The sequence below is a fragment of the Mesoplodon mirus genome, assembly GCF_964341445.2.
Source record: "Mesoplodon mirus genome assembly, chromosome: 5".
In the NCBI taxonomy this organism is placed as follows: Eukaryota; Metazoa; Chordata; class Mammalia; order Artiodactyla; family Ziphiidae; genus Mesoplodon; species Mesoplodon mirus.
The window spans coordinates 58,229,389-58,367,284 of record NC_138980.1 but is presented as its reverse complement, the minus strand read 5'-3'; the positions used below and the strand labels follow the sequence as shown (position 1 = coordinate 58,367,284).

The 137,896-nt window shown below is 44.5% G+C and overlaps 1 protein-coding gene and 1 long non-coding RNA gene across 7 annotated transcripts; one reads left to right on the top strand and one right to left on the bottom strand.

The window, feature by feature from the left end:
* Window positions 1–4,893: 4,893 nt before the first annotated feature.
* On the top strand, window positions 4,894–23,329 carry LOC309804202. The gene is made up of 4 exons (XR_014294096.1): window positions 4,894–5,055; window positions 16,933–17,055; window positions 19,462–19,600; window positions 21,438–23,329. It is a non-coding gene; the product is annotated as an uncharacterized lncRNA (long non-coding RNA).
* Window positions 23,330–70,498: 47,169 nt separating this feature from the next.
* CSNK1A1 (casein kinase 1 alpha 1) lies at window positions 70,499–119,974 on the bottom strand. Of its 6 annotated transcripts, none has more exons than XR_014294003.1 (12): window positions 119,357–119,974; window positions 118,636–118,742; window positions 98,015–98,141; window positions 94,889–94,987; window positions 92,390–92,473; window positions 88,105–88,244; window positions 86,162–86,240; window positions 85,106–85,180; window positions 81,746–81,852; window positions 80,315–80,463; window positions 76,162–76,556; window positions 73,061–75,417 (listed from the first exon to the last, which is right to left on the bottom strand). XR_014294003.1 is itself a non-coding variant. In XM_082620590.1 (11 exons), the coding sequence occupies exons 1-11, from the start codon at window positions 119,477–119,479 to the stop codon at window positions 73,015–73,017; spliced, it is 1,098 nt and encodes a 365-aa protein (XP_082476716.1). In that variant the 5' UTR covers window positions 119,480–119,966; the 3' UTR covers window positions 70,499–73,014. The 6 variants fall into 6 exon arrangements, 3 of the variants coding, with proteins under 3 accessions (XP_082476716.1, XP_082476717.1, XP_082476715.1); XR_014294004.1 differs by having other exon boundaries at window positions 80,351–80,463; XM_082620590.1 differs by lacking the exons at window positions 73,061–75,417; window positions 76,162–76,556 and adding an exon at window positions 70,499–73,022 and having other exon boundaries at window positions 119,357–119,966.
* Window positions 119,975–137,896: the final 17,922 nt, after the last annotated feature.

Sequence of the window (137,896 nt, the reverse complement as noted above, 5' to 3'; positions counted from 1 at the left end):
CCCTAGTCCTTACAGGTGTCTTGGGGGTGGGGTCTGTGTTGAGTCCCATCTGGTGCTCTATCTATGTGCTGACCATGATAGAAGGATATGAATGTCCAAGCAGAAGCTGGTCTTGGTGAGTCATATCCCAAACCGTGGGTCATGTTCACAACTCCCAAAGGGGCCACAGAGGTGAAAGCTAATATTCTCCCTAGACCAGGGAAGGGCTCCAAGCTAACCGCCCAGGGCCCTTCAACAAGGGCGAACCTGTCCCACTTCCTATCAGCATTTGTATACCGGGGAGTCACAGAATTTTTGAGGGCTGTGCCACACCATTGTCCCTCCCCTACAACCACTTTTCCCTGGCGATCAGCACAAAAGGTTTGTTACATCCCTCTCCCTGCCTTTCGCAGAAATACTCCCTTCAGGCAGTTCATAGTGACCTTCTGTCCTGATCTGTCCGTGCACTGGACTAAGGGACAGACAAAACACAAACTTTACCTCCAGCAGGGCACCTTGCTACCTCAACACTTACCCCTACACACAGGCACATCATTTATTTTGTTATGGTAAAAATATGCATAACATAAAACTGAACATTTTAACTATTTTTTAAATTAATTAATTAATTTGTTTGTTTTTATTTTTGGCTGTGTTAGGTCTTCATTGCTGTGCGTGGGCTTTCTCTAGCTGTGGTGAGCGGGGGCTACTCTTCGCTGCGGTGCGCAGGCTTCTCATTGTGGTGGCTTCTCTTGTTGTGGAGCACGGGCTCTAGGCACGCAGGCTTCAGTAGCTGTGGCACACAGGCTTAGTTGCTCCGCGGCATGTGGGATCTTCCCAGGCCAGGGCTCAAACCCGTGTCCCTTGCATTGGCAGGCAGATTCTTAACCACTGCACCACCAGGGAAGCCCCCACTTTAACTATTTTTAAGTGTACAATTAAGCTTTGAAAAATTGGTTTGATGACAATTATAAGTACTTCCTCACTAATTGTCTCTTACTTATCTCTCAGAATCAAACTCTGTCAATGAAACAAAAGTCTTATGCTCATCAAAGAAAACATATGAAGCTTGATTTTTTTTAATTCTTTTTTTTAAAATAAATTACTTTATTTATTTTTATTTTTGGCTGCGTTGGGTCTTCGTTGCTGTGCACGGGCTTTCTCTGGTTGCGGCAAACAGGGGGCTACTCCTCGTTGTGGTGTCCGCGCTTCTCATTGCAGTGGCTTCTCTTGTTGCGGAGCACGGGCTCTAGGCACGCAGGCTTCAATAGTTGTGGCACGCGGGCTCAGTAGTCATGGCTCGCGGGCTCTAGAGTGCAGGCTCAGTAGTTGTGGTGCACGGGCTTAGTTGCTCCGTGGCATGTGGGATCTTCCCAGACCAGGGCTCGAACCCGTGTCCCCTGCATTGGCAGGTGGATTCTTAACCACTGCGCCACCAGGGAAGCCCTGGAGCTTGATTTTTTAACAGCACTTCTCAAAACATGTCTCCTGAATGATCACCTCTGAGCTGTGCCTTTTAGGTTGAATTAGCACGAAGTCAGGGCTGGGGGTTAGGGACAGGTCGGAGGTGAAAACATGAAGTGTGAGATAAAGCTCATAGGACCTCAGGGCTGGAAGGGACTTGCCAAGTTGTCATCAGCCTGTTTTCATTCCTCTAGCATCACAGAACTCATCCCTTTACCAAGACAGCCCATCAGCCCATCTCATCCTTGAGTTAATCCACTGACTCAAAAAAGTCCTTCCTGCATAGCTCTAAACACCACCTTCCTGAAGGTTCTAACTGTATCAGCTCAACCTCTTCATCAATCACCTGTAGAGGTGGAGCAGCTCCACCTGGCCCCCTGAGTCTCCTGGTCTTCAGGACCCTCACCCTCCCGCTAGGGATTCCCTTGTCCCTGACTGAACACACCCTCTGAGGACACAAACTCACCAAACACACTCTCATACCCAGCCCTTAACAAGAAGCTCCCCTCACCTCCTAAGATGCCTTATTCACACTTACAAAGCCAGAGTCTCACTGACCTGTTTCCTCTGGGAGCAGAGGGATTTCACGGCTGCCTTGCCACAGTGTGGAAAGAAAAGCCACTTCACACAACGGTTAATAGACGTAAAGCACTCGTAACTCCCAGGAGAGGGCATAGGAGGAAATAGAAATGGCTTCACAAATGTTTGAGACAGATCTATGGACACTGAGTCACATATGGCTGCCATTTAGTTAGTCTTCTGAGGTATTCTGTTGCCAGGACACCTCCTCTCCTAGGATCTGCCTGCAGGTCGCTTCTATCCCTTGTTCTCGCCTCTGGTAACAGACTTTATGATAACGGAGAGTGTTGGCTCACAGGGGTGGCCAGCTCATGCTCGGCCAGGCACAGAGTTCTTGGGTATTGAGATGGTGGGTCTCTCCATAACTTACACTGGTCACTTTTCTGTCTTCTTTTCTGTCTTGATGTCATATCTCTGATGCTACGGTAGCACAAGTAATAGAAGCATAACAAGTTTCACAGCCTCCACAGTGGACTTTCCATAATGTTGATGGTTCCGTTGGGCTGGCTTTATCTTTACCCTGGGATCTGCTGGTGGTGCTCTGGAGTGTCAAACCAGAACACTGAACAGGAGCAGGGAGCGGGGGTTACAAGCCTTCCCTGCCATGATCTCACAACCCAGGGGTGCGCTGGTGAATGGTATCCATCTTCTAGGTTCAGGAGCGAAGGGGATGACATGAATGGCAAGCCTGCTGTGTGTCAGGTGTGGTGTCATAACCCTTAAAATAAATATCTGGCATTTACTGAGCACTTACTCTGGAGCTGCCCGGGGCTAACCCCTTCGTAAGCATGGTCTCGCTTCGTCTTCACAGCAATCCTGGGAGGTGGGGGCTGTTTCTGGCCCCATTTTACAGAGGAGGAAAGTGAGGTTCACAGATGTTAAATACAGTTCCCATCCCCACTCTCCATGGGGAGCAGCAGAGGCAATACTGAGCACAGTCTGGCTCCATATTTGACCCATCCCCTAGGACTGCAGGGGCCAACCCACCTGACTCTTGTGGCAACACCAAAAGGCAGGCCCTATGTTTCCCATTTCACAGAGGAGTAAAGTGAGGCTCAGAGCAGCAGTTGAAGAACTGTGCCCAGACCTCACAGCTAAGAAACAGCAAAGGCAGGAACAAACACACAGGCCTCCCGACAAGAGAATTCTTTCCTCAGAAGGAACAAAGTCGAGGTGAAGATCCTCCTACTAGAGTGGGAGCCTCTTAAGGTCAGCGACGGTGTAGGGTGCAGCACCCCACACCCCTGGAGCTGCGCCGTGCAGGATGGTCCCAGGCCGTGTGCTGGAGGGAATCCTGCCCTGAGGGAGGGGAGGGAGGGAGCAGCAGTCCCATGTGGACCAGGGGTCCAGGGCACTGTGAATGAGAATGTGAATGAAGGTAGCTGGGGTCCAGCCAGCCTGGCCACAGAAGGGAAGCTCTGAGCAACAAGGCCACTGGGAGGAGCCCTCCTCCAGCCTCAGCGGCCACTCCTATGCCCACAGCCGCCGTCCACAGACATCTTCCCGGCTATCCCTCACAGGCACTGCAGGAGGCCTGGGGACTCAGGCCTCCCCAGGGGGAGTTGTGCTCTCCACGATGAGCTAGACAACAAGCAAGTACATCAGTAGATACGTAAAAAATAGGCACAGTCCTGGAGGGCAACAAGCAGGGACAGCAATAGAGAATAATGTGGTGGCCAAGTAAGCCTCTCCCAGAGGTGGCTTTTCTTTTTTTTTTTTGCGGTACGCGGGTCTCTCACTGTTGCGGCCTCTCCCGTTGCGGAGCACAGGCTCTGGACGCGCAAGCTCAGCGGCCATGGCTCACGGGCCCAGCCGCTCCGCGGCATGTGGGATCTTCCCGGACCGGGGCACGAACCCGTGTCCCCTGCATCAGCAGGCGGACTCTCAACCACTGCGCCACCAGGGAAGCCCCCAGAGGTGACTTCTGAGCTGAGACCAGAAGCAGGGGGAGCAGCCAGCTATGGGAAGCTCTGGGTAGAGGGCACATCTGGTGGAGAAGACTGCAACTGCAAAGGCCCAGAGGCATGGAAAAACACTAAGGACTCCATAGGAGGCCAACGTGGCCAGAGCATAATGAGAAAGGGCAAGAGACAGGCGTTTCTCAGGACTAGGACTTCAGCAGAAAGGGAGCCCCAGTGGCGAGTCCCCGGATTCCCTCTCCTGCCCCGTCGCAGCCCCCTGTGTGACAGGGGCAAGCCCTCTGGGGCCCCAGCCTTCTTTGCACAATGATGGGGTTGGCATCCAAGGGTCCCAGCTTTCTGGAGAGAGGATTTTCTTCCTCATGGTCCCCCATCCCCTGCCATTCCCACCACCTTCTAGACCCCAGGAGCCAGGACTGGCGTCTGCCCCACTAGGGGTTCCCAGAAAAAAATCTCAGAACTCCCACTCCCGTCCTGGGACACAGGGGCCAGGGAAGAGGGAGGAAATTCTCACACACAGCTTGCTCCCAGGGAGTTTGCTCATGTTCCCAGGCTGACAACTGGCAACCCTCAGAACTCCGGCCCCTACCCCCTTCCTCCTCCTCCTCTCCCTGCCTCCCGCTCTCCCCCGGCCCCCCTTCTTCAGCTTAATGACTTCCACATGGGCCTCTGGCAGCTGGAGCCAAGCCTCCCAGCATTGTCTGAAATCTCCAAATTTAGAAGAAATATGAAAATTGTCAACCACTCCTTCCTTAGGGGGTAAAAGCAACAGTCGGCACCAGGGGCAGGTCAAGGCGAGGTGGTCACGTGGCAGGCGCCTGGGCCAATGGGGGCCCTCAGAGGACTCAGCACCCGCCTCGCCCCAACACCAGGCTCGCCTCTTCAGCTCATATAAGGTAAAAGGCAGAGGGGCCTTGGCAGCCAGGGAGCGGCGGGCAAGGGGCTAAGGGGAGGGGGGCCCAGTGCCAACTGTTTAAAAGTGCCCTGTGGCAGTGGCAGTGGCAGTGAGGGGTGCCAGAGGCCCAGTCAAGTTAGTTGAGAAACCATCCCCGAAACGGGCTGGCCCACGTCTCCAGGCCACAAGGAGTCACACTTGGACCAGACCCCAGGAGAGGTAAGAACCAATGGCAAACAGAGGTCCGCGAGTCAATGGTGGGGTCGGAGGTCGGACGGGGGGGCCTTTGTGGTATCCTCCCTGAGGGGATGCTGTGTACAGGGGCTGGTCCTTGCTCTCCTGCTAACCCACTCTGGGCCTCAGTTTCCTCATCTGTGCAGGGGCTGAACCGGACGATCTCTAAGTGCCCATCCTGCCCTGACCGATGTGCAGGATCTGTGGTCCTGTTGGCTTTGAGGACTCCTTGTGGCTGTGGTTAAATGGGGGGTGGGAGCAGCGGGAAGGGACAGCATCACTGTCCCACCGCCTGAGCGTCACCCGAGTCTGGGACCCTCTTGCTGGCTTCGCTGTAGACAGTGCTTATTCCTTATCTGTGAAGTTTGATTTCTCAGCTCTAAGAGCCTGGGGCTCCTGGCAAGGAAAACTGTTTTCAAATAATGGTTTCAAGAAGCAAAGATGTTGGAGAAGCGATGTCAGCTCAGGTTCCAGCAGACAGGCAGAGAGGCAGGGAGGCCGGGTCTGGGACGCAGCCGTGGAAAGGACACGCTGGCTGGGGGCTGGCGGCGCAGGCTCCAGCCTCAGCTCTGCCTCTCACTACCTGGCCCTGTGGCCTTGGGCAGATGCCCTACCCTCTCTGGGCTGCAGTTACCCATCTGTACTGTGAGGCCATCGGACAACATGGTCTCCATGCAGGATGTGGCTTCTGAGCCCCGTCTGAGCCTAGAGGGCAGCTGATGTTGGGAAGTTTCCCCAGGAGGCCCTGAGCTGAGTCTGCTGTTTGACAACAGGCTTAGGGGCCAAGCAGACCCAGAGCCGGGGGAGCTTTTGGAGGCTGAGCCTCGGGTGATAGAAGGGAGCTATAGTGTCTGACTGCAGGCTTGGCCAAGGGAAGGGTCAGCTCACAGCCCTGAGACCTCAGGATGAGCCTGGCCCCGAGGCAGCCTCTGCTGGGGCTGGGGCTGGTCTCTAAATTTAGTGTACTAGGGGCTCAAGACCTTGGACAGACGGGGACAGAAAAGACAGCAGAGAGTGTCAGGGGGATGAAGTGGTGGGGCCAGGGGACTCAGAGGAAGGCAGGGGACTTGCAGTGGGGAACATGGGAGGCAGGGCTGGGTAGAGCAGAGGCCTGGGTCACAGTCGGAAGACGTGCAGGCAACGTGGCTCTTCTGCATATGCTCTGGCCACATCTGGGGCCCAGAATGGACACAGTCCTCCAGCACCAGCCTGCCCAGCACCCTTACCTCCCCACTTTTGGTTATGCAAGACCTGAGGCCATAAGAGTCCAAAAGCAGACTCTGGAACCCAATCCAATTGCCTGGGTCCCATTCTGGCTTTTTTACTTACAAAACCAGTGACCTTGGGCAAGTCACTTGCCATCTCTGAGCCTCAGCTTCCTCCTCTATAGAATAGGTATGGTCTTGTTTCTGACCTCACTTGGCTGTCATGAGGAGTGAGGGACATAGGTACCGAAGAGCAGGATAAACGGGGCTGATATTCATTACAATTAGGCCCGGCTCCTCTTGTGAGGCAAGATGACCTTAGCTGTATTTAGAGGGAAGTGGGAATGAGACCCGGCCAGGGAGCACCCTGAGTTGCCTAAGAGGGAACAGGGTCTGGAAAGAGGCAGGACAGGTGAGTTCAGAGGTCAGAGGTTAAGGGGCACAGAAGAGGGGTCAGCTTGAGATGCTTAATGGGCTAGATGAAGTCTCCTTTCCTGCATTTATAGGGCATTTTGTGGGCAACGTGTCTCAAAGTGCGGTGTCTGAAGCACTGCACACTCATCAACTGAAAGGGAATCCTGAGTGGGGCCCAGGAAGCTACATTACAAGCTCTCCAGGGAATCCTGAGCACATGGAGTTTTGAGAATGCTGGGCTGTCAAGCAGCCTGGTACCCTCACAAACACAGCTGAGGTAACTGAACCCACAAAAAGAGAACACTGCTCTAGGTCACCTGGAGAGCTGATGGCAGAGCTGGAACAGAACAAGTCTCTGCACAGCCCAGGCCTCTGTAAGGTGGTGCGGATAGGAGAATTACACTGTGATTATGACAGTACAGGCCTAAGACCTTTACACAAATTAATTTACTTAATCTTCAGAACAACCCTGTGAGGTAGGTACAACTATTATCCCCATTTTACGGATGAGGAAACTGAGGCACAGAGAGGTTAAGCAGCTTGCATAAGGTCACACAGCTCGTGAACTGTTAAACCTGGACACCGTATGTGTGCCAGCCGCCCCAGCTCCTCTGTCCCCAGGGGCCTCCTACCTCCTGCCTTGCTCCTTGGACACCACACCCCATAACTCCTAGGGACCTTCCGAAGTACCTCATGAATTTGTATGGGGGATTTCCCCCCTGCCAGGTACTGGGCTGAATCTCTTGCATTATCATTTAATCCTCCCAGGATTACCCTGAGGAAGGAATCAGCATCATTACATCATCCTAATTAATAGGGAAAGAAACCACTGGAGCTTACCCAAGGTCACACGGCTAGGAAGTGGCAGAGGGGATTTGAACCCAGTCTACAAAATGCATGCTTGTAGCCTGCCCACCAGGGCACCTCTGAGCACAATGATGAGGGATCCCACTTCGTAGAGGAGACCAAGGCTAAACGGGTGACCACACCAGAGCTTGAACCCGAGTCTTCTAGTTCCAAGGCTATTGCTCTTCCTTGAGCCCCACCACTGCCCCAGGACAGAAAGGAGTTTGCTTGTCACTGGCCCCTAGGATCCACATAGCAGCTCTTGGGGCAAAGTCAGCCCTTTCCCAGGCTGGCTTGTTCCAGGGAAGAGCTGACACACATAGCCCCGAGGAATACCAGTTCCAGGCCTGGTGCCGCCACTGACCCTCGGGGCTGTGTCTGATTCCCTGTGTGAGCCTTGAGAGTTAGGGGAGGTGGCCTCTGAGGTCCTCAGCTCCAGGCTATGCCTAGGCCCTGCCTCAATAGTGATTTCCCAACTAAACAGTCCCTGGGGCTCAGGGCCATGCGGTTGTGCAAAGAATTGTGATAAAGATTTTATCCAATTATGGTTATTATGACCCTTTTTGTCCAGATCTCCTGGGGCACATGAGCCAGAGTTTCTCCGGGGTTCGTATCTAGAGAGGGACTGCTAGGTTCTGGCGTGCACACCTGTCAACTTCACAGGAAAGCAGATTATTTTCCAAAGTGGCCAAACCATGTCACAACTTCCACCAGCAGTACGTAAGCATTCTCCTCCTTGACAACACTTGAAATTAACTGAATTCTTAAAGTATATATGTTACACATTTTATTCTGTTCTTATTGAATTTGTATAATTAAGAACATAAGGAAGAAACAGAAATGCTGCAACACTACTGTCCACATGGATATCTAGAAATTTGCCCTACATGCACCAAGTTGCAGGGTAGCCTGCAGGCCCTGGGGTGGGGATGGGCACAGCCTACGTGACCCTCCCCCAGCCCAGCAGTATGCAGTGGCCACGGGCCAATCAGAGGTTGCCTGTGATGGGTCTGCAGGAATTCGGAGGAAAGAGCCCACAGTGTCTGCCACCTCCTAAAGGCCTGTCTAGACAGCCCTGGCCCCATGGGGCTTCACCACACATGGCGAGAGCCCGCAGAGGCCGGCCCCCTCCCCTCTTGCAAAAGAGGCTTGTTGGTGACGGTGCTTTACCACCAGAAACCTTTTCTCCAATTCAAAACAGAAATGCACAGCATGAGTCACCCACTCTCGTGGCCCATGGATCACCCACTCATCAGGCCCCTTTTCGTTTGGATGAGAAAACAGAGGCTGACTCTGGAGCCAGGGGCCTTTCCAGTAAGGGCTGCATGAATCCTAGTGCCCAGGTGATGAGGGGACCAGGTGGGTCAGAGCACTGCTAGAGTGGGGCTAAGATGCAGCAGGCTGGCTGTTAAAGGTGCCAGAGTGGGGAGTCAGGCTGCCTGGGTTTGAATCCCAGATCTGCCTAATAACAGCTGTGTGACCCTGGGCATGATAAGAGTACCTGCCTCATTAGGTTATTGAATTGTCTGGATTAAATGAGTTAAAACTCATGAAGTCCTTAGAACAGTGACTGACACATAGTAAGTACTGAATAAAAAATAACTGCCAAAATGTGACGACAAAAGGCAGTTTCTTTGTGGGGAGGAGGTGCCATACTGGACCCCAACTCTACCTTCCACCTAGGAGGATAAGCTGCCCTTGTTCCTTCAGAAATAATAATCGCCATATATCAAGTCTTCCCAAGTGGCCAACCCTCCACCCAGCACTGTCTGAGGTAAATAACATTATCACTCTGGGAACTCAGAGGCTCAGAGAGCTTTAGTCATTTGCCCAAAGTCACACAGCTTGTAAGAGGCTCAGCTGTGGCTCAAACCCAGGTCTGGAGCTTCCCTGGTGGTGCAGTGGTTGAGAGTCCGCCTGCCGATGCAGGGGACACAGGTTCGTGCCCCGGTCCGGGAAGATCCCACATGCCGCGGAGCGGCTGGGCCCGTGAGCCATGGCCGCTGGGCCTGCGCATCCAGAGCCTGTGCTCCGCAACGGGAGAGGCCACAACAGTGAGATGCCCACGTACCGCCAAAAAAAAAAAAAAAAAAAAATCAAACCCAGGTCTGGCTGACTCCAGAACCAATGCACATATACTCTAGCACTGCCCCCCTGAATCTGTGAGCAAAAGCTACTTCTGGTTCTGCTCGTCTAATAGGAAAACTCTTGGCATTTAGGAAGGGGGCCATTTGAAGCATGATGCCTCCTTCTAGATTAGGCGTTGTTACGGTAAGATATAAACAGAGCCCCCCCAACTCCCATCCCCACGCCTGCTCAGGGGCAAAAATGCAGACAGTTCTCACCAGTGAGCACACCTTACTGTGGGCTGAGTACCCCTGGGGGCCTGTTCAGTCCTGGGCTGCCCTTGACTGTCACAGCTCATCAGTTATTTGAGGAAGGGGTAGTCAGCTAGTCCATTTCTGGAAGAAGCAGCCTCACTCTTGCACATTCCCGAGAGCCCATACCAGCTACAAGCATAGGCCACCTCTTCTAAGGTCCTCCTCTGACCCAAGCCATGCACCAAGGGAGATGGAAAACACACTGGACCCTGCAAACTTAACAGGGACACTGCTCAGCTGCCACTCGCTTCTGCCCCATACCCTCCTCCTCCTTCAGAGAAATAGGGATGATGTGAAGTATTCAAAGGGAGGCTGCCGCTTAGGGAGGCCATCCATAGTGGCCACGACACCACCCTGGCTGGGCTGCTGGGCTCAGAGGCCACTGGTCAGTCTGCCTGGAGCCTGCTGGACCTCAGACATGTGACCCAACAACCCCACTGAGTCTGAAGGCATCTGACGAGATAAGCTGAACAAGATGGGGAGAAAGGGAAAGAAACAGGCTAAGACTCTAACCCTGGCTCTATATAGCCAACAGAGAAGTAAGTTCATCAGTCCCTTTGGGCCCTTCAGGCCGAGATGCTCCATGATTTGGGATGGAAGGAGGACAGCTCTGGTTATCCCACGTATGACAGTGGATGCACAGACTCTCAGGAAGGAAAACCTGGGGTAGGGGTGGTCAGAGTAGCAGGGGCACACTTTGGATAGACCAAGAAGAGAGGAAAAGGCATTCCAGGTGGAGAGTTCTGTGTACAAAGGTAGGGAGGAGGAAAGACATTTTCAGGAGAAGAGCAAACAAGCCCACTTGGCTGTTTGAACTGAGAGCGGGTCGAGAAGCCCTGTAAGGTTTGAGGCTGGCAAAGTGGCGACAGCCTGGTCGCGGAATGGCTTTGATCGCCAGAAACCAAAGCCCAGAAGATGGAAGAAGTGCTCCTTGACATCTGCCTCTGGGAGGGAGATCTGTACCCTCCCCCAAAACACCATCAGGCCAAGAGCCTCAGTGCAGGAGAATTGGGAATCTGGGCATTGTTGACTCTGAGATGTCAAATAATGGGACAGGAGACATTGGGGTGAGATTAGGAGGGGTAGGAAGACTGAGGGCTGCAGCCATCATCTTTAAGATTTGAAGAGCTTTCTAGGGATCAGGAACTTGTTCTTTATAGCCCAAAAGGACAGGGCATGCAGCCCCAGAGAGGTAAGGGTCAGCGGGATATTCGGAAGGAGACTTCGATAGCCTGTCCAAAGAGAGACTAGGTGATTGGGAAGCAGTGAGCTCCCCATCACCAGAGGTATGCAAGTTTAGCAGGGACATTCTAGAGAGACGTTCAGCATTAGAGAAGGATGGGCCTCATGGCCTTTCCCACCACCAGCCTGGGACTTCACATCACAGCTTAGCTGCCCTGGGACAATCTTACAGGGCTGAGCCCCCCAGCTGCCTGGATGTCCGATTCCCAGCTAGGCATGACATCAGTTCTGCCCTGATTTCACACAGGGGCCTCTAGGGACCTCCCTCCTTCCCACTTCCTTCCACCCCACTGCTGCATTCTGCCCTTCCCAGGGAGCACCAGGCCTGACCAGAGACACCTGGAGCCTGGTTGTGAGACCAGGTCCCTGGGGGAATATTCCACCCAGCAGGAACGAGGCAGAGGGGGCCAGCGTCCCGGGGAACCCTGTTCACATGCCCCACAGAGTCTGCATGGAAATTCCAGGAGGGTCACAGGGAAGATTCCAGTTTAGAACAACATGCTTTATTTCCGTCCCCCTTTCTTTCCTGTTCCTCCTTTCCCCCAGTGGTGGGAGAGGCGGTCACAGGAAGCTGGAAGACCAAAGCAAGTGTCCTCATTGGGCAGAATCACAGGAAGACCAGTGTGGAGAGATGGGGGTGCTGGGCAGATAGGGAAGGGACCCAGATGGGCCTGGGCAGGTGGACACCACATGGGAGAGGGTGGAGGGGAGGGCAAAGTCAAGGGGATAACGAAACCTGGGCAGGGTGGTGGGCGGTGGGCATGATCACCGATCAGACCAGCAGGCATTCCTGGACACCCAAGACTAGAGTTACATTAGCTCTGGGTTCAAGCTGGGGTTAGAGAGTCAGCCAAGTTTCCTAGAATAGACAGTGGATATCAGGATTGGAGCTTCCAAGAACCTTGGGCACTAGGTCCTGGCCTTAATGGACTGTAAAGCTACACAGTACTACTAAATCCATCTCGTTCACCCTGGTGATCCTGGTAGATGTTTAATAAACACTCCTGGTGTTGAAACTCATAACAACCAAGTCCTGCTAGAGCTGAAAGGGACCTTTAAGCTCATCAAAGCCACCTCCTCGTGTTATAGATGCAGGATCTGAGGCCAATGATGGGGAGAGACTTGCCCAAGATCAGACTGCCAGAGGGGCCACCCAGTCCTGTGCATCCTTCGTTGCCTCTTCCCTGCCTTCTAGCCAGAGATGGAGACTGTGGTATGGTCCTTACAGCCAAAGGAGGGAGACAGAGAAGAGGCAGGTACCCTGCCAGGACATAACTGTCTCTAAGAGGTAGTCAGAGGATGATGGAGTATCTTCAGTTCTGGCAGCTCTGCCCAGGAAGGTGCTTTTCCTGGCCAGACATGGTCCCCAAAGTTGTCAGCTGCTGCAGATGGGAGGCCTCCTACAGAGGAAGGAGCTCAAGGCTGGGAGGGGAAGCCCTTGGTTCTTTTCCTGGCTCTGCCCCAACTCACCACATGACCTTAACATGACCTGAGATGAGGTCCTCTCTGGCCTCAGTGTGCCCAGTCAGAGGCTGGACCCAACCAGATTGGACAGTCAGAGATTTCATCCATAATCTGCCTCAGTCTCCTCCTCTCTCTTTCTCAGTCCATCTTAGCTTTTGCTTCAGAACAGGAAGTAGCTCAGGCACAGGAAGAAACAGCAGCCTGCAGATTCCCCTCTGCCTGGGAGCAGCATCCTCTATGCCCCAACTTTGCTTTCCAGCCTTGAAATTCCCAGAGAAGCAAAAAGCTGGGAATGCTCTTATGATCACTCCAGTGATCGATCTGAGACCAGAGAAGTTCCACAGATTGCTCAAGGTCACACAGCAAGTCACATGTACACTCCGAGTGGGCCTTAGGTCTCCTGACACTCAGATCACACTGTCCTCCAGAATAATGGGCATGTAAGCCACCCTCATGTGAACCTAGAGACTGACTTACCTTGACATTTCAAACCCCTACATGGGGAGCCCACAGTCTCTGCCCCTCTCTGGGACTCAGTTTCTTCTATCAAAGAGGGAGATGGGTGGACCAGATGTCTCTAGGAGCCCTTGCACCCCAGGACCCCAGGGTTTTCCAGTGTGGCAACCTCAGCCCTTTCTGCACAGAGGATGGGTCTACCTAAGCCAGGAAACCCCACCAAGTCACAGCCTCCATCCAGCCCTGTCCCACCCCAGACCCCAGGGCCGGGCTTCATCCAGAACTACAGGCTCCAGCCCAGCTCCCCTGGAGGATCTGGATTTTTCTTACCATAAAAGGGCAAGCATGCCTCTCTCGGTCCCTGCTGCCAGCCCCACTGGGGGAAAGGCTGAGCTATTTTTAGAAAACTCAAGGGTTTGCTCCTGAACTCAAGATGGAGCCCGTCTGAGCCCACACCCGGGGAGCCCCCTCCCCATCTCCCTCACCCACCTTCCCTCTGTCTTCCTCCCTCTTCGCCCATTGCTGTCTCTTCCCTCCCTCCTCATCTCTCTTGTCTTTGTCCTGCTCTCACTCTCACTCCATCAATCCCCCTTCCTTTTTTCTCTCCCTCTCCTCCCCTCTTTCTCCCCCCTCACTTCTCCCTTCGCCCCAAATCTCCTCAGTCAGCTCCCCTCCCCCACTTCCCTCCCTCAGATCTTGTTTTTGGTGGTTGGAAAAGTAACATATCTGCACCCCCACACACACTCTTTTCTTAAACACTATTTACAACATAAATTCCAAACATCCGCCATCTGGTTCTAGGAAGGGCCAAAAGATATTTAGAAAAGGAAGTCATGATTATTCCATCTTCAAGCCAAAGGAACTCAAAGGCCCTTCTCTCTCCCGCCTTCCTCCCAGGGACCTTTGTTAAGATCTGACCGATTAGGATCCTTCCGTGAGTGGAAGGGGTCAGTCCCAGCTGGGCCTCTGACTGGCTGCATCACTTTGAGCTTGCTGCCTATCCTCTCCATGTCTCAGTTTCCTCATCTGAACAATGGGAATGCAACTAGGGTGCCTTCGGCACTAATGCTCTGAGACTTCATGTCCTGCTGCACAAAATCCCAAGGTCCGGTTCCCTAGGGGCTGCCTTGGGCTGGGCAGCGAGGGTGAGATGGGAACAAGGGGAGTGAGAGGAAGCAGGGGAGCTCCAGCCTTAACCCTTGATGCCCGGTGCCTTTCACTCCATGGAGAGCTATGCATTACTTCATGCAGGGGGATGGGATGGAGTCAAACCATCCCCCTTTATCTGACCCCAGGAGGACCCTGGACACCATGGAGTCCAGTCTTCTCTCCACCACATCATGGTGAGGCCCAGAGAGGGGAAGGCACTTGTCTACAATCACACAGCATGCCTACAGGAGACCTGGTACCTAACCTGCTGCTCTTCCATCCAACACCTTCCAGAAGAAACCAACATTTGCATTACCCAGAAAGCATCACCCAACCCAGCAAACTGGAACCCTGGGGGTCTCAGTTCTTTGCAAAGTGGACAGGACGGAAGGGAAAACTAACTCCTTTATCATGATGTTTTCTTCAAACAGACAGCATACAAGGGAGAAATGCTATGGGAAAGAGAAATGCTGTGAGAAGTCCCTTGCTTCTGAGGACGCCCATTGCCAGGGCGCACACAGCCTCCATTTACACTGAAAATGCTCTCACTATTCACAGCTCCCTTTCCATAAGGACGCATTCCATAATACACACTTGACAGAATGTCATGAGATGCTGACTCCGGCTGTCGCTCTGTGAAAAGGGTGCCATAAATAGTCTGGTCCTACAGGGGAGCCTGAAAAATGCTTGCTGGGCTGCCCGGAGCCAATCCTGATCCCGACATGTACGAACTAAGTGACCTTGAGGGACTGCTGTAACTCCTGAGAGCCTCGGTTTCCTCATCTACAAAACAGGGATAAGAGTGGTTCCTAACTCACAAGCGATTGTGAGGATAAAATAAGAAAACCTGTGTAAAAATAGCACTTAGCAAGTGTGGAGCACATCGGAGGCACCCAGCGTGTTAGCTCTACCATGTATTGGCCATTGTTACGATTACAGCATGTCCCAGTGTAAGCTGGGTAGCTGGTAGCTGTTACCACTGTCACTGTTATCCCTGTCTGTTCACATTGGAAGGTCAGGGTGATGGGGAGTCTTGGGGATCCTGGTCTCTACCCCCCACCCTCCCAGATACCGAGCTACTCGAGGCTGGGCTTGGAATTGTAGGAACTGTAGGTCGCTGCCGGGGTCTAGGCCCCTTTTCTTTCCCTCTCTTCCCTTCCTCCCGCATCATCTTGTGTCAGCCTCAGACTGTGTTCCCAGGGCTTGTTCAAAAGTCCCCAGCAGCGACCTTCCCTCGGGAGGAAGTGGGGAGCGTGTGAGGCTGGTGAACTCAGCTGGGCTGTCAAGGGGGTGGGAGGGCGCTCTGGGAATGGAGACCCAGAGGAGCCGCACAACGGAGGGGGCATGGAAAGGGGCCCCACACGGCAGCTCCCACCCCAGCTTCCACATCTTCTCTAGATGCCTCTTCGGACCTTTGCCCTCATCCTTCCTGCTTCTCGTGCTCCCATGCCTGTGCCTCGCTGTGGGCCCAGCCCCATGCTCATAATGGAAGCTGCAGCCACTTATTGTGGACTTACAATGTGCAGCAACTGTGCTTGCACTTGACATCTACCTCATTTGACCTTCACAAACAAGCCAAGGTTCAGAGAGGTGAAGCCACCAGCTCAAGATCACACAGCTAGAAAGTGCAAGGGGGGAGATTCAAACACATGCCTGCTGGACTCCAGGGCGAGTGTCTTCTCAGTTCTTCCCAAACATATGCTGGAAACCCTAGGGCCCTGGAGCCCAAGGAGAACACAAGCTCTAGGACTTGCACAAGGGTGAGAGAGCTGAGGAAGGGGAGCTGTGGGCAAAGAAGCCCCTCCAGAAAAAACCGACGTAGGTGTGGGTGGGTGTGCTTGCATGGGGCCCCGACCTCAGCCATCTCCCACGGTAGTGCCATCTGGTTCCCAGATGTGGCCTATTCCCAGCCCCTCGTATTTCTTGGAAATGAGCAAGGCCAGCAGAGGGAACGGGTTTTTGTGATGTCTGTGACGACGTGAGCTCTGTTTTGTGGTCATCCAGCCGACTGCTGCCCAAGCTCAGGAGACAGCTGGGTTGAGCGTGAGCAGCCCAGGGTTCAAGCTGGCCTCTGACACTCAGCAGGGGTTGACCTGGGTGCGTTGCAGAGCCTCTTTGAACCTCAGTAAGCAAGGAAGCCATTCCTATCTCTGGCAGTGGTTTTGAGTGTTTCATAAGTTATGGAAGGGAGCATTTTGCAGGCTGAAAGCCTTGTGCAGCTGGAAGTGGTCACAGGTGGCCCCAGGGCTGTCCCTTCAGTCTTGGCCACTGTGTGGACCCTGGATTTCTACCTACCCCTAAATGGCTCCTTTTCCACGTGTGAGGCTAGAGGTGGGGGCCAACGGTCAGCTGGGCCTCTTGGAAATTTCCTTCCAGACCCATTCTTTTACTGATGGGATCTTGATGCACTGGAAAGGGAAGGTGACCCCTCTTGCTCTTGGAGTTTAGAGCTCCTCAGAAGACCCTCTCTGAAAGCCAGGTAAGCATAGCAGAGATAACGGCAGCCTAGGGGCTGAAGGACAGACTCTCTGAGGCCTGGAAAATCTCAACAGCCTCAGCCTGAGGCTTCTAAGGACGCAGCAACAGCCCAGGCTCATCCTGAAGCCCTCGGAGCCCGGCAGCCCAGTCAGGACCAACAAAGGCCAGGGCTCTGGCCAAAGGGCACCCCAGCGTCCTCTGATAAGGGGTATCCTTGTTCCTTTCAGGCAAGGGCACTGGCTGGTGGGGGGCCACCCCTGCAACCCTGACGCTGAAGGAGCAAACACCCCAGAGAGGGGCCTCCTGAAGACCCGAGGAGGGCAGGCGGCAGGGGCCCTGGACACAGACCTGTGAGTGCCACCCCACCTCCACTCATGGGCACCGACACCCCACCCTCCCCACCCCGCCAGCGATAAACTCCCCATCCCAGCCCTCAGGATGACCAAGAAACCAGGCCTCAGAACGGGAAGGGTTAAAGGAAGACCCTGCTGATTGACAGGGTGCCGGCAAGTCCGGGCTGTTGCGTCCGGGTCACAGGTGAAAAGAAATGGAACCAAAGAAGGGAAAACCCACCAGGAGCCAAGAATCCACCTCACGCCCTGCTCCCTACAAACCACAACACAAAGCCTGCGTGCTACCGAGAACAAAGGACCTGGGGGAGCTGTGGAGGATGATGGTCATCTTCCCTGGAAAGGAGTAAATGGGGTCGGATTCTACAAGCAGGGAGACCTGGGGTTGTGTCAGCCTCTGATAACAGAACCAACCCTCGGGGCTTTGCGAGCATCAGGCGTGTGCTCGGACGCACAGTGCTTGGAATACGGTGAAGCTCTAGAAACCGTGAGCAGTTGTTTTTACCGTCCATCATATTCTTCCCACACTTACCAGCTGTTCGTGGAGCGGGCAGGGTGAGGGACCAGCTCCATAAGACAGGTGGAGAAACTGAGGCCCAGGGAAGTGAAGGAGCTCCACTCAGAGTCATACAGACAGTCAAGGGCAGAGGGGGATTCTGGCACCAGATCTCCGGAGGATGGAAAAAGAGGAGGAAGATTTAGAAGTGAGCAGAGGAGGCAGGACTCGGACAAGGAGCTGACGCGCCAAAGACAGCAGGCGCAGCCCAGGCTGGCTTATAGAACACAGCACACCTGTTAACCTCTGCACACCCCACACGTGTGTGCAAACGTGCGCCCCGGCACAGCGCACACACCTGGCCCTCATTCACTAGCAAATGAGACTTGGAGACTGGGTCCAAACAAATTGCATTAGGAGGGCGGCAGGCGCCACCTCCCCCCCTCCGCGCTGTCGGGCTCCAACACTGAGCAGGCCTGCAGAGCTGCCAGCTGCGGTCTCTCGGCCACGCTGACAGGCCCTCCTCAGCCCTCTCCCCCTGCCCCTGGGCCCCAGGAAGGGGGCTGGGGTCTGAGAGAATGCCATGATGATGGATGGGCTGAGGGAGGTTCCAGGGCTAGCTCAAGAGCACACAGGATGTTCGTGCTTATGCAAGGCTCACTTCTGAGCTGTTCCCAGCAAACCAGCCCCACCTTCCCTCCCTCCCTCCCCTCTGGCAGCCTCTCCCACGGTCACTGCTGCCAGAGCCCAGAGCCCAGAGCCCAGGCCCCGAGCAGATCTACCCCCCAACACTCGGTCCCACAGCTGGGCTGAGCGGGAACTGGTCAGCTCAGGAGGCAACGGCCTGGGGCTGAGACACAGGTGGGCACTTTAGAGGGAAAAAGGAATTTGTGAACAGAAAGACAACACCATCATCGTAAAGGTGGCATCTCTGTGCTTTCTCATCCACTGTTTTGCTTAATCATCCGAATGTGCCTGGAGTTAGGAGATTGTGCCCATAGTATAGATGTGACTACTGAGGTTCATTCATTCAGTGATCCCACAGCTCCCCTTTCCTGAGCCCTGAGTCTGCACCAGGCCCTATGTGGGGTGCTGGGGACACCGAACTGAATGACTTACAGCATCTGCCCACATTGCTTAACAGAACAGTCACCTTTGGGCTGGGTCTTTGGGCACTGGGGCCCCCTGGTCTTCCAGGGGAGCATTTCCAGCAGAATCCCTTTTCCATATGGTGTATGTGAGTTATTGAATATTATTACTAAGAGGAGCCTTAGCAATCAGCCCATTCAGAACACAGACCCTGAAGTCAGATAGCCCCAAGTTCAAATCCTGCCTTGCTCCCTTTTTAGCTGGATAGCTGTGGTCCAATGAGCCTCTTGAAGCCTGTTTTCCCATCTGTAAAATGGGAATACAAAAGCTCCCACCTCATGGGGCTGACTGTGAGGATTAATTTGTGTTTTCCCTACCCTTAATTGACACAGGGAGAAACAGGGGCCTGGAGAGGGAAACGGCTTGGCCAGGGTCACTTGTGAGTTGGGGGTTAAGTCAAGACCCGATGGATCCCTTTCTCCTACCCCCCTCCCCACTTATCCCAATAGAAATCCTCCCCACCTGCTTCACCCCAAGCAGCCCAGAGGCCATGACAGTTGGCCAGTTTGTGCAGGCAACCACAGGGACATGTCCTGGGTCCCGCCCTCCACCTTCAGCCCTGCCCAAGCCTCTGCAGCACCAGAGTCCCAGGTGACCAGCGGTGGCCCCCAGCCCTCAGTGACAGTGGATGGTGGGGACACGCAGTGGCAGACTCCCAGCCCAGAGCGGCCTGGCCATATAAGGGAAGGAGCCAGGAAGGTCTCCTGGCTCAGGCCTGGCGAGAAAATCCAGACAGCCACTGTTTATTTTCTCCTTCCCAGCCTCCCGAGAGCTTCCAGACAGAAGACAGAGGTTCCCCCTCAGGCCAAGCGACATTTTCTGAAGACAGTGGGGAACAGGGAGGAAAAGCCAGTCCATCATCCGGGAGCAGCACCCCTGGCTGTGGACAGGCAGCACCAGGTAAGATTCTGCCAGGTAAGATTGTGAGGCCACCTGTTCAACTGCCTCCTTTGACAGAAGGGGAAACAGGGTGACAGAGAGAAGCGCTTATGAGAAGGGATCACACCATTTGGGTCTCCCAAGTGGGACCCATCTCCTGACTGGGGACCCAGAGCAAGAAGGAGCCTCTTGTGGGGTAAGGGGAACAAGAGAGCTATGGACCCCCTTCTCAGTGAGACATCATCTGAAGAAAAGGGGTCAGGGCCAGCTCTGTCTGCCTCCCAGCAAGTATGCAAGACTCAAGGGAAGAGTTCCTGGGGCCAGAGAGCCAGCAGAAGGACACCTTTCCTGCACCTCTGCCCTCCTCCCAGCCCAGCTGCGTAACCTCCTCCTCCAGGAAGCCCTCCCAGTTCCCCCCAGGGAGGAGGAACCTAAGCCCTCAGCAGTCCTTTCTGGGCTCTCTCTTATGCCACTTGGGTCTGTCCCCTATTCAACTTGCCAAGGGCAATTTCCTTCCACTGACTAAGCTCCTCCAGGGTAAGGACCACATCAGATTCAGGCCTGTCTCCCCTCGGCACATAGAAGATGCATTTGGTTTGCTGAACGGACAGGTGAAATGGTTAGCTCCTGTCCCCAACCCTGATGGATTGGTAAATTGGTCAGGGGATGAGACATGGAGCATGGAGGTTAAAAATTACGGTCCTGGGCCTCCCTGGTGGCGCAGTGGTTGGGAGTCCGCCTGCCGATGCAGGGGATACGGGTTCGTGCCCCGGTCTGGGAGGATCCCATATGCCGCGGAGCGGCTGGGCCCGTGAGCCATGGCCGCTGGGCCTGCGCGTCCGGAGCCTGTGCTCCGCAACGGGAGGGGCCACAACAGTGAGAGGCCCGCATACCGCAAAAAGAAAAAAAAAAAAAAAAAAAAAAAATTACGGTCCTGAGGCAGCTGTTCTGATAGGAATCCCAGCTGGGCTCCTAGCTCCATGCCCTTGGAAAACCCCCTTCCCATGGAGCCTTGGGGATGCACGGGGATTAGCACAATTAAAACACTCAAGAAATGACCGTTCTTATTATCATCAGCATCACTATGATTTTTCTAGAGACAAAGGAACAGAACTAGACAGCCTATAGCCATAGAGGATATAGAGGCAAATACCTTCCCCTGGTCAAAGGTCTCAACCTCTGTCCCTGTGTCAGAGTTTCCCACAGGAGCGTGGGACTGCCTCCCATCCACTTCCTGTTTCTACACCCAGGAGAGCTGCTATCTTTGTGGCAATATTCTGAGCCCAATGGGGTGTGCTGGAAATAGCCGCCAATTCCCCTGGTTCAAGCCCGTCTGTGACCCGGGAACCGTCTCCTCCCCTTCCTGGCCCTCCATGTGGCGGTGATAAGGGTCTCCTGACCAACGCGTGGCTGTTCTGCAGATTAAATGTGATGGGGCAGTTTTTCAAACGGCAGGCACTCAGATGCCCCCTTTTTAATTTTGGCCATATCTGCCAACAATCAAAATATTTTAAAATTTAAGATGAGTCATTTTTAATACCTAAATATAAATGGGAAACTAAAATACTGTCCATAATTAGGAGATAATAAAGGTAAGAGTAGAGACAGTAAAAAATGCAACAGCGTTCTTACTCTTTCCTCTGGTACACAGCTTGTAAGGCCCTGGGCCTGAGGGAGATAAACAGGAGCCAGAAAAGTGTCAGAGACAGGATAGCACCAAACTGAGGCTCTCTCCCCCTGGGAAACAGAAGGACTGGAAGCAAATACAGGGAATAGCCTGAGTCACTGTGTCTTCCAGAGTTAGTGCTCGGGGGCTTCCCTGGTAGCGCAGTGGTTAAGAATCCGCCTGCCAACACAGGGGACATGGGTTCGAGACCTGGTCCAGGAAGATGCCACATGCCACGGGGCAGCTAAGGCTGTGCTCCACAACTACTGAGCCCTCGTGCCACAGCTACTGAAGCCTGCACACCTAGAGCCCGTGCTCCGCAACAAGAGAAGCCACCTCAATGAGAAGCCCGCACACTGCAACGAAGAGTAGCCCCCGCTCGCCGCAACTAGAGAAAGCCCGCGCACAGCAATGAAGACCCAGCACAGCCAAAAATAAATAACAATAAAATAAATAAATGTATTAAAGAAAACAAGAAACAAAGTTAGCGCTCAGGCCATGTACTCCACAAAATCGCCCGCTCTCTGTGCTGCGTTCAGAAGCCAAAGGTGGTCAGGTGAAAGAGCTTTGGAAACAGTCCGGCACAAAGGAATGCAGGGGGCTGGCCTTATCAGCTTGCTTCCAAGCAGCAAATGATCACCCTGGCTTCTTACTGAAATCTCCACGTTGGCCAGGGCGAGCGTTTCCTCTCCAAGAGCTAGTGCGAGCCGTCTGAGAGTGGAGTAGACAGGCTGTGGGCTGTTCAGGACCCCCAAGCTGGATCCTGATGTTGGAATCACTCCCCAGCCAAACGCAGTTTGGAAAGAGTTCCTCCATGAGAATTCCATATTAGAGGGAGGCAGTTCTTTGGGTGGGAATACCTGAGGAAGGGGCTGTCCCACTCAGCAGGCCATCAGGCCTGACTTGCCCCAAGTGGCAGACCAGAGGAAAACACTCTGCAGATCGGGGCCTGCTTTCAGACTTCTGCCAGAGGCATATGAGACTGCATTATTCGAAGGAGGTGTGTGTGTTTTCCTGCTCTCTCCCACCCCCGAGAAAAGGCTGCTGGTTCCCTTCACCCTTCAGACATCCCTGAAAGTATATGTCATCCGGCACCAAGGCCACCACAGTGGGCATCAGCAATGCAGGAGGGTCCTCTGGGGGTGCCCTGAGATCTTGGCGGGGCAGAAGAAATAGAGGCGAGGCTCAGCCTGCTCACTCAGAGGTTCCCACCCAAGCCAAGTCTTGAGAGGAAAATGAATTATCTACATGGTCATTCAATCATCCACTAAGTGGCATTCCCTGGGACCCCTCATCATGTACAAAGGCCTCCACAAGGCCCAGGGATCCTCACCATTAACAAATGTGGGTGCTGTCTCAGAGGACTGGAGATCTAACCCAGTCAGACCCAGATGCAAAGAGCTCTGACACTGGAGAGAATGAGGTTGAAGAATACGATTCAGCCACTCATACAACGCATATTAGGCATCTACCATCACAAGTATGGTAAAGGATTAGAAAGAGAAAGAGGGCAGAGGATGTGTGAGGACGTGGACCAGGGTGTCCTGATGTCTGAGAAAGCCAGAGAGGGCTTCCCAGAAGTAGCCATTTGGTCTCCTCTTCCACCAGGAGGAGACGGGCAGGGGCGCAAAAGGGAGCAGCATGGTAGCTGGGGGCCCCGAGGTGGTAGGCACAGGGCTCCTCGGAGGAATGGAAAAAGGGAGGCAGAGGCCCAAGAGGAAGTGGCCATCTGGGCCAGATGGGTCGGGCCTTGTAGCCTTTTGTGAGGGTTTCAGAATTTAGCCAGAGGGCAGTGGGAGAGCTTTCAGCATTTTAAGCCTAGGAGAGATATGGGCGTATTTGCATTTTGAGAAATCACTCTAGGAGGATGGCTGGGATGGATGGTTGGGAAGTCGGTGGGAGTAGAAGCAAGGAGGCCAGGTAGGAAGCTAAGACAAATGTTTGATGGTATAAAATATAAAGGACCATGAATGTGCCGTTTGGCTGGGATGCACCAAGCATAAATGTGGGGTATGGGGTCAAAAGGTAGAACATTATATTGGATGGCTCCATTTATTGAAATGCCTAGATCAGCAGCTCGGTAGAGACAGAACTGCCGGGGGGCTAGGGGTGATGGGGGGTGGGTAGGAGGGGCTAAGTGGTAAGAGGGTTCTTTTGGAATGATGAAACGTTCTGAAACTGACTGTGGCAATGGTTGCACCACTTTGTGAACGTATTAAAAACCACTTCATTGTGCAACTTAAATAGGTGAATCATATTTCAATAAAACCGTTTAAAAAGAAAAGAAAAGGAAGGTTGAGGCTTGGTCCCAGAGGGCTCAGGCTGAGGGCAGGAAACACATCTGTGGTAGTTACAGCAGCCTCTGGGGCAATAGCTGGATGGTGGAGCTGAGGCCCCTCTAATGCCCCTTCTCCTGTCTAGGGTGGACTCCCTGCCATCAGCCCCTGGTGCAGAGCAGCGTGGCACCCTGTCTCCCAGCCTGAGGTGCAGTGCTGCATCTCTGGTCAGTTGGGAGTCTGAGATGAAGCACTGTAGCTCGGGAAGGGAGAAGTTGTTCTGCGGCCGTTGCCTGGAAGCGGTAAGTGGTAGTGGTGCTTGCGGGCACCAGGAAGGACGGGAATGTTTCCACTCTCCATACGGTCAGCTGAGGAAGTTGCTGGACTCAAGTCCTACCTGTGCCACTATCTGCTTCATGATTCTGGGCAAGGCCTGAACCTTCTGTGCACCCCAGTTTGTCCATCTGTAAAGTGAGGTGTTGGAGCATTCAGTGGTGGCCATTACCCAGCACCCTGACTCTGCTTTCACTTTCTGAGCCCATGACAGACACTGCTGATCAGTCGAGGCATCTTTTCTTTTTTTCTTTTCTTTTGTAATTTTTTAAAACTTTTTATCTTATATTGGAGTATAGTTGATTTACAATGTTGTGATAGTTTCAGGTGTACAGCAAAGTGATTCAGTTATACACATACATGTATCTATTCTTTTTCAAATTCTTTTCCCATTTAGGTTGTTACATAATATTGAGCAGAGTTCCCTGTGTTATACAGTACGTCTTTGTTGGTTATCAATTTTAAATACAGAAGTGTGTACGTGTCAATCCCAAACTCCCTAACTATCCCTTCCCCCAACCCTAAGGCATCCTTTCTTGAAGCATTCAGGTACAGCTTCAGAACCCTTCTCAGGACTAAGTTCTGGAGAGCTACTGTTAATGATTCGAAGCTGAAACCCTTCATCATTTGTGAATTGGACAATTCCTAAAAACCCTTTCAGCCTTAAAGACAAAAGTCCTGGGCTTTGAGTCAGGCTCTTCACTCTTTGAGGTGTTGCCTAAGTTAGTCCAGGCATCTCCCAAATATCTGACCCCTCTCAAGGGCTTCAGACAAGCAAGAAACAGCAGAGGAAAATCACTGGGCTAAGCACAATTTTATTTAACCTCCCAACAAGCTTGGGAGGTAAATGTTATTGACCCATTTTCCAGATAAGAAAACCGAGGCTCAGTTAAGCAACTGGCCCAAGGTCACACACTGATTATGTTGAGCTGGGCTTGTAACCTAATCTGTCTGCCTTCAGATCCATGTTCTTACCCACTGCATGTGGTCTTGTCCTTACATCTTGGGTCACTTTTAGCAAAGACAGACCAAGACATTTTCCATTAATCCTGTAGATTTCCCCTGTAGATTTCCTTCCTCTTCTCCTCCCCGCCCCCCTCCCCCGGCCACCACAGTTGTATTTATCTCACCTTATCCAGTAGGTCCTATACCATCGCTTTTTTTTTTTTTTTTTTTTTTGCGGTACACAGGCCTCTCAGTGTTGTGGCCTCTCCCGTTGCGGAGCACAGGCTCCGGATGCACAGGCTCAGCGGCCATGGCTCACGGGCCCAGCCGCTCTGTGGCATGTGGAATCTTCCCGGACCGGGGCACGAACCTGCGTCCCCTGCATCGGCAGGTGGACTCTCAACCACTGCGCCACCAGGGAAGCCCCTATACCATCGCATTTTACAGTTGGGGAAGGCTGAGGTTAAGTGATTTGCTGAGGGTCACCAACAAAGAAGTTGCCAAACAGAGACTGGGAACCGGATCTGCCCAGTTGGTTTAGAGTAAAACCCTCCCTCTGGCTGGAGACTAAGGAATACACATGACCCATGGTAGTCGAAGCGGGGAGTGGGGTGTTACCAGATGGTTTCTGGTTGACAACATGGCCTTTGACTACAGGGAAGGTACTTTCCGGGGCAACTGAAGTTCCAGTCACTACTCTCCCCCCGGAGCAATCATCCACATCCCGCGAGACACAGCAGCCGCCTTGGCTTCTGCAGATGGGGCTGGATGCAGAAGAAAACTCCAGCTGGTCCTTAGGGACATGCCAGAGCCTTGGTGCTGAAGGCCACTCTCTCACCTTGTCCTCACGGTCCAGTTTTCCCAGGAATCCCTTAGATGCTAAGATGGGGATTCCTGGAAATACTGTTCTTGAGGTCATGGTTTAACAGCTGAATGCGCCTCCTTCCCACCCAGAGTTGCCCCTGCAGGGCTTGGGCTCAAGCACGTCATGAGGTCAAGTGGAAGGCCATGCACTAGAGGTAAGAGGGCTTGAGAACTGTGTTCTTAACCTTTAAGTTGCTTTTCTTTCCATTTTGTCCATTTCGTAACATCCTGTGAGGCTGGAATGGGAACTTCACCACTGTCCTACTCTTGGGAACTTTGTCCAGGCACTCAGCTGAGCAGTGGTTGAACCAGGACACCGTAAAGCATGTGTTTCTTTTTGCCTCCACCGCACCCCCACCCCACTTCCCTGCATGCCAAGCAATAGGGGTCACACTATCGAATCAGCATTATTGATAAATAAATAAATGTACGTGAATTTATTTTAAAAGTTTGCTAAATCAGTTAGCTAAACTAAAAACAAAAAAACCATTAAGTTTTAGTTCGATTTGTAATGCAGCCACAGAAAAATTGTCAAATTTTTCATTAAGGTAGAGAAGACAAAAAAGCTCAGAGTGCCCTCTTGTGGTGATACCTCTCTCAACCCGCTTCAGGAACACTGAGGCTCACCTCTACACACGAGCGCGCGCGCGTGCGCGCGCACACACACACACACACAGAGATTCCTTTTGCCCCAGTCACTTTTGAGCCACTGACCACGTAAGCCCCATCCATCCTCTCATTACCAATGACCATCACTTACAGTTTACTTTAACTCGCATCACCTTCGTCTCAAAGCTCCTGAAGCTCAGTGGGATGGTGAGGTTCAGAGAGGTCAAGTGACCAGCCCACGGTCACTCACATAGCATCACGCAGAGCCAGGATTGATTCCAAGTTCAGTGGCTTGTGGCAATTCCTCAGCCAAAAGTAAAAACTGCAAAAATAAAAAAGGAAGACAATCTGAATAGACAGAGAAAATGCTAGCTGACTGAATCCCAGAGACCTGAAGTGGTCCAGGTGCAACACTAGAACTTTTCACAAACTCTTCCTAATGCTCTTCATGGAGTTGGTAGAGACAGGAGGTGTCGTGGCCCCAGGAGCCTCGCTTTGGGGTCTGCTTGACGTGCTCCCAGGGACCAGGTGGCTCCCACACGTCTCAGGCTGTCTCTCTAACAGGCCACATTGAAGACATTTATAAAGTATGAGATCTCCCTCCCCCTTATCCTCAGAGACTGGAGCTGGACTGACCATGAAGAAATCTGATTTGCTCCTAATGATAATAATAGCTTCCACTCACGAGTATTTACAACTTACCGGGCCCTGTGCTAAACGCTTTCACAGGCACTGTCTCATTCAATCCTCACAACAACCCAGTGAGGTAGGTTGTATCACATACTCCGTTTCACAGATGAGGCAGCCAAGGCACAGAGAGGTTAAGACACTTGCCTAAGATCACACAGCTAACAAGCTGTGAGGCTGTGTCAAATCAAGTCTGTGTTTATGCTTATCACCTGCCCTTGCCCCTCTCTCCCTTTTGGCCTGGCCTGGCAGGTGGGGCTATCTCCCATAGCTTCCCCTGGGGGAGAAGGTAAAACAAGACTTCAGTGAGACCCAAGCAGTCCCTCCTGTGCTCTGTGACTATAATAAAGTGCTGGACCCTTGGCTTGTGTCCTGTGTCTTCCTGGGGACATGAGGGGAGGGGGGAGGTGACAGCAGGGAGAGAACATAAGCCTGTATTAGTTTACTAGGGCAGCTGTGACAAAGTACCACAGACTGAGTGGCTTAAACAATAGAATGTTATTTTATCATAGTTCTAGAGGCTGGAGGTCTAAGATCAAGGTGTCAGTAGGGTTGGTTTCTTCTGAGGCCATTCTCTTTGTCTTGTAGATGGCTGTGTTCTCGCTGTGTCTTCACTCTGTACATGTCAGTGTCTTAATCTCTTCTTATAAGGACACAAGTCCTGTTGGATTAAAGCCCACGCGTATAACCTCATTTAACATTAATTATCTCTTTAAAGACCTAACCTCCAAATACAGTCACAGTCTGAGGTACTGGGGGTTAAGACTTCATCATGAATTTGGGGGGAACACAATTCAGCCCATAATACAGCCTCAGTTGAGGCAACCCTCAACTGAGGGCAGGTGACTTCACACTGCCAGACACTTCCAGAAGCCGGCTAGGTAGCAACCAGGACCCACATCAGGACAGTCAGAAGCCCACGGAAGATGCCAGGCCGTGTCTGGGAACACCTTCTGTAGAGGGTGGGGAGGGAGAGAGTCCCACGAGGTGAGGTCCACTAGGGCGGGACCAAGGCACATGCTGAGGAGCGCTCAGAGCCTGGCCATGCGGCAGCCTCTCCCCTTCAGTCCTAAAGGTGTGACTAACCAGGTCGAGGAGGCAAGACAGAGTCTGAAATCACACTTCACACAGGCGTCAGGGTTCAGAGTGAACTCGACATTAGCTGTACCATAGGCATCATGCCCAACACATGGGGACATTTAATTTCTTTTTTTTTTTCTGGTACACGGGCCTCTCACCGCTGTGGCCTCTCCCGCTGCGGACCACAGGCTCCGGACGCGCAGGCCCAGCGGCCATGGCTCACGGGCCCAGCCGCTCCGCAGCATATGGGATCTTACCAGACCGGGGCACAAACCCGTGTCCCCTGCATCGGCAGGCGGGCTCTCAACCACTGCGCCACCAGGAAAGCCCCACCTGGGGACATTTTAAACACAATTAGTCTACCTTCGGCACAATCCTCCAAACTCTGCTACATTCTGAGGGGAAAAAAAATCAACATCCTGACAAACAACCTTTTACGATTCGCAGAGCCCAAGGCCTCCCCACACCTCTCCTTTGCACCCCCAAACAAGGCCTGCGCACCTGCCCTGCACTGCGGAGGAGCCCAAGGTCCCACAAGGGCCCGAGACCGCTTAGGAGCCACAAGGACGAGTGGAAGAGGCAGGATGGAGGGCGAGCTCCTCTGGCCAGCGCCCTGCCGTCCACTGCACACCACGCCCCAATGACACACCCCGTTCTTGTTCAGCTTTGGAACAGTTCCCGGCCAGACACTGGGGCCTCCTCGAAACTCACGGGCCTTGTGCTACTGAGGTCCTTCTAGAACTCTCCCTCACACCCCTGGGGAATTATTGTGGACTCCCACAGGTGGGTTCTACACTGTGGTTTGAGATTCCCAGGAGTGGAGGGGTGCACAGGAATAACAGCAAATGTCCAGCAAAGGGGGTGTCCTCTTTATTTACCTCTGCCAGCCTTTACTGGGTGCCCGTGTGCACCTGGTGCTGGGGACACGGCGGTGAACGAGACAACCAGAGAACTCTGCCTTGTGAGGATGATTCGCTCACACACGTAGGGGTGAGATCCTGCACTCTTCCAGAATTTCAGTGTTGCGACGATTTCTGAACACAGCTGTGACGCAGTAACACTTTCAAATACATCCCTACATGCCAGGCATGCCGTGGGCCTCTGTCCTGTGGGCAGAAGGAACGGGCACCCCCTGACGACTCTGGTGACAGAACCCCAGGTCGAAGCCCAGGCTCTTCCAGCAGTGACCGTCTGCACCTCCTTTTACTGACAGGGCGTGCTGCACCAGGTGCCTCCCGTGGGAGGGTCCAAGGAGGCGGCGTGACGCACGCAGGAAGGAGGCGGCGTGACGCAGGCAGAGAGGAGGCGGTGCCCCCTTGTGGCCTAGCCTGGAAGGACAGGCTATCTTGAAGGACTTGTGGGGGTAAGGGGAGGATGTTATCAGTGACTATTATCTAACACATTTGCATAGGATTTTGCATCTCAAAATGCACTATTCATCCCATGACTTCATTTGATCCTTGGGGTTTTTTAAATTAATTAATTAATTAATCTATGTATTTATTTTTAGTTGCGTTGGGTCTTCGTTGCTGCGCGCGGGCTCACTCCAGTTGCGGCGAGCGGGGGCCACTCCTCTGTGGTGTGCGGGCCTTTCTTGCTGCAGAGCACGGTCTCCAGGTGCGCGGGCTTCAGCAGTTGTGGCGCACGGGCCTAGCTGCTCCACGGGATGTGAGATCCTCCCGGACCAGGGCTTGAACCTGTGTCCCCTGTATCGGCAGGCAGGCTCTTTACCACTGAGCCACCAGGGAAGTCCTTGATCCTTGTTTTGAGATACATCTTGTCATCGTATTTTTACAGAAACCCAATGAGGTTTAAACAATATTAATTCAAATTCTAATAATAATAGTAACACCTATGATTTATTGATCCCTTACTCTGTGGCTGGCACTGTGAATTTATTTTGTACATATTATCTCATTCGTGAGATTCAGATAGAGAACAAAGTATTAGACACGTGTCCAGGGCCCCAAGACTGCTAAGCAGCTACATCAGGAAGCAAGCACCAGCCCCGCACCCAGGCCAACAATCTCTCATAGGAGCTTGAAAAGAGAAGTGTCCAATCTGGTCCTCCAGCTCCTGGAAGATTCCCAGTTGCCTTGGGCTGGGGAGAAGCCCTGGGAGACTTCATCCAGCATGATTGACCCTGCTACAGATCCCAACATGCTGGAGATATCATCTCCTGCTTCCAGGTGTGCTCTGAGGGAACTGGCACCCTTGGCTCAGTAGAGAGATTCTATTTCCTGCTTCAAGGGGAATATTTCCCCAGGCTCCCTGAGAGCTGCCTCTCTCAAAGCGGACAGCAGCAAGGGCACCCCGATATTGCTACAGGATGTGGTCCAATGATCCAGATAAAGGAGGTGGAAGGGGTTGCTGTGATCCTGAAAGAAAGAGCTCCCTCCCTGAGGGAGCTAGAGGGAGTCCAGGAGGAAGACAGTCTGGTCCATGGGGGATTGCACATCTCCAGCAGTCCGGCGGGCCTGGCCAGCAGCCTGTGCAAGCCAATCTCACTGCTGTAAAAGGGCAGTGGCCAGAAGAGGGGACTCAGGCCTGTCCCTGCATTTCAGACCTAGGCAGCCCCTCTCCAGGTCATGGAAGCAGGCAAAGTGGAAACCAACCAAGCAGGGAGGGAATAGGTCCAGATTTGCTCCTTTTTCTTGAAATATGGGGATGGAACCCAAGTGGCCTCAGTCTGGGGACAGTCAGGGGCATGTCAATTGCACTCCAATCTGTGGGAAGCTGGAAGGAACCACAGCTCCATTAATTTAGAGACTGTCCCCTCTGACCCAGGCCATCTACTCTGACATCCCAAAACAGTGTGTTTCCTTGGCCTGCTCATCCCAGAACAATTTCTGACAGAGGGGCATACACAGCAGCTTGCAGAACTCCAGTGATGGGGACCTCACCACTTCACCAGCCAGCCTATGTCCTAGATCACCTTGGATTGTTAGGAGGCCCTTCTCTTGTTGGACTGAAAGCTCTGTCATTTTCCCTAGTTCCTTTGCTGCCCACAGAGCTTTATGAACGGTGGCCCTGGCTTCCTTCCCCTCCTCCAGGCTAAACATGCCTGGGGCTCCCAGTGGGCCTCTGAGACTGAATTTAAGCTTGTTTCCCTGCTTGCACAATCAAGACCCCTTCTTTGGGGCCAGGACCTCCTCTGAGAGCCTTATAAAATCAGTCAACCATCTCTATGAAAATGGCGCACGTCCACACAAAATGTTACATATTATTTTAGAGGGTTCATAGGCCCTTTCTTTAGTGCACGTCACAGTTTCTAGAAAGTGGCTGGACTTTAGTACTAATTTATGTATTCGACAAATGTTTACAGAGGGCCTACCATGTGCCAAGTGATGTTTCTGGTGCCCAGAATGGAAGGGTAAATAAAACAAATCCTAGCTCCAAGAATTTACAGTCTGGAGCAGGAGAGAGACACCAACTAATCAGCCACCACATTATTAACTTTATATTGTGACAAATTCAAGGAAGATAATGAAAGAGAGTACAATGAGAAGTGGCAGGATTCGGAGAGCTATTTTAAATTGGGAGGTCAGGGAGGGCCTCTGGAGGGGGCTGACACTTGAGTAGAGATCTGATGACAGGAAGACAGTGTGGACTGAAGGGTCGGTGTGGGGGTGGGTCAGGCAGGAGCAAGGATGGCTGTCAAGACTCTGAGGTAGAAGGAGACCAGGGAAGCTAATGCCTGGAGTGGAGGAGGGGATATGAGACAGGGTTGAAGGGCATAGGGCCAGGCCGAGTGGGGAGTCTAGGTCTCATCTAAGTGCAGTGAGTGACATAGTCAGGTATATGTTTCAAAAAATCACTCAAAGTGGGGAGTGGAAGCAAAATGTATTCCCCTTTCATGTTTCCTTATATCTGCATAAAGAAACCCTGGAAAAATACAGAAGAACTTAATAAGTGCGGTTACCTAGAAAAGCAAGACTTCTTAATATTTACATATTATATTGTTTTGACATTTGAATGACCTGTATATTTACCTGTATTAGTTTCTTGTGGCTGCCATAACAAATTATGACAAACTGGGTGAACTAAAACAATAGAAATTTATTCTCTCATAGTTCTAGAAGCCAGAAATCCGCAAACAAGGTTTTGGCAGGGCCAGGTTCGATCTAAAGATCCTAGGGGAAGGGCTTCCCTGGTGGCACAGTGGTTGAGAGTCCGCCTGCCGATGCAGGGGACACGGGTTCGTGCCCTGGTCGGGGAAGATCCCACATGCCGTGGAGCGGCTGGGCCCGTGAGCCATGGCCGCTGAGCCTGGGCATCCGGAGCCTGTGCTCTGCAACGGGAGAGGCCACAGCGGTGAGAGGCCACAGCGGTGAGAGGCCCGTGTACCGCAAAAGAAAAGATCCTAAGGGAGTTTGTTCCTTGCCTCTTCCATTTTCTGGTGGCTCTGAGCATTCTTTGGCTTGTAGCTACATCATTCTCTGCTCTGCATTGTCTCCTTCTCTTCTGTCTGACAAATCTCCTCTGTGTGTCTCTTATAAGGGCATTTACCATTGAATCAAGGCCCACCTGAATGATCCAGGATAATCTCTTCATCTCACGATCCTTAACTTGATCACATCTGCAAAGATCCTTTTTCCAAATGAGGTCACATTTACAGATTCCAGGAATTAGTGTGTGAACATGTCTTTTGATGTGCCACCATTCAACCCATCACAATAGCTGTCCAATAAGATCAAAGTAAACTTTAAAGCTTGGTTCTAGCTCTGGGGTGACAGAGGGACTGCAGGGTGACAGATGGAAGAGAGGAGGGAGGTGAAGGGAGGTGGGTATGTGTGGGAGCAAAGGTCCACTGGACTCCAGAGGGATCGGATGCAGGATGGAGGGAACATCATAAGGCATCCCCCACCACTCCTGGGTCTGGCTTGAGCAAATGGGCAGGCTTTGGTGCCTTCACTGAGGCTGGGAAGATCAGAGGACAAGGGGGCTCCAGGGAGGTGGGAAGTGAGACTGGGAGGGAGAAGTAGTAGACATTTCAAGGTAGAAGTTACCATGAAGGAAACTGGATATATATGTGGTGAGGCCTGCAAAAGCCTTTAAGGGAACGGAAGCCTCAGGCTCAGGCTACAGAAAACCCATCACCTCCCTCGTTTTGAAAGCTCAGCATCTACTGATGCAAGGCCAGGCTGCAGCCACATCACAGAAGTGGCTGTGACTCAGCTTGGGAAATCTAGGTTTTTACCATGCTACACTTACGCAACCAAGTCTTTGAATCTAAATGCAAGACTTCTCGTCTCCAGTGTAAATTTCCGTGTCACTATGACTAATCTTTCCACATAATTCTGCCTCCAAACCAAATAGGACAGTATGCATGGTATGATCCCAGTTTCATAGGGGAGAGAATGACTCTCTTCAGGTATGTCTATAACAGTAGCTAATCTTCACTGAGGTATTATGCTGACCACTGCATGCTTTTTTCATTTAATTATCTTCATCACAGTTTGAAGTAGATGTTATCATTATTCCCATCTTACAGAGAAAGATAATGAGGCTCAGAGAGACTAAGTAAATCTTGCTCACAGCCACCCAACTAGTAACTGTTAGGACTGGGACTTGTACCCTAGCAGTCTTGGCTTTTGTGTCTATAATCATTACTGCCCCTCCTCATTTGTGCCCTCTTATGGATATACATGCACATTAAAAAGTTCAAGGAGATACCTACAAAGCTGTTAATAGTGACGGGTTCTAAGAGGGGTGTGGGAAGGAGTACACATTCTCTACTGCTGCCTTGCTTTGAATTATCTTCAAGGAACAATGCTTTTTTAATTTAAAAATATGTATTTATCAAAAGAAAAGTCTGGAAGAACATACTACAAAATGTCAACAGCACAGGACTTCCCTGGTGGCACAATGGTTGAGAATCTGCCTGTTCAGTGCAGGGAAAACAGTTTCGATCCCTGGTCCGGGAAGATCCCACACGCCGCAGAGCAACTAAGCCCGTGTAACTAACTACTGCCCCCGCATGCCACAACTACTGAAGCCTGAGTGCCTAGAGCCCGTGCTCCGCAACAAGAGAAGCCACTGCAATGAGAAGCCTGCACACCTCAACGAAGAGTAGCCCTCACTCGCCACAACTAGAGAAAGCCCGCGCACAGCAACGAAGACCCAATGCAGCCAAAAATAAATAAATAAAAATGTCAACAGCAGTTACATCTGGGGAGCATGAGCAGGAAAACTATCTTCTACACTATATAGTTTGGTGTTGTTTGAACTTTATACAATGGGCATATACTGCTTTTGTAAGCAGAAAAAAGTAATTAAGACTTTAAAAAAAGAAGGATAGAGAGAAGGAGAGTGACTCAGCAGCTCTTCTGGGATTCCCAGCAGCTCCTGACAGAGGTCCCGCCCACCTTCACGAGCCCCTTTTCTATTTCTCCCCCTCCATCCCCTTTGCACATCCTAACCAGAAAAACCTGTGCCTCAGCAGCATCTGTCCTGCCTCTCCCTCCTCCCAGCCTCTAAACTAGGCCACTGCTGATCCCAATCCCACGGGCAACAATATCCCCTCATCCTCCATTAGCAGCTTTGTAGTTTATGAAATGCCTTCCCATGCCAGCTCACGTTTAATCCTCCCAAAGGCACTGTGAAGTGGATATTCTCATGCCCATTGTACAGATGTGGAAGCTGAGGCTCAGCGAAGCTAAGCTCATTGCTCAGGGTCATATAGAGTCTGGGATGGTGCCTGGACCCAGATTCCCAGGCCAGGCCTCTCCAGTGCTGCATGAGTCCAAGCTCATGTCAGGAACTTGAGTTTCAGGACCTAAAATCAACCTGTTCAATCTTGTTTAGACCTATGACAGAGCAGCAGTTCTCCTGTTCTCTACAAAACCACCCCTGCAGCCTCCCTGGTATACTCAACCACAGCCAGGAACCTGAGACTCACCGGAGTCTTGCCCTGCACTGCGCAGGCCCGGGGCTGAGCCTGAAGAGAGGGCAGAATGGAAGAGCCTTTGGGCCCAGACAGAGGAGCGTGGGAAAAAGGGGCAGACAGCCAGCATGCTTACAAGGCAGGAGTAGACAAACCCAACCGTCTAGGACAGCAGGTCATGGGCTTGGGTGGAATCCTGGATATAACTTTGATCAAATCACTTAGTATCTCTGGGCCTCAGTTCTCTCATCTGGAATATGGCATTATAATAGCATCACCTTAGAAAGCAGTTCTGAGAAAAACATGAGGAATCTTTGCCATGCGCTCAGCACAATGCCTGGACATAATACATGCTGACTGAATGCTTCTTATTGTTACTAAGTGAGTTGGTTTGCCCCAACCAGTTTAGTTTCTTTTGGTGAACATTTACTGAGAGCCCACGCTGTGCCAGGCCCTGGGCTAAGCACTAGGGACATAGAAATAAAGTAGATGCAGCTCCTGCTCACTTAGTTCACAGGGGAAGCCAGCCCAAAGGGAAGCTGACCCTTCCTGGGGGCTTGCAGTGTGAAGGAACAATGGCTGGGATGGCGATAGGTAGGATGGTATGGGGCCTTGAATGCCAGACTAATCTGTCTGAGAACTTCTCTTGTCCACCTGGGAGCCACTGCAGGTCTCAGAGCAGGAGAGCGGCCGACCCAGTCATCTCACTTAGAAATGGAACCTTAGTCCCTATGGCTCCACATGGCTTCTGAGCCATCACTGAGTCAGGCACAACGGGGGGTGGGGTGGGAGGGATGACACAGGAGGGAGGGGCACAGAGGCCTATCCTTAGGGTGGGGACCATCTGGGTTCGAGTGACGTTGGCAGGTGCACTGGGTGAGGCCACCCAGAGAGGTCAGGGAGGGGTTCAGTCCTGGAGAAAGTAGTAGGGGAGGAGTCCATTTTGACTCCAGCAAAGGCAGAGTTAATGGGTCTATTTGGGGGCTGATCCCTGGGTTGCTATCTCAGGTGGTTTGGTACCTCTCCTTCTGCTTTTCCGTGCTTTCCCTTTTCCTACACTGAGTCATTAGAAGAGACGGGGGTGAGCTATCACTGTTTGGGAGCCCTGGGATGGGAACCAGGTGACTCATTCTCCCCAGAGGGGCACACCCCCCGGGGCAGCTGGAGAGAGCAAACAGTCCTCCTGGGGGAGCTCCAGGGTCTGGTGGGAGAGGCTTGGACACGTGGAGTGGCCTTCCGCAATTCAGGCCCCTCAGAATCTTCCTCTGTCTGGAGGGGTAATGATGCCATGGCAGAGGCAGTGGGAGCGGTGGAGGCACCTGGGGATCCCCCACATATCCTCAGGCTCCCGGGCGTGCCTCTGTGTCAGCGTCATCACCTGCCGGGTCGTGGGCCACCTCAGCACAATCGTGCAGGACCAGCCTGGGTGCCCAGAAGAGGCAGGCCGGGTTCCGGCTCCTCGCAGCCCACCTCCCCAGTCTGGTCCAGTTGCCCCAGTCTGGGGACAGAATACTTCTAGTGGGGCAGCCCAGTCAGCTGAGAAAGTCAGGCTTATGCTGAGCAGGAAAAGGCCAGGACTCGCCCGCCTCCCCCTGCCCCCAATCCATGAAGCTGTGGCAGAGCAAGCCCTGGGCACTTGGCAGACTCAGTATGCGTCCTGCGTGCGCAACCAGCCCACTGGGTTCCCCTCTATGGGCCTCAGTTTCCCCTTCCACTACTGAGCCAATGCGTACATTCATTTTCTCTTCCTGGGGCATCTGCCGAGTGTCAGACCTGCAATATGCATCGAAGAGACAATGAACCCAGAACCTAGGCCTTGGGGAGCATCCAGCCCGGCCCCCCTGCGCCCCGTGTGGCAGCAAAGCTGGGGGGAAGCTGCTCTGCTTGGGGTGCAGGTGCAGGGCTGGCTTCCCTCTGCGCTCGCCGGTGACAGATGCCCAGCAGAGGGCGGCAGAGAGCGGGATCCCAGCTCGAGGGAGCCGTGACCTTGGCAGTCAGCGAAGGTGGAGGCCTGGAGATTTTCAGCCTCACTGCTGTCAGGAAGAAGTTTCACAAGGGCCTCCGCCACCTCGACATTCTCTCGGTCCCGGGTCCCGGGGCGGCCGACACCTCATCACTCTCCTGTCCCCGGAGGAGCCGCCCCAGGGCAGCCTTGGGGCTGGGGCGGGGCGGTGCAGGGGCGAGGTGGGAATACCAGCGGGGTAAGGAGGAGGGCACGAGGGCAGAGAAAGGTGGGGCAGGGACCCCGTGCAGGGATCGTCGGTTGGGGTGGGGTCACAGGTCAGAGGGCGGGGGCTGGTCCTAGGAGCAGTGTGCACCCAGCACCTTCTTTGACTAGGTTTTCTAAAGATCGTGCTGGTGCTGTGAGAGGGTCGACTTAACCCGCACACACTCAGACACACTCCTATTCTCCTTCTTCCATCGGCATGCTCTCAACACACTCACACTAACACACATTTCCACCCAGATCACACCCGACGCATGCACACAAACACATTCATATCACACCAACACACATTTCATGATCACACTTACACACTTTCACACAAACACACCTACACACATGAATGCACATCCACTGTCACCCAACTCGCACACTCACACTCTCACTCACACTTGTGTACACACATAACTCACATACATATATACTCTCAAGCACACGCAAGCACACACCCATTTTTTTCACACAACTCTCACAAGTATTTACATACACAACTCGTACATATATTCAGTCACACACACTCACACTTCTATCTATTCATACACTCACACACACTCACACATTCACACACCTGAGGGCCTCTCCCTAGAAAAGCTGGTAGAGCCAGGGGGCGGTCTGTCAGCTCTGGTCCCTCACACTGGTTTCCAGAGATAATCCCAGCTCTCAGGCATCTGTGACCACTGCCTTCCGCCCACTTTCAAAAAGGATTTGAGGGACTTCCCTGGTGGCACAGTGGTTAAGAATCCGCCTGCCAATGCAGGGGACACGGGTTTGATCCCTGGTCCGGGAAGATCCCACATGCCACAGAGCAACTAAGCCCGTGCACCACAACTACTGAGCCTGTGTGCCACAACTACTGAAGCCCACGCACATAGAGCCCGTGCTCTGCAACAAGAGAAGCCACCGCAATGAGAAGCCCATGCACCGCAATGAAGAGTAGCCTCTGCATGCCACAACTAGAGAAAGCCTGCCTGCAGCAACAAAGACCCAACGCAGCCAAAAAAAAAAAAAAAAAAAAAGATTTGAGATGATTTAGAAGGTTAAATCCGAAATAAAACAGGATAATGAAAAAGAAAAATAGGACGGTAGAAGCATTGAAAGCCTAACCCTTGTTTCTCCAGGCCTGGGGACTTCTAACTTTGTAAAGACCCAGTGGTCTGTGATTTCAGATCCCCAGGCCCAGCCCTGCCTCTTTGGGATCATCCCTCTGCTCTTGCCCTTGCGGGCCTCTCTCTGCCCCCTGCTTGTCCCTCAGGGTCTGTGGAAGGGCTTACTCCCTGCCAGCATGTCCGACTCTGTCTGGAGTAGCTGAGTGAGCCCCCCTGCCACTCCCCAAAGGTGGCTGGGCTGAAGGACCTTTGAATGACTACCTGCCAAACAGTGTTTCCCATCAACCATCAGTCGGCCTCTTGAGCTAAAACCTTGGCTTTGATCTCTCTCTCCCGCAAGGTGAGTTCCCAGCCACTAAGGACCTCCCCAGTGCTGAAGCAGAGTTCCTCTCCTCATTGTTCTAGAGTCTCAATCCTCAGGCTGCACTCATCTGACCCTTAATCCCAACCTTTCCCACCACGATTTCTCAATAAAGCCCTCATTCAAACGAAACGCCCAGTGACACATCTTGATATTCCAAAGTTGCTCAAGTGGACATTTCAGTCAGCTATCACTGTGTAACAAACCAACTCAAAATTTAGTGACTTAGGGACTTCCCTGGTGGTCCAGCAGTTAAGACTCCACCCTCCCAATGCAGGGGGCCAGGGTTCAATCCCTGGTCAAGGAGCTAGGTCCCCCATGCCGCAACTAAGAGTTCACATGCTGCAACGAAAAGATCCCACGTGCCACAACTAAGACCTGGTGCGGCCAAATAAATAAATAAATATTTTTAAAAAACAAAACTTGGTGGCTTAAAATGGCAATTTGAGGGAATTCCCTGGCAGTCTAGTGGTTAGGACTCTGCACTTCCACTGCAGGGGGCATGGGTTCGATCCATGGTCAGGGAATTAAGATCCTGCATGCTGCATGGCCAAAACACAAACAAACAAACAAAACAACAATTTGTTATTTCTCATGATCCTGTGGTTTGACTGGGCTCATCTGGGTGGTTCTTCTGCTCTATATTTTGTTGGCTGGGACTACTCAGGCTGCTGCATTGAGCTGCATCCAACTGGACTGCCTTCAGGCATGGCTGGATCCAGAGGCTCAAGTAACATCATCAAGAATTTACCATATTTTCCATTCTCTGCTCTGCTTGGCTGGGTCTAAATGTCCAAGGTGTCTTCTCTCACATTTTCAGTGCCTCCACTGTATTAACTAGAACATCTGGGGGCTGCCTAGGCCTCCTCTCTCACATGGTCTCTCCAGCAGGGGAGCGAGACTTCTTTACATGACAGCTCAGGGACTAAGAGCAAAAGCAAACCTGCCAGGCTTCTTAAGAGCTAAGCCTGGAACTAGCACAACATCACTGAAACCACACTCTACTGGTCAAAGCAAGTCATAAAACAACCCAAAATTCATGGTTTAAGGGGAGAAAAAATGGATGTCACTACCCAATGGGAAAAGTGGCACATGTGCACAGGGATGAGAGGAATCATTGGCAACCAATTTTGCAGGCACTTTGCCACAGTGGGCATGCTCATTTATCTCCCAACACGCTTCCTGTGAAAGAAGCTGTGCGGCGGGTAAATCAAGCATCTTTGATAACTTAACATTCTTAATCACAAAATTCTTATCTCCACTTCCAGTAAGAATTGCACTTTGGTTAGTGTGTGACTGGGGACTATTTCATTTGTAAGTGATGGGAACAGAGCTCAAACTGGCTTAAGCAAAAAAAAAAAAAAAAGAACAGGGACTTCCCTGGTGGTCCAGTGGGTAAGACTCCAAGCTCCCGATGCAGGGGGCCTGGGTTTGATCCCTGGTCAGGGAACTAGATCCTGCATGCATGCTGCAACTAAGAGTCCACACGCCACAACTAAGACCTGGCGCAACCAAAATAGATAAATAAATACATTTTTTTTTAAAGAAGAGAGAACATATTGACTCATATACTGGGAAATTTAGGGAAATACTGGGAAATTCAGGGATGGACTGGCTTCAGAGGCTCAATTAACGTCATCAAGAATGTTTTACACTTTCCATTCCCTGCTCTGCGGTCCTCTGTGTTGGCCTCATTCCATCATTCTCAAGCAAGCTCTTTCTACAAGGTGCAAAGATGGCCACCAGCAACTTCAGGTTTGCATCTTATCAGCTTAACACCCCCCAATGGAAAACACGTGCTTCTCCCACTCCTCAATAATTTTGGTAAAAATCTCAGGGGAGTCATATAACTGGCCCAGAGTAAATCATAATCCAATCCGGGAAACAATCACCGTGACTTCAATTAGCCAGGACTTCATATTATGCCCACCCGCTGGAGGGAAAGAAAAGGTAGAATAAGCCCCACCAGAACCACATGGACTAAAAGCTGGGGTGGGGAATTGGGGTGGGGTGTTCCCCAAAGAAAAGCAAGTGATGTTACCAAAAGTAAGAGGGGGCTTCCCTGGTGGCGCAGTGGTTGAGAGTCCGCCTGCTGATGCAGGGGACACAGGTTTGTGCCCCAGTCCAGGAAGATCCTACATGCCGTGGAGCGGCTGGGCCCGTGAGCCATGGCCGCTGAGCCTGCGCGTCCGGAGCCTGTGCTCCGCACCGGGAGAGACCACAGCAGTGAGAGGCCCACGTACCGCAAAAAAAGTAGGAGGAGTCGTCATAATGCCAAGATGGCAAACACAGCTGAGAGCCACTGTGTTATCTGTTGTGTTACAGAGAAAGAAAATCATGTGAGCTCAGCTGGAGATAAGCGTTTTCCTGATTCTGAATTCCAGAATGGATCCCTTCACACAAGGAGTTAAATCTAGCGCATTTCCTGACATAGCGGACAACAGCTTTACCTCCATTTTGGCATAGATATGGAAACATCCTTCAAGCATGCATTTCGTAAAGTGCCTACCTTTGAAAGCCAAGGACAGAACATTTCTTTGCCCCAAGGAAAGGCAATTTTGTAGGCTGCTGAGCTCATGGGTTTCTGGTGAGAGGCTTCCAAATATCGAGATGGCACTCAGCATAGAGAACAGAGAGGCAGTACCCTCTCTAATATAGCGTTTCTGTGAGCCTTCCCTGTCTTCACTTAGCAGTCTCAGCCTGTCCTGTTCCACTCAGATACCTACTTAGGGTCAAAAGCAAGGGCTCAGACCTTGGCTACAGTGATAGAGGGTCGAGAATCACAATCTCACAGACTTTTATTACTGAAGGATGTCAGAAACATCATGCTGATTGCTCCTCAACCTTGATTCTCTCCTTCCACAGATGGACTTATTAGCTGGAACCGTGGCTACCAGAATAAAGACTACATTTCCCATCCTCTTTTGCCACTAGGTGTACCATTTGACTAAGTTCCTGCCAATGAGACGTGGCAGCTTCTAAGAGTCTTCCTTTGTCCTTTCCATCTTTGTTTCTTCACCTTTCTGACTCTTGTTTCCTGGAATGTGGGTATGATGGCCACCATTTTGTACCACAAGGACGAGGGCCACACCATAGGGAAGGTGGATGTGAACCAGAAGAATTGGGTGGAAGAGCCACCATGCCAGCCCTGGACCACCCATCTTTATACTTTATACTTTTATGAGAGAGAGATATAAGCATGCATATTGTGTAAGCCACTGTTTTTTGTGTTTTTTGTTTTTGCGGTATGCGGGCCTCTCACTGCTGTGGCCTCTCCCGTTGCGGAGCACAGGCTCTGGACGCGCAGGCTCAGCGGCCATGGCTCACAGGCCCAGCCGCTCCACGGCATGTGGGATCTTCCCGGACCGGGGCACGAACCCGTGTCCCCTGCATCGGCAGGCGGACTCTCAACCACTGCGCCACCAGGGAAGCCCCTAAGCCACTGTTTTGAACTTCCGTTTCCTGTAGTCGAATCAGTTCCTAATTGATGACATTATCTCTTCCAACTTTTCCATACCCTTTACCACCACTCACAATTACCATCTTCCATCCAAGGCTTGAATCCTCTCCAAACCATTGCTTAAAGGATAAGTACAGCTCACACAATTACTACCTCTCGAGGTCATTTCATCCTTGGAACTGAATTGTTAGAAACATGTTAGAAAATTCTTCCTCATCTTCATTCATTCCATCTGCATACAGCTAATTCTCTCCCTCAGGAGTGTCAACCGGAGTCCTGCTGACGGTGCTCACGGGTGCCCAGAGCTTCTCTTCCTGACTCCCTTCCTTCCTCGCAGGGCCTGCCTGCGTTCGGTGCGTCCCTCGTGCCATTTCCCAGAGCCCCGTGGGAAAAGAAGCCCAATGTCCACAGCTCCCCCGTACATGGGTGAAGCTTCAGGTGTGCAAGGAGCTTTTGATTCTGCGATGCAATTGTTATATATCAGTGCAGCTTGAGACATTTGGAATATGTGATAAGAATTCCTCACATTTGCATAGCAGCTTACATGCTTTCTCCCACACTCTCATTTTATTACTGTTATTAGTAATAATATTAGTAAAAATAATAATAATGTTCCCTTTACAGAAATTTAAAGGAATATATAAAATGTAGTGTGAAAGCCCAAATTAAAAATAGGAGCAGAAGAATAAAGAAAAACAGAGGAGTGGATTACAAAATATAATCAGACCAATAGTTCTAAATCATATACGCAAAGGGCATAACTAGATACTTTGCTGCCATTTATTGAGTACTTATTTTTCACAAGGCCCTGAAATAAGCAGGGGGCGCTATGTAATTAAATCCTCATGAGTATCTTGCAAGGTAGACATTTTGGCTAATTTGCAGGTGATGACAAAGAGCCTCAGGGAGGTTAAGGGTCCTTTCTAAGGTCCCAGGGGCTCTAATGGTAAAGTTAGCTCCTTGACCTGCATGTCTCCTACTCCAGTCTTTCCTCCTCACTCCTTCAGACAGACCGGCCCTGCAGCCTGGAATGCTCTTTCCTGCCCCTTTCTTGATGACACTGGCACCGTCTCCCCCCACCCCCCCATCTCAGCTTCAATGTCACCTCCCGGGCAAGGACTTCTCTGACCTCCCCATCCCCCCACCCCCTGCCATCTCTCCCCTCTCTGATAGTTTGTTCATAAGGAGTCTTCTCAACACAATTAGATGTTTGTTCAGTGCCTGTTTCCCTCTCTGAGGCTGGGGATTGTATCTGTCTTGTTTGCTGCTGGATTGTCAGCACCTAGAACAGAGTCTGGCACATTCAGGTGCTGAAACCTTGGTGAATGAACGACAGCCCGTGCTCACAGCCACCAGATCACCCTATGCTTTCCCAGGACTTCTTACAGAGGCCCTGACGGGTCCCTCAGACCTTACCTCTTTCCATCCCTGCATAATAGAAAAGGGAAACTGAGGCCGGAGAGGGAAAGGCACTTGTCAGGGCCCTATAGTGGTTAGACACACAGCTGAGCGAGGGGCGGGTCCTGGTTCCAGGCCGAGGCCCGGACACCAGTGGGTGGTCCCGACTGGCCCAGCTTTCTCTCTGTGGAGGGATAAAGTGAGGCAAGACAACCCTGAAATGTGGCTGGTGGGAGGTGTTGCCTAGAACAATGTGGCCGTCCTGGGCAGGAGGTGGAGAGCCTGCTGGCCTGGCTGGGAAGGAATCCAGCAGGGGCCTTGCTCGGTTTCCTCTCAGCACAGGGGGAAGTAAACACATTCCTCAGTCATGCAGGCATCTCCCGGCTCCAGCAGGTCCCTGGCCAGTGGTCTGTTGCCCTATGGAGGGCAGGCCTGGAGAAGGGGCATGACTCAGCCAGGGTCAGAGCAGTGTGTGGTGGTTGGTACACTTTGCTAAACTGCCTCCTGCCCCAGCGCACAAAGGTGAGACGACCATAGGGTCCCTCTCCCCACCCCAGTCCTGCAGAAGCCTGGGGACAGCTGGGCTAGCTCCCAGCCAGGCCGAGCCTCTCTGAGGATCAGCATCTGGTCCCCTCCACCAGCCAGGACAGCGAGGGGGACACTAGGGACGCTTGACAAGGCAGGCATGGCCTGTTGTGAGTACCGGGTCCTGGCTCCCTACTGGACAGATGGGGAAACCTAGGCCCAGAAGGGCAGGGGCTTGCTCCAAGTGCCACAGCAAGGTCATGACTAAGCCAAGACCAGACCCAGGTCCTGTGGACTATGGTGTCACATCACTGAAGTCGTGACGATGGCTGCTGTCTCCCAGCTCCTCCCGCCCCAGCCCCCTTCTCCCTTCAGCTCTGTCAGGCCCTCTGCACATGCTGATTCTTCTGCCCAGAATTCCCTCCTTGAACTCTCTTGACTGGGCAAACTCCTACCTGTACTTCTGAACCATTCAGCGCTTTCCTGTCACACAGACCAGCTGCCCTGGGGGCAGGGTGGGCCCTGCAGCAGCAGCAGCTGTCCTCAGATGCCAGCGCCAGGGTGCAATAGCAACAGCTGTGAAGCCTGGTTCTTGGTAGCAGCCAGGAATGATTCACAGGGAGTGGGAAGACAGGAAGGCTTGGATGTCACCCTGTGTACTAAGTGTGAGTGTCAGGAAAAAGAGCCTGGGATCTGGACTGGGAGAACTGGCCTGCTTCTCTCTTCAAGTTGTAGGATCTATAGCATGTTCTTCAACCCTTCGGGAAGGTATCACTGAGGCTGAGACTCCTGGGCCTGGAAGTGGAAACACAGGGCAGTTTTTAACTCTTCTGCCAGCAGCAGTTGATAGATAATAGCTCTGGGGGGCACTGTGTTGAGGAGGATTCAGAGGAAGGGAGTATGGTGGTAGACCCGCCATTTATTTGATACCCTTGGGCTGGGATGTCTCTAAGGGGCCTCCCTCCCTGAGGAACATACTCCTGTGATCAGAATCAGCAGCTGTCCCAGCTCTGGCAGGACCCCAGGATAGGCAACATGGCCTTTGATCAACACACACACACACACACACACACACACACACACACACACAAGATGGGGGCCCTTCCCAGGCAAGTGGCTCTGGCTGTGGGCTCCAGCCCTCTCCCTTCTGTTGGCCCCAGATAAACATTCCTTCCAGCTTTGCCCCCTGAGCTGCTGCTGGCTTATTCAGGCCAGATCAGCACAGCACAGACCTCGGCGGAGCATCAGGCTAAGCTGCTTCCTGCCTGTTGCTGGGAAGGGCTGAGGGTTCTGGGGCTGCAGAAAGTGGGGAGGAGGGCTGGGAGGCTGAAGTCCAGTCCCTGGGCTTCAGCAGCCTTGGACATTGCCCTGAGAAGGAATTTCCTGTTGTTGCTTCCTTCTTCCTCATACGTGTAGCTCCAGTTTCTCCTCCAGAGCTCTAGCGTCTGGTCACTGTTAGGAACTCAGAGGCCTTTTGTAGGTCAGAGAGCTGGGTTTGAAGTCCAGCTTGCCGTATGGCCTTGGGCTGGTCTGGGCCTTAGTTTTTGCGTTTGTAAAATGGGGGAAATAACACCAAATTCATTCTGTTAGGTGGTGGCTAAGGGATTTTACTGGGTTGAATAGTGTTCCCTTAAAATTTACATCCATGGAGGAATTCCCTGGTGGCCCAGTGGTTAGAAATCTGCTTCCATTGCAGGGGGCATGGGTTCAATCTCTGTGCCCTTAGGCAGGGAGCTAAGATCCGGCAAGCCACGTGGTGTGGCAAAAAAAAAAAAAATTTACATCCACAGGAAGTTGTGAAGGTGACCTTATTTGGAAAAAGGGTCTTGGCAGATGTAATCCAGCTAAGATGAGGTCACAGTGGATTAGGGGGTGTCCCTAAATCTAATATAACCTGTGTCCTTAAGGGAAATTTGGACACAGAGACGAAACACAAATATCCACAGAGAGAAGGCTGTGTAAAGACCAAGGCAGAGATTGGAATGATGCTGCCACAAGCCAAGGAGTGCCAGAAGCTACCAGACACTGGAAGAGGCAAGGAAGGATTCTCCCTTAGAGCCTTTGGAAGGAACATGGCCCAAATGTCGCTTTGATTTTGGACTTCTGGCCTTAGGAGTTGTGAGAAAATAAATTCCTGTTGTTTCAAGCCTCTAGTTTGTGGTACTTTGTTACAGCAGCCCTAGGAAATGAATACAGGGAAGTCTATAAGCATGTTATCTGCCACACAGTGGCCACTCAGTAGAGGGAACCCCCATGACGACTCCAGGTGGTGTTAGTACTTCTCCTTCCTGCATCCCAGCCCTGAATGCCTCCCTCCCCTTGGGCATGGGCTCTGCCACTGCCAGGCCTGGCCAGCATGTGCCAGCCAGGCTGGCCAGGAGGGCAGAAGCAGGACTAGATGTGTGGGGGCAGATGTCAGTCTCACCAGGGCTGGCTGACATCAGGTCCAGAAAAGACCAGTTGCCGCATAGCACAGAGGTCACAGGTGGGCGGGGTCCCCCAGTGGCCACTGAATTCTAGACTCTATGCTCCATGGGGGCAGGAGACAAATCCACTTTGTACTTTCAACATCTGGCACAGGGCCTGACATTTAGTAGCCCTTACTATGTGCCAGTCCTTACTTTAATCCCTCGCAGCAACCCTGTCAGGTGCCATCATTGCCCCCATTTTACAGCTGAGGAAACTGAGGCACAGGGAGGTTTTTTTTTTTCAAAATCTTTAATTTTTTTTGAACTTTATTTTATTTATATTTTTATACAGCAGGTTCTTATTAATTATCTATTTTATACATATTAGTGTATACATGTCAATCCCAATCTCCCAATTCATCCCAACACCACCACCACTCCCACCACTTTCCCCCCTTGGTGTCCATACGTTTGTTCTCTACATCTGTGTCTCAACTTCTGCCCTGCAAACCGGTTCATCAGTACCATTTTTCTAGGTTCCACATATATGTGTTAATATACGATATTTGTTCTTCTCTTTCTGACTTACTTCACTCTGTATGACAGCCTCTAGATCCACCCACGTCTCTACAAGTCACCCAATTTCGTTCCTTTTTATGGCTGAGTAATATTCCATCGTATGTTGTATCACATCTTCTTTATCCATTCGTCTGCTGATGGGCATTTAGTTTGCTTCCATGACCTGGCTATTGTAAATAGTGCTGCAGTGAACATTGGGGTGCATGTGTCTTTTTGAATTATGGTTTTCTCTGGGTACATGCCCAGAGTGGGACTGCTGGGTCACATGGTAATTCTATTTTTAGTTTTCTAACGAACCTCCATACTGTTCTCCATAGTGGTTGTATCAATATACATTCCCATCAACAGGAGGCACAGGGAGTTTACATGAGTTGCCCAAAGTCACACTGTTGGTAAGTGGCAAATCCAGGGGATCTGGATAGTGAGCCCAGGCTCTTATCTGATCATTATCAATGTTTATTGAAGTAATGTAAGGCTAAAACCAGGCTGTAACCCATGATGAATTCACACATGTCCTCTGAAGGCCCAATTCCCCACCCTCAAGAGATTTTACTAGACCCGCAAGTGACAGCAAGTGTCACCAGCAAGGTGCTCTACCCACAGTGGCCCAGGAATGTGTCTGCTACAAGTTCTAATTGAAGTTGGCTGTCACTTTAATCAACCCCACCCATGATCTCACAGACCTGCCCTCTGGAGCCCACCCTGACAGCCCATCCCTCGGAGACTGAAAAACCCCTTTGGCCGGAAACAGATTCGGTGGGTTATAGGGACCTGATTATTGATAAACCAGCAAGCATGGCTTTTGCCCTCCCATACCCTCAGCGAAGGCGACTCCCAGAGCTGGTGTGTCAGCTGCAGGAATTGGGAGGTTGTCACTCTAGGGTGTATCATTAACCCCACGCAGTTTCTCTCCTCTCTCTCTCTGCACTTCTGTTTGTTGATCAGCTTCGGTTTTTGCCAACTGTTCTCTCTGCCTTCAATTCACATTCCCCAAGAGGATCTACTTGGTGCAGTTAATCTTCCCACCAGCCTACCTCCAAGGCTGGTGAATCAGCCTATAGACTGGGTCCCCACCCATGGTCCAGTCGGCTACAACCAGGGAGGTAGAGGTCACGTGGGACCAACACAGTGCTTCTGCGAAGGAGGCTGTGGGAGTGGCAGGCAGGCTGAGGCTGGCTTGGACAAGGTGTTACCTGTTGGATGTGCCCTCAACCGTCTCCTTCATGCCTCGGCTCCCTTTATAAACTGTAGAGCCCAGCTCCCTCTCATAGGCTGCCCCCAACTCCAAGAGGGACCTCTGAACTGACCCACAGACTAGAGCCAGGATGTTAATTTGGGGCAAACCCACCACTCTTTCCTTTCCAACCGTGGCAGATATTACCAATGGGTCGTAGCATTACCTGTCCGCTGAGCTGAGCACTGAATCAGACAGACTCAGAATCAACAGTGCTCTCTCCAGGAAGTCATTGCCAAGCGATTCCAGTTGACATGAAAGAACCAGACAGGATGGGAAGATCTCTAGAGTTGCTTTGGGCGCTGGCGTGGCCTGCGTCTGAGTCAGCAGTCCTGCCTAAGCAGAACACGCAGCCCGGGAGGGGTCTGAAATCAGTGGTCAGGGATCCCGGGTGAGATATTCTAATTACTGATAACCCTTAGGATATTGGCATCAGCCAGGCTTGTGAGGGGATGCCCAGGTCAAGGACTGGCAGGGGGTGAGACTCTGACTCACTGGCTCTGGGTTTGAATTTCTTCATCACCTGATCTCCTTTTGTCTCTGTCTCTCTGTGAGTCAGACAGGCATCATCCCCCACATCACACAGGTGCTCCTCAGCCAGCTCATTGAGACCTGCCCAGTGCTTTGAGAAGATGCCAAAACATCCACCCTGGGCAGCGGGGGGAGGGGAAAGTGGGCTGCCCCAAAGGCACAGGGACTGTCTGAGGAGGCACCCACCTTCTGTCTGGGGAGCACTCACTGTGTCAAATGGGGACCATGATGCTTTGGGAAATTGCAGGACTTCTCAGAGCCTTAATATGTTCATGTCATCTGTGCATGAATAAGAACAGGACAGAGTGTGCAGGCGTTCCTCAAATTACTGGACTTATTTTCACAGCTGGACTACATAGGAGTTAAAAAAATTCATCCACCTGTGGAAGGAGGCAGATAACAGAAGTGAGGGAAGGGGGCTGGATATAAAGGAGAGTGGGTCACGGTTAAAATGATCCTGAATGAAGAGTTAAGTCAGGGCGAGGACCCTCAGCTCCTGCAAATTTTTCCACTCAAGAGCACAGACAGGCCCAGGGCTACCAGATTTTCTAATTTTTCAACAGAAGTCAAAAATCCAGATTTTGATGTGAATTACTTTTACTTTTAAATTGTGGCAACTAATTCAGAAAATGCATTTTCACTTGCAGCATTTGATTTGTATGTGTGTTTAATATCCCAGGAGGAAGAATCCCAGGTTTTTCCCTCCAGTGTTTTCCACAAGCTTCCTTCACGATGAGGGCTGAAGACGTCAGCTCCGAGAAACCAAACTGTGGATTCTCGCACCCTTTGGCCAGAGCTCTGAGCTGTGCCAGGCTTTTGGGCTGCCACGTCACTGTGTTTCGATGCCCGTGAGGACCGGAGAGGCTTTCCCAGAGCCTTGACCTGCTGGGTGCTCACACTATCCAGTGCCACCTGCTTCATCACCATAGAAACCAGGCAGTTCCTGACCAGCCTAGGGCATGGCTTCCCTTCTTGGTCTTTTTGGAGCCCTGAGTGACTAGCCAGGATGCCCACACATACGCTTGTGGCAGTGGCTCCAGGAAGTGGCCTGGGAAGAGGGTGACGTGGGGCCAGCACAGGGTGTGCTGGTCACTTCAAACAGTTCATAGCATCTTCAATAAATCAAAGTATGAGCCTAGCGCACAGAGCAGGCCGACAAGTGTGGCTCTGGACAGGGCACTGTGGAACTAGCTTGGACCCACTGCGGAACCCAGTGCAGGAAACCTGCTTTAGAGAGACGGCCCAGTGCAGGGCTGGGCAAGCTGGGCTGGGGGCCAGATACCAGACACACCTCCAGGATGGGCAGGCCCTTCCAGAAAGACCATACCTGAAGGCATCAGAGGGTCTCAGGAGAGTCTGGTGGCAGGTAAGCATACAGCATTAGGCAGCTGATGAGGAGCTTGCGACCATGGGGGGGACTGTCCTGGGAAGCTGGAGCACTGGGTTGGCCCTGGTCGTGGGAGGGCCCGAGTTACAGCCAGAGCTGCGTCCCTTCCCAGGCCAGTCAGGGCTGTGGCCAGTGCACAGGGCAGGGTAGGGGTGGGGGAAGGGCACGAAGGGAGTGACACCTGCACCTGAGGCAGCAGACATGTTAAAGCAGCACGTCCCTCAACTGCCTTCTCTCCGTGATGAGTCACGGCTGTGTCATCCCTTTCTTCCATCTTGTTCTTAACGTCATCTTTTTTTTTTTTTTTTTTTTTTTTGCGGCACGTGGGCCTCTCACTGTTGTGGCCTCTCCCATTGCAGAGCACAGGCTCCGGTCGCGCAGGCTCAGCGGCCATGGCTCACGGGCCCTGCCGCTCCACGGCATGTGGGATCTTCCCGGACCGGGGCACGAACCAGCGTCCCCTGCATCGGCAGGCGGACTCTCAACCACTGCGCCACCAGGGAAGCCCCTCATCTTTAAAAATTAATTGAAGTGGAGGCACTTTTGGAGAACGTGCCCAGGGGAGTGGCCCAGTGACACGTGGTGTGTGAGGATGGGAGAGCAGTGAGGGCTGAAGCGGTGAGCAAGTTCTTACACAAAGCTACGGGAGCATACATTCCATCTCTGTCGGTTATGAGCTGTGTGATCTCGGGGAAGCCACCTGCCTCTCGGAGCCCCCACTTCCTCATCTGCAGAGTGGAAGAATAATAGTAGCTACCTCGTAGAGCTGTGAGGATTAAGTTGATAAAGTGGGTGGAAAGCTTTGCCCCTGGCACCCAGTAGTCATTCAAGTACCTACTGTCATTCGAGGTAGGAAAGAAAATCCAGAATTTCATCACTGGAAAGGAACAGTTAGTTTACATGTGGGGAGATAGAGGCCCAAAGAAGCAAAGGGTTCCAATGCGAGTCCAGGATGAGCCAAACCCAGAGCCCAGGTCATCTGCCAAGTTCAGCCCTTCCCAACACACCCCCTATGGGGAACAAGCCAAACCCAGAAATGATGACTCCCAGAAAACGCCACTCTTTCTGGCACCCAGAGGAAAGCCTCTGCATTACATGCAGCTGGCAGCCAAGTAGCTATTCAGAACCCCCAGTGCCGGCACAGCCCTGGCACTAAAGATGCACATCCGAGAAGAGACAGGGGCCCCCGTTTTTCTCCCGGCCTCCTAATACAGAGCCTCCACACACTGGTTCTCCCAGAGAACTCAATCAAGTTCACCCAAGGAACTGTGGCAGAGCCAGGCGGGAACCCAGGCCTGGCAGCTCACTGCCCCAGGCCCTACCTCTCTGTATAGGACACAGGACACCTTTTTCCCTCCGCACCATGTTTATTCTCAGGATTGGTTCAGGGTCGTTCCTATAACAATTATGAGAACAACCAATAACACTGTGCCCTTACTGTTTCCAGGGGCTGTGCTAAGTGAGGGTTTTTTTAAATATTTATTTATTTATTTTGCTGCGCCGGGTCTTAATCGCAGCGTGCAGGATCTTTTAGTTGTGGCATGCGGGATCTAGTTCCCCAACCAGGGATTGAACCCAGGCCCCCTGCATTGGGAGTGCGTAGTGTTAGCCACTGGACCACCAGGGAAGTCCCGTGAGGGTTTCTTTTTTTTATTGCCAATACTTTATAAGGTAAGGCCATAACATTATTATCTCCATTTTACAGGTGGGGAAACTGAGGCCAAGTGAGGTCAGATCAACTTCCCCCAGCCAATGAGTGAAGAAAACAGAGTTTGAACTCAGGGGCACCTGTTCCCTCTTCACCACATCTCCACACCCTTCAGGCATGGCAACCCTTTCCTTTCCTGGCTGGGCCCTTGCTGTCCTGCTCTGTGGCCTTGGCAGGGTCTTCACCTCCACCAGAAGTCTGTTCAGGACTCTGAAGAGTAAAGAGAGGAAAGGTGGGCACAGGCTGTTCTGGTGGCCCCTGCATCCTCAAGCCAGACCCTCCTGCTGTGTGTGTAAGGCCCTCCCCCTCCACCCTGCAGCCTCTGGCCTGTGTTGGCAGCTCCCTTCCCCAGACACTGACTTCCATCTTTAGGCCTTAAGAACGGGAGGGGGGACTTCCCTGGTGGCGCAGTGGTTGAGAGTCCGCCTGCCGATGCAGGGAACACGGGTTCATGCCCGGTCCGGGAAGATCCCACATGCCGCGGAGCGGCTGGGCCCGTGAGCCATGGCTGCTGAGCCTGCGCGTCCGGAGCCTGTGCTCCGCAACGGGAGAGGCCACAGCAGTGAGAGGCCCGCGTACCGCAAAAAAAAAAAAAAAAAAAAAAAAAAAAAAGGAATCCGCCTGCCAATGCAGGAGACACAGGTTCAATACCTGGCCTGGAAGGATCCCACATGCTGCAGAGCAACTAAGCTCGTGAGCCACAACTACTGAAGCCCGCGCACCTAGAGCCCGTGCTCCGCAACAAGAGAAGCCACCACAATGAGAAGCCCGCGCGCCGCAACAAAGAGTAGTCCCCGCTCGCCGCAACTAGAGAAAGCCTGAGCGCAGCAATGAAAACCCAACGCAGCCAAAAATAAATAAATAAATTATTAAAAAAAAAAAAAAAGAAAGAAAGAACGGGAAGGAACAGAGAGAAGCCACCAGGCTGAGCTTGGGTGTGAAACTTCCCCCTGGTATAGGAGTGGAAGCCCATTTGTGGGGAGAGGGGGCACCTGGCCAGCTGTCAGGGAACAAACAGCCCCTCGGGAACTCTGCTGGTCCCACCTCAGTTCCTCCATCATCCCAACCCTCTCTAAAGCCCCGGCAGGGTCAAGCCTCAGTCTGTAATGTGTGGATAAAAACAGTACCCACCTGTGATAGTTTGTTAGCGTTATTGCAACGAAGTACCACAAATTGGGTGGCTTAGATAACAAAAGTGTATTTCTGGAGGCTGGGTGTCTGAAATCAAGGTGTCAGCAGGGTTGGTTCCTTCTGAGGACTGTAGGGGAGAATTGGATCCAGGCCTCTCCCTTAGCTCCTGGGGGTTTTCTGGGAGTCTTTGGCATTCCTTGGTTTTTAGATTCATCACCCCAATCTCTGCTTTCATCTGCACATGACCTTCTCCATGTGTGCGAGTCTCTGTGTCCAAATTTCCCCTTTTTATAAGGACACTGATTGTACTGGATGAGGGGGCCCACCCTATGATTTCTTCTTAACTTCATCATCTGCAATGACCCTGTTTCCAAATAAGGTCACATGCCCGGGTACTGGGGGTTAGGACTTCAACATCTTTTTGAGGAAGACACAATTCAACCCACAGCACCACCTCACAGAATCGCTGAGTGGATTAAATGAGCTAAGGCATGAAGCACCTGCCACAGAATCATCATTCAACAAATGCTCATTATTATCATATTGTTATTTGCTGCACAGTGGCTGCCAGCGTGCTGCAGCGTGTCCTGCAGGGCGACTGCCATAGGGACGGTGCAAGCGTACCCCTGGAATGTGGCTCCAGAATTTCACTGCAAGGAGGACCTTAAGGATGGAGGGGCTCAGCGCCTTCTGACGGCACTGAGATCTCTCCCCAACAAGGACAGCGATGATTCTGGCAACGCTCCGAGTCCTACTTCATCTGTGACTGAGAGACTGTCAATTGTCACCCATGTCAAATATAATTGCAGTTGTTATCAGTCCTTCATGATGGTTCCTAGGTCATCACAGATGGTGGGTGGGGTGACTAAGTGCTCCCAAGGTACCCTTGACAAAACCACGGCGTGTGCCATGTCTCTGTGTTCTGGACAGGCTGGAAGCCCCAGGGGCTGTCAGGGGGTGACACTGGGAATCCCACAATGTGCCCAGGCCTCCTTCGTGTGTGGCCGTGTTGGTGGGGACTGCAGCTCCCTAGCTGGGAGGCAACAGCCAGCCCCTCATGGGTGGTTGTGAGCTGCTCAGGCATATCCATGGACGGGTTGGGGGCAGATTGAATCTCAGATTGGTGCCTGCCTCCTGCACTTAAGCTACCTCTTCACTCAGCGCTTTGTGAAGCTCAAGTTCAAAGTGTGGCAGGAAAGACCTGATAATGAATCTTAGCCACTGAGGATACAAAGCTTTCATTATGGTGCTTGTAAATGTATATGTGTGCTTCCTCGTGTTTCTTCTGGTTTCCAATTGCTCCCCTGTGCCCATTTATAAAAGTGCTTTGAAAGTTGGGGAACTTGAGGCTGAGCAGGCAGCCCAGTAGGGGTGAGGGGAGATGGCCAGGAAATAGCTCTGAATTGGCCTGTGGGGCAAAGAACCTGACAAAGACAATTCTGGAAGAGTGTCTGGTGGTATAAGCTGTAATAAGAATAACTAGCATTTATCCAGCATCTACCATGCCCTGAGCACCACATTCATGGGTCATTTTCTTTAGTCTTCACAGCAGTGACACACAGCCAGTAGTTTAACTATATTCGCATTTTACAGATGAAGAAAAGAAACAAAGGGTTAGGGGCTTGCCCAAGGTCACATTGCCAAGAAATGACAATGAGCAATTTGAACCCAAGCCTGATTCCAAGGCCTGAGCCCTTGCCCACGATGCTGTTCTGCCTTCCATGGGGTCTGATGAGGTCCCCAAGTCTGGAACAGAACAACCGAGTCTCTCTGTAGCCTATGTACCCACTGAAAGCCAGAGACCAGACGGCTGAGCCAGTGTGCAGCGGCTCCCCATGTCCTTTGTGAGGCCGATGAAAGAACTGGTCCAGATCATGTAATCCACACTCAAGAAGATGTGAAGAGGACTATAAACAACGATAAAAAAAGAAACTCCTGTGACACCGGACCATCAGGGAAACCTCACAGATACAATGCCAGACGCAAAAGCGCCCATACTGTATGATACTGTCAGGAGGGTAGGTACATTTGGGGACGCCTCTCGTGATGAAACAGCTCAGATCTTGAATTGTGTGGTGGTTACCCAGGTGTGCACATATGTAAAAAGTCACCAAGCGGCATGCTTCAGATCTGTGCCTTTTATGGTCCCTCCAATAAATTAAAAAGATGTAAAAAACAAAACAAAACAAAAAACCTGCAGAAAATTCAGTCAAGAGTGACAATTGGTGGATTAAGCTCTCTCTAAAAAAAGAAGTGTTTGGATGAGGTGGGGGGAGAAGGTGATTGCACCTGGTGGTTTTATCAGCCAAGATCCTGACCCACAGCTTGGCCCCTTCTCTCTTACAAAAGTCCACATCTGGCGCTTTTCAGGATTTCCATAGCTGGGAGGGAACGTCCCCTGCCCAGGAGGGCAAAATAGCATATATTGCTCTCTTACTTCATTTACGCATCCCCTCATTCATCCCTTCAGTGTTCAAAGGCATTTGTGGGGGCCTGCTGTGTGCTGAGCACAGCACTGCAACCCAGGGATACAGCAGGGAACAGAACATCTGCTCTCCTGTTGCTATCATCCTAGCTGGGACTGAGATGATTGTCACAGTAGCCAGTATGTTAGCTGGAGAAAAATAAAACAGGGAGAGGAGTGAGGAATGACGGACAGGCTGCATCTGCCAAGAGAATAGTCCCGGAAGGCCTTCTCCCTGAGAAGCTGACATTTCAGCAGAGGTGGGAAGGAGGACTCTGGGGACCGTGCAAATGCCCCAGATGGGTGGGCGCAGGCCTGGCAGTGGGGGGTCAGGGTGGAGGGGAGATTAAGGGAGAGCCACACAGATAAGGTCAGGGAAGTGATGGAGGGCCCAGCAAGGGTAGGGCTTGTGTAGATTTTGGGCCTTACCCAGACTGAGGCAGGGTTCTGATCGGAGGGCTGACATGACCTGGCAGGATATTTGTAAAGGGGAACTAGGCTGTTGCTGCTGCACTGGGAGGACACTGCAGGAGGACCACGGAGAGGCAAGTCCTGAGGCTCACTCACGGCACTGCGTCTCTGCTCTCCTACCCCGGCTTCTCCAGTGGACTGTGGCCTCCATCCAGGGTGGTGGAGAGAAGGGGAAGGGACTTCTCCCTGTGTGTGGAGACTCCCCATGTGTGGAGGCTACCAGGACAGGCTGCAAGCGGGTGAGAAGCGGCCCCAAGCCTCTCTGCACAGGGAGGGTGGAGAATGCAGAATGCAGGCATGGGCTGTTTCCTTGTGATCATTCTGGAGGCTTTCCAAGGAGGCAAAGTTTGCCTGGCAAGGTTTATCAGAAGTTCCTGACCGAAGCCAGAGAGGGAGAGAGGAGGTGGAGACTGTGAGACCATGGCAGGCAGGGCGGCACCCTCCTCTCCTGCTCTGAGAACTGCTGCCAGCTGCGGGGTGGGGAGGTGCCTTTTTATAGGGGGAGGCTGGAGTGGAGGAAGGGAGGAGCCCCTGAATTCGTAGGCCCGGCTCGCCCACCGCCTGCTGTGTGGCTTGTGCACATCAAGCTCCCACTCTGGCCGGTTGTCCCTCCTTCAAAAATACAGGGCGGGGCCAGAGGCTCCTGGTTGTCCTTCACTCTACACCCTATGCAGAGAGCCCACTGAGCGCCTGGTCTATCCACTGGGCCTGGGCCTCCAGGAGCTCAGACCCAGAGTCTCTTAGAGCTGAACCTTGGTCACCTAGTGGCTTCTTACCTCTCCCAGGGGTGAGGTGTGAAGCTGATACCTGCTTGTGGGTGTGTCCCAGGTAGGCTGATGTCTTGCCTTGTCCTCATTGCCCGCGTCATCTCCCCAAGGAAATGTGCCAAAACTTGGACTTGAAAACACAGTACTGGTCTGCCTTCCCGTGTTTTTTTTTTTTCTTTTTTTGCGGTACGCGGGCCTCTCACTGTTGCGGCCTCTCCCGTTGCGGAGCACAGGCTCCGGACGCGCAGGCCCAGCGGCCATAGCTCACGGGCCCAGCTGCTCCGTGGCGCGTGGCATCTTCCCAGACCGGGTCACGAACCCGTGTCCCCTGCATTGGCAGGCGGACTCTCAACCACTGCGCCACCAGGGAAGCCCCTTCCTGTGTTTTGAAGGCACACCTACCCCCTGCAGACACATTCACAGCGCCCTGCGGCCTAAAGAGTAGAAGTCTGTCTCTGTAAACTGGTCTTCAAGACCCCCCCAGTTGAGGCACCTTCCTCCACTCCTCCTCCCCCCATCCCCCCACTCAGCCCCTTGAATCTCTGCTGCCTCCTCGACTCTCAGGAGGACATCACTTTCCAGCCTCAGGCCCTTGATTCAGCTTTTTTTATTTTTTAATAAATTTATTTATTTCTTTGTTTATTTTTGGCTGCGTTGGGTCTTCGTTGCTGCGCACGGGCTTTCTCTAGTGGTGAGTGGAGGCTACTCTTTGTTGCGGTGCATGGGCTTCTCATTGTGGTGGCTTCTCTTGTTGTGGAGCATGGGCTCTAGGCGCGCAGGCTTCAGTAGCAGTGGCACGTGGGCTCAGTAGTTGTGGCTCGCAGGCTCTAGAGCATAGGCTCCGTAGTTGTGGTGCACGGGCTTAGTTGCTCTGTGGCATGTGGGATCTTCCCGGACCAGGGCTCAAACCCGTGTTCCCTGCATTGGCAGGCAGATTCTTAACCACTGCGCCACCAGGGAAGTCCCTCTTGATTCAGCTTTGCCTGGAAGGTCTCCAACTCCATCAGCTAGACATCTTCAGAGAGAGACCTTTATACTGGTGTGTTTTACAAAATATTATTGAATTCTCATTAAAACCCCAGGGGACAGGTATCATCCCCTCCTTTACAGCTGAGAGATTGAGAGATTTGCCTAAAGTCACACAGCCAGGAGGTGGTGGGGCCAGAAGCCATACTCAGATCCCCTGAGACTCCAGTGCTGAGCCGCTGACCACTCACACTGCTTTTCCCAGCTACTGTCTACAGGTGGGTCTCTGCTCTGGATGGACTACAGTTGTCTGAGAATAGTGTGGGCCATTGTTGTCCAGCACATCCTCTTTTCCTTGCTCCACTGGGAGCATTTCCTATCACCCACTTCAGGACTGGGAGTGCAGGCTCTTCTGGGCAGCCTCTCTGGGGCAGAACTGGTTCTCCCAGGTGTCCCCAGTATCCCCTGCAATAGGCAGGTAGGCTAACTGCTGCCCAGACATGCAGCTACCATGACTCACCCACACCCGCCCCAAGAAGAGCTGTGGAAACCAGCTGGGCACGTCCAAGCTGGCAAGGCCGCCCATCCATCCACTCTCCCCACCAGCCCAGGCCTCAGCAATTCGATTCTTGCTTTTCCCACTTGGATGATGGGCTTAAGGAGATAATGCTTTAACTCTCTAGATCTGACCACCAGTTGGATCTCCATCTTCCTCCATCAAAATCCACATAATCCATGTTCCCTGAGATCATGAGAAATATTTTCTTGTGAACTGGGCCTCAAATTCTGGGGAATATCTTCCTCTTGGATACCAATAATGGCTGCTAACATTCTTCAACAGCCGACTGTACGCTTGGCACTGTTCTAAACATAGCAAAACGTTTGCCTTTCCCTTGATCCTAGGTAGGAGAACAGGGCAAAACCTGTATCCAATTGCTTAGATGCAGTAACTGAGGGTCGGGGTGAGGAAGGAGCTAACCAGAGTCACTGTTTGTGACAGAGTGAAGTCGTGTAACTTTGGTCTTCCGTCTTCTGTCTCCACTAGCTTCCGTGCTATTCCCAAGGCATCAAGCCACCTTCCAGAAGCATGGAGGATTCTGTTTCAGAGCAAAGGTTAACCCAGGAGGAAGTTACCAATGTACACAGCTTTGATGTTATGACTCCATCTTTGTTAGAAATGGGAGCGAGCCAAGGAGAGGGCCCTGGCGAAACCTGAGATAATGAATGTGGTCAGAAACAGGCACGGATCCAAGTAGGCCCTGGTACAAAAGCAAAGTTAATGCCCTGAACTAAAATGCTAGCGGAGGCAAAATGGGGCCAGCAGCACACAATTTTCTAGAGTGATTTAGTGAATTGAGTAGAGCGTGCTAGTTCCCTACATTGTGTAAGAGCAGACTGTAAATGGCTCAGAAAGCTGACACTGAAAGCTTCCAGCAAACTTGTCTTTTAAAAAGCACATCATTTCGAACCCAGGAGGTGAATGTAGCAGGCCAGCTTTCAGAGGCTATCTCTTTGTTGATGTTGTTTTTAAGAGCGGCACCATCATTTTAGATCGGAGTTGATTTGCTAATTACACCTGGTGAATCTTTGTCCTGCAGAGACAGTCAACTCAGGAAGAGGGGATGCTAAGAGTGGGAGGAAGAATACAATCCTGATACTCAGCTCAAGGGAGTTTCAGGCACCAGCTCCAGAGATTCAAACCTGGAGAGGGAAAGGAGTGAGAGCTAGAAGAAAACTATCAGTGGCCCCGCCCTGTGGGCTTAGGAGCCTGAGGCCTTGAGGGTAGCCCTGCCTAACAAGCTTCTACTCTCATGGGCCTCCAACCAGTGGGCATGTTGTAAAACTGCTCTTCCTTGTTCTAGGAGCTCCTTCAGGGAAACAGCCTTAGAGAAAAGAGGTTGCCATGGTACAACATTGAAGGAAGTTCTAATGGAGTTGTTCGCTGATTTTTAGTAAAAGATCTCTTAAGTGGCATATATCTTGAAAAGAATACAAAGAATTGAGTGACATTGCAATAACAAAACTTCTTCCGGTTGCATATAATTTTGTGAAGACTTCTTAACTTATACATGAATTAAAATGAAAAATAGGGGCGCTTTCCCTGGTGGCCCAGTGGTTGAGAATCTGCCTGCTAATGCAGGGGACACGGATTCAAGCCCTGGTCTGGGAGGATCCCACATGCCACGGAGCAATTAGGCCCGTGAGCCACAACTACTGAGCCTGCGCGTCTGGAGCCTGTGCTCCGCAACAAGAGAGGCCGCGACAGTGAGAGGCCCACGCACTGCGATGAAGAGTGGCCCTTGCTTGCCACAACTAGAGAAAGCCCTCGCACAGAAACGAAGACCCAACACAGCAAAAATAAATAAATTAATTAATAAACTCCTACCCCCAATATAAAAAAAAAAAGAAAAATAGGGATAGTATTGATGGTGATTCCTGTCTCAATCTAGAAATAAATTAACATTTATCAATTTATACATGAACATGTATTACAGAATTCCATCTCACTAAGTAAAATTGAACTCTCTGTATTCAAATTGTTATCAAAATTTGTAATGCAGTTATGTAGTTTTGATCAATTAGGTGTAATAACTGTAATGGCAACTCTAACCAGAAGAATATCACTTCAAGGTTTATGGTCACAAGAAGTTAAAAATTAAAATTGAAATTAAGTGCATATTTTTGTTTCAAAGAAACACAACATGGCAATCATTAGAAGACAGTAAGGCATGAAAATGAATTGCATGTATGATTAAATCCTGTGGGGAAAGTGGAATGGAAATAGGAGTTCAAAGAGAAAAAGGAATGATGTAAAATGTCTGACTGGTATTTGTCCATGTGTTTTTTTCAAAGGACAACAGTGAGCAGAGTTGCTCTGGAAGAGTGTGGGCCCCAGTTCCTCACTAAGTGCCACAGCTTCCTAGAGCTGTTTGAACTGAACAAGTGGGCATATTGGAGGAGAAAGTGGAAGGCATTTCTAGCACAGAGAAGTATGTGAAGGCATGACAGCACAGTGAGTCCTAGAAACTGCAAGTGTATCTGGAGTGTAAGGTGTTAGGATGGAGATTGGGGCTGGGGATAGAAGCCAAGAGATGAGGTTGAATAGCTTGGTAAGCAGGGGACAGATCATGGACTTTGGTCATTATCCTGAAAGTAAGTGGGGAAAGGGGTGGCACATTCAGGAAGAATGATGCAGAGAATGGACTGGAGAAGTTACACTCAAGGTAAGGAGACTATATCAGAGGCTACTGCAAGAGTACAGAGGAGAGATGATAAAGGCCAAATTTAGGCAAAACCAGTGAGGAGACCGAGGAGATGGACTTGATAGATGAGTCAAGGATGGCTCCCAGGTATTCTGCTTGGGAGCTTCCATTCATCAAGAGATAATTATAGGAGGAAGAACAGGTTTAAGGAGGCAAAATTTGTAGGTTCATTTGTAGACATGACGAGCCAACCTTGACACTAGCTAGCCATTGCAATGCATGGATCTTCAACCTCAGGTTGCACAAAAGCCACAGGTGAGAGTTTATCACACACTATGTGTGGCAAATCACTAGGCACACAATGTTACCAAAGTAACAAGCCACCTTCACTGGGGGCTCTGAAGCCCACTAGTAAACAGGTCCAAATAAGTTTTCATCTTCCACCGTCTTTTGGAAAGAAGGGATGGCAGGTTCTTGAACATTAGGCAAACATAAGAAAGCACTTAAGTTTTCAAGTCTGCTTGAAGGGTCAGCATGGTTTGGAGAAAGAATAAGAATTAAAATTGTCAGATTTAAGCAGGCCTGCAACACTGACCCTTTGAAAACATCCTTAAACACAAAACACACATACACACACACACACACACAAGATCAAGTATCGGTAAAATTCCTTTTAACAGTTAGGGAGATTATAATTCTATTTTCAAGAAGCTTAGTCTCGAGAGCTTTTCCTGGTCTCTTTTGGGAATAGTGTTGATTAATGGTGGTCATTTAAAAGCTCTGATTCTAAAATCATCAGCAGGTAGGCAAATCTTTTTCTTTTTTTTTATGTCCAAGATAGATGTGGCCTGGCAACAGATCTTGGAAAAAGAGATAATGTAGGGTTTTGGTTTTTTAAAATAAATTTATTTATTTATTTTTGGCTGCATTGGGTCTTCATTGCTGCGCACAGGCTTTCTCTAGTTGCGGCGAGCGGGGACTACTCTTTGTTGCGGTGCACGGGCTTCTTATTGCAGTGGCTTCTCTTGTTCTAGAGCACAGGCTCTAGGCATGCAGGCTTCAGTAGCTGTGGCTCGCGGGCTCTAGAGCTAAGGCTCAGTAGTTGTGGCACATGGGTTTGTTGCTCCACGGCATGTGGATCCTCCTGGACCAGGGCTTGAACCCGTGTCCCCTGCATTGGCAGGCGGATTCTTAACCACTGTGCCACCAGGGAAGCCCGATAATGTGTTTTAATTGACCACAAATCCAATGGATCATCAGCATTCTACTGCTGAAAGAAAGCTAATACTATCCTGGTCTGCATTAATATTCAACAGCGGTTTTACTGATCATCGTTTGTACCAGACTAGGAATACAAGGGAAAAACACTTATGGCTTCTGCTCTAAAAGAAATTCCTGTTCTAGCAGGGTAGATACATACATCTTTTCTTCCTTATTCCTATGCCAAAATTGAGACACAGCCCCTGCAAAGGTCAAACAGCTGTTGGTCATTTATGGGAAGGTTGCAGCGTTAAACCCTCAGCAGACAGGCAGATTATTTCTTGCTGTGTATTATGTGTATTATGTGTATTTCTTGCTGTGTATTATGTATCCCCTAGCAACAGTGACTTCATGGTGTGTTTTCCTATGTGACAAGCCCTGAAAGAGAAGCGAGGAACCTGTGCCAGAGAACCATCAGTTTATTGGCTCCAGGCTCTGCCTTCCTGGAAGGTCTAGCCTGGCTACCTGAGGTACAGAGGCCAGAGTCTGTTCTCTGACACACCCAACCTTCTCTATTACAGTACTTGCAAACCACTTGTGCCCCTGCATTTATAAGCCTCCTTTGCAGATACAGTGGGCCTGACTAGTTCTGGACAATGGTCTGTGAAAAAAAGTGATACATGTCAATTCTGCTGAGGCAGTTCACTGCCGGTGTGTCTCCAGCATCTGGGCCCTGCTGCATCAGCTTGGGAGGATGGAAGCCTCCTCTACTCACACCGAGAAATTTTTTTTTGCATAAAGCCATTATTCTAGACTTTGTTGCAGCAAGCAGCATGAAGCACCTTGACTAATAAACAATATAGCTTCCTTCTTGACCTCTTCATAGAACACTGATGACTTTCTGGATGTCCTCCTTTGTGACTACTCCCCACTTTTCTTCAGTAATTCATTATTCTTTATCCTTGTATCGTCCCAGAGTTCTGTGCTCAACCCTCTTCATATCCATATGAAAAGCTGAGTCTGGAAAAACTCACCTAGACCTGGAGTTTCAATCATCTCTGATGTAGTGGTAACTCTGTAATCAACACCTCTGGCTTGGGACACTGCTGGCCCCACGCCTTAAAGCTAGTCAAAAATGTGTGCGCGTGCACACGTGTGCAGAGTGCTTCTCAGGATTCATGGACAATTGGTTTAGATAGAAAGTGAAGTCCTGTTAAGATGTATAAATCAGACTTCTCTCCTAAATTAACCTTTTTTTTTAACTTTCCAACTTAAAGAGATTCTACCTCAATCACTATAAAAGTAATTTTAACTCAAGATCTGAGGACAAAGAAACTTGATAAGCTTTGTAGTCTGGAACCAGTGGTATGCTGATAAACCGATAGGGGGTGGTGGGAAAGCCCTGGTATGCAGGGTTTTCTAATTTCCCACCACAGCTTTCAAGTCACCAACATGTCACCAAATATGGAGTTGGGAAGAGATGCACAGTTTTCGTGAGCTAAGAGAATGCTTCAGCTTTCCACGGTCTGTGGCAAACCTTTTACCTATGAAGCAGTGTTACTCATGCTTTAGTGACCATGAGAATACTTAAGGGGTCTTCCTAAAAACATAGCTGGGCTCCATCCCCAGAGTTCCATTAAGTAAGTCTGGAGCAGGACATGAGAATTCACATCTCTAGCCAAGTTCCCAGCTACTGCTTCTGGTACTGGAACTCTGCTTAGGAGAACCACTGCCCTGTGCCTAGTGGCAATTTAGTGACAAGATGCCACAGCTGGGTTCTTTCCTAGCTCTGCCACTAATCAGCTCTGTGACCTTGAACAGGGTATTATTCCAAAGGAAGATCAGAGCTTCAAGATTCAATGACCTTATTGTTTACTTTCCATGCATTGCTATTTTCTTGTTTACCCATCCTAGCCTGTTACCACTCCATGTATAGTATCTAGAGACAAAAAAAAGCAGAGCTGAGTACCTCCAGATTTTGCAAGCAGCAAAATATATCCACTAGGCTTAATATTCTCCTGGCTGACAATGCACAGTATTACGGTATTTTCCTTCCTAATGTTCAGTTATAAATACAGCACATTTTCCTCTAAAGATAAAAACTGTAGACAAGTTGCATTTTTAAGACATTACAATGTATTTATCCCACAGGGACAGATTATCAACCTTAAAATCCTACAAAGACTTGCTTTAATATGCAGTAGAACCCACGGAGTCCTCACCACCGATTTATGAAACCGTTATTGAAGCAACTTAGCTTCATGCATAGGACATTGTAGAGGGTTGAACTCGGTACAAAGGAATGAAGATGATACTCTATTGTTGGGACTGCTCTGAAAACCATCCTATCAACAGCCCACCCTGCCAACACATTTCCTTAAAGTTGAGTTTATGCTTGCTGCTTGATTTTCTCAACTTATCACTCTCCTCTGCCCCTACCACTTAAGGTCATTTATGTCATTATTGTTCTCAGATCTCCTCCTTGATGGCAATGCAAGGGCTTGTATAACTAACTGTCTGGATAAGGACATGGCTGCATGGGCCTTCTCCTACTAAACTTCTGTATTATTTCAACTTTTAAAAAAAAAATTACGTATGATTTACATATTACTCAGGTATTTGCCTTATCCTTCAAAATGCAATCCAGAGATTATCTTCTCCGATTTCCATCTGTTCCACTAGTATTGAATCCATTTTGGTAACATCCCATATTGCATAGTCTCATGTGAACTGTCACCCCTGAATTCCCAGGGAGTGGCAGTGTCTGGCACTTAAAGAGGCCCATTAAATACTCCTTAACTACTAACCTGTTTTCAAGTAAAATTAATCCCTATTATAATTTTATTAAGTAAAATTACTTGATAATTTTAATTACTACTAAATTAGTAATTACTAATTTCTACAATTAATCTCTATTATCTATTAATCTCAAAACTTGTACTTTTGTACACAGGCTTAAAAAATTATGCACACCATTATATAACATTCAAGATAAAGCAATAACTTAACATTCTTCGCCATTTTGCAAGGGGGCAGGATAGTCAAGGATATTAAAAATTGTCCAGAGTATTTTCCTTCATGTTTTTTGGTAGCCACACACACACACAAAATCTGGAGGCCAATTTATTCGTTTTACTGTGACTAGATCTAAAGCATTACATTTTTAATGGAGTTGCATGTTAGCACAGTGCAAATGTTTTGCAATTAATAAAAAAATATTTACTTAGCAACTGTTGAGAGCAGTTTCTAAAAATACCTACCTCCCACCTTTCTTCCAATCCCAAAAATCTAATACAGCACTTCATCACCACCAAGATTTGTGCCACTGTCCACTGGCAGAGAACCAATGGATGGTTGCCTGACAAAATTGTTTCCAATGGTTATTTAAACTATTTCACTTCTCTGCATCAGTAACGGTGACTAAATATGGTAATGGTAAGACAGGGCCACATTTTTCTACGTAATACGTTCTACACCATAAATGAAATTATCAGGCTATAAATGTACTATGGTACTAGCGGGTGAGAAAATACTAGTGCATTAGAATAACCTACCTCTATAAACCTGATTACATGGAACTGCTCCAAAATTGTAAATGAAATGTTTACAACCACAGGCAAAAATAACTTGATCAAATTTATTTTTTATCCAGCAGAATGTGAATTTTTATTTTTAAATATTATTTATTTTTGGCTGCGGCATGTGGACTTAGTTGTGGCATGCATGTGGGATCTAGTTCCCTGACCAGGGACTGAACCCGTGCCCCCTGCATTGGGAACACAGAGTCTACCCACTGGACCACCAGGGAAGTCCCTGAATTTTATTAATGCATCCTACTTATATTAGATATGGATAACATCTTAAACCCATCCAATACTAACAACCTCAATCAACAGTTTTAAAGCTGATTTTTAAAAAAATTAACTTCAGTTTTTAATAACTGTTTCAGCAGCAAAACTGGCTGACAATTTTTCCTAACACACAGATGAGGTACTTGGTGATAACTAGGTAAGGACTGGCTGATAAATGCAATATATAAGAATCGCTCTGGCTTAATGGCAAGTGCCACTGGGAAAACCATTTTTTTTTTCCTAAAATGTGAACTGTACTGTTTGGCCTGGGTTCTAGTCTTGGTTGTGGGAAGCTGAGCACATCTGTACATCTTTTTGGGCTCCACATACATCAGTTGATCTCTAAGAGACTAGAGAATACAAGTTCCAGTATTTGGTCCTAAATGTGGACTCTACTAACAGCCCAACAGTTAAGTGGATGACTTGTTTATGAAACCCTTCCTATAATTTTGGATTTTAACTCTGCTGCTACCATCCTGTTTGGTACTCGTTTAAGACACACAGGCAATACAAATTATGTTAAAAGGGGTATAGTTAGTTCTCATTTATGAAATCAAGAGTAACAGAAGTACCTCCTCCGACCCTCTGCTTTGGTATCTTCAAAAGTAATATGGAGACAGGACTTACCTTAGGGGAAGCTGTGACAATTAGGCATATCCAGGTAAAGCGTTTAGAAAAGTGCTTAGCATATAGCACTATATAAATAACATTACCAATCTCTAGGTTTAAAATGGTGAAAAATGGGAAGGGACACCACTGCTTAACAGTATGAAAAACTAAATAAAATCAGCTTTAGGTTCTGGCTCTGCAAAACTTACTGTCTTGCCTAAGGTAGTCCTACTGTCCTCAGTTATCCAATGGGAATAACAGTAACTGTTTCATACGATTGTTAAAAGAGAACTGAGATGATGTACTTAATTTTGAAATCATAAAGTTCTACATAAATTCAAATTCTGCAGGACTTTTATGAAAGCTTAGTACGCCAATCTTTAAAATGGGGACAATCATTCTGCTTTCAAACTGAGAATGAGGTTCAAAAAAGGCTAAGAATATTTTCTAAGTGTTCAAGCACTCAGTAGGTAGGGAAACATTTAAGACAATGTGAACGTTCTACTCGTCAAACCTGTGCTTGCCACTTTTCGCTAAATGACTTTTCTAATGCATCGTTACTTTCACCTTTATTAGCTTTCTACTTCCCCTTTTCATTTTTTATATCAATATGTAAATCATGTGTTATTATTCGGTAAGTTGCTATCATTATTTTGCTAATGTAATCGATAGATTTGGCCAGTAAGAACCCTTCAAGTGACTCCTGTGTCCTTGCAACATGTACCCATCACTTTTGAGATTTCCTTTCTTTCTGGCACAAAAGAATGTTTCAGATTCATCTTGTACTTTCTCTGCTCCAGCCCTGAAGTCAAACATCTCTCCAAGGAGCCATGATTTCTTTTAGTATTTAGGAATCAAGATCTAGGTGTTAGGTGTGCTCACTGCTACTGTAATATCACGGATTCTAGGCCCTCAGTGAACACAGCTGGGAAGTAAATGAAACATTACTACATAGACACACACAAATACTAAACTCATTGAAGACAAAGGGTGAGGAACTGTCCCCAATTAAAAGACGCTACACAAACAATCAAAGCACAAGAAATGATCCTTTTGTTGGATCTGTGACAGAACTCGAAAAAAAAAGTTATGAAAGACACTGGGGTAATTGATGAAACTGAATAGACTGTACTAGAAAGTTGGGTCAATATTAAAAATTTCTGATTTTGATAATCGCACCATGGTTAATGTAATAACGTCTTAGTTCTTAGGAAATTACACTTAGGTGTACAGGGTCATGATTCTGCAACCCACTCTCAAATGGCTAAGTTTAAGAGCAAATGTACAAACAGTAAATGGTGCAAAATGTTAACAACTGTTGAATCTGTGTCATGAGCATAAGGGGATCACTGTACTTTTCTTATAATTTTGTTTTAAATAATATCAAGATAAATTACAAAATGAAAAAGCTTAAAAAGCACCTTGTCAACTAAAGGACTATATAAAACACAGGGTCTTGACGTGGTTCACTAAGATGACCTAGTATTAAGCTCTTGCTTGTCTTGCTGGTTTGAACAATGACTATATTATTTATTTAGTAGATAACTGGGCAATTTATTTCATCAATGAAAAGAAAAAGTTTTTATCTTAACTCCTGAGTATAAAGCAATCTGTGTTAACATTTTTAATGGCATAAAAGAAATGTAGATATGAAACACCTGAATTTTGCTAAAGGCAAATAGAGTGGTTTTTGAAGGTTAGCAACTCACAGAACTGCTAAATTTCATCTTAAAATGGGATAACCTCTTTCCACTTCCTCCCAATGAAATACAGTCACCATGTTGGAGAACTGAACCATACAAATTCCTCTAAAATACAACCACGATTCTTACTACTTTCAGCAAGTAAGATGCTTCAGCATTTCTCATTTTACAGCATTTCTCATGATTTTCTCAGAACAATGGGAGTTCAATCTCTGTCCTCTTTTCAGTCCCAATGAATGATCTAATCCTCCCTTGCTATATTTATTCTCTTTGCTTGGACTCTCTGGATAGGTTAGTTTCCTATTCAGTCACAGGTATTCCACAATGCTTTTCCTTTTGTGGAATGATCCTGGTCTCTTACAACAACTTAAATGGGTTCCCAACCTCCAATTTATCCCTCAACCAATACTTTGTGGTCCTTCCAAAGGGCGCTTTCAATATTGTCCATTCTTTAAATGGCTCTTTATTTTATTCTTCACCTGCCACACTTACCTGTCTGTAGTTCATATCTTTCATTTGCTGCTCCCCATCTAACGAATCTGCTCCCCATCTAACGAATCTGCTCCCACACTTGCTTCGACTTCTAGCCTACTCTTCCAAAAGCCTTAAACAACGCCAAGAGTTAGATGTCCCTGCTAAGTGCTCCCACAGCATCCAAATGCTCACTCTTTAGTAATGGTAACTTAGGGGCACAAAATTGCTATCTCCTCTACTACACCGTGAGTTGTTAAAATGGAATTATCTTGGTCACCTTTGAATTCTGCAGCTGGTGCAGTTTCTGACATCCTAAAGTCAAACTGGAAGGTACACTGTGATGGAAAACAGCTAAAATCATTTCTTCAAACTCTTCTTACAAATATTTACCTATGAAAAATGTACGATTGGAATGATAAATGGCCAGATAAAAATCCTTAATTTAACTATCAGATGAATAACTATGATTTATATTGCTCTGGCTAACCTCCGCACGATGAAGGACATGGATCTATTGGTCTCTTTAAGACTTTCTCCACCTCCATTTTACTCTTCTACTCATGTAGGAGTCATCTAATGAGTTAGGTGCTTTGACTCTCAGGTCCTGGGTGGTACTGACACCAAACATCTCAACATTGCTCCCAATACTAAAAACAATCATTAATATTACAAACATTTCTTCAAAATTTCAATCCAGACAGAGGTACATGAAAGGCAACAACATAGTAGGAGCTTCTTGAAAAACCTCTTTAAGTGATCTCGTTTGGTAAAAGTAAAAGGTATAATGAACCAATTTGCCCCACCTGGCTGAAAAGGAGCAGAGACCAAACAACAGAATTAAGTGTGAATTCCCAGGTCTCAAACTTGCTGCACCTTTGTTCTCGTCATAGAACTCCAGCCACCGTGGGTCCACAGCCCCAAGCAACAGACACAGTGAATTTGACCAACTTAAAATGTGTCTTGGGACAGCTAGCTTCTCTAACAGCTCTGATATTGCTCAACATTTCCACTATACCATTTGCATATGTCCTCAAAACTGGCCTAACATGTCATTTCAGAATATAAATCATTTTACTTCAACAATATACTATTTGATGATTAAATGCATAGCCTGATTAGATCAAGTTACACTCATTTATTTCATCGCCATCTTAGGCTGTTTGAAAGATGAGAAGTGCACTAGAAGTTTGTCAACAAATATATTCCAGAGAAGAGTGGAAGTTTTTTTGGGGGGGATCCCCCAAATGTTGTGAGCAACCGTCACGTGATTATAGTATAGTCTCACTTCAAAAGGAACAGCACATCTGAGATACCTAAAATTTTTATGTTTGTAACATTTTACTATACCTCACAGACCACTTACATGTTGGTCACACGGTTATCACTGTCTAAAAACTGACGAAGAGAAAACCTAAAATACTGCTCTGCTATCAGTCTGGCTCAGAAAGAGTCAACTATCTCAAAAACTACTGGCAAATTTTTAGGAGCTAAGCTGAAAACATCTAGGCCACCCCCTCCCATGGATCACTCTAGTCAAGTTACAAGAACGTAATCTCAGTATTTCAGCAAATGTTAAGAGAAAACTAGCTCAGTGGCTTGGATTCTAAGATCCTTTTGTTTGGTATTTTTATTATAATGGAATTAAATTTATAATTATTAAAGTATAATCTGCTCAAAACATTGCAAGGACTAGTAGAAACAGGAAAAATCTCGTAATATTTGTTGATAGAAAATAATAGTAAAAGCAACCCTCCATAATTCCACTTGCAGGCCACAGGAGCATGAGCACAACCATATGGGAGGAGATAACCAGTCTCTCCCTTCATATATATTTTTTTATTTTCTTGTTATACCTTCCCAAAACAGAGACATTCAACAGTAGTTAGAATGGCCATCTCCCAACATTTAAAAAACTGCACCCCCCAATGGGTGAACAAAATAAAGAGCAGTAACCTAGAGTTCAGCTGAGTAAGCCACTGCGGAGCCTTAAGTGGTGAGGTCTTCCAATTTCAGAGTGATGTGTCTTCAACTTGTATCATCATTTTAGTGGAAAAACATAATTTAATTTTGGTGAAATGAGATTCATCTCCCGACAGGATTAGTAACAGCATTCACTGAATTTCACATTCTTCTTTTGTGAACTGTGAAGAAAATGAATGGTAGCTAGAAGATCAATGGTATTCCAGCTCCAGCTGCAGATGGAATGACAATATACCAGGACAAAAACACCTATATTTTGATTTACAAAGCTAACAGCAGTTTTAAATCTGCAACTTAATTACAGACCAACTACACCACAACCTTTTCAAATGGCAAAAATACAAAAAAGTGTTACAAAAATATTTCAGAAAAAGTGCATAGTCTAAGTGCATAGTAAATAAAAGCACTGAAAAATATCTTGCTAGAGGGAGTTCAGCTTGGAAAAGTTATTACCAAAGCTAAACATTTTTATTTTACACAAACTATACTCAAAAATAGCTTTATGAGACTGATTTCTGGCTAAAAGTATCAAAGGGTTTATAGTCAAGAAACAAATACCTTAACCAACACGGGTGGATAGAAAGGAAACAAAGAAGCTGCCTACCCCAAAGTTCATACTCATTAAGATTTCTGCAGTATGATGGTGCTAATATATCTTTTAATGGCAGAATGTGGTCGTCATTGAATTAATTATTGCTAACGTAGTTTTCAAATGAAAAGAAAAAAAAAAAAGAAAACAAACCTGACACAATCTGACCAAACACATGTCAATTTACAATTTCAAGGTTATTTTACAAAATACCTACATTTACACAAATAGGCGCCTGGCAGCATTTTTAGACAAAAGTTCTTTTAACTTATCCTGATGTGCTATAAATGAACAAATTACACTAATGAATTAGTTATTAAGCTTTTCTTTCTCTTGGGTCAGAAAAAGAAAAGAGCCACACATAAGACTGAGAGATGAACTGCAGATAATTTATAGAAATGGGTGGGGGATAGGGAGGGTCAGCAATCACAAGAACCTCACAGGGTATGATGCTCTCCAAGGTTAGGAGTCAATCTGCTTAGAGCCAATCAACAAGGAATTTAAACAATAGTTTCATTTTGTAGTTAAACCCTTTAACGCTTTCATTCTTATTCAAAATCAGTCCAGCTGTTAGTCTGAGGCTGCAAAAGTTACAATACCAAGTCCTGGCAGTTGCAGCTGCAGCACTAGGTATTGTGCCTACAAGTCATAAAAAAAAAAAAAAAAAAAAAAAAAAAAGAAAGGTGAAAGAATGCCTTTCCGCTTCAGGGGAAAAAATATTTTTAAATAAAAAATCTGAGAAAAAGTCATGACACTAAATCTAAAATGATTCGCAAAGGAATATTACATAACAAATGGCTTGAAGTAGTCTATTAAAAAATTGGGGAGATTTTGATTTCGTAGTGAGTCAGCAAGGCATTATTTTGTTTTAAAAAAATCTCATTTCCTTACAGAAACAGTTTATAGTTTTTAATGAACTTGTAAACAAAAAAGCTCCCGTTTCAAAATAAAACAAAATCCCAGATCATAGATGTTTACAGTGATTACATTTATCTAAGCAACATACATACATGTTCAGTTTAAGATGTTAACTAAATTTGTGACAAATATGCTTTTTTCTTGTTTTTTTTAATACCAAGAACATTATAGAGTTAATGCAGAGTCCTAAGGATAATCTAGTAGTCACTAAGTTTTTCTTAAGTCTTCACTTTAGATGCTGTTATTTCTAGCACAGGTAAGCAGGCAGAGTCTTTCATATGCTCAAACACTGGAATCTTTGGTTGCTACCGTATCAGCTGGCTTGCAAACAAGAAGCCAACCATTTTAAGAATGTTTTAAGTGAACAACTTGCAAACCCCAGGGATGGATAAACCCTAAGAATGCACAATTGTGAGCATTTACAACCATCACAACTGTGGCTGAAGACTGTTCATGCCGTTCTTCTGAAATGAGATCTCAAAGCAGTATAGTTCAAAATAAAAGATCTTAACAAAAAATTGGCATATGCACAATTTCTCCACCAATTTGTGTGTCAACCATTTAGTTAACTTTTCCACTTGAAAAAATGCAATAGAAAACTGGACACCATGTTTCACTATCTCAGTTAATATTCACAATTACAGCGGCTACAACTCAGGACACAGCATCGCCAGTGCTGCCCAGAGCCAGTTTATTATACTGAAATTAAGTTCTTTACACCAAGTAAATGGTTGTCCACAACCACTGGCTAGTGTACATAATGAACTAAAATTTCTAGATTTGGGGAGAAACAAATGCTGCTCCAATCATCTGCTCTGCTTCTTCTGTTCCTTGATTCATGCTTAGAAACCTATTAAAAAAAAAATCAAAACAGAAAAAAAGAATGTTAAACTCCAAGTTAAAAATTTTCTTAACCACACCCAAAGTAGGGAAATAATTACTTTAGAATGGTAACTCATATGTTATTTTCATCTATTTGAAAATCACTACGTCAGGTTAGCGTTTAAAATTTAAAAAACCGGAAACTTCTGTACTGGATGCCTCTAGGCAGGAGTGGTATACAGTGAATTAATGCCTTCCCGTCCAGCATACAGTTCTCAAGAGAATTAGTGGTAATTCCAATAAGCCTGTTTTTGTTTACTTCTGTATTTCTAGTACCTACAATACATTGTTTATTAGTCAAATAAATAAAAAATAAGATTGCTTTATCAACTAGAAAGTAGTTTTAATCATACTGTGAGCAGGAACTTTTCTGTACATTATTTCTGATACAAACGAGGAACAAAAGGCTTTAATAATAAATGTATTCAAGGCATAATTATCTGAGTTATTCCACTGAACACAAACCTGGTAAGTATATGATTTTTATATAGAAACCTTAGACCTTTAAAAATTCTTTACGTCTATCAGTTACACTAAAAAGACTAGTTTTTTTTTTACCACTGATTTGAAAATGTAGATGAGTGAGGCTTTCTGGCTTTACTTTCAAGCCTCCCCGCCCTGTAAATACACTTCTCCTCCTCCACAAATTAGACCTCAGGGCTTCCACATAAAGGCAGGTTTGAACGGGAGGCTCAGGCAATAACAGCTGCATGTTCTATCTACAGCTGAAGGCAATCAGAGGAAATACACCCATTTTTAATACCTACAAGCTTTATCTATAGCTAAAGGGAATATGCTGTCTCAACATCATGAAAATCTCATCAGCACCTTCTCTCACCTACAGGCCTCCTTTAAGTCACAATGACCCTTGGTCCAACCCCTCCTCTTTATAGCCAACCTATATAGCTCATTCTAGCTCACTCTAATCACTCACTTCCTCAGCACAAACCATGTTTTTGTCAATCATAAGCTGCTCCTTTTTTGATACTTCAACATTTGCAGGATCATCTCCAGCAGGCTTTGTGGGATAAATGAAATAGTTCTGTAATTTACTTTTCATGCATGTATGCTCCGAAGACAAAGATGTGAGTGTTGTACTTCTGTCTCTCCACAGTGCCGTAATAACAGAGTAGGTGCAAAACAGGCTTTTGCTGCCTGTTCTAGCACTAAGTTCATAAAGCAAATGCCGAAAGTGAAAGATAATGAAATTTTCTGCAAATGTACTTTGCCACAGGAATACTACGTTTCTGATGCACGTTATTAAATAGGATTAGCAGTGTAAAACCACAAAAAGAAAAGGCTGTCAAATCAAACCTGAATTAAATTTTTAAAAATCTGACCATATACTGTAACTTAGTTCCACTGTTAAAATACAGAATATTTTAAAGCAAATTAAAACTATGGATTAGCTAAATAACAATGACCCTTATCCTGAGAAGCATTTGGTTTCAAGTCCTGCAATTATCATTAAATACAATAAAAATGTTCTCACAACCATTAAAATTGTTGGGTTTTCTTTTACTGTAGCTTTTTTACACAATTACACGATACTGAATAATTACTGGTATCCCCCTACTTTTCGAAAAGTTCGCTTTATGCCCCTTATGCACCGAGTATTGATAATGGCACCGCCAAGTTCTTTCCCTGGGAACTACCATCAGCCTCAAGCAGCCACAGCTTTGAACTGCAGTCTGCTAGCATCCATGCATTATCTCAATTTATCAGCAACATGTATCCTAAGGTAACTGCTTCTTTGCTTTATGCCATTTTAGCTTAGGAAAGGTTTCGAATGCCCTACTTTCAGACAGGGGAAACCTGTACTATGTTGAATATCCAAACAGCATTAAAATGAAAACCACTGTCACTAACAAACTAAAAAGAAAACGTAAGTTACATTGTCAGTCAAAATATTAGAAAACTCTTTTGTCTTTAATAGGGATAAGAATTGTATCTGTTCATCTTTTAATCTGATATTTGAAGAACTGCTGGGTTATTTAATGATTACAATTGTTTAGGGGCTGGTTAAAGGCTAGCCTAACAATATTCCTGGTAGAATAGAGCAGTCAAATCCAGATTTAACTCTTCAGACTGGCCAATGGTAGGATATTCCACCCAGGGATCAATGTTTCTCCGGTGAATTGTCCTAAAATGTTACAGATGCTTGTTTAGGAAAAATCTCAATAGGAGCATTCAGCAGGTATTCAAGATTCAATCTTCAAGTACTAAGTATTCTTCTCCTCAGTGTGCAATTAGTCCTTGGTTTGTCTTGTAGTTTAGGTGGTGTCTCCTGGTTTCTAAAGTCCAAAACCCCATCTTCACTGCAACAGTTAAAATAAGGAATGAAGGAGTGAATCCCTTTGTTCCTAAAAAAGAGCGGGGGGGGGGGGGGAGGAGTTAAAACAGGGTTGGAGAATTAATGTGACAAATTCAGGACTTAATAGATACATTTAAGTTTTCTTTACAAATCTGCAAAAGGAGAAAGAATGTTTATTTTTCTACAACTAACCAGGAGATTCTATCCCTCAGTCTGAAATCTGGAAAGTATGTATCCGCTCCTATCTGTAAATTAACTTCAGATTGACTTGATTTTGTTTTTCAACAGAACCACAAACTAGTTCAAAGATATATTTACGTAATAGTAAGGCTAGGAAGTTTGCGATGAGCTTTTAAAATTTAGAATCCTTTCACAGTATAAGACATAACTTTTAAAAATTAATTTTGACTATAATATTTACATTCACTATGCAAAGCCATTTATATTAACTAACTTTTCCTATAATATGCTTGTGTGGTTTTTCTGGTTGTATAGAATCAGAATCAAGCTTGGAGAATTCTGAATCAGACTGACAGTATAAAAGTTGAAGGAAAAAACAAAAACTAAAATAACTCTTCCTTTTCCACAGAAACTAAAAAAGTATTTAGTTGGGAAAGATAAATAGATTTTATTTTTATCACTACAAATAAGACAAATGACAACTTAAGTATAGCAGGTACACATCACCCCTAAGCTGCATTAAAAAAAAGACTGATGACCTGATTTATTTTGTCTCCTCTTTTACAGAATTAATTCTGCTACAGATTTCTACGGATGATGAATTTTAAAATACCTGTTACAACTGATTCCTTCCCCAACTGGTAGATGGTCTGCATTATACACCACTGAGTCACAGCAACACTGTACTCTTCTAGGTCTTCTGACAGTTGTTTGCAATCTGACAAGTTGAAAAGTTTGATAGGTCCAGGGAGCCTTCGAGAGGTGGGCTTCAGATCACTTCAGATCAACTCTTAAGCACTCATCTTTATTTCCTGTTGGGTTATTTGGTTCTTTTCTCTCCAGCTTTATTGTCCACAGTGAAAAAAAGCTGACAAAAATTTCAGCAAACAGATGCAGCTCCCCGGCACCTCTGTGGATTGAGAGTATTCGGAGCAGAGCAGTCTCTCCAGATATTTCAAGGTCTTCCCCTGTGATATGGTTTACGTTGCTGAATGACCAGCCACGTTCCTAGCAGCAATTGGTGAAGTCAGAAAAAGTTAAGCTAGACATAAATGGTAAGTGAAGCCCAGTAAATACTGGAAGGTAAATCAAGGAAGACCATGAACATGTAGGATAATGTGACGGAAAAAATATTTCCAATCTATTAAATGCCAACAATTTGACATCCATGTATATTATGATAAAACTATGCTTAGTAGCAATGACTGGAATAGTGAACAGATGGGTTAAGATGAAGAGAATAGTAGAATTAGGAGAGGATCCACCTTTGGCTTCACTACCTTCTGCAATTCTCCCCATCTCTGCCCTCAACTAAAGAAATGGTAAACTTAAGTGAATTCTGAATGTCCTAAAAATATTTTTTCCTTTACTTCTTAAATGTCTTGAAAAGTACTTTCCTTAAAATCAAATATAGTCGAAGAAAAGGGAGTGAAAATGAATTTGGAAGTGTATCCTCTTTGTTTTCCTCTTTAATGTGTATAAAAACAATAACTGTAGCCTTGTGGCACCTGAGCACTTAAAAACAGTACAGATCATAGTGCGCATTAGGGGAGACGCCTTGTAGTCTTTTGATGGTCTTCAAAATGGAATATTTCAAAAGATCTTTTCTTTAGAAAAGTAAACAGAAGTCTATTACATATAAGTCCATCTTAGCTGAGTAAGTCAGACTTTAAAGTCTTTGCACATTCTTATTAGTAAACCGCTAAAACAACTTATAGCTTTCAATGGAAGAAACATCAGATAAAGATTTTTCCAAAATTATCATAGAAAACATATTAGTAAAAGCTACCATTTGGGGTTTTTTTCCCCCAGGAATGTATGTGTCTGCAATATAGAGATTTACTTGCTGAAGATCCATTTAAGATACTGAATCCTCTGATGTGGAAACCCCTGAAAGGGTAACTCGTGAAAAACAAATGATATATTTAAAAAGCACATCTAAAATTTTAACTAGAAAAATGTAATACAATTTTTTTTCATCACCACGGAAAAGATTTCTTGAAATCAATGAATCATTGAGCTCTTCCTTGAATAAAAGCTTACTGTAGGGAATCCTAAGAGAATATGTTTTCAAACACCCTTATTATTTAGAGATTGGAATCAGGAGTAAGTAAAGCTAGAGCAGTTATTTTCAAACTCCAGGCTTCACAGGAGATTTCTTACTGGATGACCCAGATAATGGGGTTGGGGTAGAGGTTAGTTAGGGGAAATAGACTCCCCATACTTATTTCATACCACCTTCAACTGTGCTATGCTTTCATGGCTTTATATATGGGGGGGGGGGTTGTGTAAGATTTGTTTAGGGCACTAAGTTTTATATCCAAAATAAAACGAGTCGAAGATTAAAAAGAATTTTGTTCTTTGTATTCTGTGGAGTGGCATGTTTTAATTGCAAGCAATATTTTGCTTAAGAGTCAAAACATACTGCCTGGAAATGCATTTCTGAAAGCAGTCAGTGATATGTGGTGGGTTTTATGAAAAGTCCAAATTTTCAAGATTTTACAAGTTCATGTCTGTGTGATATCTGTATAACCTCAGTGTCTAATAATGCTATGAAATTTTTATAAGATTTTAAGTTGCTTTTATGAAAAATACAATGCAAAATAAGGATTAAACTTAAGTTTAATTACAGTTTTTTCCAATGAAACATACTAACTCAGTGGATCCAACTTTTCATCTTTAAGACCTAGATAAGGCAGGACAAAAATTTTGCTTGTTTATTGAGTAAGAGACACACAGTAAACTAACAAGGGAACTAGCTCAAAATAAGGTAATTCTTTCTGAAGGCTGCTGAATGCCTGAAGTGCAATGTTCTAGGTCAGATGAGATTTCAACCTAATTTTCGTTCTAGAAACTGCAACTTGTGATGATCCTATTATCCCAGCTAGCTTTAGTTAAAAACTGGTTTCATTTTGTGAGAAAAAGCAAATACACTGTAGGTGTCAGGTCCTCAGTTTAGAGAGTCTATGTGGTCTTACCTAAATGGCAGGACCACTTCTCAGCAATACTAGCCACCTACCTCATTAAGAACCTGTTGACAATATGATTAGTTATATAATGATTAAAACATTCAAAAGGGACAATTAAATTCCAACTATGATGCACAGGTAGAGCACTGGGCAAGCATTAGTGTTTGTTATCTTGAGTTCAAACTTCCTCCTCTAAGAACTTCCACTACATTAACCGCCAACCATGGATCCTTCCCAGAAACGTGGAAACAAAGTACCTCAACTTCATTCCTAATAGATGAGCTGCTGGGAGGAGGATGACATCAGTTAACTATACTACTTGAAAAGTATCCTCAGATTAGAGCCTATTTTTAAATTATAAAAATTTTTAATTGCAACAGTAAAATATGGACCAAAAAAGACCAAGTTCAGATTAGAGCAGTGATTCAGAAATTACGTAATTAGAAACCAAAAAACAAACCTTACCTGCTCACCACTTCCAGGAAGTAGGCAGGTATTAGGAGGTAAGCCCCAGAAAGGGGAAAAGAAAAACAGACAAAAAACATAAAACACAGGAGTTGAACTGTATGGCAACAGTGATAAGAAATGGCACTTGTGCCCTAACAGTTCTACTCCTTAGTGGCACTAAGAGTGCCAGAGAGATATAGAAAGGAAATAGACTAGCAGCTCAGTGGCATTTGCCCCAGTTTGTTTGTTTTTGTTTTCAATTTGCGAGGAGTAACTGCAGAATTTAATTCTACAGTAGACCCCTAGACCCTGAATATTTGTACAATTAAAAAAAAGTAAAAAGAAGAAAAAAAAAGTAAAGCCCTAAGAAGAAAATCATTTTGAAATTAAGAACATATGTAGCTAAGCAGCAACTAAAAGAGAGATTTATTTTTGTGATAAGGAAGGATGTGTTGAGCTTTTCAGTTATTTGAGCATTTAAGAGAGTAAACGAGGGCTTCCCTGGTGGCACAGTGCTTGGGAGTCTGCCTGCTAATGCAGGGGACACGGGTTTGAGCCCTGGTCTGGGAGGATCCCACATGCCGCGGAGCGACTAGGCCCGTGAACCACAACTACTGAGCCTGCGCCTCTGGAGCCTGTGCTCCACAACAAGAGAGGCCGTGACAGTGAGAGGCCCGCGCAGCGCGATGAAGAGTGGCCCCCGTTTGCCACAACTAGAGAAAGCCCTCGTACAGAAACGAAGACCCAACACGGCAAAAATAAAAAAAAAATTTTTAAAAAAGAGAGTAAATGAGGTGCTCTGCAACTGAGAAGATAGACACTTCGGGGGCAATGCCAGACTCACCTCTGAACTTAGATCATGTTCACAATTTTCCATTTTTAATTCTAAAGCATTAACATGCAGAAAAATTCTTAACACTGTTAGTTGGAAAGAAAGTCAAAATACCATGGCTAACCAGATTCATTATTAAAAATCAACAAGTGTTAGGTCTAGGATTTTGGATTGATTGATTATACCATATTCCCAACACCGAATGTTTATTTTGGAAAGGGTTAATGAATGAGTAAAAAAGATGCAGTTGTTAAAAATGACCCAAAATCCCAAGAGAAATGATAATAATATACACACATATATGTATATACAAATACATATACATATATATGAATAAGGACATTTGGGTTTAAAGTTAGTAGTCAAATTTTCCAAGGACGTCTTTTTTTTAAAACAGAGAGCCAGATTTTTATGTATTTTAAAACCACTTCCTCGATCTAACACTGTTAGAAATGGATGACCCAATTTTGTGTTCAATTTTTTTTCCCTGTAACGTCACTTGGTTCTTGGCTACTAACCTTTCATGTTACTCTTGGTTTTGTCAGTTTGCTTGCCTGTGGGGGTTTGGGCCTGCTGACCCTGCCCACTTGAAGAGGCTGCCTGCTGTGCTGCTTTCTGCTTTAACATTGTCCAATCAAATGTGTAGTCATATTGGTGATTCAGGGTCCTGGAAAATATAAAATTATATGTTAACCCATTATTAATAGGGTCCAATTAAATACTCCACAGAACTTTCAAGACAGTGAGAGCATTTTTTTAAGGAAATGAATATCTTAAGTGTGGCAGCTTCTACAAGATTTCTTTCCCTATAGATGACTTACTGTTCAGCTAATTCCACTTTTTACATGCCTCAATTGGGGGGAAATGATGTCATCGCTTTGGTCTGCTGTATTCAAGAATAAATCCTCTCCCTTTTCAAAAAGAAGCTGCCTTTAAACTTTCTTGAAATGAGTAGGGGAGTGGGAATGAAAGGCAGCCATGAGGGAATTCTCTGGCAGTCCGGTGGTTAGGACTCCACCCTTTCATAGCCGAGGGCGTGGGTTCAACCCCTGGTGGGGGAACTAAGATCCCACAAACGGCACTGTGCAGCCAAAGAAAAGGCAGCATGAACAACAAAAACACTGAGTCAAGCTGTCAGTTATGGGGGAATATTCTTTTTTTTTTTTTTTTTTTTTTTTTTGCGGTACGTGGGCCTCTCACGCTGCGGAGCACAGGCTCCGGACGCGCAGGCTCAGCGGCCATGGCTCACGGGCCCAGCTGCTCCGCGGCATGTGGGATCCTCCCGGACCGGGGCACAAACCCGCGTCCCCTGCATCAGCAGGCGGACTCCCAACCACTGCGCCACCAGGGAAGCCCTGGGGGAATATTCTTAACAGAAGGTATCCCCTAAAGACAAATCAGAGTAGACGTGAGACTGTAACTTTGAGAGGGCGATGTCTATGCTGGTGACTTGGGAAGACTTTTCTAGGATTAGAGGATTGTCCCTAATTCTTCTCTCCCAACTAAGATTTTAAGCCACATGTACTTTATTTTTCCCTTTTGTTCAAGACCAATTATGGGTTGTATACCTAGGGATCCTAGAATTTGGGCCTACTTCCACTAAACTCCAATTATTGCCTGATATTTTAATTGCTATTCATTTTGGTATTGAGCAGGGTTCTCTACCAAGTTGGAGAGTTCCAACTGCCACCAACAGTCACTTGTATCTAATGTGAATTGTGTAACTATTGTGGAAAATTTATATTCTACTTGGAGTTTGATTTAAGTTTCTCCATCCCAAACTAAAATATTTCAAGGATATTTGGAAATGGAAAAATGTCAAACTCACAGTTCCTTAACATTTCATTCACACTGGTTAGACCCACTTTTACTTGCTACTTGTCAGAGTAGATATGTTGGGCAGACTGAACTAATTTCCCTCACTGGAGTTTATAGTCTTAAAATCTGACCTGAAAAGAATGCGGAATAGCTGCCTCAGGTACATGTAATCCGGGGCTTCCTCAAAGCGCAGCCCACGGCAATAGTTTAAGTACATGGCAAATTCTGCAGGAAATCCCTACGAGTTCAAGAGTTAAAACACAAAATTAAGACAACAACAACAAAAAACTTATTTAAGACAGAAAAATCAATGTATTTAAAAACAAGCAAGAAATGTATTTGAGGACATTTTACTACTTTGCTAGAAGATCTGAGAACTAAAACAACAATAATATGGCGTGGTATCCTCATAAATTTGACAAAATTTCATTGTCCCAACCACCTTATTATGTACTATATCTTTTTAATATTGGTAGAGGAAATATATATCCTTTCCTTATAGTATCGGGTTCTTAAATAATTTAGATATCCCACTTGTTAACAACCTATTATTTTATCAATGTACAATAACTGGATGGCAATAAAGAATAAACAACAAAAACAAGGCCAGTAATGTTCTTTGCCAGAACAGGACAGTGAATGGGTATTCTCTCTCCATTCTGAAATTACTTTCTTTTTAAGCAGCAGTATAAACCTATATAAAGAGAAGTAAAATCAAGAGTGCAATTATACAAAGCAACCATTGTTATGATATAGATCAATCCAATACCACACCCTACGAATATATTGGGTTTGTCTTTTTTTCCCATAACTGTTATCATACTGCATACATAATATATTCCGTTTCCCATTAAAAGACTGCAAGCATCCTTCTATGTCATTTCTAACCTCCGCATCAACTTTTTAGAAGTTCATGGCTGGATATTATTTGACCTAATGAATACATCATAATTAACTTGTTCCCTATAATTGGACATTTAGAGGATTCCATTTTTCCCTATTATAGACAATACTAATAAGTACATCTGTGGCATAAACTGTTTCCACGTTTGGTTTCTTAGCAAAGATTCTCAAAGATGTATACAGACATTTTTTAAGGCTGTAGATATTAGTCACCAAAAGGATTTTGCCATTAGGAACCTAGAAATGCAAAGTATTTAAACAACAAAAATCCCCACATCTCCTCCCTTTGAGTAAATGTGAATGTGAAGGGAGATGAGTTAAAAGAGGCAGTCTCTTCCCAAAATCTTATGATTTTGAGAAATTTCTCACATCCACAACGTAGGACAGAATGTATATATCCACAACATTTATTTTTTATTGATTACAGTGATGGAAACAAATTTAATTTTTACAAAGTACTTTTAAAAAAATTTATCTATTTTATTTTTGGCTGCGTTGGGTCTTTGTTGCTGTGCGCAGGCTTTTCTCTGGTTCCGGTGAGTGGGGGCTACTCTTTGTTGTGATGCGCAGGCTTCTCATTGCAGTGGCTTCTCGTTGAAGAGCACGGGCTCTAGGTGCGTGGGCTTCAGTAGTTGTGGCACGGGGGCTCAGTAGTTGTGGCTTGCGGGCTCTAGAGCGCAGGCTCAGTAGCTCGGTAGTTGTGGCGCATGGGCTTAGTTACTCCACGGCATGTGGGACCTTCCTGGACCAGGGCTCAAACCCATGTCCCCTGCATTGGCAGGCAGATTCTTAACCACTGCGCCACTAGGGAAGCCCTTATAAAGTACTTTTATGCTATTTTCTTTTCTGGTGGACAGTTAGAAATACATAATAAACATATTGTACATTTTAATTTTTAAAAAACTCTCAAGAGGACTTTTCAACTTTTAATATATATTCACAGTCTGTATTAATAGTATTCTGCATTTATCAAATGAACTTACTTCTACTTTATAGTAATACCTAATACTTCGGTGTTTACTGCACCCTGAATCAATTATATGTGTCTAATCCAAAAAGAGAAATGTAGTCCACAATTTCCAGATCAAAATTAAGATGCAGCACACAAGCAGAGAATGTACTAAATCCTCCCGTTCTCTTCCTGAATATTTTATTCATTAACCTAAAATGTATTTCATAGTTTAAAACAAATCCCCAAAGAGTCTCAGAAAAGATCATAATTTCCCAACCCTCTGTTTCTGTAGATATGCAGAAAAAGAGAAAGCAAATTTGTGGATGGGGAGACTCATAAAGACATCATCATTTTTACTCCCTTCAAAAGTACTATTTCAACTCATGCTGATTTCTCCCTTCTACCACCCAAATATGTAATTATATATTGTTTTCTAATTATTTCAGGTATGCAATTGTCACAAAGATGACCATGTGGTCTTCTTTCTACGGAAGAGACATCATGACACAAGTATCTTTCCGCTCTCAACTCACGTGCCTCTCTTCAAAGTTTGAGATTTCAGAGAAATAAGCCAGATTCAAACTGCCATCTATACTGTTGGACACTTCTTATTTCTGGATTGTTCTAATCTGCTTGCCTTTGTTTCCCTAATTCCTTGATATGCCAATTGTGGATATCCTTTCTTCTCTGGCACCAGTTTAAGAATAAGAGGAATATTTCTTAATTTTCTCATAAATTGGTTTTGAGGTTTGGAATTGAGGTTCTATTAGAAAAGTTTACCTCCTTCTTATTTTTCCTCCAATTTTTTTTTTTTTTTTTTTTTTTTTTTTGCTGTATGCGGGCCTCTCACTGCCGTGGCCTCTCCCGTTGCGGAGCACAGGCTCCGGACGCGCAGGCCCAGCAGCCATGGCTCACGGGCCCAGCCGCTCCGCGGCACACGGGATCCTCTGGACCAGGTTACGAACCCATGTCCCCTGCATCGGCAGGCGGACTCCCAACCACTGCGCCACCAGGGAAGCCCTTTTCCTCCAATTTAAAACAGATCATAGGGCCTAAACCAGAAACATAAAACAATTATTTTTAAATGACTCATATGTTCAGGTCATTCCTTTTTAAATTTTTTTGGCTGTGTTGGGTCTTTGTTGCTCCGCGCCGGCTTTTCTCTCGTTGCAGTGAGCGGGGGCCACTCTTCGTTGCGGTGAGTGGGATTCTCCTTGAGGTGGCTTCTCTTGTTGGGGTGCACGGGCTTCAGTAGTTGCAGTGTGTGGGCTCAGTACTTGTGGCACATGGACTTCAGTAGTTGCGGCACACAGGCCCTAAAGCGCATGGGCTTCAGCACTTGCGGTGTGTGGGCTCAGTAGTTGTGGCGTGCGGGCTTAGTTGCTCCGCAGCACGTGTGATCTTCCCAGACGAGAGATCGAACCTGTGTCCCCTGCACTGGCAGGCGGATTCTTAACCACTGCGCCACCAAGGAAGTCCTCAAGTCATTCTTAAAGATACCAAGAATCAACCAAAGTAAATTTAAAACAGTAAATAGCTACTCAGTAGGATGCTTAAGTTCTGAGGCTGTAAAATAAAATGTTCCTTTTTGTTCCTGGATCATTTATATTAAAAAAAAATCATCATGTACACTTACCTTACATAAAACTTCAACAGGTGTGGACATCTTCTTTTCACTAATTTTTTCATACTTTTGCTTCTTTGTTGCAGCCTGTGGAGAATAAGAATCAAACCACACAGATATACTCAGTGTTATGAGAAGAATCTTACTAGTTTAACATACTACACATAAAAGGAAACTTGAGATTCAAGAGAAATCATAACCTAGAATAAACGAAATCAAAGTATAATATATGCAATCTCCTTTTCCTAAACTGTTAACTTTTCACATGACTTTCTGCTTCAAGAACGTTTTTAGCTGTTAGTAAAGGGTGAGTTTAACAGGAATATGATTTAAATAAAAATGGGTGGAGTCAAATTTGAAATGAAATTTCTTAACCCATCTTCAACAAGGGCAAAATAAGCAGATCAATACCAAACACATGTGTCTGCCCATCATTTAGTGACACTAATAACTGGTGTTATTTTTCCAGTGTAAAAATATTCACACTGGATAAAACTACCCACACATTGAGCAATTTGTCAAGCTCATAGATGCTCAATAAATATAGGGACCATTTACCTTTAAAGGACCAATAAAGCAACTAAACAGCCATTAAATTCTTGGACACAGTAATTTATCATTACCATACAAATACTCACAAAAGTAATGGTAAAACTCCTAATTAATGGAAACAAGTAAAATGTGAGGACAATTAAATAATATAGCTAGTATTACCGAATAAACTAGTTCTACCGTACATAAAAGTACACATTTTCAACATAATGGCAAAACATCAAAATGAGAAAGTCTCCACCTTTTTAGCCCATGTCAAGTTCCTTCCAGGTAAATCTACTGGTTACCAATGGGTACCTGCTAACTGTCCCAAAGGAAACTGTTCCTCAAGTGTGACTGTGAGAGTCTATTAACCTAATTATTACTGAAACGATCAGATTTTATTCTACCAATAAAAGGTAAAAATAAAGTCATTCACTCTCAGAAAACCTCATACTTAAAAGGGACCTTAAAGGTCATCTCCAATGTGTATTTGTATTCTTAAAACAAAAAGCTGGTGATGTGAGTCTGGTTTACCTTTAGTCCTTGCCATGGCAGGCTGGTTCTATTAAAATACATCAAAACATATCCTAATGATTCCATGTCATCTCGGCGACTAGAAAAGAAAATGTAAATTTAAAGGCTGGAATTATTATGAAGAACATGTGAAAGAAAGCCAGGTACACAAGAAAAAATGTTTCCAAGCAAGGAGAGAAAGTAATTTGGTATCTTGTGCAAGAAGTTACTCAGTTAAGGTAATTTTAAAAAGTTCCTAATGGGTTACTTCTAAACAAAAATTCCTCACAGAATCCAAAATTATAAAATCCAACACGATCCTGCAACTTAACTTTTTTTTTTTTTTTCTTTTTTTTGCTGTACGCGGGCCTCTCACTGTTGTGGCCTCTCCCGTTGCGGAGCACAGGCTCCGGACGCACAGGCCCAGCGGCCATGGCTCACGGGCCCAGCCGCTCCGCGGCATATGGGATCCTCCCAGACCGGGGCACGAACCCGTATCCCCCGCATCGGCAGGCGGACTCTCAACCACTGCGCCACCAGGGAGGCCCCTGCAACTTAACTTTTAAAGAGCAAAAAGAATTTAGCTAAATAACTTTCTAAATGAGGTTAATAAAGACGGAAGGACCATCTAGCAGGACATCAGAAGCTCACAAAGATTATTTAGGGATAACGCTGAAAAAATTTACAACTTAAAGCTAATTAAACATCTATATGAATATATACACAAACACACACATACATACATATACACTTACACACATTCAGACAGATACATGTAATTAAGGACTGGTAATGGCCTACAGAAGATGTGAAACTATACTTTAACCAAGGGTACTCAGATATTCATGGCTATTCCCTAAGCTTATTAAAAGCTCATTCTCATGAAGTTCCCTAACCTGGAAGCATATCATTTCTATGCTTTTTTTTTTTTTTTTTTTTGCAGTATGCGGGCCTCTCACTGTTGTGGCCTCTCCCGTTGCGGAGCACAGGCTCCAGACGCGCAGGCTCAGCTCAGTGGCCATGGCTCACGGGCCCAGCCGCTCCACGGCATGTGGGATCTTCCTGGACCGGGGCACGAACCCATGTCCCCTGCATCGGCAGGCGGACTCTCAACCACTGTGCCACCAGGGAAGCCCTCTACGCTTATTTTAAGGAGCAAAAAGAAAAATGATTGACAAAAGATGAAAGTAGATGAAAAACTAGAATTCAAGTCAGAAAACAGAAAGACCACAGAAATTATGACAATGTTTGGGCTTCCCTGGTGGCGCAGTGGTTGAGAGTCCGCCTGCCGATGCAGGGGACGCGGGTTCGTGCCCCAGTCCGGGAGGATCCCACGTGCCCTGGAGTGGCTGGGCCCGTGAGCCATGGCTGCAGAGCCTGCATATCGGGAGCCTGTGCTCCGCAAGGGGAGAGGCCACAACAGTGAGAGGCCCACATACCGCAAAAAAAAAAAAAAAAAAAAAAAAAAAGAAATTATGACAATGTTTAAACTAAATCCTATTCATTTATGTAGGGGTGGAAGAGTAGAACAGGGGATGGTCCACCAACCACATTTTGGTTTACTAGGAATCAGATAACATTTTCCTTGTAAAAATAACCAATACATTCCTCCTCTAAACTCAACTTGCATCACTAACATATTAAAAAGCCCAAGATCAGTATTAAGAAAAAAAGTATTGTCTTTAGCTGCAAAAAGAAACATAAAGTTGCATTTATGCTTCTAATTTCCATCATGCAATATTTTCTCCTCAAAAGACAAGCTTCAACAAAGAAAACAAAAAGGCCTCATTTAATCGGCTTCTCTGCACTGTCCAAAGCAGCAGGTAAAAGGATTAATGAGTGTCTTTAAAATCTTCAGCCAAGAAACATCTTTAGACATTATAAGAAACTAATTAAAATATTTTAAAAAACCATCAATGGCTTTTGCTATGGATTTGATAAACACATTCAATTTTCAAACTCACCTCTGTTCAATACCAAGATGTGCATTGATGCTAGCGTATCGAGCAGTGCCAGTGAGATTTTTATCTTCTCTGTATGGTATGTGTTGCCTTGTCCTGTTGTCTCTGTACTTTTTGGCCAAACCAAAATCAATAAGGAATAACTTTAAAAGAAAATAAAGAGACATTAGGTTTCCAATCTTGTTCAGTTAAACTGCTTCTTACTCATTAAATGATATCTATTCTATTTTGTTCAATTATATCAAAATAAAGCATCATAAACAGAACAGATAATGAACAAACTTAACACTCCAATAAGCTTTTATTAGTCCTCATGAATAAATCAAGTTAAAAAAATACAGTTAAGTCAAGCGGTTGATCCCTGCCAGCTGAACAGTTTCATAGGCCCAGTTCATTACACATTCAGGAGCCTGTCTTTGGAACCTCTAACATAGTGGAGAAATGTATACATGCTCAATAGCAGAGTTGCTGACAAGTGTGCTGTATGCCATAATGAAGCCTGACATCCTGTTACACTGGTAAACAAGCATGGGGTTTTAAAAAACTAGACATAAGCTATCTGGAACTCTTCCATTCTACAAAGGCCACTCTTTAGTATGCCAACAGAATGCTCATTATCTAAAATAAGACAACTCTGAAAGTTGTATATTGACAACAAAACCAAGATTTTTACTTATAATAAATAAGCATTTTAAAACAAGCATGCATTTCATTTTATTTCCAACTGACATTTACGCATGTGAGCAGCTTAAGCTTCTGGAAAATATAACAAGTTGATCTAAAGTCTTAAAAAGCACTTAAGTATTTATTTATTTAAATAAAGGTGTTTAAATGAGCTAACCAGAAACCAAGTAGTATTTTAGAACAAAATAATGTTTAGTGCTGTTTCATTTATATGGTACACAGGGCGTAAGATACTCATTTATAATGTAGCTAATTTTTAAAATTAATTCAGGTTTACTCTCCATGATTAAAACTTTTATACGAACAAGAAAAAAAACAAAAGTATTTTGGGGGGAAAAACCCAAAGTATGTTCACATTTACCTACCTTCTAAATCAAAATAATCTTAACTTAAAATTTTATTTAGCCTTTATCATCAAATCACTTATCAAAAGTTATGTCTACAAAGTTTATCAAGCAAAGCAGGCCTATGTGCTCTTATACTATGTAGCCCTACACTATTCTTTTCTAGTTACACCTACATTTCGTAGTTTTTCTTCCCATTAGGCTGACATTAGGCTCCTTCTGCTGCAGTTTACAGTCTGTGATGTACTGAGAAACATGACCACCTAGCCTGTTAGGGTTTGTGTCAAAAAATAACTAAAGCAAGTTACTGATTTAAGTGAAAAAGATATGACCAAGTGCTTCTTTTAGGAGGATGAAAAATGCATATTTCAGGCAGGCACTATAGTTATACACTGGATGGGAAACGCTGAGGTTTGAGCTTCTGTAACCATGTTGACAATGAAACACTTATTTTAACCTGGTCTACTACAAAGAATGAAGATTAAATTTTCAGTAAAATGTAACTGGATAATGAAAGCTCTTTAGTATGATTAAACTCACTTCTTGAACAACTGAGTTATTATAAAATAGGAACAGGAAAGTTAATGTTATAAAACACTAAGAGAAATAAAGCTCATACTCTTTAAGTTTCTTTCGATATGAAAATTGGCTCAGTACTCAAATATTAAAATGAGCAAAATATACTTATGTTAAGCAAAACAAAAATTATGACTTAAGTTCTACAGATTCACGCTGAAAAGAAAACAAAGGAAAAACAAACACAAAAGGACATCCAGCTTCATGGCATTTAAAAAGTCTCCTAAAGAATTATGTGGGGGCTTCCCTGGTGGCGCAGTGGTTGAGAGTCTGCCTGCCAATGCAGGCAGGGGACACAGGTTCGTGCCCCGGTCCGGGAAGATCCCACATGCCGCGGAGTGGCTGGGCCCATGAGCCACGGCCGCTGAGCCTGCGCGTCCGGAGCCTGTGCTCCGCAACGGGAGAGGCCACAACAGTGAGAGGCCCACGTACCGCAAAAAAAAAAAAAAAAAAAAAAAAAAAAAAAAAAAAAAAGAATTATGTGGGTTATGAATAAAAAGTGATTAGGACATAAACTTTCTTCTAAGGATTATTTTCTAAGATTGCTTCCTTTAGTACTCCAAATGGAGGAGAAAACAGGAACAACTCTGACATGGTTATGTCTGATAGTTACATTCATGTCTAGATTCAACAGCTCCATTTGCAACTCAATAACCACTTTCTCACAACTAAAAGACTGCTTTATAAAAACTCAGTGTTCACTAGAGTTCTTTCCTTCTACAATTCTAAAGGACAAAAACCTAACTTATTAAGAAAACAAAAATGGACAAACACTACCTTCTTATCTCAATCCTTAATATCAAAGCAAAAAAATTTTTAATTTTCTCCTCCTATAAAAACTGAAAATGAGTCAGGAAAAGTAATGTCACTGATAAACAAAGGTATCCCATTTTAAGAGCAAACAACTGAAAACTACTTAAAATTTAAAATCTCTTGATAGTTCATTACCTTCTGGTACCTATCATGCTTCTTTAGTCGCTCTCTATGCACTGAATTTAAAACGAGTAAAAACATATAAAATGGGAAATATTTACATGAAACCATGTGATACCAAGGATACAACCCAATAGCCGCAGATATGTAAAGGTAAAACAAAAAAAAGGAAAAGTCAGTATTCAACGTCATAAAATAATGTGTTTTTATAGGTCTGCATGTGCAAAGAGACGTTTAAACTCTTCGGTTGTCAAGCTGCTTTTCTGTGGGTTTTAACTACATGTTCTAAGTAAAATTTGTGGCTGTTTTAAAGAATGCAGCATATTTTTCAAAGGAATGTGGAAATGAGTTAATGTTGGGTATGCTAGGATAACTCCATTCAGCAGACGTGCATTTTCTTCACGTCTACTGCCAAGTTTAGTTTTTGGTATTTACAACAGTTTTTCTCCTAACCAGGAGTCACATTTTCCTGCCCTTCAGAAAATTCACAATATTATTTTTCCTTATAACCCAGAAAACCTATTATTAAATAACTATGTTATAAAATATAAGTAAAATATAAGTAAAATATAAGTAAAATGTGTGAATGTATACGGATAAGTAAAAATAGGGCAGTAAAGTTGCCTTACAACATACCTAATTACCCACCATCCTCCCTCTCTGCCCAACCAAGACCTAGTTACCACAGTTGGTATTTCTTTGTGAATAAAAATAAAATTGAATTCCTGAAACCTTTTTAACAGTGGGAGAACGTAGTTCCTGAAATAATGCTGGGCAGTATGGAAAAGGATTAAATGATTACCCAGATGATACTTGTGGTTTAATAACGGAACTACAAAGTATTCTCACATATCAAATGCAACTTTTTTCCTTTTCTGATTACTTATGTCAATACTTACTTCTCAGTGTATACTAAGTTGATAAAGATTCGTTCATTCAGGAGCTTCAAAGATTAAGTACCTAAATGGTGTGATTTTTAAAAATTATTTTCCCTTGTTTATCTGAAAATTCATACAGTAATAAAGCTATCTAACTTCTACAAAAATAAATATGAAGAGTTCTGCTTGCATTTAAAAAATATTTGGAAAGTTATTGGAGTGTTTAGCCTGCTAAACACTAAATCATCAGGTTATGCATCTGTTTATTTTATTTATGTGTTACTGATGGTAATTGATAAGTGCTTCAGTTATCGTTATGTTGTTAGAATACAGTATATTCTAGTTCCAGAGCATATAATGCTCTTTAAGCATTTTATGCCACTTGTTTGAAGCTGAGAGAATTCTTATATTGAGGTAATCAATTCTAGAAAAACTAGATCTGAAATCTGATCTACACTTACCTAAAGTACGCTAGGGGAAGGGGAAGAGTTGACGCAGAATATCATTCAGCAGTAATGCAACTCCAAATTATTTTTAAAAATTGAACAGTCTATCTCAAGTTTACCATTAGGTAAAGAATTTCAATGGTAGACCAACACATTTCCTCATGTGGATGTTAGAGATCTAAACATAATCCTGTTTTCATTTAGGTTTTCTCTAAATTTTACAAACTTTAAGCAAAAGCCACAAAGAAACATCTTAGTAATGTTATATGTTTGCCAAGTATGTCTGAATAATGCCAACGTAAGAGGTGCTTGAGCAAGATCTACATTCTCCAGAATTAAAACAAAACAAAAATAATCAAAATAAAACAGTAAGAAAGAAAAGCACATGAATTTGGGATTGAGGTTGGAATAGGAGACAGTTTCAGACCTGGTTTAATCCTGAGAAAGATGGGTCCTGAGAAGTACTAACAGTCATGCTTCTTTTCCTCTTCCCCACTGGAGATTCTAAACACTAAACAGACAATAGAGGGTGGCAGTGCATCAAACAGTATTGCTTACATTGCAACAATGGCCGGCGCAGACAGGCAACACCGAGGCATTAGAGAAAGAACAGGGTAGCCAAATGCCATCCTTCTTCCACCAAGCACTGTAGCTTCTCAGTTTTCCAAATAAGAATCACATGCTTAAGAACATTTGAATTCTGGAAAATACTCAGGTTTTTAATGCCACTATATTGTGTCACTGCCTGAAACAGGGATAGCAATGGTGACATTTGGCTCTTTAATTTATTAATAAAAAAGGAGGGAATTTGGATCTGCAATCTTTGGTACCACAATCTGCCCTTCCCCTAAAAAAGATTGTACAGGGGAAAAAAATCTTCAGTAAGGAAGAGGTAGAAGGCATTTAGTCACCTTAAAATTTATTTTCATAAGCATGCAGGGCTGATTACTGGAAGAGATGAGCAAATTCACTATGATTGGAGTGACTACTCCTAAATATCAAATTCAGAACAATTTTCCAAATAAGAAATTTGACTTTAAAAATCAACCTCAAAAGCGCCCCCCACCCAACTCTTTACCCACAAATAGAAAACTACTGAAACAAGCTGACCAAAGAATCCAGTCTCATACAACTGGCATATTTCAAACTACAATACAGAGAACACTAAAAACCAACTACATAAACAAAACACTAATCTAAAATGTTCAAGAACAACATTTAGAATTTGTATCTTAGGTAAAACACTGCACTTCTAACCCTAGGGTCTCTCTGAATCTGTTTAACAGCAAAGCAACTTCACAATATTCTTTTTAATGTCTCTAAAAGAGGATACAAGATTCTAAAAAGGTTTACGTATCACTGGTCAATTTGGATTTCCTAACACAACTATGTGATTAATAAGCTATTTTAAAGGGGGGAAAAAAGCAAAGAGGTATTATCTAGGCCATCATTAAATTTAAGACAAAAACCATGTACTGCAATGTCAACATGCAGAACACGGATCACATGAGGATAATGGGTCTTTAGCAGGAAGAAAATGGGAAGAAAAGGGCTGGGAAATGGTCAAAAGATTAGGGTCATACTGACAAAATTGCCCCCCAAAATTAAAACTAGTAATTTTTCAATTAAATTACCAGGTTTTATAGTAACAATTAAGAACCTGGATGCTTCAAAGAGAGAAGCCACATTACATTAAAAAAAAAAAAAAAGATGCAATTGGGAATGGCAAGAAAGGTTGTATGTAGATTTAAACACCTTCTATTATTTAAAGCTCAGCTTTCAACAAAAAAATTTTAATTCCTAAAACTTGGTCAGACCAACATTAATGTCTCACGCATTAACAAATAACACCAGTTCTAATGGTAATGGCTCCAAGTTGGCATTCATACAGGCAAACAAAGGTAAACATTTATAGCTAGACCTAGAAACACCAAACATTCCCTAATGGTTTAATAAAACAAATGGGAATGTTCCTTCCAAAAACAAAACAAAACAAAAAACACAAAAAACAAAAAACCCCCAAGTTGTCCTGAAGTTGAGAATTTCTATCAGATCATCAGATCGTAACATGTTTAGTGCATTGCCAATGCTGCCTGTCTGCCCGAGCTCAACATTGAATAAAAAAAGCAATTCACTCAGTAAAACTAATCATTGCAGAAAAAATTCAACACAATTAGTTTTTAACTGCAATCATGCGTCACTAGCTAAAACCCAATCACCCCATAAATTCAACCATTCTGCAGCCCCCAATGAACACTAATTTCATTGTATGTATGTTCATTTCACTTGTCTACACTTCCCTTTGAAAAGGAGAGGAGAAGAGGGGTGGAGACCCCACCCAACTTGGCACCCAAATAAGAAACTGTCAACTACTTTTGAAGCAGGCCCAAAAGTTATCCTTTTGAATACACAAATCCAAGGACTGAAGAATTCTCATTATCAACCATGCTTAGTCAGCAAATGTTAACGCCATGGTGACAGATGGGTCAGTGGTTCCCACGCTGGCACAAGCACATATATTACAAAAACCCACACTTCAGAGACAAAGGTTAAAATCTGATTTTTAGCATTCAGGAAGAAAAGTACATGGGGTTTTTTGTTTGTTTTTTTGTTTGCTAGCTATTCGAATGAATGAAAAATAGATACAACTGTTCAATAGTTAAATAATATAGATGATTACATTTCACTATAAGCCCTTGGAATTTTATATTTCCATATAAATAACTAACCTTGGTTGGGTAAGTTGGAGAGAATTTATTTCAAGTTATTAAGTTAATAGATTATCCTTCTAGTACAATCTTTTAAAGCAATTATCAATAGCAAATTCAACTTACTATGACTCTTAATTTAAAGACTGAAAGTTCACCAAAGCAATTCTTGAAGTTTTTTACTCTTTGTTCCTTCATGCAAAGAACATGTGACTAACCTTATTACAGTGACGCCCAATACCCATTAAGAAGTTATCTGGTTTAATGTCTCTGTGTATAAAATTCTTTGTATGCACATATTCAATTCTACTGATCATCTGGAAAAAAGGGGAGGAGGAGAGAAAATTAAGTGGTTTGTATTAAGTGACAAAACATTATTTCTCAATTACTTCAATATGCCAATTATTTTTCAAGATCACAGGTATACTTTATTAACTTTATTTAGAGTTCACAATGACAGTGCTAGTCAAAATTAAAAAGAAAGGGCAACCAGGCACTGCATTTACCTCTAGACTGATGGATATATAAGCATAAACCAGAAGTGTTCTTTAGGCTTATTCTTTCAATATTAATGATTATAAACATGATAGTAGCAAAACATGACCTGATAGCAAAAAATGGTTTTATTTTTAAATTACAAAAGTAATACATTTAGAATTGTTTCAGTTGTTGTAATAAATTATATAAAGTAAAAGCCAATCCTATGCCTCCTGACGTACCTATATAAAAACAGCCTGCTACCGCCCAGATCTATTTCCATGCTCTTATATACATACACACATAAACTCACTTGTGCTTGGGAGTAAGGGGTGTTGACCAACTGATATAGTAGCTATAAGTTGTTGTTATTGCTTTAAATTGAAATAGAAACAGTCCACTCACTTTATTCCTGTTCACTTGTTTTTAACTAATTATAACCCAAATATTCCTGGAAGTTGGTACCATACAATGTAAGCATGTAACTTTTTATACAAATGGGGACATACACATGCTGGGTTTCCTTTCTTGCATGCTTTTTGGACTCTCCCATGATTTTTCTCCATACTTGTATGATCATATTCCAAAACTGAACAATAAACATACCATTCTAACAAGCTTCTCTTAATTTCTTGGAAATTCTGCCTCGTCAAGTGGTATGGTCTTAGTATACTTTTTAATGGCTATAAGTATTCTACGGCACAGACGGAAGTACTCCCCAATTATCCCCTAACTCACAGTATTCCCATTATTTCCAATATTCTCCCACCATAAACAATCATGCTATTAATAATACTCAAATATATCCATACCTACTAGTGCTTTTATTTCTATGGGTTATAAATCCCATACTATTACAGCAGAATTGCTGGGCTGAAAGGTATGTATTTTTTTCATTTTGATAGGTGCCATCAGACTGCCCTTCAAAATATCCTATAACAACTCATTTTTTTCAGCAGTAGTGTTCTTTCTCCCACTAGCAAAGTTATTTCAGTTCTTTCTAAATTTTGCCAATTTGACAGGTACTGACCTCGCTTATTTCCCTAACAGTTTGGACACCTGCTCGTTTTTACTGACCTTTTGGATTTAGTACTATTCTATGAACTGTCAATCTATATTTGTCCAGTATTCTTTTGGCTTGTCCTTTTCTTGCCAATTTTTAAGAATTCTTTGCATACAACAATCTTTTATCAGTCATTTGTTATATAAATAGATTTAAATTTTGAAAAATTTGTCTTAACTCTGGCATCTCTTCTATAATAGTTTTAATTTCCAAATTATCAACTATGTCTACCTTTTCTGTAAAATACTTACAAGTTGTATTTGAAAGTGTTTTCCATGTGCAAAGGCTGCCAACATTATCTTTCTACCCATATGTTCTTGCCCTTCTAGTAGTATATGTTAGGATTCTACTTTTTACTTGGCCTCATTTTCTCTAGAGCTTTTATCACCATGGATATACAGATTCTAAATCTTACTCCTCTACCTTGGCAAATGTCTTTTGAAGCCAAATTGTAATCTCTGGCTTAAACTATTCATACTCTCAAGGAAGTAGATGTATACAATGCTCAAATAGCATCTTTAGGTACAGCAGCAACTCATATATTAAAGAAGTAAAACAAAACCGCTGGCTCACTTATGTACATATTTGTCCTAGCTAAGTAATACCCATAATTAAACTATGAGTATTAACTCACAGGGGAAAGGTGGGGCAAAAGACAAATTAATAGCACAAACTACAGACTACTTCAAGTGTTGCCTGTCATCTACAGAGCAAGACTCAGCTGTTTCCTTCTTAAACAAATGCTTTCCTGCAACCCCCTTTCCTAAATTACATTCTTTCTCTGATGTTACTAGTGTATCCAATATAAAGACTTCTATGACAGAACCCTTCAATTTTTCTCCACTAAACTCTACACTCCTAGAGAGAAGAGACTAGTTCTTATTCTTCTTTGTACATCCCAGCGTTAAGTACAATGGCAGGCCCCGAATAAATGTTCACTGTATGAATGCCTATGTGTTACTGAGCCTACAGAATACAAACTCTTTTATTAAGATTCATTCACATGTCATATTAAGAGGTTTTAATCATAAATTCCTTGACATTTACCTATTATCTTTGACCGTATTATCTGTTTCCTCAAGGCTTGTTCCTGACCCTATTATTCCCCGTCTTAAAATCCTTTAAAACTAATTTTCTTTATTTCCTTTAGTTCAAAAAAGTCTAATCTTTGGCTTTAAAACAATTTCATCTAATCTCCAGCCAATGAATAAATCTAATTCATGACATAAAAAATTTCCCTGGTTTTGCTTAACTATTACCAATGGCCGAGAATCCTTTACTTCAAGAGCATCTACCTGGTCAAAAATTATTCCTTAAATTACTTCAGTACCTTATTTTCCTCAAAAATACACCTTTCATAAGGATTCAACACGTAATACATAGCATTCGATTTGCTTAATTTAAACAAAATTTCAATATATACATATTTATGTATATTTATATACACAAAAACACTCCAAATCCTTTCTTCAAACAAAATCTTATAAGGAAACCCGCTATATTCAACACTAAAACAAATACACTCTATCTGATGGGAGCAGCTTGAAAACTCCTACTCTACAGGTGAGTAATAAACCAGTATAATCCGTTTTTGTCCTATACCCATGGGAAAACATCTACAAGTCATATTAGAGTAATACACTTGAATGACTATACCTTACTATGGATCTTTTTTTGCTGATCCAAACGTTAAACAGTGACACATAGGACTATAATTCTCTGGTTTACACACAATTAAATTATAGTTAAGTAGTGGTAAACAGTAGTATTTCTTAGTTTTTATTCTCATAGAAGCTTCACATACCTGGTCAGCTAACATAAGTACAGTTTTCATTGTGAACCTTCTTGAACAGAAATTGAAGAGGTCTTCGAGGCTGGGTCCAAGAAGATCCATGACTAGCACATTGTAGTCTTTTTCCTGACCATACCACCTAATAAAATGAAAGGGGGAAAAGGGAGGGCATTATAAAAAGCTGATTATCACTTAACATCACCAAATTTTAAAAAATTTGAATAAGATAGTTTTTCCTCTCTGGTTAGGTTTTATTTAGGGTTAAGTTTTCCACTATTCAGTTGATGAACTCACTGACTGACTACATTGCCCAACAAAAGGTAAAGAGATTTTTTCCTGTCAAGCAACCCATTGTCCAATTAACTCAGTACTTGTGTGGCAGCCTTAACATTCCTCTTAACCAGGGCAGCTGAATTCTATATCCATCCACTACTGATTCCTGAGACCATGGGCAAGTTTCTTAACCTCACCTGGTCTTACTTTTTAACTGAAGAAATGAAGGAGATTCTACTAGTCATTCCAAAACGTTTCAGAAAGCAAAGATCCCTTTTACTATAACTCATGTTCCATTTCCTACCAAGTTGTATTAATAAGGAGTCACATTTTTGCTTAGTTCCTGATCACAGAAAACAATCATATTACCACAAAGATGACATTTGCTTTTTACTGGAAGAATCATGCTTTAATTATCCGTTGCTATATTACTGTGGATATACAATTTGTCCCCAATAACTCTAGGTATATCAACTGATAATTTCAGAGACTACAAGAACTGGAAATCACTGCAATAAATGATTTCAAGTTTCTATATGCCTCTAAGTCTGGTAAGGGTAATTTCCTGAAAATAAGCACTACCATTTTTATTTCAAACTTATCTAGATTATGAATTTTGCTTGAGGGACATCCCTGGAGGTCCAGTGGTTGGTTGGGATTCCATGCTTCCACTGCAGGTGGCACGGGTTCGATCGCTGGTCAGGGAACTAAGATCTTTTATGCCATGTGGCACAGCCCAAAAAAAGAAAAAAAAAGGCATTTTGCCATTATTTAAAATGTTTAAAAAAAACCCCCCAAAAAACGAGGAAGTTATTTTAAAGCTAGACCGGAGTGATTTCTTTGTTAACTCTAATAAGAAATGATACCTGGATTTACCATTTGAGAAGTTTATGTGTTTTTAAAATATTCAAAAGGGAAAAAGGCTTAAAAAAATCTGTGTCGAAGGCATTAATGAGTATCAGTTTAGTGGAAAACTGTTCAGTGTTTTTGGTTTGTTTTATAATTTTGTTTATTTATTTCTTTTTGGCTGTGTTGGGTCTTCATTGCTGCACGTGGGCTTTCTCTAGTTGCAGCGAGCAGGGGTACACTTCGTTGTGGTGCGCGGGCTTCTCGTTGTGGTGGCTGCTCTTGTTGCGGAGCACAGGCTCTAGGCGCACGGGCTCAGCAGTTGTGGCACATGGGCTTAGTTGCTCCGCAGAATGTGGGATCTTCCTGGAGCAGGGATCGAACCCATGTCGCCTTCATTGGCAGGCGGATTCTTAACCACCGCGCCACCAAGGAAGTCCCCTGTTTAGAGTTTTTAGTGCTATTTCTTTTTTAAAATTTTGCTTTAGTATATTATTTTGTTATAAAAGAAAATTAAGACTGAAACTAGAGAATGGGGATTTAGTATCTTAATAACTATATTTTTCTAGAAAATGCAAAACCAGCTACTTAAGCATGGTCTCATATTCAGATCCAATGAATACGCTCCCTAGAATCTTATGTAAAAGATCTTAAGGTGACTAGGCTTAGAAAGCTCACATTCCTTCCTATGCTTTTGCTTCAGCTGTTCCCGAGGACTACTACTTCGCAAACATGATACACGAATAACTACCATCGAACACACAAAGGAATTCATTTTCACATGTCTCTGCAGAAAAAGGTAGCCTGATGGGGAAAGTTTCTGCTTGACCTTATAGAGATTGTGCCCACTAGCCTAAGAAAAGCAACAGATGCACCAATCTGCTAATGGCAGAGTTGATCTGCCCTTATTGTATCTAAAACTATGTTCAAAGCTGCTGCAATTATCCCTTTTCAATCCTTTATTTTCCATATAGGAATTCAACACCCTTCATAAACATTCCAACATTTATCAACACTTGAAAGAAAAGCTCACAGTGGTGAGTTTAAGAATCTGCCTTCCAATGCAGGGGACACGGGTTTGATCCCCGGTCGGGGAACTAAGATCCCACATGCCACGGGGCAACTAAGCCTGCGTGCCACAACTACTGAGCCCGTGTGCCACAACTACCGAGCACTTGCACCACAGATAGAGAGAAGCCCGTGAGCAGAAATGAAGAGCCCACTCACCATGATGAAAGATCCCACGTGCCACAAGTAAGACCCGACACAGCCAAATAAATAAATAAATATTAAAAAAAAAAAAAAAAGATAAGTGGGGCTTCCCTGGTGGCGCAGTGGTTGAGAGTCCGCCTGCCGATGCAGGGGACACTGGTTCGCGCCCCGGTCTGGGAAGATCCCACATGCCGCGGAGCGGCTGGGCCCGTGAGCTATGGCCGCTAAGCCTGTGCGTCCGGAGCCTGTGCTCTGCAACGGGAGAGGCCACAACAGTGAGAGGCCCGCGTACCGCAAAAAAAAAAAAAAAAAAAAAAAAAAAAAAAAAAAATCTAATTTATCTAGGTTTTAAAGAAAAATAAATGATTCTATAAAAAAACACCAAATCCAGAAAGAGCTAAGGGAAGTCACTAAAAATCAAAGGGAAAAGAGAAAGCACAAATCAACTCTCATAAGACTACATCTCATGTCTACATCAACAAATTTGTACCAATGACTCCCTAACAAAATTACAATAAAGTGAATTTTACAACCATCCAACCCAAACAACAAACTTGAAATGTCAAAGGCACAAATTCACACTTCACATCTTCATGCAATCACACAATTTCATAAAGCACTTTGTGGGAAGTCATATGTAAAGTAAGCCTTTAACAGAATACTCTCATAATAATTTGAAACAAGGGGGAATTAGATGAATTCGGAAACACACTTTAAAAAAAACAAACAAGTTATTAGGCATTTTTCTCCATATTGCTTAAGTGTATGAGTTTAAGACATAGCCCCTATTCTCAATATCAAGAAGATAATCCATAAAAAAACAACTAAAACATAAATGATTCAAAGGCATTTTCCTCCATGGTGCAACTATGGCACTTCTAAAATAATCAGGTCTTTCCTCTTAGAAATTGGTATTATAACTCTTTAAACCTAAGTGACAGGTGTTTCTTTCATTCTTCCTTTTGATCTCAAGGAATATATAACTTATTTCTCTAAACCTAACACCTCACACCCTCCCCATCTGTGCTTTCCACCTTTGTAACCCATCCCGACATTATTACACACAGATTAGGAGCCAGGAACAGCCTTCTGCTTATCCAAATCCTACTTACTCAGTTTCTACCTTCACCTCTACCTTTTCCACTTTTATTCTGCAAGCTGCTAACTCTCCATTTTCAATTGCAACATCCTAATACCCAGCTGCCAAAGATATCTTCCTTAAGTAGCCTATCCCACATTGGTCTCCCGTTTCACAGAATTCCTATAACCACTGACTACTGCTTACATCCAAGATCTAACCCCTTGACAATACAAATATTCAGGTACTGTTACTTTGGCGTTTCTCTCTCTACACCTGTAAGATAAAACCTACTGTTTGTCTTATGTCTTCATAGAACCTGGGTAATGAGCAAGCACTAAGCTGATTCTCTGAGATCATTTAAGTTTGCAGACAATCTGAAACCCATAAATATGAAAACCTCACTCCTATTCTCCACTTTCGAGGTGCCTTCAACCAGAAACTCAGGTCTTATCTTTAGACATTTTTCAACATAAGCAGCAATGTGTTGCTACTAAGTACACTATGGTTAAGTAATGTGCACACTGTAGGTAACTAAGATACTTACGAGATTAAAAACAAACTGGTTTGATTTGGACCTTATTCTTCCTATCAAAAGATGCAGAAGAATCAAGTAATTTAATGGATAAAAGTTAAAAAGGGGGGGGGCAGGGTCTCATTTACTGTTTGTTTGTTTCAAATCAATGTCTTTAGACTTAGTGTTGCCTGACCAATCAAGGAAGTAGGCCAAGGAATGTGAGCTCGCAACTTAGAAAACCATCATTTCTTACCGAGAGCATAAAAAAGGTACCTTAAGCTCTGAAGAAGATGCTAAGAGAAGGCAAGGTCTATCTGTCTGATCTTATTTCCTTCCTCTAAACCCATATCCAAACTAATTCTAGTTAAAAAATTAAGAAACAGATAAAAAGCACAAGCCTAAGATAATACATGCACAGTCAACAGGGCTGACCAAAAAATGCTAACAGAATTCAGAAAAAGCAAACAATCAGTGGGAACTACATCTGTCCAAAGAAAGAAACCTAGTGAAAATGGTCTGTTACCAGTCAGATCCTGAAGGAGGGATAATATTTTGATAGGTAAGGTAGAAAAAGATGTGCTAAGGGCTTCCCTGGTGGTGCAGTAGTTAAGAATCCACCTGCCAATGCAGGGGACATGGGTTCGAGCCCTGGTCCGGGAAGATCCCACATGCCGCGGAGCAGCTAAGCCTTGTGTGCCACAACTACTGAGCCTATGCTCTAGAGCCCATGAACCACAACTACTGAAGCCCGCGCGCCTAGAGCCTGTGCTCCACAGCAAGAGAAGCCACTGCAATGAGAAGCCCACGCACCACAACGAAGAGTAGACCCCGCTCGCCGCAACTAGAGAAACCCCGTGTGCAGCAATGAAGACCCAACACAGCCAAAAATAAATTAAAAAAAAAAAAAAAAAGATGTGCTAGGCAGAGAGAGGCAAGAATAGACCATGGGCTCGCATAAAGGGGCGAATCAAAGTGACTGATAGTTTGGGGCTATATTATAGACTCTTGAATACCAGACTAATGTGCTTTAAATTCTATAGATAACTGAGGAATTATCAGTGGAGTATGGCTGGGACATAATATAATTAAGTATTAAGAGTTGGCCTTGGTATCGGTATGCAATATGGAAACTGGGGAGTAGGGGAAGGAGTGACAATGACATGAGAATCAATTAGAAGAGTTATATTATAGTTGAGATGTGGAGCTAGAGGTTTCTTTTCTCTAATAAATCTCGATGAAAATGGAAATACCTTAGAAAAGAAATAAAATGACTGAAATGAAATATTTTAGGTATTGCTGAGACCCAAGGACTTCCAAGAATAGTAAATCAGTGTAATTATCGTAAATACTCAGTTCAGATTAAAGGACCTAAATATGCCCATCCCTGTAACAATAACAAGAGAAAAAAGAACATTTGTTTAACGTAGGTCTTCCCCCTCTGACTTGATTGGTGACAGTTAATTTTATGCATCAACCCGACTGGGCTAAGGGATTCTGAAATAGCTGGTAAAACATAAAACAGTTCGTGAAGGTATCTCCAGAAGAGATTAGCATCTGAATGACAGGCTAAGTAAAGAAAATCACCCTCCCTAAAGTGGGGTACCTGAACAGAATAAAAAGGCAGAGGAAGAGAAATTTCCCTCTCTGCTAGAGCTGAAACATTCATCTTCCATCTTCTGCTCTAGGACATCCGTGCTCTTGGTTTTCAGAACTTAGGACTCAAACTGGGACGTAAATCATTGGCTCCCCTGGTCTCAGGTCTTTAGGCTTGATCCACAACTACACTGCTGGTTTTCCTGGGCTTCCAGCTTATAGACCACAGGTCATGGGACTTCCTTTTTTTTTTTTTTTGAATTTTATTTTTTATACAGCAGGTTCTTATTAGTTATCTATTTTATACATATTAGTATATATATGTCAGTCAAAATCTCCCAATTCATCCCACAACCACCCCCCACTACCACTTTACCCCCTTGGTGTCCACATGTTTGTTCTCTACATCTGTGTCTCTATTTCTGCCCTGCAAAGCAGTTCATCTGTACCATTTTTCTAGGTTCCACATACATGCATTAATATACGATATTTGTTTTTCTCTTTCTGACTTACTTCACTCTGTATGACAGTCTCTAGATCCATCCACGTCTCTACAAATGACCCAATTTTGTTCCTTTTTGTGGCTGAGTAATATTCTATTGTATATATGTACCACATCTTCTTTATCCATTCGTCTGTCGATGGGCATTTAGTTTGCTTCCAGGTCATGGGACTTCTTAGCGTCCATAATCGTGTGAGCAAATCCCTCATAATAAATCTCTTTCTGTCTACCTATAAATATATCTCGCTTTATTGCTCTTTGCAGGTATCACATTTCTTACAAATTGTGGCAACCATGCATTGAACAAATCCATCGGCACCATTTTTCCAACAGTACATGCTCACTTTGTGTCTTTGTCACATTTTTATATTTTCGTTATTATTATATTTGTTATGGTGATGATCTGTGATCTTTATTTTTGATTTTGATCTTTATTTTGATTTATTATTGCAAAAAGTTACCACTCACTGAAAGCGCAGATGATGGTTAGCACTTTTTGGGCAATAAAGTATTTTTAAATTAAGGTAGGTACAATTTTTTTGGACATAATGCTATTGCACACCTGATAGACTACAGTATAGTGTAAACATAATTTTTAATGTGTGACTTTGCTTTACTGTGGTATTCTGGAACTGAACCCATAATAACTCTGAGGTATGCCTGTATATATGATCCATCGGTTCTATTTCTTTGGAGAATCCTAGTACAATAGGGGCGGCCATTTTATGTCTTGTTCGCAACTCTATATTCCCAGCATCCAGCACAATGCCTTACATGCAGGAAATGATCAGTAACATTTGCTGAATTAAAGAATAAAAAGCTATATTAGAGGTTTTTACCAGGCTAGGGCATGCGTGACATGGCAGATGAGGAAAACGAAACAAGGAATACAAAAATACTACCTGTACCCAAAGTATAAAGTCATCAGGAAGCATCTACTCATCTTTGATTCAAATAAGTCAAATAATTATAAAAGTTTAGAAGTGACAGTCGTAACAGATAAATGTCTTTTCCTATGCCATTTATCTTCCCATCTTTAGATTATTAATGTCAGAGTCTTCACTGAACTAAAAGTATGGGCACTGAATCAGTGCTGTAACATACCCATTTTCATAGCATCTACATTCTCAAGACAGTGTATCTCAAACTTAGTCTCTTGCCAACTTATCATCATCCAACTTTTATGTTCCTTTTTATGAGGGTAGAAATTAAGGATCTGGTCTAGTACAATCTCGCTCAACTCCAAGAACTAGCTCAAATTCCCCCTTTAGGTTGCTACTGCTAACAGTTCCAGCCACCCTACTCTCTTTTGTCTGAATTCCTTTTAATGTTCCTATACATTAATATTTATGTGCACCATCCTTAACAGTAGAATTTTGCCTTTCATAATATTATAAAAACTATAGATAGCTCTTCTTCCCATCCTTCAACAGCACCCAAATTACCATGGGCCAAAAAAAAATCACCTACAGGCAATTCTTGTGTATCTTTTCCTGTATCTTTCTTCTTGCTTCTCATTGTAATCATGGCATGTTGCCTTCTTTTCTCTTTTTGTTCTGTTTCTGGCGTGTGTGTTGGGGTTGACAATTCATTTAAAACAGTTAAGAAAGGCACTTCCTACTCCCCCTCTCCTCCTAAATTACCAGACTTCAACAGCAGGCGACCCTCAACCACAACACAAGCCCTCAATTCTCAATTTAAATTCCTGAGTCTCAGAAGTCACCAATCCTCCTAGTACTGCATTCAATAGTTGATTACTTCTGAAAGGTGGAAGCATCTATGAACTTGAGTCTTAAGACACTGTAACCCTTTAACCTAGAATTGTTAGTACTTATTAAGCTCCATTTTATTAATGGCATTCATCATGAAAACAGAACTATGATGCACAGCTTTGACTACATTTTGATTCATGTAACTCTTCAGTGCTTCTGAAAAAGAACTAGATACGGGAATAAAAAGTGGGTCACCTCCTGATTTTCTATTAACTCTTGGTATACAAGATTGCTGTGTAACTCTCATTCTCCTTCTCTGCCCATATTTGCTCCTTAGATTTGTGGCCTTCGTTTTACTTTGAATACCTAGCTACCTAGAATTTAATGAACTAAACTTTTCTCTTGCCATCAAAAATTTAAGACCAGGCTTCCCTGGTGGCGCAGTGGTTCAGAATCTGCCTGCCAAGGTAGGGGACACGGGTTCGAGCCCTGGTCTGGGAAGATCTCACATGCTGCAGAGCAACTAAGCCTGTGCACCACAACTACTGAAGTCCTTGTGCCTAGAGTCCGTGCTCCCCAACAAGAGAAGCCACCACAATGAGAAGCCCACGCACCACAACGAAGAGCAGCCCCCGCTCACTGCAACTAGAGAAAGCCCACGTGCAGCAACGAAGACCCAATACAGCCAAAAAAATTTTTTAAGACCATCAATCTATTTCCTCCTCTTGCAATTTCATTTAAAACACAATTCATATTTTATAAGGTCAGTAACACAAAATTTTTATTCATAATGCTTTGGATTTACAACTTGCAGAAATATCTTTGGAATAGTTTGGGATCCAGAGCATTTTCACTAGAGAAAGACACTCGTTGCTGCTATTTGGCTACTGCAGGGAACTGGAAAATCAGGTTTAATAAAGAAAACAGACACTAAGTTTTCTGGTGAATTAAGCAACTAGAACCAGAAACACAAATACCGATTAGACTGATTTCTCCATACTAAAAACTGATTTAGACATTAAGTAAGAAAAGAACCACAGTTTTAGCTGTGGGTATGGTGATCAGAGTAATAATTCTGATAATGTGATGATTTCAAGAAATTTTAGATATTAATTCTATCTTTTACTTCACTGAACCTTTCCCAGAACTTTCCTAGGTCTTCCAAACCTTTTTTAATTGGCTAATTTCCCCACCCTTACAATCTCACACCCCTGGGGAGGGCACTGATAAGCACAGAAGTAATTTAAAATTGAACAAGACTAGAAAGGAAAAAGAAAATAAATACTGGAAATCCACCAACTCAGAGACCAATCCTGCATCAAATGTATTTAGCTACAATAACCAAGAACTTGCCCAAACAAGTTGTATGTGAGTGGGTGGGAGGTGCTAGTTCTACACCAAGTGTTCTGAATCTTTTTCATTGTCATGGATCCCCCACCTTTGGCAGTCTAATGAGGCCTACTGATCCCTTCTCAGAGTATTTTAAATGCATAAAATAAAATACATAGCATTATAAAGAAAACCAATTTTAGAGAAATTCAGTTACCATAAAATTACTTTAAAATCAATCTTGATATAGTAATATACATGCTCTTTATTAAAGCATTAAATAAGATTTAGAGGCAGGTCTAACTAGTACTATAATTTTGGATATAAAGACTATTTTGAGTTACATGCAACAATAATGTAATATGAAAGTACCTGTGATTTCTATTGGTGACAAAGCCATAGGTACTGCCAAAACTAGTGGGGACTTGTTGCCTACGTTTATAAAAGAAAAACTAGGTTCAGTTAGAGGTACATGAAAATAAAGATGGAATTTTTTTCCTATCCAATTCACCGACCTCGTGGAGGGTAAATCCCTGAACCAAGTTAAGAACCCTGCTCTAAACAGATTTTTAAGGTAAACAGACTGCAGAATAAGATCTAAAACTTGGGCATCATATGTGTTTCACTCAGCAATAATAATGTCAACTAAGATGATTCGTTTTCCTTCTTCATCCTAACCCTCCTAACTGCTACTACTAATCCTTTGCTCACAATATCATCCCTAAGATCTTTGAATTATGCTGTAGGATTTCCACATTTCTCAGTCCCCTTGTTCCTTGCCCTCTGCCTTAAAAGATGCATAAATGTTCCTTAACCCGCAAATTTTAAAAACACAAACAAAGGGCTTCCCTGGTGGTGCAGTGGTTGAGAGTCCGCCTGCTGATGCAGGGGACACGGGTTCGTGCCCCGGTCCGGGAAGATCCCACATGCCGCGGAGCGGCTGGGCCCGTGAGCCATGGCCGCTGAGCCTGCACGTCCAGAGCCTGTGCTCCGCAATGGGAGAGGCCACAACAGTGAGAGGCCCGCGTACAGCAAACAAAACAAAACAACAACAACAACAAAAACCCACAGAGGAGCAAGCAATTTATTCAAAAGATAAAAGGGAAGGCTTCCAAGAAAAGTTAGTATCTGAGCTAAACTTTGAAAAATGCCCGCTACCTCTCTACATAGTCTCCTACTTTCAGTCACTCCTCTACAGTTTCATGGTGTCGTTTCTCTGCTATGAAAACCAATGCCCCTCCCTAATTACACACCAAAAAAGCAAAGTTTCATATATATATGAGGAACTCCAAAAATCTGATCTCTGCCTATCCTTTAATTCTATATCCTTATTCCCCCACCAGACTGCCCTCAGGCCATATCACTGAGTCAACAGTGACTTACTAAGCATGACTGTATACTGAGCTCTATTCCAGCCAAAGCCCAAAGCCTTAAAGTCTCATTCCTTTTCTCTCTCTGGAATAGCTATTAGCTCCTCCTAAAAACTGACTTCCTTTAACTGCAACACCCCATTATCCCAACTCTCCTCTTGCCTTGATTAACTCTGAATTTCCACCACAGGGTTGAGTCCTCACTTCTCCATTTCCTTTCTCCACGATCACTTCTATGCTGATCTTACTCAGATCTAACACCACTCCTAGTTCCCTGGCCTAGGATTAGGTCTGTATTTTCTGCTAACTTAATTATACAAGAGCTAAACTTGGGATACCCTGTGCCTTGAACTCAACATGTCCAAAGCTATAACCATCCATCCTACTTTTAAAGCGGTTAGGACTCCGCACTCCCAATGCAGAGAGCATGGGTTTGATCCCTGGTTGGGGAACTAAGATCCCGCATGCCGCATGAGGCAGCCAAAACAAAATTGGGCCCCCTTTTCCTTCTTCCTAATTTAAATCTCAAATTCTCAAGGCTAAAATGACTTACCTCCACTCCTTAAGAAGAGAAATATGAGAAAACGTACATTAAAACGTTAGAGCAAGGGACTTCCCTGGTGGCACAGTGGTTAAGAATCCACCTTCCAATGCAGGGGATGCGGGTTCGATCCGTGGTCGGGGGAACTAAGATCCCATGTGCTGAGGGGCAACTAAGCCCACGTGCCACAACTACTGTGCCCACACACCGCAACGAAGACCCAGTGCAGTATGCATGCATGCATGCATAAATACCTTAAAAAAATATTAGAGCAAAAAAGTAACAAATCAAAATATCTCTTAGTACACTTCAGAGACCAAACGGTTTCCTTTAGGGTACTTTTTGCACTATAGGAATCACCTGTATTAAGACAGTTTTACATATAAAGATTTAAGAGAACAAATAATCTTGGCTAGATGAAACATTCCCCCCCCACATTCTACAGTAATTAATTTGCTTAGCAAATCCTTCTTAAGTAGACAGATTCCAGGTTAAAAAATTTTTAACTCAAATTTCTCTGCATTAGCAAATGAACACAAAAGAAAACAAACAATTCCAAAGTTTGATATAATCTTTTAAAAGTAGAACAGAAGAAAGAACATGAAGTCTGGGCTTGAAATGTTAATGCAAGATATAGGAAAGGGGAAAAATGGAAGAGGCAACGTAAGCTATTATAAAGGAACGATCTAACCTGAAAGAAAAAAAGCAATGAATGAACACATGAGTACCTATCCATAAATTTAAATTCTATGTGAACCTGAACTAATAATATAGAACTACGCAATATATACTTATAAAAATAAGCCCTTCAGTGACTAGACAATTAAAAAGTGGCCCAGTAAACCAGAAGTTGGATTTGAAAATGGGAAGCTGGTTGAACTCACAGTATATGCAATATAGTGCAAAGAATAGTGAACCAGCAGCCAAAAAAACAGGTTCTAGTTCTGGCTTTGCCATTTTCTTGCCTGCATAAGCCATTTTTGCTCACTGATAAACCTTTTTTAAAAAAAAATATTTATTTATTTGGCCGCACCAGGAATTATTTGCAGCACACGGCATCTTCGTTGCTGAGTGCAGGATCTTTAGTTGTGACGTGCTTTAGTTGCGGGGTGCAGGATCTTTTAGTTGCAGCATGTGGGATCTGGTTCCCTGACCAGGGATCCAACTTGGACCACATGCATTGGAAGCGCAGTCTTAGCCCCTGGACCACCAGGGAAGTTCCATTGATAAACATTCTTAATATAACTTATCTATTATACCTATCAAGAAATATAATAGTAATTATGAGATTGTAAAAGCACTACACAAACAAAAGGATTACTTTCATTACAAAAAGCAGTTGCCCAACAATTATGAAATGACAACAACCAAGACAACAATAGTCAGAGCACTCTCAGCAAAATAATCACTAACTACCCCCAACTGCTCAATACAATGGAGTGTCAAAACCTCAACACAGTATTTCCCAAAGCGTGGTTCTGTGGTCTTTAGCAGAAATTATCTGAGGTTACTTGTTAAAAATACAGACTCTTGGGGCCCATTCCAGTACTGGTCAAACAAATCTGGGGGTGAGGCAGTAAACTCTACATTTTAAACAAGCTCTGTAGGTAATTATCATGCATGGTTGATGTTTGAGAAATGCTGACTAAGCAGGATTCACAGGGAGACATAATGGGGTCCCTGCTGACCTCTCCAATCAAGGCAACCTCTGCATGGTTCAGAATGCTGTTTGGGGCTCAAACTCAGATTATCCCTTTGATGTTAAGGGAAGGTTCATGTCCTCACAGGAGATTTAGACATCTTTGCTCCTAATTTTCAGCGAGAGACAAATTCACAATTATATACATGTCAAGTACATGGCAGATGCTCAAAAAGAACGTAAGCCTCACAAAATTTTTGTCTGTTCACTGAAATGTGCCCAATATCTGAAACTGCCCACCCAGTATGTAGCAGGCACTCAAATATATGTATTTGTTGACTGAATGAAAAATGTCTGCTTATTCTCTAGAAGGTACTGTACAGGTACTGTAAAGTTCACTGACACTCTCCAACAACAGAGCTTTAATTTTTAGAGAAAAACCCAACATCACTCCCTTCCTTAAGGATACAAAGTATTAATATTATGGAGGTCCAAAAATGAGAACACGAGGATTTCAATAAGTGAAGCTTAGTGGTAACAATAATTTCAATCAAGTGAAAAGAGCCAAAAGCAAGACAACCTAACGTGAATACATAGTGAACAGGGTAGTAAAAGAATGGAAAAGGAAAAGAATGGTATTTACAAAAAGGTATAAAATCCAGTCTTTTAAGAATTTCACTATAGTGTTACCAAGGACAGTGTATTAGTCACTTCTAATATAATTGAAAGACTTGGAAAATTTGGAACTTAAAACAAAATTTACAAAAACTTCATGCTACTACTTTCCAACAAGGCAGCTTTAAATCAGATCTCACACTCCCCTTGCCATAAAAGCCACCTTAAGGACAGAATAATCTGGCAGTGTAAGGAAGTGTAACAGATAAGTACTCAAGAGCAGCTTCCAGACAACCTGAAATATAGGACAGCCTCAATTTCAGGTTAATTTGCAAACCCTGCCATTGCAAACTTAAAGATGGCACAAACGAAACATATGATGTGTACTATGTATGCTTAGTCACTGTCACCATCTTGTTTCCCTTTAATAAAAAAAACTGTACAAAAACTACAAGTCAGAACCAAAAGAAATTCCAAAAGGCCAATTCACCACTGATAAATACTTATGCTGACAAATGTCCACCACATTAGCAAGCCTTTACTGTGAAATTAATAGACAACAGCATTTTGATATGGTAGTATCTTTATATCAGGATTCAAAGCTAAATCAACTAGTACAGCCACATTTCCATTTGTAAATTGCATACCGCCTAGTGAGTTCAGCTCAGTTCACTTAAGAAATACTAAAAGTGGGAATTCCTTGGTGATCAGTGGTTAGGATTCTGCGCTTCCACTGCTGGGGGCCTGGGTTCAATCCCTGATTGGGGAACTAAGATCCCAGAAGCCGCATGACGCAGCCAAAAAAAAAAAGAAAAAGAAATACTAAAAGTCATACCCCCAAATCAATTAAATCAAAATATCTGAGGTTAGGAGCCAGGTGTCAATATTTTTTTTTAAAGTTTTCTAAGTGATTCCAATGTGCAGCAAAGTTTGGGAACCACTGAAAGAGGCAGTAAGATCTATTCAAATAACACATCAGTTGTGTGACTTCAGGCAAATTAACCATTTTGACTCACACTTTATATAAAACCTCAACTTACAGGATTGTTGTAATGATTAAATGAGACCATGTGCAATGCCTGGATATTGGTTGATTCTTTTTTTCTTGCGCATAGATGGAAAGAAGAATGTTTAGCCACACTAAGTTCAACCAACTACCCACTTATTTCAAAGTACATTATCAATGTTATGAATAAAAGGTAACTAAAACAAAATGTCATTGCAGAGAATGGAAGATGTACCTTTCACTCTACTGATCCCATCAATTTATATAAAGCATTAAAAAAACTCTTAAGGGCTTCCCTGGTGGCGCAGTGGTTGAGAGTCCGCCTGCCGATGCAGGGGATAGGGGTTCGTGCCCCAGTCCGGGAAGATCCCACATGCCCGCGGAGCGGCTGGGCCCGTGAGCCATGGCCGCTGAGCCTGCACGTCCGGAGCCTGTGCTCCGCAACGGGAGAGGCCACAACAGTGAGAGGCCCGCATACTGCAAGAAAAAAAAAAAAAAAAAAAAAAAAACCTCTTAAGACCAAGTTGGTCTTACAAAATCCCTTTTATAAAGCAAAGTTGACATGCATGACGGAATTCATCCTAGGTTCAAATCTAGATGACATCACAGACAGAACCCTAAGTATTGACTCTCAATATAATGCCCTTTCCTTTTCCCTTTTTATTAAGGATCAGAATGTACTGTCCAACTAAACGTTTTTCTACAGCACTTCCAAAGTCTCCTTTAAACATACCCCACTGATGACTCTCAGACAAGGAAAAGGCAGTATTTTAGCTATTCAAAGGAGGAAAATTGGGTAAAGACCTCAATTGCCACTGAGTATCACCACCCCAACTTGGTCACTTTATTAGGTTAGTATACTTCATGCTAATAAACATATCACTAACTTGTAGTCTTACATAAAGACAAATCAACATCAAATCCAGAAAAATAGTGTTACTACAATTCAAAAGATCGATTAAAAAATAAATATATATAAAAAATAAATAAATATATAAAACCTATGTTGTCACAAAACATAGCCTACCAAGGATTAGCAGTATTAAAAAAAAAATCAAATATTCTTTATCTCATTAGGGAGTGTGGGTTACATCACACTGCATTTGTCAAAACTGATTCAATGGCACATTGATCTATATACACTTCACTGTATGAAAATTACATCTCATTAAAAAAAATTCCATTAACACATGGATAAGTACATGTTATGTGATTACTAGTTATTAACAATTTTCAAGAGCCACCTGAGATTGTATTGGAAATACAAACAGTAACAAAAAGTATCATTTAGACTAGTTATTCATTTATATTATGAAACCTATTAAGGTACTCATTTAGCCTCAGAAAAACATCTGTTGAAACTCAAAGGCTGATTTTAAGAATAAAATGGAGTAAACCAAAAGATTAGATTTGTAACATTTGTTTCAAACTCTAGTTTTCTCTTGTATAGACTTCTTGACATAAAAGTTTCATACTAAACAGGACAGACCATGAGAAAACATCACTAAATCATACTTTAGGTACAGATTAAATGTACTCGGAAACAAAATAATCTAGCTCTAAAATCGACTAAAGCCAAGGTAGTAAAATCCATGGACTATACAAGGGTTTACAAGTATTTACTCCACTTTAAGATACAAATTAATAATGTCCATAAAAGTTCTCATCCAGCAATCCATGGATTCAAAAGGGAGAATAAGAATCATAAGGATCTAATTAACTAATAATACAAACAATAGATTACTTACATTTATCAGTTTTTCTGTATGAGACCAAACGCCATAGAGTGAAGGAGGCAAAATATGGCTCTGCAGCATCAAATGAAAAGGTGTGGGTTATGTGAGCAGACATGATTTGACCTTGACATAAAGGTGAAAATGGCTCACAGGAAAACTGGAAGTTAGGAGATTTCTAGTAACCCCTCTGAGACTCAACAGTCTAATTTATATATCATGAAGTGTTGGGCTATTATCTCTCAGGTTTCATCCAGCTCCAAATGCTATCTAAGCATCATTATTCCATTACTAGAAATCCAGCATAAACCAATATAAGTACTCTTAGTATACCACGGATTCAGTTACTGTATGAATCCTGTGATCTGTAATGTTATCTCTCTAATAAAGACATACCCAGTGTAGACATCATCTTTGTTCTCTGATAAGAGTATTAGAACTTATTTACAGGATATATGCTCAGTGCCAAAAAGCTAAGATTAAAATTTAAGCTGCTTTTAACACTGGACAGTAAGGATTAACTAGTACTTTATAAATATCTCCTAGAATATTTGACATTCAAAGAGGGCAAAAAAAAAAAAAAAAAAGTGGTTAAAGAAACAAGACAACTGGGACCTCCCTGGTGGCGCAGTGGATAAGACTCCGTGCTCCCAGTGCAGGGGGGCCTGGGTTCAATCCCTGGTCAGGGAACTAGACCCCACATGCATGCCGCAACTAAGAGTTCACATGCCACAAGTAAGGAGCCTACGTGCTGAAACTAAGACCCGGTGCAACCAAATAAATAAATAAATATTTAAAAACGACAACCAAAATTATCCTATGCCCCTCCCATCTTCTTTATCATGTTTTCCTATAAAAGTATATCCCATTAATTTACTTTCTCCTAAGTGGTAACCTATGGTTTAACTGATACAGGTAGCATTTTTAAGGTCCTGAGTGGTATCTCACTACTAAAATATCATTCAAAAGTAAGATCTAGACAAAACACCAAACTGTGATGAAATGCTTTCTAGCTACCACCATCTGAAAATAAATCTTAAAATTCAGAGCTGAAAGTTCTGAATCAACTAGGCCAGTGACTTATTTAAGTAGGGAAACTTGTTCAAACAAAACCCTACCCAAAACTCAGCATGCCAAACTAGAAAATTACCAACCTGGCAAAACTCTCTTTTGATTTCAAAAATGAGGAAACTGATATGCCCAAAGAGGTTAAGGGACTGACAAACCCCAGATCACTCAGCCAATACCACATGGCAGATTTAGAGCCTGGCTATAACATAACTGCTTTTTAGAGAACAATTTAATTCAGTTCAAAGTGGCACAAAGAAAGGGAGGGTTGTAACAGAAACACAGTAATTTAAAATGAGCTGCCAGAGGTCAATTCACAAGGCCCAGGGACTTTCAGTTTCTTAAAAATATCAAGAGACTGAATGCCATCCTCTCATTCTTGCTCTTTACACTCACTGGATGCTATGCTTCTGCACAACAGATCTCTTAGTAAGGTCCTTACATACTAATAAGGACTTGATAAGGCAGGTATGATATGGGATATTCTAAAACAAGTAATTTTCAGCCCTTGTTTTAGAATATCCCATAGTATCTTTAAGAAAATTGCAGGGTGTGGGGGTGGATTGGGGGAGGAGGGAGATATTAGTGTGGTATAAATGCAGCAAATCTAAAAATTTTTAATTAGTGTCAACATTTCTAAAACAATGGGTAACAGAAGAGACTGCCCTTTTATCTAGCTAAGCTGAGCAATTTAATTCAATATTTCCCAAGTAAATATTTATTAAGTGTATACTATATACAGTTGATGTGGAAATAATGGAGAACAAACAGCAAAGGGGAAGATGTTGCCACCCAAAATAAAGAAAGCATATGTAAGTCCTTCTTATCTTTCCCACTTCAGTGGACAAACAGTTCTCTCACACTGTACTTTAAAACCAATGATCCACTTTTTGTTTCTATGTACCTGGACTCTACTACTCATAAAACAAATTTACTCTTTCCCCACCCTCATCCAATTACTACATGCTGCCTTAGACACCACTCCCAGAAGCCACACTTTACTGTTGGATGCCCTCCCCAACCAGTTCACCAAGCTTTCTTCCTTACAGCCAGATCCTGAAATCCCATCTCCTCTCCCAGGAAGTCTTAACTTGAAAGTCAGGTTAACCTCTTTAGCTCCATCCAGTTTATAACCACCACAACACCCTCTGCACTCAACCTCTTAGAATTTTGCTCACAAGTCAATTTCATTTATTGATGTGTGTAATCAGTATATTGACTATTGCCCCCGTTGGTCTGTATTAGTGTTGACCTTAAATAAAAGCTACCAAATAGGCTTCCCTGGTGGCGCAGTGGTTGACAGTCCACCTGCCGATGCAGGGGATATGGGTTCGTGCCCCGGTCTGGGAAGATCCCACGTGCCACGGAGCGGCTGGGCCCGTGAGCCATGGCTGCTGAGCCTGCATGTCCGGAGCCTGTGCTCCGCAAGGGGAGAGGCCACAACAGTGAGAGGCCCGCGTACCGCCAAAAAAAAAAAAAAAAAAAAAGCTACCAAATAAAAGTGCATGTATCATGTATTTAATTTGGGTTTAGCACTGAAAATGCCAGATGCTTACTGCTTTTTTTTGTGTGTGTGTGGTACGCGGGCTTCTCACTGTCATGGCCTCTCCCGTTGCGGAGCACAGGCTCCGGACGCACAGGCTCAGTGGCCATGGCTCACGGGCCCAGCCGCTCCGCGGCATGTGGAATCTTCCCGGACCGGGGCACGAACCCGTGTGCCCTGCATCGGCGGGCGGACTCTCAACCACTGCGCCACCAGGGAAGCTCTTACTGCTTTTTTGAAAATGACTTCAAATACATTAAGTTCAACCTGATTTGTGAAATTTATAAAACCTCCCAACACAGATGAATCTCAAAAGCATTACGTTAAGTTAGAGAAGCCAGACACAAATGACCTCATACTGTATGATTGCATTTACATGTAATTCTAGGAAAAACTAGTGATGGAAAGCAAATCAGCGAGGGCCAGGGTGGAGAGATGCAAGTAAATGCAAAGAGAAAGGAATTTAAAAATTTTAGGCGAATGCAATTGATATTTTTTATTTTGTGAAGAAAAAAGCTAGATATTTTAATCAAGGTTTTCATTTTTCCACAATAACAAATTTATTTCCCTACAGAGCAGGGTTGTTTTTTTTTTTAAGGGATGAGAACCATTAAAAAATCTCAAATCTGGATTATCTCAGATTTCACATTAATCTTTACCTCATAAGATAAACCTGGAATTTTCTTCCTAATAATTTATTTTGACTTTGAACCAACAGAAAATCGTATCATTCAATTTCTCCATTAAAAATGTTTATCAGTATTGGAAATTTTTTTAAGGATAGTGTCACTCTGGTTGTTTCCACATCAGAATTAATGTATATAACCCAGTCATTAATTCAAGATTTGAGGAATAAAAGCTGCGATAGTACAAGAGGCTACAGTAAATACCATTCCAGTTAATTCTCAACTACCTCCGGATCTTTTTGCAAATGTTATTTTTGAGTAATTGTTGGAAAATAGTTGAGTCTTACACTATATTTTAGTCTCTATTCTGGGAAGAGGCTCTTTAATCTCAAAAATCAAACTCTTCTAAAATCCTTTAAAGTTAACCATTTAAAAGAACCCGGTGTCTTCATCTGGTCATCTTTTATCCTGATTACTACTTGCCTTCACCAATATCACATCTCCAAAAAAAGCCACAATTTCCCAGATGTGAGGAGTTACTGACCAAGTAACTCAACAGGTTAAAGTTACTTGTCAAACTGTGGTTACACGATGAAGTTTTCTTTTAATACAACTGAGTCAATTTCAACATAGCGCTGTTCAAACTGCCTTTGCCATTTCCCACAAAATTTAGTACACAGACTGAAATGTAGCAAACATTACCATTCTTTACAGACTTAATTAACACTTCTGGAAAGACTATGAAGGATTTTGCAGAGTAAATTTAATTTCACATCGCATCTGCTGCAGAGATCAGACTGTCATTATGGCATCTCCTTCCCTGAACCCCACCACTGTCTGCAGCTTTATTCTTGGCTTTTCAAAGGTTTCATCAACTCAGGGCTGCTAAAGAGGGAATCAAGGAAGCATAACTTATGAACTCAAGCAGAGAAAAGGGCAGGAATATGCGGTTGAGTCACGTCGTTCCGCCATTTTCTAAGCGGAGGAGGAAGACATGTTGGAACAAAAACACAACAAAAGAGCAGCCATTTCCCAAGCCAGCTCCAATAGCAACCCGAACTGGCCCAGCCCGGTGACTTCGGCACCCTCAAACCCACTTCACCGGACAAACCCAAGAACATCTGAGGTGCAGACGGAAAGAAAGCAGCAGGCAACCCTTCCGCGTTGGGATCAAAGATGAGCCGCATACTTTAACCGCAAATGAAAGCCTCGGGAAGAATGACGGAAGCTTTGCAGCAGTGTTACAAACTGAAATTCTAAACTAAGTTGGCAAACTAAAATTTACTCTGTGATTGTGGTGACTTACGCTTCACAGGAAACCCAGGTAACTCAAATACCAAGAGCCGGATTCAGCTGGCCCTATCACCTGCCTCGTACACATCTTCCCCGTTTCCATACTTCCCTCAGAGGATCTGCTTGAGGATTCTTACCGTATGTGGGGGATGCCAACCCCACCTTGAAGAATCTTATAGAGTTTGCTCTCGTACAGCAACTGGGGATGCCTGGCCTTCTGAGATTCTAGCTTCACTGCCACTTCCTGCAGGGGAAAGAGGGGATGATGGCATCAACATCCTTATGGGTTCAATGTCATTTGGGAAAAGAGAGGGAAACACGAGCAAAGCTCCAACTCTCGACTAGAAGGTGGAAGTGAGAGGCTGGGCAAAGGCTCTCTTTGTAATTATAAAACGAGACAACCAGCCTCAAAGGCTTCTTCGGGGGTAGTGACGAAAGCGGCACGTCCTCTAAAGTGCAGGAAAACGATTCATCCAGAAAACGTAATAAGAGGTTATGAAGAAACCAGGCGATGGGATGCTGTCCTAATGGGAACAAGAACGCCGGCAGAATTAAAAATATAGATAGAAAAACATGGGGATCACAGAAATAGGATTTTGCCGTTCTCACCTTAAACGACGGTTTTAAAATTTCGATTAAGGTGTATTTTTAACAAGCTGGGAAACTTCCTAGTACACCCAACATTTATCTTGGGTTCTTCCCTTTTAGGGAAAGAAAGCGGAGGAGGTTCCTAAGGCAGGAAAACTGGCTCCCTCTGGACTTCCAGTGCGGCATGCGGTGGGAAAAGGCCCGAACAGTTCGCGGGCGGGGGGGCAGGGCAGGCGCAGCGTAGTCGTGAACCCCACCCCAGGTGATTACCTCGCCGTTGGTGATGTTGATCGCCAGATAAATGTCACCGAAGGAGCCAGACCCGATCTTCCGTACCAGTTTATATTTCCCTCCGACAATGAATTCGGCCTTGGAGCCGCTGCTGCTCGCCATCCTGAGAGACGAAGATGGAGGCTGGGGCTAAGCCCCGACACCTCTAAGGGGAGAACGGGAGATCTCTAGGGCTCGTCCACGGAGCAAGGCTCCGGAGGGCGGCAGGAAGCAGAAAACGCTGGCTCTTTTCTTGGCGTTACAGGGCCCAGAGTCGGCCAAGGAGAACCTAATCACCGCTGCTGTCAGGTTTCTTTCTGCCAGGCCGCAGACTGTTGAGGGGGTTCTCACGGTAACCAGGCTGGGCCACTTGCTTCTGGCGGCCGCCGCTGCCTCACTTTCGCGGCGACGTCGCGGGCTGGAAAAGGAGAGCGGTGAGTTAGGGCGGCGATACCGCTGCCACCACTGCCGCCGGCTCCCGCCCGGAGGGACCCCTGTCACTCCGCCGACGCCGCCATCTTGTTACTCCGGCTCCAGCCAGCACAAAATGCCCCCAGCGCTCGGGAGCCGCTTCTTCACGGCGCAGAGCACTCTGGGAAAAGGATCGCGGGCGCTAGCCCCGGAGGATCGACAGCGAGAGGGGAGGGCGGAACCAGATCCGTGAGAGTCACGGCCCACGTTCCGAGCGTCTCCCCGTCACAATCCAACTGCGCACGCGTACTGCAACCCCGCTGACTGCGCAAGCGTGCCGTGGCGTCGCCTCATCCCCGCCCGGGGCTCATTTCCACTTCCGGTCGGTGGCTGTTCCACAGCTAACTACCTGTTTGTTAGTCACCTCAGCCCCGCCTGGTTTCTGAAAGGCCACGCGGCCCCAGGTCTCGAGAACATGTTAGGGAGGAGTTACCTTCATTTTTCGTGGAAGATGGATACGTCAGGTCTTGGGAGTTGGGTACTGACTTTTGCTCTTTGTTTGAGGTGGTTTTTAACCTTTTGATCTTTACTGGGGCTACTCCCCCAACCGGCCCATTCCAGCTCAATTTCTCTTTTGAAAGAGGCTATCGCCTCTAGAGAAAAGCAGCCCTGTGCGGGCTGGGTTTGTTCAGGGCTCCCTGTTTTAGCAGTCTAGTTCATTAGTCTTATTAGAGTTCGCTTTACGGAGTGTTGGATTCCCTGTTTTTACAGGAGGGGAAAAAGAGGGAAAGCAGGAATTAACCCTGCCGCTCTGTGTCTTTGTGTTGTTTACCCACTGATGATATTTGATTCCCAAAGGAAGAAAAAAAAATATTCGAGTAATGTTAATGGCCCGTATATGGTGAATAGAAAATAAGATTTACTGCCGTGAAAAAACTGCCCATATGAAAGTTATCCTCTTCGCCCCCGACCCCCCGCAAAAGAAACCTTGAAGAATCATATTTTGGTCGTGTTGAAAACTGCAGTGTTGACCCTAAAACATAGGGTAGAAATAACTCTTACAAAATGAAATTGACAATGTTTAAAACTTTACACAGTAAAATTTTTACTAAAAATTAGTCAACGAATCAAATCTTGAGCACATTTTGGTTTACAAAATTTGACCTGGGAAAATTGGGCTTGGTAGTAATGATCACAGAAGAAAGCTGCGTGTTGATGCTATCACCTGCAATATGAATCAAACCCTGATGAATGAGTGAATCAAAACCTCAGTTGTGAACATTTAAGCAAAATCTATCCCAAATAAAATAATTTCATTAAAACTGGAAAAAATGTAGACTTAACTGCAAGTTTGAAAGCTGATGAAGTAGTTAGTAATGGGGTTCATCCTGGAAGATAACTGGAATTCCTACATGTTACTCTTGTTTCTAGCTTAAATATTTGTATTCATAAAGCGCTGACCTAAATGTCTTGAATTTGAAAACAGAGTGAAAAGACTCAGGGTTAGCATGAAGTTTTGAGGCACTACCAAAACCCAGGCCACCTGACTCCCAAATCAACACTGTTAGGCAATCTCCTTTGGTGACCCTAAAGCATGTCTGGCCTACTTAAAATTCTCCGCTGTTAGAGTTTGGTCTTAAAAAAAAAAAAAAAAAAAAAAGTCAAGTTTAAGCATTTTGAAGTTTCCAAGTTTTCAGAGATAGCTACTGTTCTGCTGATTTTCCACCACAGCCATCCAAAATTTAATGGATTCCTCAGCTTAAGGAGTTCCCTATAAGGGATGGGGTATACATTTAAACGGATTTGTTGTTGTTGTAGTGAGGATACAGATGCTCAACTCAGGGTTGGGGGATAACGGTGTGCATGGAGTGCAGATTCCCAGAGGTCTGTGCGTGGACAGGGGCAAATCAAGTTTTCCATGAGATAACTAGAAAAGAGAAGTATAATGCGTTTTTCTTTAATTTATCTAATTTCAAATTACACGTTATTATGAGGTTTTATCTTCCTATATATGTGTTGTTGAAGTGCCCTTTTATAATATGGTCCTGATGGTAGATGGTTGTTTTGTTGATATCCTTGTTTGGCAAAACTAAAAGTTGATACTTTATGTCTGTCCTCCCCACCATTTTTTTTTTTTAACCTTTTTTTTTTTTTTTTAAACATCCAGCTTATTTATTTATTTAGATGTTGGGGGTAGGAGTTTATTAATTAATTAATTTATTTTTGCTGTGTTGGGTCTTCGTTTCTGTATGAGGGCTTTCTCTAGTTGTGGCAAGCGGGGGCTGCTCTTCATTGTGGTGCGCGGGCCTCTCACTATCGCGGCCTCTCTCGTTGCGGAGCACAGGCTCCAGACGCGCAGGCTCAGTAGTCGTGGCTCACGGGCCCAGTTGCTCCGCGGCATGTGGGATCCTCCCAGACCAGGGCTCGAACCCGTGTCCCCTGCATTAGCAGGCAGACTCCCAACCACTGCACCACCAGGGAAGCCCCTTTTTTAACTTTTATAAGCTTTTGAAATGCCACACTCTGGGACTCACTAATCTAAGTAACTTTTAGAAGCCCTTTCAACTCTGAGAGTCTATGATTTTATGTGTGTGTTTTGGTGTGTCTCCTCACTTGTTTCCTGCCTGCTGTAATCACTATTCCAACATTGACAATATCCAGCAAAATGTACTAAAATGCTATATGAGTGGTAGTAGCCCTTTCAAATGTGATTTCAGTTGAAAATCTTAAGATTTAAATTTATCAGATTAAGAAGGGCAAAAGTTGGGTTTTCTAATGTAGAAAATGGGGATTTTAGGTGTTGGCTACGAATTCAGCCTTCTCCTTAAAATCATGTATTATTCGTGGTAACTTTCAGCCTCAGTAATTGAAGTCATTGAACCTGTTTTTGGTTACAAATCATTCTGGGTTTTTTGTTTGTTTGTTTGTTTTGTTTTGTTTTTTGGCCGTACCACGCGGCTTGTAGGATCTTAGTTCCCCGACAAGGGATGGAACCTGTGTCCTCTTCAGTGGAAGCACACAGTCCCAACTGGACAGCAGGGAATTCCCCATTCTGTTGTTTTGAATCATCAGCAGCTTTACTGTAACGGAGGGAATCTTCTGCAATGTGCCAAAATGCAATTCCTGACTCCTGGATCAGCTGAATTCACCAAAAATATAATTTAAAGTATAGAATAAATATTTTAGACCTTGAATGAAATTGAGATCATCTAGTTCAATAATCATATTTGTAAATGCTTTGCAATCTACACAGTGCTTTCACACATACCAGTTGGGCTCAGCTAGGACAAACTGGCTTGCCCAAGATCATACAGATCTTAGTGTCAAAGAAAGGATTAGGGGCTTCCCTGGTGGCGCAGTGGTTGAGGGTCCACCTGCCCATGCAGGGGACGCGGGTTCGTGGCCCCGTCCGGGAGGATCCCACGTGCCCGGAGCGGCTGGGCCCGTGAGCCATGGCCGCTGAGCGTCCGGAGCCTGTGCTCTGCAACGGGAGAGGCCGCGGCGGTGAGAGGCCCGCGTACCGCAAAAAAAAAAAAAGAGAAAGGATTAGAGCCCCAACCACTAACTAAAAGAGAAAAAGAAAAGGGTAGAAGGTAAATAGGGACAGTCATGCCCCACTGATTACTTGTTTTCAAAGAGAGATCAAGATGAATTGAAAATTTTTTTTTTAAACCACAGTGCTTACCCAAGGAAAGGTCACTGGAAAGCAGAGTGTGTTTTAAGTAAAATGATGAGGACAAGCTTAAGAGCTATAGATAGGTGCAGTAAGGAAGAAAGTAAAATCACAAAGGTGGCCTGCCCATCTCTGGAGTTGTTTGGTACAAATAAGTAGAAAAATGGAATGACAGAGACTATGTCAAATGCTTTTTCACATGTTGTTTAACTGTTACTGTTACGCAGCTTTGTGCATGATCAGTATTAGATAAGCCAGTTAATTAAGTGATTGAAAACATGAGAACATCAGAAATGTCCTGTTGTATCAGAGTGATAATCCATTACGTTTTTTTTCTAATCTTTGACAGTGACAGCTGTTTCTATGTTCCTTTCTTGTCTCAGTTCCTGTTCTCCCCCTCTGAGTTATTCACAAGGTTTTGTGAAAGTATACTGCTGCATCTATGATAGCAACTTCAAACACTTTTGAGACATTCTGCAAACATTTCTTACCTTTTATGGGGTCATTAACCATAAATTTATTTCGATTAATTTAATTCTTTGAACATATATATCTGTGCTTTTGAACCATATGCCTTCAGGATTCTAAAGCTGATAAGTTCCACATGTATGCTACCCAATGATCTTTTAATAGTCATTTACACATAAGATGTTGACTGCTCTTTTCCTTATAAAAGTGACAAGTATTCATTTGAAAAATTCAGAAAGTTTGATAAATCAGAAAAAAGGAAACAAAAATCTCTTAGAGATAATCACGAAATGTTAACCATTTGCTGTATGTGTCCAGTCTTTTTTTTTCTATGTGTATTCTGTGTGTGTTTGTGTGTATCTTGAGTGTATGTATACTTATCAGTACATATGTGTGCACACACATATATTTAATTTTATTTCTTAAAATTTGCAACAGGTCGTCATAGTGCACTTTCAGTTTTGAGATCTGTTTTTTCACTTAATGATTTGTTGGAGACATATTTCCGTATAACTAAGTAATCTTCCAAAATATCATTTTTAGTGTCTCTATATTAAATATGTATCATATTGACAGAACAACATTTAACCAATCCCAATGGAGTATTTTAGTTATTTCCAATCTTGCTAGTATAAACAATTTCAGTGAATATTCCTATAGCTAAATCTTTGCCCAAATCAGAATTAATTGGTTAGGATATATTTTTAGAAATGCTAAGGTCTTAAAATCCCTTGTATCATAAACAACAACTGATTCTGTTTTGGTAGTTTGTGATGAATAAACCCATATTCATGGGCAATCCTATCTTCTCATTACATAGATTTATCTTTACAAATTTAAATCTTTATCCTTTCGTTCTGTCCTTGAAAGAGGTTGTTAGATTATCTTTACTGACCAGCCACTGTTGTAAAACCTAATAAACTTAATTAGAAGAGAGCTTTTTTTGCAACTCCCCTATTCCCTTCCCCACCCATTTCAAAATCTCAAGTATTTTGTAAATCCGTGGTTTACAGGGATATGCTCAAAAGATGAAAAATGTCCCCTTTATGGACACAGCTAACAGTTGCTAACATTTGTTGGCAATTGATGAAGCAATTGCATTCTTTAGATATGTAGATTCAGTTGAAGGAAGGGGGAAAATTTGTTTCCTGTAAGAGAGAATGGGGATCAAAGGACCCTCAAAACCAAGAACATAGTTAATTTAGTATGAAAAACAGAATAATCTCATATGTGCTCAAATGTCTCGTATTTTGCATGAGCTCAATTATTCCCATAGATATAAAAGTGTATTCTCACAAAAATAAATGTGTGGGGTCTTAGAGATGGGGAAGAATTCAAACGGTCACTGTTCCAAAACTGAGATTAACACAGACTTTACTACAGAAATATTTTAAATGCTTGAGTTAGGCTTTTCACTGTACTTTGTTCAATGAGAATGCCTCCTTTGCCACCTATATAAAAATAAGATGTTGCCATCTACATTTAGAGTAGCAGAGGACCTGGAAGTTTTACTAACTTAAAGCAAGAGCCCTTGGAAATGATACTAAAGTAGTGGACACATTTTATTCTTAAAAAGTAGTTTGGGGTGAGAGAGGAGAAACCAGATGGAATATCCCTTTGTTTGGGTATTTAAGAGCTAGGTTAAATGGTGTAAGGAAATGTATCCTGACCTAAGTATTCAGAAAAACTGAATTTTATTTGTGACTCTACCTTAAGTATTTTCTGAGGCTTCAATATTGTAATCTTCTAAAAGAGAAGTCAGATTCTAAAGCTCTTTACAGGTTTAAAAATTATTATACTATATACTAAAGATGACTCCTGTATTTTGAAGTAGAAGGAAGACATTAACATGCTCTTTGCCTTTTATAGCTTCTTATAATTCAGATAATATGTAAAATTCTGATGGGCAGATCCTCACCCATTCTCCTTAATACTTGTCAGAAAAATCAAATTCTCTTAACAGTGAACCATAGCAATACATAGATAATTAGAAATTAGAAGACACTCCAAATTAGAAGAGTTTGGGAAATATCTTCCTTTTAAAATATTTAAGAGGCTGTAATTCTCCCCTCAGGTCGGGGAGGGACCTCACTTAAATGACCTCTGTAGGTCCCTTTCAGTCTAAAAAAATCCTTGCTTAGATTCTCATACAGGGCAAGCACAAAACGATTTTACTGTTCAGCACAGTTGTATTCCTGGCAAGGAATGAGATTCAACAGTGAAAATCAAGCAAAACTTGTTTCATATCCTCTTCTAATACTGTGTACACCAGCTCCACCGCTCCCTCTCAGACAGAGCTGCTTTGAAATAATGCCTGAGGCTTTAACTCATTTGTCTGCAATGAACATTCTGCAGTGTAATAATTAAACGCCAGAGAGATGTCCTGACAGGGAGGAAATTCAAATCATTGATGTTCCATGTACACATTGAAAACCTTACCAAGGCCAGGCCTTGAAAGGCACTATAAAAGTTGAAATGCCTAGGTTTCCCCTGTGTTCCCCACTTCATCCCCATTATCTTGTTCTGGTCAGTCTGTCTAACCTAGAAATATTTACATAATCCAATTATATTTTTTAATGTCTATTTTAATAACTCAAACTATTAATTGCTGGAAATGCACTATCATGCATGGCATTCGGGGATATTGGTGTAGGCTTTTATTTTTAAATTTATTAATTTATTTATTTTTGGCTGTGTTGGGCCTTTGTCGCTGCGCGCGGGCTTTCTCTAGTTGCGGCGAGCGGGGCCTACTCTTTGTTGTGGTGCGTGGGCTTCTGATTGTGGTGGCTTCTCTTGTCGTGGAGCATGGGCTCTAGGCACGCGGGCTTCAGTAGTTGTGGCACGCAGGCTCAGTAGTTGTGGCTCATGGGCTCTAGAGCACAGGCTCAGTAGTTGTGGCACACGGGCTTCGTTGCTCTGCGGCATGTGGGATCTTCCCAGACCAGGGCTCAAACCCGTGTCCCCTGCCTTGACAGGAGGATTCTTAACTACTGCGCCACCAGGGAAGTCCTGGGTAGGCTACTTTTCATTTGGAAGTATTTCATTAGTGTTTTGGAGTTCTTGCAGTTTCTCTGTCCCTTTGTTTTCTCAGCCTCTGTTCTCTTCCCTTGCATTGTTCATTAGCAAGGACATGAAACCCTGCTCCCAATGACTCACTATTACTCACTAGAGTGATCTACTTTTCTTTTCTTTGTGAGACTAAATTTTCAAGATGCTTGAGTTGCCATTCCTGAGGAGAACAGGTCCTAAGAACACATCCTGTTAACTCTCATCTCTCCATGCTAATGCTGGGAAGCACTGATGCTGATCACAGAAAATGGAATAGCTGCTCCATTTGATGCTGACCAAGCCCAACACCACTGCAAAAAGACTTTCTGCAATGAGCAGAGCCCAGGGCCTGATTGGGGGAAAACACACACACACAAACACACACACACACAAAACAAACAAAAAAACTCTGGATTGTAGGCCCCTAATCCACAAAGCCAAAGATGTCAAATTATGTTTATAGAGCCCTTTACAGTTCATAAAGTAATTTCTCATTCACTAAATTGTGCTTTTCCTGACCTGTTTTAGAGATAGGTAAAGCATCTCTTATTATATTCATCTTGTGTGTGATGAAGCTGAAGCTCTGGAGAGGTGTGGTGACTTCTTAAGAACTCCCTAAGATCCATACCAGTGTCCTATAAAGTATGCCTGTTCACTCTCACAGTTAGCATGTCCTGTCCAGACCCTGGCGCCTGCTCTAGATCTGGATAGAGAGTATATTAGCAGTCACTACCTCAGTTGATGGTACGGTTGATTTAAATTATCCCCCTCCAGCTGGTTGACCCAGCCCACCTGCAGCTCAATTGATCTCTCAGTGTCAAAGTTACACAACTTGGTGCTCAAGCATGGTCTGGGTTCCCACCAGCTGTGTCTGAACTCCCACACACTTTTGAGGGCTGACACCCATCTCCTCCATGTCTGAATCTCAAACCCTGTAGCCCCTGGCTCTACAGCTGTTCACAGATCCTGGCTACCTGACCTCAATTATTTACCTCCAGCCATCCCTCCTGGACAATGCTGCTTACTCTTGCCTCACCAGTGTTAATTACTTCTGCCTCTCCTCCTTTCAGATTCTAAAGCCAACTGACCTATTTAAATGTCACTTACCTAGCAGACTTTCCAGACCCTCCTTAATTCCTGTTGGACCCTGAATCTGACCTGAACTCCTAAGACTGCTTATCTGTGTTCTTCTAGTCTAGGCAAATGATAGCCCCTTCTAACCTATATGAAACATTTTCTTTTGTTGCTTAGAATTTCAAATTCTGTTGACCTTCTTAGCTTATATTTTCTTGGCCCACACTATGTCGTCAATTACCATAGCTTCTGCTTAGTTGAAATAGGATATGTAAAAGCACCGTGTTTAAGCCATAAACCCCATACAAATGTACCCTGCTGCTGTAATTAGGCAATTCAAGCCAGAGGTGACTTTTTCTAACCTTTCCGGTGGAGGAAGACAGGCTGTCAGCTGAAATTGGAACTTAACAATTATTACCCCAAACCAAAAATATGTGTATCGACTATTATACTACCGCAACTGATTTCTTTGTGTAGTTGATTCCTTTTGACAAGGCCACCACCATAGGCTTTTAAGATGTGTCACAGGAAACAGAAATAATATATTCTAGGCTATTCTAAAGGCCTCAGAACCTTTTTTCTAATCAACCTGAAGATACTGAGTTTTCAGAGGGCATCTACTCTAATCCATTTTCCCATGCAGTGTTGTTCTTACTCACATTACCTATGTCAAAAAGAAAAAAAAAAGATTTTGTGGGGAAAGTAATTTCATTGTTTTAAATTTTTAGATAGGGTGACTGAGGCCCAGAGATCTTAGTTAACTTGCTCAAGTGCCCTAAATAAGTTAGGGGTGCATTTTGTACTTGAACTCAGATTTTTTTCTGACTCTGAAGAATCTGCTTTTTTATTTCTCCAGTCCATGCTTCTCAAAACTGTAAAACATTCTGGGAAGGAAACTGCTCATTTATTTCAAGATTAAGTGAAGATATATATAGAAGTCCACTTAACAGATCACATAATATGCCACAGAAAGGTATGTTCAAGAACCCATGCCAGATTATGGTTTTCAATGATTATACAATGCTGCCATCTTGTGGATATGATCATTTGCTGTTGCATTAGCTGGCTTCTGTAGCCAAGCATCGTGCTGGGCCAGAATCACCTAGTTGGATCTGAACATTGAAATGTTAAATGCCCAGGAAAGAGTTGGAGTTGGGGAATTTAGAATAACATTTGAGGGGCTAAGCAAGTGTCAGGAGTTTGAGCAAACCTGTTGTGCTTTCTGAACAAGATCAAGCATTGCATTATTTCTCGTTAACAATACTTGAATGCTATGATATAAAGTCAGTGCATCTTATGTTTACATGATAAAAGGATAAGAGAGAGAAGAAAACAAAGGTATGTCTTTTCCATATGGATAACCAGTTATTCCTGCATCACTGGGTGAAAACAATTTCCCTTCCTGCCAGTCTTAGTCAGCTTGGGATGCTATAACAAAATACCATAGATAGGCTGGGTATCTTAAAGAACAGAAATTTATTTTCTCACAGTTCTGGAGGCTGGACGTCTGAGATCAGGGTTCCAGCAAGGTCAAGTTCTGGTAAAAGCCCTCTTCTGAGCTGCCAACTTCTCATGGCAGAAAGCAGTTACAGGTTATCAAGAAGAGTAAACATCACCCAAGGACTTTGTTTCCTCTCTGGGGAAAGAGTTAGTGTGTTTTCAATTGTATACAAGATGGTTGTATCATGGTAGGTGGAAGTATGACCTTGTTATTGTCTTTATTTGGAGACCAGGTATGGTTTAAGGAGATGCATGTGCATGCCAAGTTAACAAGGAATGAACTAGTGATAATAAATTTTATGTGTCATCTCAGCTGGGCCATAATGCCCAAATGTTTGATCAAACATTCTGGATGTTTTTATGAAGGTATTTTTTGGATGAAATTAACATTTAAGTAGATGGACTTTGAGTAAAGCAAAATACCCTCCATAATATGGGTGGGCTTCATCTAGTCATTTGAAGGTCTTAATAAAACAGAGACTGACCTCTCCCAAGCAAGAAGGAATTCTAGCAGACAGCCTTTGGAACTCTTTGCAACTCTTCCCTGGGTCTCAGCTTGCTGGCCTACCCTGCAGATTTTGAATTTACCAAGCTTTCACAATCACATGAGCTAATTCCTTAAAATAAATCTCTCTGTATTTCTTTCTCTCTCTCTCTCTGTCTGTCTCTCTCTCACACACATACACACACACACATCCTGTTGGTTCTTTTTCTCTGGAAAACTCTAATACACTCATTCACTTTATTCAGGTCACTGCTAAAATGTTCTCTCCTTAGAAACATTTTCCGTGACCAAATTATTTAAAATAACCCCTTACACATACCTCCTCACCATACCTAGTTACTTTTCAGCTCTTTACCCTACTTTATTTTCCTTCACAGCACTTACTAGTATCTAAAATTATATATATATATATATATATATATATATATATATATAAAACTCTTTTATTTACTTAATTCCTTCACTAGAACATTTGCTTAATGAGACAGGAACTTTCTCTGTCTTATTCACTAATGTATCCCCAGCTCAGTGCCTGCCTCAATAATAGCCGTTGAATGATTGAATGGAATATATGTATATATAATGTAGATTTACATATGTACATATTCAGCATATGGCTCTGAAACCTGCCTTTTTTCAGTTAACAATATATCATATCTATAACATGGACTTCTCCACATGTCTGTACCTTGAGATAAACCTTGTTCTTTTAATTGGTTGTGTAGTATTCCATGGTGTGGACATACTGGAATTTATTTAACTATCCCCTGCTGATAGTTTTTGAGCTGTTTCTATCCCTTCACTTAGATTTTTTAAAAGTCACAAACCACAGCAATATGCATGTATCTTTGTGCACTTGTGTGTGGATTTCTATAGGATAAATTAATAGAAGTGAAATTCCTGAGTCAAAAAGGTTTTGTCAACTCACACTCTTACTAATTGGTTATACCCTTGCCCACCCAATTGCTGATTTTTAAATACGTGGCAGTAAGACCTTGAGGCTATACTCCAGGGTGGTGAATGCATACTGCAGGAGAGGGAGTTTCCTTTTCTCACTAGACTTCTTTCTCATGCAGTTTCCAGGAAAGCATTGCTTTGACCTGACAGAGGGTACATCCAACAAAAAACCAATGAATAAAAATCTGATATTCCAATAATTCAAACAATATTTGAAAAGGCACTGGTCAAATATTTCAACTGTAGTTTTACTTGGTGGTGTGAAATACACCAGTTGAAAGGAGTTGGTGGTGTGAAACACACCAGGTGAAACACAGCAGTTGAAGGAAGTTGTTCATAAGGAAGTTTAATAAAAGTCCAGCTCTCCTCCCAGCTTTATCTGACTGTTCTTTCTCAGTCTTTTTTGCTGGCTCCCTTCTCTCTGCCTGCCACTTGGCTGTGTTCACCAGGTCTTTGTCCTTAGGCTTCTTCTTTTTATGTCTTTCCTATTTTCCCAGGGTGATCTCATTCATTCTTCCAGCTCCCTGTACAGTAGATATGGCAGTGATCTCCAAATCTATATTGCCAAGCCAAACTTCTGTCTCCCAGAACCTTACATCTATCTTCCCACTGGACACCTCTACTTGGATAAGCCACAGGGGTCAGCTAGTCCCAAACTGGTTGTATTACTTGTCCCCAAACCTTTCCTTCTCTAGGAGCTTTTTCTTTTTCTTTTTTTAAAAAAAATTTATTTATTTATTTATTTATTTTTGGCTGCATTGGGTCTTTGTTGCTGAACATGGGCGTTCTCTAGTTGCGGTGAACGGGGGCTGCTCTTCGTTGCAGCGCGCGTGCTCATTGCAGTGGCTTCTTTTGTTGTCGAGCACAGGCTCTAGGCATGCAGGCTTCAGTAGTTGTGGCCTGCAGGCTCAGCAGTTGTGGCTCGTGGGCTGTAGAGTGCAGGCTCAATAGTTGTAGCACATGGACTTAGTTGCTCCGTGGCATGTGGGATCTTCCCGGACCAGAGCTTGAACCCATGTCCCCTGCATTGGCAGGCGGATTCTTAACCTCTGTGCCACCAGGGAAGTCCCCTAGGGTGATTTTTCTTTAATGAAGGCTACCAGTATCCATCTAGTTACCCAAAACATAAATCTCAGAGTCAGCATAGGCCCTCCATCCTCACATCCTGTAGGTGTCCTCAAATTCTATAGATATTTCTTTAGCATTTTACTCTTACCCTCCCGCCCTCTACTTCACTATTACTGCAGCCTTAATCTGAAGCTTATTATCTCTCCCCTGTCTGAAAAGTACAATTTTCTAACTGGTCTCTCACCCTCCAGCCTTATTTCCTTCTGGGATCCATTTTCCATTCTTTGGACAGATGATCTTTCTAAAATTCTAGCAATATCATGCTATCCCCATTCCTCAGTGACTCCCCCATCGCCTACAGGTAAAGTATAAATTCCTTAGCATGGCATACATGGCTTGCATGATCTGGAGCCTGTCTGTCACTGCACACCCCAATGTATATCATTCAGTCCAGTTACAATGAAGTGATTGCAGTCTCTGAAAAACACAAGGTAGTTGTATATTGTTATGCCTTTGCATGTAGTCCTTTCTACCTGGTGTAACTTTCTATGCCTATCTGCTTGGTAAAAATTCTCTTTAAAGACTCAGCAGGAAGGGTTACCTTATCTTTGGCTCCCCAAGCTCCCTGTAGAATTGCTGTCTCCCTCCTACAGCAGATACTGTTGGCTGCCTACCCAAGAACATTCCCCCTTATTTTTCCTCTTTCCCAATAAGACTCCAGTTTTGTCAAGGCTACATGACTATATGCTTCAGAAGAGAGCTGGCCCAATGTTGAATGTTCATTCATCTAAGCCAGTCAGTGATTGGTTTAGGTATGGTTAGATATGGACATGCTATTCTAGTCAATGATATAGAAGTCTGCTGGACAGCTTTTTAGAGGGTTTGATCTCTTGAAGAGACACACAGGCAGAGATGGTCTTTTCTTCTGATAGACACTATAGCTTCTGGATGAGCTGGATTTCTGCCACTAGAACCAAAGGAGTACTGACTAATACAAGGAGTACAGTAGAAGCAAAGTAAGTTCCCCCAAACTTGGCTAACAAATCATGATAGTAATGCGTTAAAACCAGTTACTAGAACTAAGGCACTTAATCAGTGATGGAGTTCCAGCAAAGTAGACTTAGAGGGACTCTCCTAAGCTTCATAGCCAAGGCTCCACATATTTCTACAGATTAAGAACAGGACTATTCCAGGGCTTCCCTGGTGGTGCAGTGGTTGAGAGTCCGCCTGCCGATGCAGGGGACACGGGTTCGTGCCCCGGTCCGGGAAGATCCCACATGCCGCGGAGCGGCTGGGCCCATGAGCCATGGCCGCTGGGCCTGCGCGTCTGGAGCCTGTGCTCCGCAACGGGAGAGGCCACAACAGTGAGAGGCCCGGGTACCGCAAAAAAAAAAAAAAAAAGAACAGGACTATTCCAGAGCTCAAGGCCGGATCTGTGTGGGGAGGTTGTGGTCTTGCCTACGGATGAAGGAGCCAGAAAACCTGGAAGGGAGAGAGAACAGCTCTGTCCTTAGAAGGGTTGTTATACCTGCAAAGAACCAGGAGCCCACAGGGAAGCCTCTGGAAGCCAGGAAGGGAGGGAAACAAAAGAGGTATCAATACTAAGTGGTGTCTCTCAATACAAATTAGCAAACTGGCCCAGAGGTGGTATGACACACTGGAAGAAATTGCAGGCTTTGGAGTCATACTGCTGACGTTGCAGTCCCAGTTCTGCCACTTCTAGCAGCAAGGCCCCTGGCAAGTTTCTGAATCTCTCTAAATCTCAGGATTCTCATTTATAAAAAGAAGATGGTAATACTTTTCTTTTAGGGCTGACTAGCAGAGTATCGGGCTTACAGTATGGGCTCAATAAAGCAGACACTCTTGATATAAAATTTTTTATATGTTGCTAATGAGGTTACTACACTAGCCTGTTATCTGATAAAAGTTTAATTCTGCTAAAGACCCGGCAACCAATAATTTCTTGACTTGTCTTTCTGACAATTTAAAATCTCAGAAGAATGAATAAATGATTCAAGAAACATACATTTGGACTTAGAATTTTTAAAAAATGGTGATGGGAATCTTTGGAGAAAGCAACCATATGAGAGAAAATATGGAGTAGTAGTAGTTGGTTATGCACTTATCACCTATGAGCTGTGTACTCTTGGACAGGTTACTTCATCTCTTTGAGCTTCAGTTTCCTCATCTGTAAAATGAAAGTAGTATCTATCATATAGGATGACTATCACGATTAGAAATAATCCATGAAAAATTTCTGGCATGTATTACGTACTCAGTAAGTAGCACCTATTTTTAGTATTACTGTAGAAATTAGAGTGGTAAATTTCATAGAATTAAATTAAAAAATAGGGCTTCCCTGGTGGTGCAGTGGTTGAGAGTCCGCCTGCCGATGCAGGGGACACGGGTTCGTGCCCCGGTCTGGGAGGATCCCACATGCCGCGGAGCGGCTGGGCCCGTGAGCCATGGTCGCTGAGCCTGCGCGTCCGGAGCCTGTGCTCCGCAATGGAAGAGCCCACAACAGTGAGAGGCCCGCGTACTGCAAAAAAAAAAAAAAAAAAAGATATGATCCCAAGACTGAGACTCTAAAAGAGGTAGGCAGTCTTATTAAAAATTTATCAGAAAAATAAATTGGATTTATTATACTCATGGCACTGTCCCCACTGTGCTGCTAAGTACACTTTTGACACAGTTTACCCCTTTGCAACCTTTCTTTGCTCAACTCTGCAATTATAAGTGATTCCAATAAGAAATAAAAGGAGAGGCTTGGGAAGAAAATATTGTTACTGTAAAGAAGTTCTTTGACTAGCTAAAATTTTAACAAGTTGAGTAATAAGTATGACAGCCACCTCTTCTGGTTTTGAGAGTTCAGCTCAGGTGCTGTATTAAGCATTTTACACAGATTATACTCTTTTATTCTTTCCATTTTGGCCTATAAATTATTAGAAGACTTTATAGTGGACATTTGTCATATTCCTGGCTGCCCAGCCTCCAAATTGCCTTTATAAGTTTGGGGAACAGGCCACGGTGTGAGGCAGGCCCCTACATCTCACTCCTGGAAGCCAAAAGGCCCTGGTATCAGTTTTTCCTGATTGTTGACTGCTTGGGACCCAAACATGACTGATTAGCCCATCCCTCCAGGATTGTGATTCTGGAGATAGGGGTCAAGAGAAGCAGGCAGGGCTTCCATGGTGGTGCAGTGGTTAAGAATCCACCTGCCAATGCAGGGGACATGGGTTCGAGCCCTGGTCTGGGAAGATCCCACATGCCACGGAGCAACTAAGCCCATGCGCCACAACTACTGAGCCTGTGCTCCAGAGCCCATGAGCCACAACTACTGAGCCCGCGTGCCACAACTACTGAAGCCTGGGCTCCTAGAGCCCGTGCTCTGCAACAAGAGAAGTCACCACAATGAGAAGCCCATGCACCGCAACGAAGAGTAGCCCCCGCTCACTGCCACTAGAGAAAGCCCTCACACAGCAACAAAGACACAACGCAGCCAAAAATAAATAAAATAAATACATTAAAAAAGAGAGAGAGAGAAGCAGGCAATGTGTAAAATTTACTCTGGAAGTGGTGGTATTCAGTATCTGGTGGCAATGATGGCAGCTGGGTCAGCTATGGCGCCCAGTCCCCAGGACATTGCCAGTGTCCAGCAGTAGCATCCTTCCTATGGCGTGGTTTCCTCTGTGGGTCTGGCCACCCAGCCTACGTTGGTGCTTCCTGTATTCTGAGCCTGGTTTTCTAGTCTTTGCATTGATTCTTTGAGCTCCCCAATACTTTTTGAATAAATTCTTTTTCTGCTTCAGTTAACTAAAATCGTGTTTTGTTGTGTACAACCAAAATACTGGCTAGTACATAGTCTTTAGGTAATGGTCAACCCAAAAGAGTCTGATGTTGCTGCTTTTAGTACAGATCTCTGGATAAAGTCCTGGTCAAATATGCAACTGGTCTACGAGTTCTGTCTAGGTTTCCTTTAAACCCATGCACCTCAGGGAAAATATCTGCTGCCCCACCCTAAACCAACTATTCTCTGTCTCCCACAACTTCTTAATTCACACTCATTCACTTACCCAGTCAATAATCACTTATTAAGCACCTACTATATACAGGACAATATGCCAGGCACTGAGAGGAGTCCAAAGATGAATAAGCTGTAGCCCTGACAGTAAACTTTGAAATTTTGAACCAGGTAAATATATTTTCTTAAAAAATAAATTAAGGACTTCCCTGGTGGTCCAGTAGTTAAGACTCTGCACTTCCACTGAAGGGGGCACGGGTTTGATCCCTGGCTGGGGAAGATCCCACATGCTGCGTGATGAGGCCAAAAAATTTTTTTAATTTAAAAAATTAAAAAATTGATCACTCTGAGGGTAGAAATGAAGGGGAACTCTTTTTATCTTTGAGTTAGTATCACTGGGGACAAGGTGATATCCATTTCTTTGTAAATGTTCTAGAAATCAATCCCAAAAGGCAATTGGATTCCTTTGTTAGGGTTTCCAGTCAAAACAAACAAGTAGCTCTCCAGAGCTCTGAAAAAAGAATGCCTCTTTTGAAGCTGACAACTAGATTTCTGCTTATCAAAATATTTGTGACTAGGATGAAAGATGGGGAATTTGTGCCAGTGCATTAGAAATTTAACTCAAGATAACCCATAGTCCTAAAATAGAATCAAAGAAACATCAGTTTCAAATAAAAATATCATCTAGCTTCTCTCCTTTTCCTTAACTTATGAAATAAATTGTACTCCAGGGAAGCAGGGACTCCACTACCTCTTGAACCCCTATATTATAGTAATTTGCCCGGGAGGTTTGACACTTCTATCTGAAAACACAGAATATTCAACACAAGCAAGGAAGAAGGGCACACACATGTTAGTAATGGAAAGTAAATAGGTAAAGCAGATGATTCCAGACACCTGGGACAAGTGGTCTCTCTCTCTCTCTCTCTCTCTCTCTCTCTCTCTCTCTATCTCTCTCTCTCTCACACACACACACACACACACACAAAAGAAGCATAAAGTGAGGTGCTGAGTACTCACAAGACCCTCACCCATAAACAGGAAGTCTGATCTAGAAGTCAGACTTGTTTTGGGGGTCAGGTCTTCATTCCCTGGGTGACTTTGGACAAGTCACTTAACCACTCTAGGACTCAAATTCTCTTCAGAATTCCTTCAGAATTAGAAGGAAACTTAGAGATCACCTAAACTTTAACTTTTGCATGACTCCTCTTTGAAGCATCCCCAATAACCAATAAGCCTCTCTAGTTGAATGCTGACTTTTAGTGACAGGATGCTCACTCTCTCCAGGCAACTGATGTCATTTTTGAAATGCTCTGATTGTTCGATAAATTCTTCCTTACATATTTGCAACTTGTCTCCCTATAGCTTTCCCCATGCTAGTGACCTCTAAGTTCATGTACGTGAAGTCTGATCCATGGACAGCTCTTTAAGAAATCTCTCAACTTCCTTTGCTTTTCTCCTCTACAGACTAAAACCACCCCCTCCTCTTCTGTTGTTCTCATCCATCACATTCTAGATACAACACCATGCTGGTCTTCATATTTTTATGCATGTAGAGTAGTGCTTAAGCACCCTGAGGCCTCAGCCAGTCTGAATTTGAGTACTGGTCCTGTCACTGAGTAGCTGTGTGACAGTGAGCAAGTTACTTTCATTTCTCTAGCCTCAGTTTTTCTCTCTCAGATGAGGATGATAATAGGTATACCTATCGTTAGAGAAGTTATGAATCTGATTGATGAGGAAATACAAATAAAATGTTTAGTACAGTACCTGGCACTGAGTAAGCAATATTACTAGTGCTATCACTAATAACAGTAA

What these genes read in the sequence shown, in the direction of transcription:
- CSNK1A1 (XM_082620589.1), bottom strand. Translation starts at nt 119,479, where the DNA reads ATGGCGAGCAGCAGCGGCTCCAAGGCCGAATTCATTGTCGGAGGGAAA. An exon ending in TTGGGCGTCACTGTAATAAG is followed by an intron (nt 92,474 to 94,888) that starts GTTAGTCACATG and finishes TTGTCTGTTTAG; the next exon opens with TGTTTAGAATCTCCAGTGGG. An exon ending in TGCCATGGCAAGGACTAAAG is followed by an intron (nt 85,181 to 86,161) that starts GTAAACCAGACT and finishes TATTCTCCACAG; the next exon opens with GCTGCAACAAAGAAGCAAAA.